Source organism: Lactuca saligna, chromosome 4 (genome assembly GCF_052625555.1).
Source record: "Lactuca saligna cultivar CGN05327 chromosome 4, ASM5262555v1, whole genome shotgun sequence".
NCBI classification, from domain to species: domain Eukaryota; kingdom Viridiplantae; phylum Streptophyta; class Magnoliopsida; order Asterales; family Asteraceae; genus Lactuca; species Lactuca saligna.
The window spans coordinates 256,229,637-256,373,815 of NC_136420.1; positions in this window are offsets into that span (position 1 = coordinate 256,229,637).

The following is a 144,179-nucleotide window of genomic DNA, read 5'->3' on the forward strand; positions in this document are numbered from 1 at the left end:
TTGCTCAACAAGAGATTCTCCATAACTCCTTATGAGATCTTAAATAATAGGAAACCGAACGTCAAATTTTTTCCATATTTTCGGTTCACGATGCTTTATTTTTAACTCTAAAGAGAACCGAAATAAGTTTGATGTTAAAGCTGATGAAGGAATATTTCTGGGTTACTCTCTGTCATCAAAAGCATATAGGGTGTTGAATATGAGTTCCAGAAAAATTGAAGAAACTTATTATGTAACTTTTGATGACAATTATATGAAGAAGGTTCAAAGGACTGACAATGCTTCAGGAGACATATTCCCAGAATCTGGACAGGTCTCGGTTCCAATATCCAACCTGTTTGAGGAATACATTCGGTTGTTCGATGAACCAGAAAAAGCAATTCATTCGGAGGCAACAGCAGCAGACAACAAAGTAGATAATCTCAAGAAGGTCATAGACGAAGCCACTAAAGAGATGGAAAGCGAACCACCAAGTCCTAAGTCATCCAAAGGCTCTCCAAGTAAGGCTTCAACGTTCCAGGGGGAGAGCTCAACCACTCCAAAGACAACTGAATTTTCTGTTGAGGGGGAGAATCCAAGTTCATCCCCAACATCTAAAAGTGCAGATGATAAAGATACAACTGATCCAAAAATCACAAGTGAAAATCCAATCGAGAGGGAGACACCCACTTCAACAAGCAATACAAACTCTGATGATGATAGAGACTTCACTTCGCCAGTCGAGGGGGAGAAGGAAAAAGTTAGTGATAGTTCTACTGACGAAGGCGAAGGTGATCCGTCAGATGTTGAAATAGAAGTAGAAGCTGAATTGCATCCAGAATATGATCAAAGTTATCCTCCATTAGTAAAATGGACAAAGGACCATCCCAAAGAGCAAATTATTGGTGAAACTTCCGAAAGTGTTCTTACTCGGTCTCAATTGAAGGCGAAACAAACTCCATTATTCTCTAAAATGGAATTTTGTATGTTTAATTCGTTTATCTCCAAGATAGAGCTGAAAACTATAAATATTGCACTTGATCATTCTGATTGGGTTCAAGCAATGCAGGATGAGCTCAATGAGTTCAAATGCAACAGAGTTTGGAGGCTGATTCCCACACCGAAAGATGCCTCTGTTGTCATCCTGAAATGGGTGTTTAGAAATAAGTTGGACAAGGAGGGGAATGTCATTCGTAACAAGGCTCGGTTGGTAGTAAAAGGTTATTGTCAAGAAGAAGGGATAGATTATGAAGAAACCTTTGCTCCAGTAGCAAGGTTGGAATCTGTTAGAATCTTTCTTGCATATGCTGCTAACAAGAACTTCGAAGTTTTCCAAATGGATGTTAAATGCGCTTTCTTGAATGGAGAATTAGAAGAAACCGTCTATGTTGAACAACCGCCTGGTTTTGTGAATGAAAAATACCCTGATCATTGCTATGTGCTGGATAAATATGTCTATGGGCTAAAACAAGCACCGAGAGCCTGGTATGAAACACTAACTCGGTTCTTAAAAATGTCAAAATTTAAACAAGGTTCGGTTGACGCAACCTTGTAAGAAGGAAGGAGAACATTTGATGATTGTTCAGATTTATGTTGATGATATCATCTTCGGCTCCACGAATCCTAGCTTAACAGTTGAATTCAGGAAGTTGATGGAGACTAAATTTGAAATGAGCGCAATGGGCCCTATTAACTTTTTCCTTGGTTTGAATATTAGACAGGGACCAGAAGGTATTTTTATAAACTAGGAGGCATACACCAATAACTTACTAACGAAATTTGGAATGAAGGATGATTCAAAAGTGAAGGTTCCTATGGCATTCGGCACCAAGCTAACCCCATCTCTAGAGAAACCTGCCGTGGACATAACACTTTATCGACAAATGATAGGGTCTCTTATGTATTTGACAGCTAGTAGACAAATATTATGTTTTTTGTTTGTTATTGTGCCAGGTTTCAAGCCAATCCAAGAGAACCTCACATGCTTGGTGTGAAGAATATTTTTCGATATCTGAAGAAAACTTCATCTCTCGGTTTCTGGTATCCTTGCTAAATCAGGATTCTTCATTCAAGCCTTTTCTGATGCTGATTTAGGAGGATGTGGACTGGATAGAAAAATTACTACAGGTGGATGCCAATTTCTTGATGGAAAACTTGTGAGTTGGCAATTCAAGAAATAAACATGTGTTTCATTATCCACAGTCGAAGCTGAATACATCGCTGCTGCATCTTGTACCTCACAAGTGGTTTGGATTCGAAGTCAATTAAGAGACTATGGGTTAAGTATGAAAAAGATTCATCTCTACTGCGACTCTGAAAGTGCAATAAGGATTTGTAAAAATCCATTGCAACACCCAAAAACTAAGCACATTGCACTTAGGTATCATTTCATCAAGGATCATGTGAAGATGGAAACGTGGAAGTTCACTTTGTTCAATCTGCTGATCAACTGGCTGACATCTTTACTAAAGCCTTACCCGAAGCAACCTTTAACAAAATCTTACAAGGCTTGGGCATGATGGAAGGAGAGTCGGTACTGAATCTTCAAATCTCTCATTAAAAATTAGACAACCGAAATGGCCAGATCGCTCGGTCTATTTCGGCTCTCGAATTTTAGGGAACAGAAATGGACAGGCCGCTCTGTCTATCTCTGCTCCGTAATTTTCTGGAACAAAGATGAACCGAAAGTTCGATCTATTTCGCTTCTCTCAGATAAGGTTTCGGTTGTATATTTTGTGCATATCTTTTGTTTGCTTTAAACTTTAAATATTTTATCTTTCTGTTTTTATTCTTTTTTAGAAAATTTCAAAAATCTAAAAATATTTTATCTTTCTGTTTTTATTCTTTTTCAGAAAATTTCAAAAATCCAAAAATATTTTATCTTTCTGTTTTTATTCCTTTTCAGAAAATTTCAAAAATCCAAAAATATTTTATCTTTCTGTTTTGATTCTTTTTCAGAAAATTTCGAAAATCCAAAAACATTTTATATTTTTTGTTTTTAGTATTATTTTATCTATCTCGATTGTTTTGTTTGGTGTTTCTCTTTATTTTTCTTAGGCTATATGGGTAACAAGAACAACCGACTGTGGATCTAAGGCAGGTATGATTTAATTTCAACATGAACTAGTTAAGGGTCCCTAGAAGCATGCTGTTGCATGTCGTCTTAAGCCTCTACCATCTTGAGTAGACCTTAATGATTCGATCTATACCTATCTTTTCTTCCAAATCAGGCTAATTTATGTTACTCGGTCTAGAGCTACCTTACTTTTCTCATATGAGTTAAGAGTTTCTCTACTCTGTCTGGATTGTCTAGCAGAAGGTACATTCGGTCCTTAAGCCACCTCTTTACATTCTCCATCTACTTTTGGTTCACCAACGTAACCCTGGAGACTCTTGGTCTTTACCACTGAGGTTTATGGTTACACAACATCTGTGTTTATGATCTTAGATACATATACCATGTGTTGAGTGAAACCCAAAATCCAACACCAAAAATGAATTGACAGTGAATTATACGTTCAAGATTTTACTGGTTACCAAAGGAAATCTCTTTTTATTTTTGTGAGATCATTATGAAATTGTCTACAACCAAGGCATTTCTAACCAAAAAGATCCAATTAACTTTTTTTTTGAGATTTTTTATTCCAATATAGTCACTAAAATAAGATATCCTACCTACCTGTTCAATAGACCACATCGGTCTCACAGATACTTCTTCCAACGATCGGTTTTATGTTATAACTTGAAGTTTGATTAAACACAAGCTACCCTAAACCTATTATTAAAAGAAGCCTTTCAATGTTTATTAACAAACAGTTGATCGTATTTTTCGGGAAACCACACAAGCACTTCAAGTCTATCTTGACTTTGAAGGAAGTGATTTGTGCCCGGAATCCTCTGCTATATGTCTCACAGACATCACTCACATCCTATACACATTTAATTTATTTCTTTCTCTTTGTCACACTTATGCATGAAAATTTTATTTTCCAACATTCTAGGTATTGTTTGGTATGAGTTTTAGTTATCCATTGTAACCAAACAAGGAGCTATATGGAATTTCAAACGCCAATTAAAGATAAGATTTAGGCGCGTGAATTTGATCCGTTTCTAAACCCATGCATGCTGACGTAGTCCTGGGAGTAACCATACTGTCACACATCGCGCTTTTTCAGTCGACGTTTTAGCAACCTTATCATCAAGATTTTCTCTCTCCAGGAAATGGTATATAAAGGGGTGAACGTTTTATTTGTCATTTACCAGTCTCAATTCTCTCAACGTAAACAACAAGTAAAAATTGTTGATCTTCTTCTTCATTCATCAATGGCGACTTCTTCATCAGCACATGATCAGACCGCATCATCTTCTTTGCTCACCATAAAACCCAACCAAAACATGATCATTGAACTTAGTCCGTTCTTATATGATCCATATCTGTTACAGGTTGTGGAATGCTTGAAGTATTCCCCCTGGTTTTAGCCCTAACCCAGGTTGAAGCCGTTGCGATGTCGCTATTATCACAAGTTTATTCTTCAGCGACGTATGACAAGAACAAGGATCGCATCTACTTCACCATCCACAACAAGAAATCTTCAATTTCCAAAGTGAAGTTTTGTTCACTTTTGGGCCTTGCAGTCGATTCCTCCATTATCTCACCAGATTTCATCACGACATCACAACTGTTCTCCATGATGTATGAAATGGGGTACACGGATGTGCTTACAACGATTACAAAGGTGAAGAAATCATGTTTACCATCTCAATGGAATGGTTTATTAACCATATTGATTAAGGGTTTGGCCGAACGTAGTGATGGTTCCGACACTACCAGCAAGGGTTTTCTTACTCTTCTTTATGGACTCTACAATGGGATCAATCTCAATTACAGCTCAATCATCTGGTCTCAAGTGGTGCAGAGTCTAAGCACTACGACACGACATTCAGAAATCTCTTGTGGCTGTTTTTGGACTTTGATTACCAAGAAGGCTATCAATTCATCGGAGATTCCAATCATGAAGGATGCTCTTCTTGCTACAATCTCTACCTTCCATACGAAGAAAATTATTCTTTCAGATCCGCGTAAGTTTCTTCACTATGGAATGATTCTTGAAACCATGTACAGATGTGTTTCAGAACAGAGCAACGTCCTGGCCGATTATAGGAAACTGCCTCCTTTTGGACCGAGGGTTCTAACTCCTGAGCAGCAAGTGCATTAGACGCATTGGAGAATCCGGTCATCCAAGGAAAGAAACCTACAAAGAAAGAGGAACCTGACGAACCGAAGGCCAAGTCCTCTAAGCGAAAATCCGATGAAGGGGACTCTTCTAAACCGAAAAAGAAAAAGATAAAGAAGATGGCTCTTAGGCCAAGAGAACACACTTTTCCAAGAACAGAGCATGATGCTGAACAACCTGAGGAAGAGGAAGTACATCATGACTCACCCCGAGAGCCCACTCCTCCACGCTCCCCTACTCCACCAGAATCTCCACAACAAACAACAATTCCAACTCCTCCTCCATCACCAAAACAGACAGTTGAACTTTCTACTCCTGCTGTTACTCCACCAGTTATCACTCAAACAACCACTATGCTACCTTCTTCACTGATTGCTTCTGTTCCTATTCCCACTATACCATTATCAACTCCACTTGTAACCGAGTCTACCACAACTACCATTCCCAAACCCACAGTAGAAGTCAATGTATCTGATACAGGGGCTACTACTGTGACCGAACCTCCAGTTATCAACTTACCACCTTCACCAACCCAATCCTCCGATTCTGCTACCACTCTTGGGGGAGATGATGAGGATTTTGATTCTATTTACTACAACCCTTATAGAATTCCATCAAAAGATACAACTGATGCTTCTGTCACAAGTCAGCAGATCCAAGACATTCATGAAAAGTTGGATAAACTGCTTGCCGATAGTAAAGCCTATGGTGGTGTGGTGATTAAAGCATTTTTGGAGACGGCTCTTCAACAGTACACTGATGCCATTGATAAATCTACAGCGGCTGTGAAGGAGTCCGCTTCTACTTGTAAGACGGCCACCAAGGAAGTTTCTGAGGTTGTTCATACAACTCAGATTTTCCTTGACTCTTTAAAATCTCATGCTGACACCAATGCAGCAAAATACCAAGCATCCGTGGATTCCTTCTCAAAGTCTCTTCACGAAGAAACTGACAAATTTGAAGCTGTTTGTACTGAGCTTAAAACAGAAACCACCTCCTTTTTACAATCTGTGGACTCTCGGTTTGATGCTCTAACTGCAAATCTGGCAACTGAGAGTGCCTTGAAGGAGGATCTAGTCAAACGACAGGCTACTATTGATATACAGAAGGTGCAGCTAGCCCAAGAAGAGAAGGAAATTTCTCTATTAAAAACTCAAAGGGCGGTGTACAAAAGTTGTGCAGGAGATGTTAAGGACATGCTGACCAATTTGCTGGAAGCTCATGATCCTATCCTAACCTTGACAATTCGCAAACATCTTCAATCCAAACTCCTCCGTGCCATTGCAATACTTAGTGAGATGAAGGGTGTTTCGGAGGGGTTCATACCTCCAAAACAAGGGGGAGAGGGTAGTGCACAACAGGTAAAAACATAACCAAAGGTTAATTTAGCTTTGGTTTCTGAGAAAAAGCTGAAATAGAAAGAGATTCTTATTGAAGCTAATAGTGATACAGAAGAAGAGACGATTACTGATGCTCTCAAGAGGAAAAAGGGAGACAGAGAGTTGGATGAAACTATGAAAGTGGCCAGAGAAGCTGAAGAAAGGGAGAAGAAGAAGAAGGAAGTTGAAGAGGCCTTGCAGTGCAAGAAGGCTCTTTTTCCGGAGTGGAACAGAGATACACTTATCAATCAAGCGATTGAGTTTCCATCTGTCTATTGGTTGGAACTAGTTGCTTCGTTTGACTGTGAAAACTCTAGAGACTCGCAGTTTGACATGCCCATAACCAGAAAAACATTCACATTCCATTGCTTTGACGCAACTGCTGAGGTTCCATATCCACATCCTAAGGTTGACAGGGAGCTGATAGATTTTTCTTTGAAGAATGGTAAACCGCAGTACTTGACATGGAGCACACAAAAATTTACTAAAGTCAAGGTACTGAAACCTTTATCTATAAAGAGATTCTTCAATGTCAATTTCAAGATCAACCGTGGTTCAGCAAACACGAAGTCTTTTATCTCTCTGGTAGATCTTCCCAACCTTAATCCACACGACTGGATTTTGCTATACAACATTCTGCTCTCTAATCCCAAGGAGTATGAGCTGATTCTTGAACATATTAAAAGAATGTTGGCCTCCTATATTCATGAGCTAGCAACCATGGATCAGGAGATAGCTACGGTTATGAGCAGAAAGCCGACTGTGAAGCCGACATCTAATCCTAGTGACGTGAACAAAATGAAATTGTGGCAAATTGATTCAACAAATCTGATAGTTATGTTCACTAAAGGTTATAGACACAAGTTTCTGTTCGCTTTGGTCGATAAGCATCTATTTTCAACAGATTGCTTAGAGCATATCATAAATATCATACATCGATGCAAGCAGAACTTGGTGGCTGACAAGAAGAATTTCACAGACATGCTTCGGTGGTATATTACGTTTTGACATCATGTTCTGGCCATTATACCGAAGGTGTTTAAAACAGTGAAGAAGCATTCTGTTGTTAAGAAGGAATGAAGTTTCTGCTCCAAGGACGCAAAGGGGGAGATTGTTGAGTATATTTGTGTTGCGTCTTGGGCTAAGTATTTTGTATCCGGATTGGGCCTGTCCATCCGTGTCTATCTAGATTAGTTACGTAGTTATCTAGAATAATTGTTAGGGTTATAGTATATATATGCATGCATGTATGCGTATATTGATAAGTTTTTCATTACGTTGATTTTTGTAACCCTAAACGCCTCTACAAATTGAAGTTCTTTATCGAGCTCTTCTGAGGTGTAATTGCATTAATCATTCGACATATCCAGCGCAATACTTGTGTTCTTATTACGTTCTTATTTTGTATCTTGCTTAGAATCATACGATCCTAAAAGAACTTTGTTCTAACACTACCATTAGCCATACAGGCTACCTCTACCACATATCAATCATAAACATGCTACACACCTCTACACACAAGTATATCAACTAACATAAAATGGTCCGGCCTTGGTGCCTTAGACCCATTGGTATGGTGAGAAGACTCATCTTGTACTGTTGAAACTATGCTAGATGCTATCTGACAATCCCCGCATTACTGCTCCTCTAGCTTCCCGAACTATCAATATGTAACGCCTGTAGATCTAGGCTAGTCACTTTAGAGACAATGAGCGTCAAAAATGACTTTTTAATAGAAAATTATTTAGAATAAATAATCTTAACCAAGTTTTAGTATATGTCACAAAGGTTCTATACATATAAAGAACGCCGAAATCCGAGTTATTGTGAAGAAGTTATGATCCGTCGAAGTTTTACGGCAAAACCGGTGTGACACTGGGAATCGTAAAAAAATGAATTTACGACAAAATACTTTCTAGCCTTAGCAATCTAGATGAAAGTCTTAGTATATATTAAACTGAGAGTGTGCATAAAAATAACGTCCAAATCTGACTTCATATGAGGAAGTTATGCTTTTTCTAAGAATTAACATAGTAGTGCATAGCCCGAAATTCGAATTTTAGATCGGTCGACTTTCAGCCAAAATAATATAAACAAGAAATGAACATATCATTAATAGGAGTTAAACGATAAAAAGACAGATGAAAACGGAGCTCGTATGTGAAAGATATGGACAAGCTTAGTCTCTACTCTTCGAGCGCGGCGAATTCGATACAATTTTGTAATCCCGAGATAGAACGAGAATTAGCCAACGGTGTCTAAACGAAATTTGTAGTACTCATAAAGACCAACACGTGGATATAAAAAACATTGAAAATGAAGCTCGTATACGAAAGATATGGACAAAGCTTATCCTCTACTTTTCGAGCTCAAAGAATTCGAACAATGTTTTGTAAATCTAAGATACAATGAGAATTAGCCGACGAGGTCTAAATGAATGTTGTAGTACTCGTAAATACCAACGCATGGATTTAAATAACGTAGAAAACGGAGCTCGTAGGTGGAAGATACGGACGAAGCTTAGAGACTACTCTACGATAAAATCCCTATAAATAAAGGATGAATCATTCATATTTTCTTCACAATATAACCTCTCTTTCTATTAGCTTCACAATATGTGCATATTATCTGGATACTTGTTGTCTATGTTGGATGAATGATTTTATACATGTTTTAAATGATTGAAACTATATATTTATTTTATATCTACAAATATGCTGGGATAAAACATGGGTAGATGAAATAGTTGATGTGTGATGAAATAAAATAATGAGAAATAGCTGATGATAATTAAGTGAGTATAGATAGGTGATGATGAATCAGTGATATAGGATGAAAGATATTATAACCTTGTCCGACAATTCGGAGATGTAGTAATCTACCAGCATATAGATGGCGACCACGGACTATTATAGACAACCCCGTGGAAACACCAGCAAGCTCATAACCTGTAGGTGATGAATTACGAGTTCAGGCGATGTTGTAACTGTGTATTCACGCGATGATACTCTGACCCCTTACTATGAATTACGAGTTCAGGCGATGTTGTAACTACGTATTCATGCGATGATACCCTAACCCTTGGTGGGCACGTATTGAGGGAGTAATCCCTGAATCAATACTGTCCATACGATGTAGGCGATGATACTTAGGGAGAGTCCGTAGGAACACAGATATAAGGAAATGCGATGTAAGGAGATGAGAGGTAAATATGATGTAGGAGACGACCCTAAGGATAAATCCTTAGGGAAGGTACTTAGGAATAAAGAATATAATTGGGATGGGTAATTGGGTTAATTTTTTGATGATTAAACATAATAATTATATTATTGTTGGTTGAAAACCCTATGTACTCACCAGGTTTCCCAACCTGACTCACTCACTTTACTTGTATCGTAGGTGACGATATGAAGTTACATTACACTGAGAGATTAAGGAGATATAGATCACTAGTGTAAATGAATGTAAGTTCTGTTTATGCTTATGTTTCTATATTAACGATGACATCCCAAATGTTTTAAAAGTAATAAAAATACATTTCTTCGGAAATGCTCGGATAATGAAATTATCATGTTTTTCTAGAAACAAATTCTGCAACGCTTTTATTAAAAGAGATACTTTGATTTTTATAAAGCATAAACAAAATCGGTCTTTTCTGGCCGTGAAAATGGGGATGTCCCACAATACCACAATATTACTTAGCCCAATACAATAATCCTTCATAAGGTAGAATGACCATTCTACCCCTCCTAGTCCAACTTGATACATGTTCAAAGCCCAACACTAGGTAAGATTCCCAAGCCCACTAGTGACCCACTAATGGCCTAATTTGCTATATTGGGCCCAATCCCTTAATGGGCCTTACCCTAAGCCCAATTATATATTCCTTGGCCCATATTAACGGACTCCTTATGGCCCAATATGGCCTGAATGCCCAAAATCCAAAACACAGCCCACATTGAGGCCGAAAACACACAAAGCCCCACTCTGTTGAGTACGATGGGCGTACTCCAATGTACGCTAAGCGTACTGACCTCCTAGTGACTACGTTGGGCGTATCGGCACGTACGCTCAACGTAATCCTCCTGTTAAGACACTTTTCCATTAAGTTCTTGATACTCCATTCTAGAGGCTATCAAATCAGATCCAATTCTTAATGATGTCTTAAACCATAAAGTCACTAAGTTGGTGACATGCAATCCACCAAACAAGCCTAAACTCAAAAGGTGATAATATGTTTTCATTGCAAGGGATAGAACTCATGTATGGACACAAATGAGTCCTGAAGGTTGAAACTTTACTGCTTATGGGGCTCATATGACACTAAGGGTGGCAACCCTGGACCTAGAAGATGAGTTTTGACATAAAGGTCAAATCTTGGAACCAAGAAGACCCAAAACTTCCATTAACATAGATCTAGGTATACTTAAGGAAAGTTTCAGACTTAATACCTGACAATGGTCCAAAATGGAGCCAAAATATCAGATCTACAGCTCCCCTTTCGATCCACCACCTTGATAACTCCTCTCTTGTTTTGAAATGGCTTCACAACACCCAAATAGTCACTTAATTGCCACCATAACTTCAATAACACTCAAGGAGGGTTAGGGTTTCATGGAGACTGTCTAAGAATGAGGTGGGGTTGGCCCCTTTAAGCATAATGTTCTTTTTATAGTTCCACAACCGTAAATTAGGGTTTTAGGAAAGCTGAGCGTACGTTGCGCGCACGCCTCCGTGCACCCGCGACCATGCTCCAAATTACGCTGGGTGTACCCACACGTTTTTTATGCATACATGGCTCTTCTTGCTAACTTTTACCATTAAGGGACCATTAATGTCAACAACTTCAAATCATCATAATTCCTTTGTTCTAAGTCCGTTTCCGATAGACCTTATATCCATAAATAGGCGACAAGAAGCCCTGCACTTCTAGCGACACATCCCATCCCAAAACCTATTGAATAAAAACTCAAAACCCATAAAAGACCGAAATGCCCCTATCCTTGGCCTCCGAAATCCATAAATGTATATTTTCAGAACAAGGTGTTACAACTCTCCCCCACTTAAACTAAACTTCATCCTCGAAGTCCTCCATCACCAACTATCCTACAATCTTCTCACATCCACTTCATCTGAAATCTGAAGTCTCGAGATGGTCCGTCTCCCTGAAAAACTATCCACATCAAATCCTCATCGAACTAATTTTACAAGAAATCAGCCTAGGTAAATTACTTCCCTCTCGTACTACCTTAAGGCTTTCTACGGATAAAATCACCGATCAACTGCATCCACCGAATATCAGCAATTCCACATACAGACCCCATATCACTGAAGTCGCTCATACTCCTCTTGTTGCCACTTGGCTGCTTCCCTAGAGAACACCCAGGGACCTCCCTGGTCCCATCCTGTCTGCCAACTGTCTGGAACACCGCACACATACCCGGTTTATGAGCCAAAAAACACACGCAACAGTCCCCTGCGACCTCCGACGGATACCTCGTCTAACCATAACTGCCCTCTCTTCTTCTATCCATTTGATCCACCCGATCGAGATACGATAACGACCTGTCGCCACTGAATCTGATGCAACAAAGGAAATACTGCCATAATAGATGCAGACTTACATCATACCCAACCTCTACCGATCCACCGTTTCCGGGTTCCTACATGTTGTGGCTCTATTGCGGATAGAACCACCCAAAACACATCACCATTGATTAGACTACCATCAACCAACTCGTACATCGCCCTGGAATTCTTCCCTCGATGCCCTTGGCATGCAAATGCCCTACCCCTCATCTCATTGAAACAAAATCTTGCATAAATTCCGATTCAGGTTCCATTCCAAATCTGAATTGTTACCCCGCTCCTTACCAAAGATCCTTGAGTTGGCATTTTTCATAATGCACCTCGACTTCCCATCCTCCTTACTCGATCGATTAATTAACACCCTTAGTTGATCCCATGAGACTACCAGTCTCACACCCGATCCAACCACCAGGTTCTTATGAGATCCAATATCAGGGCTACCCAACTGTAACCCAACTGAGACATGCACTATCCATTCACATTATCCTTCATCTCAAAACCCAACCCTCGACTCAACAGTTTTTACCGGTTCCAACCTGAATTCTCATAACCACGCAGGCTTGGCCCCGGATAACTGATCGGTCAATCACCTCTGGTCCTGATCCTCACTATGTTGTGGCTCCCTCACAATCCTGCCAACTAGCCTACCCTAGTCCAAATCACCTGAAAGAATCCATGAAAGCTACAACACCCCTTCAACACTCTCTACCCTTGCTCCAGTCCTGGATACCTGGATGGTTCTCCCCCACTTAAATTCGACTAAGTCCTCTCAGCACATTAGAATTAAAGGATTCTCAATCCTCCTTACGTTCAAATATTCTCCTTGCTAACGACCGGTATATACCAATTCTAGACACCATGAATAACCCTGCCCAAACAGCGTACTTCCTGAAATTCAGCTAGCATTTCTTGAACCCCAACAATGCTAATGACTCTAGCTACTCGACCAGACTCCATTCTCGTGACACTCGCTGCATGTTCCTCTGTAATCTCTACTTCAAATGGGAGACCAAGGTTCCCGACGCATCGTGGAAATTCTTGCTAAGCGCAAGAGACACGAACAATTGGGTAGAACCCGATCCAAACAAAACATGCATTGACATACCATTGACCCAAAATGACCCTTACACTAGCATAACGCCCCCAACATACATATGAATAATAAAGAGTAAGGAATCACAGACGTGTACCAGCCACAACGTCCGGTGCTGCCTGAGCCTCCTCAGTGATCAACTAAAATGAGCGATTCTTCACTGCTGAGGTATCCGCCTTATAAGGGTGGCTATCAGTAATCCTCAGTGTGGCGGGTGCAAGCACCACCACCGCTCCCCCTCCTCCTTGAAACATTGGACAATAGGCCCGCTTATGGACAATTTGGTTGCAGTGAAAACAATTCAAGCCCTTCGTAGGTCAGTCCCGGCTTATGTGGCCCTACAGGCTACATGCATAACATCATGTGCCTGTGATACGACAAGCTCCACTGTGCACCCTACTGCACTTGGCACACCGGCCCTAAACCTGCTGACCTTGACTAGACGAATCCGTGGTCTTAAGCTTTTTGGCCTGACCTACTGCTGCCTGGGCCTGCTCCGTCTTCCGCTTCGTGCAGAAGTCCAACTCCATTTCCCTCTTACGGGCCTTATCCACCATCTCATTTAGGGTCTTGTAGCCCGTGAAGCTCACAAACTCCCGAATGTCATCCCTCAGAATTGAATGATACCGGATCAGTTAGAAGTTTTTCTAGCTCCCGCCTCAACTCTGAAAGTCAGAAGAAGAAGTCAACTCCAACTCAACTCTGATTGCCTTCCGGCCTTAACTCTGTTGACCTTCCCGTCCTAAACATACGACATAAACATATCATATAAAGTCACATAACTCATATCGATACATAATACCTTCCGATCACATATCACCTAAAGTCTCATAGATACACATAGTTACCGTTCCAAGTAATGTATAATGAGAAGACTCACCTTGTGGAATAACTAGTAAAATCTCGTGCTCGAAATCCTAGGTCTAGCTCCCGCCTATTATAAAGATAACATTTCTAATTAATATTCTCCATACACTCTTAGCCCTAGAATTAGGTAAGAGACCATTATGCCCCTCATTGTTCTCCCTTACACATCTTGACCAGACCCGAAAGTCAGAAGAAGTCAAACTCTAGTCAACATTCAAATTTTGACCAGACTCGCCGAGTGCACTTGAGTGACTTGCCGAGTCCCATCAATTCCCAGTGACCCTCTGAAATTTCCTCACTTGACGGGTCAATCTCCCAACTCATCGAGTTACTACGCGACTCAGTTACTCGGGAGAAACCCTAGACTACTCGTCGAGTCAACCCATAAACTTGGCAAGTCTACTTAGATCTTCATGCATTCAGACGGTTTCAGGGCCAGATCTTCTCCGAAACTTCAAATCTGCTCTCATAGGACTCATTAGTCACATAAAGTCATTGACTTTATGTGAATGCATGGCATTTAGATCAAGAAATGCCAAAATCATGAGCTAACAAGGTTATACACACATAGAGCTTCACCAACATTGTTTAAAGCATGGTCCTTAAGGCGTTTGCAACCTCCTAGGGTCTAGATGTGGGGTTTAAGCCTCCTCACAACTCTCAATCTATAAAAAAAACCCCAAAAGAAATGAAGAAGAAAAGCCTTTATTTCCACAAAATGAGAAATCTACACAAAGGAAAGGATAAGAGTCGAGATTTATACCTTTACTGATGTCGTGAGTGTGAACCTAGCAGATCCAACACCTCCTCTTGGTCCTCTAGATTAAATCCTTCCTCCTTGCAAAAATTACCACAAAAAGCATCACAAAAGCCTTCTTCCTCACTCCAATCTCTCAGACACGATTTAGGGTTTCTCTCATGAAGGATAGCTGCAATCGAAGGCCTTAAGGGCCTTTAAATAGGTCATAGGCCTGAGAAATTAGGGTTTTCCTCGTCTGCGCAGACTCGGCGAGTCACCTCTCCAACTCGTCAAGTCCATTCTTTTTCAACACACCAAGTCGCGACCCAAATCGATGAGTTGAAGCACCGACTCGTTGAGTCATTCCATTACAAACAATTTAAATAATTAAATAATGTTCCTGGGAAAACCGGATGTTACACTAGATAATTCTTCGAATAAGAGGTCTCTCCCTACAAAGGTTAGACTGAAACAACAGCTGCGAAATAAGACTAAACCTAAGATTCTGAAATTATTTAGTCCTCGTAATATGTAACTTAACATATTTGTTTACTAGTTAGTTAAAGATAACTACAACTCCTAAAACCACAAAGCAAGCAGCATTAGGGCATCGAGTAAACAAAACTAGGCATATCCTAATCAGGCCATCATATTAGTGACTAATCAATACTAGCATGCTGTTCAATAAGCTCATACATTAGGCATGCAAGGCATCCTTCCGAGATTCTTAGCCTTAATCTAGCATGCAATTCACATATTCATAATTTATATCATAACATAAACGTGTATGAGTAATTTGGGAGAACTTACTTGAGCTCGGCTGATTGCATGCACCACACCTTTTTCTCTTTTCAAAATCCTTTTTATAAAAATGGTTTTCTTTTGAAAAAAAATTTACACCAAGTCCTCAGTTTGAGTTCAGACACTCCCGAGAGTGAACCCGAATCCTTCAAACCAAGGTTCTGATACCAACTTGAAACATCTAAAAATCATGACAAAAAATTTCATTTTAATTATTAAATAAAACCATAGTTATCAAAATCATCTCATCAAAACATAATCCATAGTATCTGAAAACATCATGAATGGTATATCCATATCATAGCATATGTAAAATATACTAGAGTAAGCATCCAAAACTAAAACATCATGGTGTGTGCAATACTGTCATCCCGGGCTCTTCCCTTTGCTCCTTGAAGTACCTGAAACCAAAACTGAAAACTGTAAGCACGAAGCTTAGTGAGTCTCCCCAAACTACCACATACCATAAATATAATCATATATAAACAGATCGTGGGCCTCGACCCTTCATAGGGCCCCGTCCGGCATCAGACAGTGTCTGGCATCGGGCGCCGCCTGGCATCGAGCAAATCTCGGTATACATATAAACATATAAACAAATATACATACAATAATCACATAACATAAACATATAAACATTCCTCGGCCCCGCCCGACATTGAACCAAAATCCGGAAGCATACAAACATTCCTCGCGCATTGCCCGACATCTGACTGTAATCTAGAAACATACAAATATAGAAACGTGCAAGAATCATGAAGACATCAAGCATACAGATATTTCTCGGGCACCGCATGGCATCGGATCAAAATGTGGAAAACATATAAACCTACATTGGGCACCACCTGACATCGAACCTTACTCCAGAATACATGTAGTCATACATACGGGCCATCATTGGTGCCTTCGGCGCATTCAAATAGGAGGAAAACTCACCTGAATGCTGAATCTCACAATAAAGAATCTCTAACAGCTGCTCCGACGACTCCCCGATCAGTACAAAATAATGCTTAGTCGAGACCCAATAATCCTTCTTAGGGTAAAATGACCATTTTACCCTTGATTTAATCTAGTCCATGACCATGCCCAAATCCATAAGATGAAAATCACAATTCTAGATAGCCTTTCCAAGCCCACCAATGGCCCAATTTTCTAAATTGGGCCTATCTCCTCAAATGGGCCTTCCCTTAAGCCCAAACATATTTTTGGCCCAAAATCTGATTTCTAATGGCCAACTATGGCCCAAAATAGCAAAGTCCAAGGAATGGACCAAACCGAGGCTAAAATGATGCAAAGCCCAAATTCAGTGAGTACATAGAGCGTACTCCTCTATACGCTAAGCGTGCAGGCTGCATGGATTGTACATCGCGCTTACGAACTTGTACACTCAGCGTACTGCATTGTTAAGCCATAATCTCAAAAAGAGCTTAAACCCTTAAGACCTAAAGCATCAAACACAGATCTGAGTCAGATAAAGTGTCTTAGCCCATAAAGTCGATTACTTGGTGGCTTGCAAACCCCCTAATGGACCTAAACTTGAAATATGACAACCTACTTCCATAGAAACTGCTAATACTCATGCATGACCACATCAAGACCTTTAAGATGGTAACTTTTCTATATTTGCGACTCAAATAGCATTAAGGGTGGCAACCCTAAGCCTAGAAATAGATTTGTTGCCAGAAAGCTCCATTCTTTGGACCAAAAAGGTTCAAAAACCCCAATACAAGAGATCTAAGCATTCATGAGGGAAGTTTTGAGCTTTTTACCTCAAATAAGTGCTAAATGACGATGATGTCTCATATCCTTAAGCTTAAGCTACACAAATTCTTCTTCACCAACTTCCACTTTCTCCTTCCAAGCTCCAAGCTATTAAAATGGACTTCACAAGATCACCATCACACAAAGATGAAGAAGATTAGGTTTCTAGGGTTTCCGAGTTAACGAGGCTGAGGTATGGGACATAATGACATATATATATATATATATATATATATATATATATATATATATATATATATATATATATATATATATATGGCCTAAACCCTAAAAATTAGGGTTTTGAGTCAGCTTGTGTACATTACGCGTACCCCGTGGTACGTTGCGCGTATGTGCATCACCCCCCCACCCCCCCCCCCCCCCCCCCCGCGCATCCAACTTAATGAAAGCCCAACTGATTATCTAGTATTAATCTCATAGTCCAACAATTAATTACAAGATTAAATAATTTAGGATTACCTCAAGTCATGGATGTTATAATTAAGCCTTTAAAGAAAATGACAATTAATGGTAATGTTAATGAATTATTTATATCTACAAAATTTTAAGCAAATTCATTTAGTATTTTCAATATTTATTCTCTTTAATAATTAATATCCATTTAGTTTCCAAAAAAAATTAATTATCAAAGTCTAGGATCTAAGTTACAAAACAAATAAATGGTTCAGTATCCTTTATCCTATCCATTTGAATCCAACCCGGTAGATATCGATTATCAATTATATCTTACTATATAATTCCTAGATTTATGGGATTGCTAACAACAAATTTAATTAGACATGTTTGATCTCATCAATGCATTGGAACTCTCTTGCTTAGGTATCCTTTATCATAAAAGATTACCAATCAAATCATCCAATTTCAAAAACTAATGTAATCGACCTATAATTTGGTTATATAAATCTTGAATACACCCTGACCATCATAAGATAACACTATGTTGTTAGGTATCATTTATCCCACTAGTGCATACAACAGATGTGCGAGTGTTTTTAAAAATTGATTACATCGATTTGAGGTTTGGAATGGTATTTTTATGTTTTATAATTCTAATTTTAAAAACATATGATATCGTGATAATTTCATGAATCCAATTGATCATGATATCAATTTTCCAAAAACTCACAATTAATGTTCAAATATAAAATCTAGTTTTATAGCATGATGCGGTTCAATTTTAGCGATAATACTTAATATTAAGTTTGAGTTTGAGTCATATATAACCTTTTTTGTTAATTAATAAAAATTCATTTTATTACTAATATATTGGAGTTTGAATAACTTATAAATTCAGAATTTTAGGCTTATAATTTTAGAATCTCAAAATATGATGTTAATAACGTTTTAATAAAACCGGTTTTTATTTTAAAGTTATAACTTGTTACATCTTGTGCTCTCATTTTGTGAATTGTAAACAAAATTCCATGTGATGTTTATTTTGTCCAAAAAAATAGTTTGAGTTTGTCAAAAACTAAATTATCAACCATACAAAATATTTACATGAAAAATAAACAACACAAACATGCATTTAACATGAACAAACCTTTATCTAGTTAACACTTTCCGGAGCCAACACAAAAGTCTTAAGTCCTTTCTAAGGGACAAAGGTACCAAATATTACAACTTGTTATTCATGTGATCTTCAAGCTTCCACTTGCATTGTCAACCAACTTTTTTGCAATTTTATAAAGAATTTTGAAAAGTTATGAACTTTTATAAAATGTTCATAAAACTGTGGGTCTCCATGGTTCTTCAAGAAATGGCATCCATATTTTATAAAGTAAATCTAGTCTAAAACTAATATATTACATAAAAATAACAAGAATAAGAACTATTCACTTTTATTACATACTTTATGAATAAAAGAACATTATAAACTAGTTTTAACCAAATCACACAAACAACAACATAAATGGTCTAAGGCTTGTCTATCCACTCTTAAATACATACAAACATAAAACAACCTTGTTTTCTAAGACAACTTTAAGTAACAAAAAATGCATGTAAGTTTTTTTCACATAAAATAACAATTAAGAACTTGTCAAAGAAAATATGTATGAACTTATTTTTTCTATACAAAAACAAGCTTCTCATATTATTCAAAAACTATGATTTCCAAAAACATAATTCTAACCAAACTTGCAAGGTAGCTCTGATACCGATTCTTGGGTTTTTATTCAGAAATAGTTTCAAGAACACAAGATTTAGCAATGGAATACATAATTATTTTGAACAACATAATACTAGTTTATAACCCACCAATAATATTCTTGCAAAGTTTGGAAAGAAAACCACAACCAAAGAGGAAGAAGATTATAACAACCTTCATAGACTTTGAATCCTCAAGGGGAGGCTTGGAAGTTAATGAAGAATGTATGAACCTTTGAGACACCAACAATAATCCAACTTGATGATGATGCAAGTCTTTAAACTCTTAAGCTCTTAAACTTTAAGTTCATAACTAAAGTATGAGCTTAAAGAGAGCAAAATGCAAGTATTCTTTCAAGTGTAAGAACAAAAACAAGAGAGAGTGATTATGTCAAGCATACTCATGGTTTTGGCTAGTAAAAAAATTAAAAATGGAAGTCTTTCATGCAATCTATTAAAGCTAAAACAATACACATGAGTCCTTAACCAATTAAGCACTCATGTCATAAAAGGAACTTGTCACCCATGACTTTAAGAACTAGCCATGCTTTTGATTTAAAAATTCAAAACGTCATGCTTTATTCTTTCTTATAACGATAAAAAAAAATAGATAAAAGTTTATATAAAATCTAGCTTTTGGTTAAAAGACAAATATCTTTTTAGTCTAAAATATTGTACATGACTTAATAAATCATACCATATGATATATTATATAACTTGCTAATGAAAATTTATTATTTCCAATAAATAAATATTTTTAATTAATTATAATAGTTTATTGAATATTTATTAAAATAAATTTCTAATAAATAATCAACTATATCAAGTTGTTGTTAGTGTGACTCATTAGTATCATATATTAAATAGCAATATCATTTTAATATGACTCTTAAGCGTACAAGATCTTTCACACAGTTAGATACTTAAAGATTTTTCAGGAAAATGAGTTCGGTATAAAACTGAAAACTAGATCATAGTGCGTTCGAGTGAAAATTGTTTAGAATCCAAAATTCACAGTTTAAGGAACCTAAATAAGTGATTTAAGTTTCATTAATTATCATTAAGAGACTGACATGTGAAATTTTCTTCAAAATCCTAAAACTTTTGCATACGAACTTCGTTTTTGATGTTCTTTATATCCACAAAATCGTATTAACATGTACTTTTCGATTTGGGTATTATTTGAATAAAGTAATACTTAATACATCTATCAATTTCAAATATAATGTGTTAATTCACTTATTATGTATTACGGCGAGTGTTCATCCATCCAAATTTTCACAATTTGATGACTTAATTGACTCATGTATTTCAAGTATAATGTTGTATTTTTATTAAAAAAAAAATTAGTCAAATATTATACATCAGACATATTACATTGTGTGTTCTTTGTGATTTTTATCGACAAATTATGGCCTAATTTTCACGATTGCACATGTAAAACAAATTTGTTTTTTTTATCATCACTATTTTTCATTTAATGGCCACATGAGTTTATTGTTAGTGTCGACGTATCTATTATTTAGTTACAAAAATAATTATTAAGTTTTTAGTCACATTAACTTAAGAAAAACATGGAAAAACTGTTATTGTAATCAAGAATTGTATCTAATTATTGTGGGCATAAACGATTTGTTGACACACAATCGTTTTTTGATCGTTAATCATTCTCATCCAACGACTACATGATTTATTGTTATTGTGACTGTAGTTATTTTGCGTTCACGTAAAACATTATTTATCGGGTTTTTAGTCACATACATTTACAAAAAAACATGGCAAAAAGTGTTGTGAGAATCAATCAATATGTTTTTTCCTTTTAACTTTAGTATTGTTTACTTTTCGACATACATAATCAATTAAAGTATGACCATAAACTATTAATAGGCATACATGTTTTATTTTATCATGACCATTGTTTACTTTTAGACACATAATAACTTAAAGTGTAGACATAAATTACTTATACTTGTATTTCTTTATTATTAAACAATGATCACAAATTACTTATAGTTACATATTGTTTCCTTTAGCATTTATTATTGTTTAATTTTCAATTAACATAAGCAATTAAAGTCTAACCATAAACTACGAATAGGCATAAGTTTTTTCTTAGCATTGACCATTGGTTACTTCTAGTCACACATATAAACTTAAACAGTCATCATAAATTACTTATAGCCCTACTTTTCTAATTATTATTATACAAGGACCATAAGTTACTTATAGTCACATGTTTTTTTCTTTTAACATTAGTATTGTTTACTTGTCGACACACATAAGCAATTAAAGTGTGACTACAAATTATTAACACTTACATGTTCTTTGTTTTACCGTGACCATCGTAAACTTTTAGACAAACATAAAAACTTGTATTGTCACCATACGTTACTTATAGTTACTACTTTAGTTTCTTTTAATAAGTAACTAATAAACACTATCTTTTTGTCACACAGGCCTTATGTATAAGCTTTAAACCACATCATATTCATCTGGCTAATTCAAGTCTATGATTAAGATACAAAAACAATAGTTTCATGGATAATATATGTACCTATTGTCTCATATAAAATAATCACAAATACACTCAAAAAATAAACACATACCATGGCAGTTGTCCACACTTTTCGATTGTAGCTAGTAATTGACATGTTTTTTTATCTAAGACTATGGCTAAGTTTTTTGAAAAAGTATACAATCGTCACATGTATCACAAATAAAACGTGGCTAAGACTAGGTGTGATTTCCACTGGTGAGCTTCAGCAACTCAAACAAGCGAAGGTGTGGCAGGTCTGATTGAAAATTAGTGTGGATATAGGTAATTTTTGTACTAGTGGTATGTTTATGTATTCCTCATATGTTATTATTAGTTGCAATTGATTTTCTTGAACATGGAGCCATCTTTTGGCTTATGAGGTTAATTGTTTATTGGTTTTGATGTGCACCTTTGTGGCCTTCTAGATCACTTATAACCCAACATAGAAGTACTTTTGAGTTCACTTAAAGTCTACCAAATTAAGTGATAAACTAAATCTAAACTCAAATATACTTAACATAATAGAGATAATGATCAACTAAAACTTACATACCTCACGCAACTAGGTCAATATGATCCAGGTGACTTGTCACAACCATTGACAACATAAATTTAAGTTCGACAACCTTAACTTATGAAGCTCGTATTCGAATTATATCACTTGATGACATATATAATGATTGTGAGGCAATATTACTATTTCATAATGATGAATCCAAGTCACTAATCACAACTCAATAAGATGAAAATTAGTTAAAAGCAATGCTAAGTGAACTTGAAGCAATTGAGAAAAATAAGACATGGAAGCTTATCAACATGCCGCCAAATAGGAAACCCATTTGATTAAAATGGGTTTATGAGGTATAAATAGATATCGATGGTAATATAGTGAATCTTAAGACGAGACTTGTAGCTAGAGGTTAGTACAAAAGCTTGGTGTAAACTACGATGAAGATTTTGGACCTAGTGCTCCAATTAAAACAATAAGGATTTTACTTATTCTTGCTAGTAAGAGTGAATGGAAAAGACTTCATCTTGATGTTAAATCAGATCTCCCGAATGAAAACCGTGATGAAGAAGTTTTTGTTACCGAAGGCACTATGAATAAGCAACAATACTAGAAAGTTTAGAATCTTTCAAAGGCTCTATATGGCCTTTGACAAGCGCCGAGATCATGGAAATCTCGACTCGACAATTGAATAATTGCCAACTTTTCAGATTGGAAGTAAATTAACAGGAAGGAAATATTAGCTTAATAGAAAAGGCGTATACAAAAAGGCTTCTTGAAAAAATTAGCATGCTTAATTTTAATCCTTTTAGATATCCCATGGAAGAAAAGTTGGTGTTAAAGAATGATGAAAAAGAGGAGCTAGTAAATCCAACTGAAAAACAAAAGGCTTCTTGAAAAAATTGACATGCTTACACATGTAAAATCCCAACAAGTGTGCACATAGAGGCCATGAAACATATACTAAGTTATGTAAAAGGAACACTTGACTTTAATTTGGTTTACAACAATAGAGATTGTGAGAATCTGATCACAGGTTACACTGACAGTGAACTAGCTAGGGGTGTAAACAAAAGGAGGAATATAACTCTAATGACCTTTTATCTCAATAAAAATATGGTGACATCGTGCTCGCAAAAGAAAAACATAGTAGTACTATCCTCTTTTGAAGTGAAATTTAAGGTTGTAGCCATTGCTGTTTGCGAAGGGATATGGATAAGACGTATCCTCCATACTTTGATTGGATTTCAACCTTGTCCATTTGTTCTTCAGGTTGATAACAAGTCAGTTTTTGTATTAATGTGAAACATGGCATTCCACGGACGAAGTAAGTATATAGATAAATGATATATAATTTCTTCATATAGTATGTTGAAAGAGGCGACCTTTTGGTCATGCATGTCAACACTCTTAAGCAACGAGCTGACATATACTGAAGAAGTCATTAGGCAAGAAAAAGTATATATATATATATATATATATATATATATATATATATATATATATATATATATATATATATATATATATATATATATATATATATATGAAGCTAATAGTGAAGAATATATTGATTTAAGAAGGAGAAAAGATCTCGAATTAATTTAATAAGAAAAGATGCAGATATAAAATAAGAAGTTGCATTTTATAAAGTTTTTTCCCAATTTTGTAACGCCTGGTTCCTGGTATCTATTTAAACTTATAATTTCTTCATTTTTATAGAGAAACTCGATGAGTCAGAAGCCCCAGACTCGTCGAGTAGATATTTTATGGACGACGGATTTCAATAACCCAACTCGACGAGTTGGGAGACCGTAGCTCGACGAGTTGGCTGGGTAAAATGAAACCCTAATTCCAGGGTTTTGCATCCTATTTAAACACCTTAACCCCAAGGTGTTGGCCTAATTCCTAGCCTCCACTGTCCAAAACCTAATCTCGAAACCCTAAGGTATTTGTGAGAGTTTGTGAGTCATTTTTGATGGAGTTTTGTGTGCTTGAAGCTTGTGGAAGAAAGAGAATCTTGGATGAACGAGGAGGAGTTGTTGGATCCAGAAACCTTGTTTCATTTTCATCACTTTCTGGTAAGAAAGTCTCAACCTTGCCTTGTAGTTGCATAGATCTATATAATAGTTTCTTTTTCTTGATTTTGACCCAATGGTATGGTTCTTGAGAGATGGAAGTCCCAAATGGGAAACCCCTCTAGATCTAGGGCACTTGGGAGCTATCATGGCATAAAGGTGCCAACTTTATGGACCTAGAAGCCCCATGAAAACCCGAAGCCCTTATTTTGATCCTTCAAGCTCCAAATGGCCATGCATTTTGATTAAGTTTAAGACTTTACGTGATCTTTTGGTCCCTAGAGTCCAGGTCTGTGACCTCATGGTCTATCATGTAGTTTTGGTAGCATTTGGACAAAGTCTTTGGCATTTTTGGGTTAGGCTTTGAGCTTAATCACTTTAGGAAGGGTATGAATGGGTAAAATTTGAAACTTTACTCTTTTGGAGGCATTTTCAGTCCAGATATGGAGTATAGGCTATAGATCTGAAGAATAAGTGCTTAATGCATTAAGAAGCCACTAACAGACTAAAGAACTCGATAATTTCATGGAGGGGCTCGACGAGTTGATTTGAAATGTCTTGATTCTATTGAAAAGGAAGAACTTGGTGAGTTGAGGGAAAAATCGACGAGTTGACTCGGGATATCACGATTCTATGATTTATGGAAACTCGTCGAGTTGAGGGATAACTCTATGAGTTAAGTTAACTCGGAGTGTTGACTTTGACTTGACTTTGACTTTGACCTTGACCAAAGTAGACCCTTAAGGGGTTATGAATATATAAAGTGTACATAAGGAAATCTTTTATGTTTAGGGGATTGAGTTGGGTTGATATTCGGAGTCGGGGACTATTCAGCTACTTCCAGTTTTCAATGTGAGTTACCTTCCCGGTATGAGTGGGTCTAGGCACCAATGTCGACCCACTAGTAGTTATTTTACAAAAGAGATGATTGTCTTTGTGATATTTGTTTGGTATGCCACTATCTTTTGAGATTTATGTGCTTTATGTTATGTTATTACGTGGTAGTGGTAGGGGTGTAACACACGGTTCCTAGTAAGTAATTTAATTATAAAATTATGAACTTTTGTTCTGGGACTCGACGAGCGGAGGCCCCAACTCGTCGCGTAGAGGTTAAAATTAGACGTGCGAAGGAGAACCTACTCGCCGAGTCGGATGCCCTAACTTGACAAGTAATCTTGTCTGGATGAAAGCCTAATATTTAGGGTTTGCACCCTATTTAACGCCTTATCTTGTCCCAACCCAACGTTCATCGTCCCTCTCAGTCCAGAAAAGGCCTAACTAGAAACCCTAAAGCATGTGGAGTGTTCTTGAGCCATTTTTTGTGTTTTTTTGGTTGTTTTAAGCTTGAGGAGGGAAGTGGAACCTTGGGGGTTCCAGAAAAAGCAAGTAGATCCAAAGGTTTTGCTTCATTTCCAGCTCATTCAATGTAAAAAGCTTCAACGATTGAGGGCTCTTATGGCATAAAGGTGCCAACTTTATAGCCATAAGCACCCCATGCATCTTGTAGACTCCATTTTAGGGCCTTATGAGCCAAAAACCCACATGCCTGGACATCAAGTTTGGAACTTTATGTGTATTATGGACCTTAGGAGGTCATATCCATGTTTTGAATGCATCAAGACACACTCAAATCGAGTGTATAGTTTTAGACATAAAGGGACTCAGTGAGTCACTCATGTGACTCAGTGAGTCGAGTTGAGTTTCCCACCAAATCCCTTCTGATAATGGACCATGAGTTGAGTTAGAAGAACACACAGTCAGTTGGACTCATTAAGAACCTGGAAATCATGGGACTCGGTGAGTGTATGAACCAACTCGGTGAGTTCAAGGCTATGTCCCAAGAATATGAAGATGGAGTCGACGAGTCCAGTACTAAGAGCACCACCTTGCATGAAGATGAACTCGAAGAGTCAAGGAATAAACGTCCTAGCTAGCATGAAGATGGGCTCAGCGAGTCAAAGGATGAACACGCCGAGTCACATGCAAAGGGTCCTGACTTTGCATCATGGAACTCGGCGAGTTGGTGGACCAAATCGGCGAGTCGACTAAAAGTTGACTTTGACCATGGTGTTAACTTTAACTTTGACCTTGACCTAAGTTGATAATGAAATGATAATTAAGGAAAATGATTGTGTACAGGGTTGAGAGAATTTGATCTTGGCAGCAAGGACAGTTCTGACACTTAGCTTTACGAGATGAGTTACCTTTCAGTAGAAGTGGGTCGAAGGCACCAAGGCTAGCCTATTAGCAAGAGTTATAGTAGAGATAATTGTCTTTGTGATAATTATTTGGTATCTTGCTACTTGTTATGATTACGTGCTAGTATGTTATGATGTTATGTGATATGTGATAGGAGGGGTAGGTTAGACCCCATTACTGGTCGAAAGGACCAAAGGGGTAATTAGTGCCCGGTTATGTTAGACAGTTCATGACATATGTGTTATGATATTATATGGTAATGGTAGGGGCGAAATAGTCCCCGGATACCAGTCGAAAGGGCCAAAGGGGAGGCCAGCACCCTGATATGCTACGCAAGGTACCGGTTGACAGGTCCAAAGGCGAGGCCAGCACCCTGATATGCTAGGCAAGGTACCGGTCGACCGGACCGAAGGGGAGGTTAGTACCCGGTTATGTTTTGCATTATGTGTTATGTATCATATGTGGTATGATGGGGGAAGTCACTAAACTTTGTGCTTACAGTTTTCAATTTTGTTTTCAGGTACCTCTTCATTGAAGGGGAAGGAGTCTGCACGATAGTAGCGCATCACACACATGATTTCCGCACTATGATATTCCGGGATTATACTCTGATATGTTTTTATTATTCCATGACACATTTTTATGACTTTTGATTATGGTTTTATGAACTTATATGTTATCGATGATGTTTTTCAGTAAATGATTTTATAAGTTACTTAATTAAAAATGGAATTTTTGGCCTTGAATTTTGGGATGTTACAGGTTGGCATCAGAGCCTTGGTTTGAGGGATTCGGGCATACTCTTGGGTGTGTCTAGACTCAAACTAAGGACTTGGTACGAGAATTTTCAATGAAAATCATTTTTGTAAAAGGGAATTTTAAAAAGAACTTTAAAAAAGAGAGAAACTTTTAAAAGAACAAGATGTGTGATGCGTGCAACCGGCCGAGCTCAAGTAAGTTTTTACCAAGCTACCCATACAAGTTATGTTATGTTATGATATGCTTATAAGAATCTCATGTTAGATTAGGGCTAAGGATCTAGGACAGATGCCTTTTATGCCTGCTATATGTCTATGAGGATTGCATGCTAGAAAAGGGATAATGATCTAGGAAGATGCTTGCTATGCCTATTGTATATGCTTGTTGAATTGCATGATAGCCTGGATAGGATATGTTTGGTTTGGGTTACTCAATGCTCGAATGTTGCTTGCTTCATGCTAATAGGAGTTCTAGCTATCTTTAGTTAACTAATGAACGAATACATCACGTTACATATTGCGGGAACCGAATAATTTCATAAGGCTAGGTTTAGCCCTATCTCGCAGCTCTTGTTTGACTCCAACCGTTATAGGGAAGAACCTCTTATTCGAAGAATTATCCAGTCTTAGTGATATGTAATGGCATTCGCAAGATAGTTAGATAAAGGTGGCAGGAACTTCTTATGCAGCTGATGGTGGAAAGCAGGTTGGAGAGTTAACCTAGTGTAAGCCTAGGATGAGATTAGCAAAGGGTGCAACAGTAGTAGAAGGGACTTGGAGAAGTTGAAGCAATCCTTGAGGAAAGTACAGATAGATGTGGAAGGTAGTATGCGCCCATACTAGTGAAAGCAGAGGATCAATATTCGAGTCGAGGAGGGCCAAGATAGAACCAAGGAACTTGTAAAGTGTGTAAGATCTCTCGAGATTATGTATGATCCTGATAGTTATCTATTTTTTTCAAAATGGTGATGATTACGTGACACGGAGTAGGAGGATTGGGATCAGGGTCAGGAACAGGATCGGGTTCAAGTTCTGAGCTAGTGGATGAGAGACTACACGAGTTTATCATGTCAGAGATCACGAGAGGTATCCTTGAGGCTACCCTGGTTATCTTTGGGTCGATTAAGGAAGGGATCATAGAGTTCATGGAGGAACACCTTAGGGTTTTCAGGAGCAATATGGCATCTGGCCAGACAGGGACACACACAATATCCTTTAAGGATTTTCGGGGATGTGGTGTGCCAGACTTCCATAGGGTGAAACCCATTGTTGCTAGACGATGGATTGCAGACATGGAGTTTGCTCAGCTGACGAGCTTATGTCCTGAGGGATCGAAGGTCAGGTATGCTGCCAGATGTTTGAGAGACAAGGCCAGAGATTGGTGGGAGTCGGTGGGTGATTCCTTGAGAGCCTCAGCCATTGAGGCTATGACTTGGTTAGATTATGTGGCCCGATTCAGGTCTGAGTTCGCACCAACTATGGAGATTTAGCAGTTGTCCAGGGCGTTTCTTGATATGAGGTAGACGATAGAGATGGTGGCGGAGATTACCACCAAGTTATGGGAGAGGGCCTTATTGGTGCCTCAATATGCAGAAGATGAGGAGATGCGGAAGACCCGCTATCATGACATGTTGAGGGATTACATCAGGAAACATGTCAGCTACACAGCATGTCCGACCTTAGATGATATGATCGCGAGGGCAAGGGAGATGGAGATTGATATAGAGCACCTCAGGAAGAGGAAGGCAGGAGATAGGCATGCCACTGGGACTTCGGGGAAGAAGCCCAAGGGATCTAACACTAGGTCGAAGTGCCAGCAGGGTCGGGGCCGTTGTGGGAAGTGCGACAAGACCCATGAGGGGATCTGTAGGTTAGGATCATTGGGCTGCTATAAGTGTGACAAGCTCGGACACTTTGGTAGGGATTGTACTTCCCCTACCCCTACCTTCCAGATACCAGACCTGATTTGCTTTCACTACAATAAGAAGGTCCATAAAAAGGCTGATTGCCCGAGATTGACAGTAGTAGCAGCGCTAGTGGCAGCGCCAGCTCCAGCGACCCTACGGCTTACAGACGGCCGACATGGAAAGACAGATACTCTAGTAGTGAGGAGTCAAGCCTTCCAGTTGACTGCTGAGGAGGCGCGTGCCACACCCGATGTGATGAAGGGTATGATTTCTTCTCCCTAGATTTTATTTTATGCCGCATATGATGTTTATGAATATGTTTTATGTGTTGTGTTTAGGATCGTTCCATGTGAACGGAATCCCAATGCAGGTGTTATTTGACTCGAGGGCTACCCGGTCATTTGTTTCTATTGCTCTTAGCAAGAGGTTTCCTGATTCCTCGGGCATGTTGGATTGCCCTCTAGAGGTCGAGATTGCCAACAACCTATCAGTACGAGCTTCATAGGTTTTTAGAGATTGTGTTCTTAGCCTATACGAGGAGTGCTACCTGATAGACTTGGTTCCCATTCTGTTACGTCGGAACAAGGTTATTATAGGCATGGATTGGTTGAGTCCCAATGGGGCAGTGATCGACTGCGTGCAGTAGTTGGTTCGGGTCAGGACCGCAAGTGGGGAGAGCTGATGATTCAGGGAGAGAGACCACAATGAGGACCAGCCCTTTAATCATAAGCTAGGGCTAGGCCTACCTACATCAGGATTGTGCAGGATATGTTGCCTATATTATGGATACGTGGGAGGTAGGTAAGGCGACTGTGAGTGATGTGCCAGTGGTGCGTGAGTACGCAGATCTATTCCCAGAGGATCTGTTTGGGATTCCACCAGAAAGATAGGTATAATTTAGGATCGACTTGGTCCCTCGTGCGGCTCTGATAGCCAAGGAACCATATCGATTAGCTCTTCTCGAGATGCAGGAGTTGTCTACAAAGCTGCAGGAGCTGTTAGACAATAGATTCATTAGACCAAGCGATTCGCCATGAGGAGTCCTGATTCTGTTTGTGAAGAAGAAGGACGGTTCGCATCGGATGTGTAAGACTACCAGGAGCTGAACAAGGTAACGATGAAGAACCGCTACCCACTCTTGAGGATTGGTGATCTTTTCAACCAGCTTTAGAGGGCATCTTGGTTTTCCAAGATATATTTGCGGTTAGGCTACAATTAGATGAGGGTCAGATACGAGGACGTATAGAAGACTGCTTTCCGGACTCGATAAGGCCACTACGAGTTCGTGGTGATGCCCTTCGGGCTCACCAATGCTCCTGTCACATTCATGGACCTCATGAGCCGCGTATGCAGACCGATGCTGGATCGTTCTATGATAGTTTTAATTAACGACATCTTGGTTTACTCCAAGATGCAGGAGCAACATGAGGAGCACTTGCGGAGGTGTTGGGATACCCTGCGGAGGCAGAGCTTGTATGCTAAGTTCCCCAAGTGTGAGTTCTGGTTGCGCGAGGTGTGGTTTCTTAGGCATCTTGTCAACCAGAAAGGGATTTTGGTTGACCCGACCAAGGTGGAGATCGTGATGAGATGGGAGGTTCCAAAGTCTCCATCTGAGATTCGGAGTTTCCTGGGATTGGTAGACTACTACCAGAGGCTCATTCAGGACTTCTCCAAGATAGCCATACCCTTGACCCGATTGATGAAGAAAGCCATTGTATTTCGTTGGGGGCCTGAGCAGCAGGCAGAGTTTGAGACTTTGAGTTGGAGATTATACGAGGCGCTGATTCTAGCCCTGCCAGAGGGCGTGGAGGATTTTGTAGTATATTGTGATGCGTCCATTTTGAGTTCGGGCACAGTATTGATGGAGAGAGGGCATGTCAATGCCTACGCCTCAAGGTACCTGAAGCCTCACGAGGCGAATTACCCGACACGTGATTTAGAGTTGGGGGTGGTAGTCTTCTCCCTCAAGATTTGGCGACACTACCTCTATGGGGTCCAATGTACCATTTACATGGACCACAAGAGTTTGAGGTACCTCATGGATCAGTTGAATCTGAACATGAGGCAGCGTCGGTGGATAGATGTGGTAAAGGATTACGATTATGAGATCCTTTATCACCCAAGGAAGGCCAACGTTGTGGCCGACGCGCTCAGTTGCAAGGCAGCCCCTATCAGAGATATTTGTTTGAGGATGATGGTAGTGACTCTGCTGTTAGAGAATATATGAGAGGCGCATGTCGAGGTTTCGAAAGAGGAGCGCCGAAAATGCAAGTGGATCATAGGCCAGGTGGCCTCGTTTGATTATGATAGTCGTGGTTGTTGACCCTGCACGGGAGGGTCTGGGTTCCGTACAGGGGAGGAGGACGGCAGATTTTGATGGATGAGGCCAACAAATCCAGGTTCTCTATCCATCTCGGGGCGACGAAGATTACAGAGATCTTCATCCGGACTACTAGTGGCCCTGCATAAAGCGGGATGTAGCCTGGTATGTAGAGAGGTGTCTGCCCTGCAGGTTGGTCAAGGGTGAGCATCAGCGGCCTCGCGACAAGACACAACCATTGGACATCCCCATGTGGAAATGGAAAGATATTACCATGGATTTCATCACTAAGCTTCCTAGGACCGTACGGGGGGTGGATTCCATATGGGTCATCATGCATCGGTTGACCAAGATTGCCCATTTCAAACTAATCCAGGAGAGCATTTCAGCCGAGAAGCTGGCCGATATCTATATTCGAGAGGTTGTAGCCCGACATAGAGTGTCAGTCTCCATGATTTCTGACAGAGATGTGCGGTTTACTTCCAGATTCTGGAAGAAATTTCATGACGAGTTGGGTACTCGTCTGCACTTTAGCACTGCTTTCAACCCGCAGACGAATGGTCAGAGCGAACACACCATCCAAACATTGGAGGATATGTTGCGGGTGTGCGTATTAGACTTCGGTGGTAGTTGGCATACCTACCTTCCCTTGGTAGAGTTTTCCTACAATAAAAGCTATCACGCAAGTATTGACCGTCCTCCCTTCAAGATGTTGTATATGAGGAAGTGCAGGACCTCGATATGCTGGGGTGAGGTTGGGAAGAGGGTCATGGGGAGTACCGAAGTGGTACTCAAGACGACAGAGAGGATCCAGTAAGTCCGAAGTAGGCTTCAGATTGCTCAGAGTCGGCTAAAAAGTTATGCCAACAAGCGTCGTTCAGACCTGGAGTTCTAAGTCGGGGATATGGTCCTCCTGAAGGTGTCACCATGGAAAGGTGTCATCCGATTCGAGAAGCAAGGCAAGTTGGGCCCCAGGTACATTGGACCTTTCAGGGTTGCAGCCCAGGTGGGCAAGGTGGCGTATAGGCTGGATCTGTCTGCCGAACTTAGCCAGATTCATAGCACCTTTCACATCTCTTAGCTACGGAAGTGTCTGGTAGACGACTCAGCGGTAGTACCACTAGAGGACATCTAGGTGGAGGACAATCTAAACTACATTGAGCGACCAGTGGATATCCTCAACAAGAAGTCGAAGAATCTGGGGAACAAGAGGGTCGAGTTGGTGAAGGTGCAATGGCAGCACCGCAAGGACTCAGAATGAACTTGGGAGCCGGAGGACGAGATGAGAGAGCACTACCCCGAACGTTTCCCGGATGTTGCAGCAGACTTCGAGGATGAAGTCTGAAATAAGTGGGGGAGAGTTGTAACACCCAGTTCCTGTTATGTAATTTAATTATAAAATTCTGCACTTTTTTTTTGGTACTCGGTGAGTCGGAGGCCCCAACTCGTCGAGTAGAGGTTATAACTGGACGCAAGGAGGAGAACCTACTCGCCGAGTGGGATGCCCAAACTCGACGAGTAGGCTTGTCTAGATGAAACCCTAATATTTAGGTTTTACACCCCCATTTAAACTCCTTATGTTGTCCAAACACAACCTCCATCATCCCTCTCAGTCCAGAAACGCCCTAACTCAAAACCTTAATGCATTTGGAGTGTTCTTGAGCCATTTTGGTGTGTTTTTGGTTGTTTAAGCTTGAGAAAGGAAGTAGAAACTTGGGGGTTCCAGAAGAAGCAAGTAGATCTAGATGTTTTTCTTCATTTCTAGCTCAATTAAGGTAAAAAGCTTCAACCTTGACCATCTATCTCTTAGATCTCTAGTTAGGGTTCATTTCCACCTTTTCTAAGCTTTTATAGAGTCATACTCAGGATTTTTGTGGTTCTATGAAGGTATGGCTTCAGATATGGAACCATTGAGGGTTCTTATGTCATAAAGGTGCCAACTTTATGGCCATAAGCACCCCATGCATCTCTTAGACTCCATTTTAGATCCTTTTGAGCCAAAAACCCCCTTGCATGGACGTCAAGTTTGGAACTTTACGTATATTATGGACCCTAGGAGGTCAGATCTATGTTTTGAATGCATCAAGACCAACTAAAATCGAGTGTGTAGTTTTGGACATAGAGGGACTCGACGAGTCGCTCATGTGACTCGGCGAGTCGAGTCGAGTTTTCCACCAAATCCCTTCTGATAATGGACCATGAATTGAGTTATAATAACACACAGTCAGTTGGATTCATTGAGGACCTGGAAATCATGGGACTCGGCGAGTGTATAAAATAACTCGGCGAGTTCAAGGCTATGTCCCAAGACTATGAAGATGGCCTCGGCGAGTCAAGGAAGAACTCGGTGAGTCCAGTACTAAGAGCACCACCTTGTATGAAGATGAACTCGACGAGTCAAGGAATAAACATCCCAGCTAGCATGAAGATGGGATTGACGAATCAACGGATGAACACGCTGAGTCACATGTAAAGGGTCCTGACTTTGCATCATGGAACTCAACGAGTTGGTGGACCAACTCAGCGAGTCGACTAAAATTTGACTTTGACCATGGTGTTGACTTTAACTTTGACTTTGACCTTGACCTAAGTTCCGACACTTAGCTTTACAAGGTGAGTTACCTTTTAGTAGAAGTGGGTCGAAGGCACCAAGGTCGGGCCATTAGCAAGAGTTATAGTTGAGATAATTATCTTTGTGATAATTATCTGGTATGTTGCTACTTGTTATGATTACGTGCTACTATGATATGATGTTATGTGATATGTGATAGGAGGGGTAGGTTAGACCCCATTACCAGTCGAAAGGACCGAAGGGGTAGTTAGTGTCCAGTTATGTTAGATAGTTCATGACATATGTGCTATGATATTATGTGGTAGTGTTAAGGGTGAAATAGTCCCCATATACCAGTCGAAAGGAACGAAAGGGAGGCCAGCACCCTGATATGATAGGCAAGGTACCGGTCGACAGGGTCGAAGGGGAGGCCAGCACCCTGATATGATAGGCAAGGTACCGGTCGACATGACCGAATGGATGGTTAGCACCCAATTATGTTATGTATTAAGTGTTATGTATGGTATGTGGTATGATAGGGGAACTCACTAATCTTTGTGCTTACAATTTTCAGTTTTGTTTTCAGGCACTTCTTCATCGAAGGGGAAGGAGCTGGCACGATAGTAGCGCATCACACACATGATTTCCACACTATGATATTCGGGGATTGTACTCTGATATGTTATTATTATTCCATGACACGTTTTTATGACTTTTGATTATGGGTTTACGAACTTTTATGTTATCGATATTGTTTTCTGTAAACGATTTTCTAAGTTACTTAATTAAAAATGAAAATTTTTGGCCTTGAATTTTGGGATGTAACAAGGGGTGAAGTAGACCCTGTAACCGATCAAAATAAACTGAAGGGGTAGGCTAGCATCCAGATATGTTAGGCAGTATGTAATTAATGTGCTTATATGCTAAAATATTATGTAGTAGTGGTAGGGGTGAAATAGACCCCGTAATCAGTTGAAAGAGACCGAACGGTTAGGACAACACCCAGATATGCTAGGCAGTTACCGGTTGAAAGAGACCGATGGGGTAGGCCAGCACCCGGATATTCTAGGTAGTTACCAGTAGAAAGAGACCGAAGGGATAGGACACCACCCGGATATGCTAGGCAGTATGTTTATTTTATGGTGTGTGGTATATGGGGGAACTCACTAAGCTTCGTGCTTACGGTTTTCTGTTTTGGTTTCAGGTACTTCTACGTCTAAAGGAAAGGAGCCGACATGATCGCAACTCATCACACTATGATTTTCTAACACATGAGATCTTTGGAATTTGTACTCTGATGTTATTTTATTAGGACATGTTTTGGTTATTGAGATATTGGTTTGGATTATGATATGGGATGACACTATTGATGTTTTTAGACTACTGGTTTTTATAATTACGTAATTAGAAATGAAATATTTGGTCATGAATTTTGGGATGTTACAAGTTGGTATTAGAGCCTTGGTTTGAGGGATTCAGACACACTTTCGGGGGTGTGTGGACTCAAATCGAGGGTTTGAGAGATTTTTACAAGAAAAATAATCTTTCAAAAAATTAAAATTAAGGGTTTTTATAAAGAACAAGGAGTGTGATGCGTGCAATCAACCGAACTCAAGTAAGTTTTCCCCAAGATACCTATACATGTTATATTATGTTACAAAGTGTGAATATGTGAATTACATGCTAGATTATGGCTAAGGATCTAGGAATGATGCCTTGTATTCTTATTTTATGTGCTTACTGAACTAAATGAAAGTACTAATTAGTCAGTGATATGATGACATGTTTAGGATATGCCTAGTTTTGGTTAATCAATGCTTCAATGTTGCTTGCTATGTGCTTTTAGGAGTTCTAGTCATCTTTAGTTAACTAGTAAATGAATATGTTAAGTTACATATTACGAGGACTAAATAATTTCATAAGGTTAGGTCTAGCCCTATTTTGCAGCTCTTGTTTGAGTCCAACCATTGTAGGGTAGGACATCTCATTCGAAGAATTATCTGATCTTAGTGATAAGTAATGGTATTCGTGAGCTAGTTAGGGAGAGATAGTAGGGACTTTTTTTGCAGCCGATGGTGGAGAATGGGTCGTAGATTATCCTAGGGCAAGACTAGGATTACATTAGTGATGGGAGCTATTTGATTGAGAATTGTATTCATGGATAGCAAGCATCTTTGGTAACCCAAGGCGACCTAAGCGGAAAGTACGGATAGATGTGGAAGGTAGTATGGGCTCGTACTAATGGAAGCAGAGGATCTGTACTTGACTCTTGGAAAGTTGCGGAGAATCCGGGGTGCTAGAGTGTGAGACCTCTCGATGATTATGTATGACCCTGACAATTGTGTGGTTTGTTTCAGATGGTGGTGACACGTCATAGAGCACGAGGCTAAAGTTTTGGGTCTTGTTCGGGTACGGGTTCCGAGCCAATTGATGATGAATTTCGTGAGTTCATTGCATCCGAGATTACGAGAGGCGTCCTTGAGTCGACCGCAATGATTTTCGGGTCGATCAAGGAGGGTATCATTGAGCTGAGGGAGGATCGCCTTAGGGAATTCAAGAGTGACATTGCACCTGGCTAGTCAGGGACTCGTATGCTATCCTTCAAGGATTTCAGGGGATGTAGAGCAACAAAATTTTGCAGGGTGAAAGACCCCATTGTGGCTAGGGCATGGATTGCAGACGTTGAGTCTGCACAGGTGACGATCTTCTTCCCTGAGGGGTTGAAGGTCAGATTTTTTGCTGGGTGTTTGAGGGAGCGAGCTAGACACTGGTGGGAGGCAGTCGGTGATACTTTAGGAGCCCCAACCATCAAGCCCATGACCTGGTCAAATTTTGTTTCCAAGTTTCGAGCGGAGTTTGCACCAGCTGTGGAGGTTCAATAGCTAGCTAGGGAGTTTTTGGATATCAGACACACTACTGAGACTGTGGGGGAGATTATCGTCAAGTTCAAGGAGAGGGCCTTGTTGGTGCCTCGGTACACGGGTTATGAGGAGATGAAGAAAACTCGGTACCATGATATGTTGAGAGCTGATATTCAAAAATATGTAAGCTATTCGTCGTGCACGACTTTTAGATGATATGATAGCCAGGGCACGAGAGAGGGCGATTTATGTAGAGTACATTAGGAAGAGGAAGGCAGAGACTGGGTAGACGATTTGGGTTTAGGTGAAGAAACCAAAGGGATTTGACTCTAGGTTGAAGAGCCAGCAGGGCCAGAGCAGCTGTGGGAAATGCGGCAAGATGAATGAGGGAGTTTTGCATAGTAGGGGATTGGACTGCTATAAGTGCAGCAAGTTGGTGATCACAAATGGCCTCTAGGGCAAGTCAGATGCTCCTGTGGTGAGGAGCTAAGCCTTCCACCTGACCGCCGAGGAGGCGCGTGTCACACCAGATATGGTGACGGGTATGTTTCTTCTCCCTAGTTTTTCTTATATGTCAGTTTTGATATTTATATTACATGTATCTTTTTTTAGGATCGTTCCATGTGAACGGTATCCCAGTGATGGTATTATTTGACTCGGGGGCTACCCGATCCTTTGTATCGCTCGCGCTTAGCAAGATATTTGTTGGAGCTCCAGGGGAGCTGGATTGTCCCCTTGATGTACAGATTGTGGATGATAGGACCATTCAGGTTGCAAGAGTTCATCGGGGATGTACGTTGTAGTTGTTCGATGAGTAGTATTTTGTGGATTTGGTGCCTATTCCCCTGTGAGGGAATAAGGTCATCGTGGGTATGTACTGGTTGATCCCCAATGGGGCAGCGATCGACTGCGAGTAGCAACTAGTGCGAGTTAGGACCCTAAGTGGGTAAGCATTGGTGATTCGGGGCGAGAGCCCGCAGTGTGGACCAACTCTGTGTTCAATAGTGACGTCAAGACACTACCTTCAGTAGGGTTGCACAGGTTATGTTGCCTATGTCATGGATACCCGGGAAAAGGGTAATGCGACCGTGGATGGTGTGCTGGTGGTGTGGAAATATTCGGACGTATTCCCCGAGGAGTTGCCTGGGGTACCTCTGGAGAGGCAGGTAGAGTTCAGGATTGACCTAGTTTCTAGTGCGGCCCCGATAGCCAAGGCACCATATCAGTTGGCTCCTCCCGAGATGTAGGAGTTGTCTATGCAGCTGCAAAAGCTGTTAGACAAAGGATTTATCAGACCGAGCAATTCGCCACGGGGAGCCCTGATTCTGTTTATGAAGAATAAGGACGGGTCACATAGGATTCGTATAGATTACTGGGGTATTAATAAGGTAACAGTGAAGAACCGTTATCCCCTCCTAAGGATTGATGACTTATTTGACCAACTTCAAGGTGCATCTTAGTTCTCCAAGATTGATCTGCGATCCGGTTATCACCAGATGCGACTACAGAAGAAGATCGGTAGAAGACAACCTTTCGGACTCGATATGGTCATTACGAGTTTGTGGTGATTCCGTTTGGGATCACCAATGCTCCTACTACGTTCACGGATCTCATGAATTGCGTATGCAGGCCGATGATGGATTGGAACGTGATAGTCTTTATTGATGATATCTTGGTTTACTCCAAGACGCAGGAGCAACACGAGGATCGCCTGAGGGAGGTGCTGGAGATGTTGAGGAGGGAGAGACTTTTCGCAAAGTTCCCCAAGTGCAAGTTTTGGTTGCATGAGGTGCAGTTTCTAGGGCACCTCATTAACCAAAATGGTATACTGGTCGATCCGGCCAAGGTAGAGACCGTGATGAGATGGGAGGTTGCGAGGTCTCCATCCGAGATTCGAAGTTTTATTGGTCTGGTAGGTTATTATTGGAGATTCATCCAGTATTTCTCCAAGATTGTTGTTCCATTGACCCAACTGACCAAGAAGTGGGTGACATTTTGTTGGGGGCCTCAGCAGCAGGCGACTTTCAAGACTTTGAGGCAGAAGTTGTGCAAGGCACTGATATTGACTCTGCCAGAGGGCGTTGAGGATTTCGTAGTGTATTTTGACGTGTCTATCACGGGCTTAGGCACAGTATTGATGCAGAGAGGGTATGTCATTGCTTACGCCTCGAGGCAGCTAACGCCTCACAAGGCGAATTACCCGACACATGACCTAGAGTTTGGGGAAATTATTTTTTCCCTATAGATTTGGCGACACCACCTTTATGGGGTTTGTTGTACTATCTACACGGACCACAAGATCCTGAGGTACTTAATAGATCAGCCAAATTTGAACATGAGTCAATGACGTTGGTTGAATGTTGTGAAGGATTACGATTACGAGATCCTCTACCACCTGGGGAAGGCCAATGTGGTGGCTGATACTATCAGCCGTAAGGCGACCGTGGCTCCGATTCAGGATATATGCCTGAGGATAACAATGATTACTCCACTGGTGGAGAGAATTTGGGAGGCTCAGGTTGAGGGTATGAAGGAGGAGCATCGAAAGTGTAAGCGGATCATAGGGCAGGTGGCTTCATTTGACTATGATAGTTGTGGATTGTTGACCCTACATCGTAGAGTCTAGGTTCCAAAATGGGGAGGTGTGTGCCAGGTTTTATGAGGAGGCTTAAAAGTCAATATTCTCCATTCATCTGGGGGCAATAAAGATGTATCGGGATCTTCGCCCTGATTATTGGTGGCCCTACATGAAGCAGGATATAGCCTGGTTTGTAGAGTGATGCTTGACTTGCAGGAAAGTCAAGGCCGAGCATCAACGACCTCACGACAAGACGCAACTGTTGGAGATTCATGTGTGGAAATGGGAAGACATCACTATGGATTTCATCACAAATCTTCCTACAACCACACGAGGAGTAGATTATATCTAAGTCATTGTGGACCGGTTGTGTGACATCCCCAAAATCACAGCCAGAAAAGACCGATTTTCATTTATTCTTTTAAAATAAATCCAGAGTAAATCCTTTTGATTTGAAATAGTTGCGGAATTTGTTCCCAAAAACAAAACATGATAAAACAATGTTTACCAAAGCATTTCATAAAAGAAATGTATTTTTCATTATATAATCAAAACTCGGGGTGTCATGTTCCGATATAGACCAATAAGCATAAACGATAACATTACAAGTCATTCAACAAATATATACATATACAGACTTGTAAACAAAACAACTTGATGGTTCATCCATCATACGCCCTTGCGCCACTTCCTGTAATACAAATAAAACTGAGTGGGTCAGGCTTGGGAGCCTGGTGAGCATATAGGGTTTTCAACCCACAATAAATAATTAAATTAATTATTATCAACCAACAATAACCCAGTTACCCATTCCCGTTATTCTCACTTTATGTCCCTAAAATAACTAACACAGGGGACCTAATCTAAGAATATTTTCATCGGGGTGACAACACATGTTGCGGGGGTTCCTCAGCAATATAAGTCAAATAAGGCAACTATGAGGGGGATGGAATACAACGAATGAACACCCAAGTTCATTAACACCTACAAGTTATGAGCCTGCTAGCGTTCCACTGGACTGTCTAGAAAAGTCCGTGGTCGTCATCTAAATTCCGCTAGATGACTGGATCAAAACAACAACGAGGCCTCTCATCTGTTTATTACACACCAACTATCTACCCATGTTCTACCCAACATATTAGTAGATAAAAACATACATTTTTATACATATTTTCAAAACCTGTATAGCATGCTTGATCAATACATTTTCCATATAACAGATGAGGCACACACACATAACACGTATTTCATATAGAAATAATCAGATCTGTAAGATAAAAGAAAGTGAATATACATTCACACACATAATAACAAAATATACACATAACACGTATCTCATATAAAATACTTCATAATTATACGTTAGGAGAAAGTAACAACACACTCACACATATAAACAACAATATACTTAATACACTCAAACCATACTTGTATTATTATTGCGTTTATGAAACGTAGTATACACTCACTTGATCAGAAGATGATCAGACAGCACTACGACTTGCAAAAGTAGTAATCCTCAGCAGATCTGGAAGATCTCTACAAAAATCGAACTTCTCGCGGGCAGAGCTTCGGCTCGGAAACCGCACTTCTCGGGATCTTCGGGATCTCGGGACTTGCTTCGGGACTCAGGAATATTACCGGGGCTTTGGGGTATTTCTAGCACGCAAAACGATGCCAAACGGGAGAGAGAATGGAGAAAACTAGCAAAGAAGCTGGTTGCCCTCGCATCCTATTTATAGGAGGCTGATGCCTCGCAGTACGCGGGGCGTACTGCCTCCGAAACGTCACTGCATGCGTCATCCGAAGTCCTCGAGTGCGAGTGTCGACACTCTTCGCTGTACGCGGGGCGTACACAAGTATGCGGGGCGTACTCCGGATGAGTCCGGTGACTCGCCTCCGGATAATACCGAGGTTTAATAATTAATTTTAATTATTAATTATTTAATAAAATTTGGAAATTCATATCTTCTTTATACGAACTCCGTTTTCAATGTTCTTTATATACACGCGAAGGTGAGACTACGCTCTACAACTTTCGTTTAGACTCCGTCGGTTAATTTTGACTTTATTTTTATTATTTATTTTTAGTAGGCCAGGACAGAAAATTTCGTTATAAATTCATAACTTCTTCGTTTGACGTCCGTTCTTGCCTAAATTTTTATCGCTTTGATACTAACAACGAGATATTCGATTCTCGTTTAGATCACTAAGGATAAATATCGCTCTAACGTAAATTTCACTTTTTACGTTATTCAGCGGTGCCGGTTCTGTAGCGAAACTTCGACAGGTCATAACTTCTTCGTTATAACTCGGATTTCGGCATTCTTTATATCTTCGGAAACCTTGTTTCAACTACTACAACATTATCTAAAGATATCAAGTTTATTTTACACTTAAATTTTGACGCTTATTTTATTCTTAAGTAATCAAACCACATAATTAAGCAATTAAGCACAAAACTCATAATACTCAAATAATACTCTTCTATTATTTCAAAACGGGTTACAAAGGTTAACCTAGAATATTACATTACTAAAAATGGAAAGCCTAGAAACACAGGTGTTACAATTCTCCCCACCTTAGGATGATTCTGTCCCCGGAATCACACCTCAACAAACAAATGCGGATAGCGACCCATCATGTCACTCTCCGTCTCCCAGGTGAGATTCGGCCCATTCGTGTGTTTCCATCGGACAAGCACTAACTCGACCATCTTGCGTCGCAACTTCTTAGTCTTTCGGTCAACAATTGCCTCTGGTTCTTCAATCAACATTTTGTTCTCATCGATTCTCAATTCCGAAAGTGGAATCATGTCGGGAACTTCCCCCGTGAACTTCCGTAAATAACACACATGAAAAGTGTTATGAATTCCATTCAGTTCTTCTGGTAGTTCGAGTTTGTAAGCTTGGTTCCCAATCCTCTGAAGAACTTTAAACGGTCCAATAAACCTTGGACTCAATTTTCCCCTTTTACCAAATCTTATAAGTCCCTTCCACGGCGAGACTTTAAGCAAAACCAAATCCCAACTTCAAAAGTCATCGGTCTTCGCTTTTTGTCAGCATAGCTCTTTTGACGATCCTGAGCCGCTAACATTCTATCCCTAATTATTTTCAACTTTTCAGCAGTTTGATGAACCAACTCCGGTCCCACAAACTGCTTTTCCCCAGCCTCAAGCCAACAAGACGGTGTACGAAACTTTTGTCCATACAAAGCTTGGTAAGGTGCCATCTTAATGCTCGAGTGAAAACTATTATTATAGGAAAATTCTACCAATGGTAAATGTTCATCCCAATTACTTAGGAATTCCAAGGTACATGCTCTCAGCATATCTTCAAGTGTTTGTATCGTTCTTTCACTCTAACCATCAGTCTGCGGATGGTAAGCTGTACTTAAACATAACTTGGTACCCATTTCCTCTTGTAGACTTTTCCAAAGCCTTGAGGTGAAACGGCTATCACGATCCGATACAATCGTTAGCGGAGCACCGTGAAGTCTCACAATTTCCTTCACATAAGAATTCGCAAGCTTTTCCATAGACCATTTCTCCCTGGCTGCTATGAAATGCGCACTCTTAGTGAATCGATCGACGACCACCCAAATCATGTCGTGACCATTCTTTGTTCTGGGCAGTTTAGTGACAAAATCCATAGCAATGTCTTCCCACTTACCCATAGGCACAGGTAAAGGTTCTAAACCCCCATACAGTTTCTGATGTTGTGTCTTGACTCTCGCACAAGTCACACACTCTGCCACATACTTTGCAACATCGAGCTTCATCGTCGGCCACCAGTAGTAGGGTTTCAGGTCCCTATACATTTTAGTGCTACCGGGATGAATCGAGTACATGGTTTTGTGAGCTTCTTCCATCAGAAGATCTATGATTCCTCCTGTCTTAGGTATCCAAATCCGATCTTGGAACACCTTCAGTCCATGACTGTTTACACCGAACACCAACGTTTTGCCCAAACGTTCCTCTTTTCGGTCATTCTTTTCAGAGGCTTCCCCTTGAGCTTTCTTTATACTTTCCACAATGGTCGAGACAACTTCAATTCTCAACGCTCTTGGCCTTTTTCTCTCAACATTGACTTTTCGACTGAGAGCATCAGCAACAACATTAGCTTTACCGGGATGGTAAAGTATCTCACAGTCGTAGTCCTTGAGTAACTCTAGCCAGCATCGTTGCCTCATATTCAATTCCTTCTGATTAAAGAGATATTGGAGACTCTTATGATCAATGAAAAGTTTGCACTTCGTGCCATAGAGGTAATGCCTCCATATTTTTAGAGTGAAAACTACCACTGCCAACTCCAAATCATGAGTCGGGTAATTCTTTTCATGCTCTTTCAACTGTCGAGACGCATATGCTATCACCTTTTCTCTTTGGGTCAAAACACAACCCAATCCAACCCCAAACGCATCGCTATAAACAGCGAAGTCTTCAACTCCATCGGGTAGAGAAAGTATCGGTGCCTCGCATAGCTTCTTCTTTAGCTTCTCGAATGCTTCTTTATGCTTATCATTCCAAGCATAAGTAGCTCCTTTGTGGGTCAAAGCTGTCAATGGAGTAGCAATTGAAGAAAAGCCTTGGATAAACCTTCGGTAATATCCGGAAAATCCTAAAAAGCTTCGGATCTCCGTGGGACTTTTCGGTTGTTCCCACTTCATTACAGCTTCAATCTTTGCCGGATCAACCATTATCCCTTTTTGGTTGACCATGTGACCCAAGAATTGGACTTCGCGAATCCAAAAATCACATTTGGAGAACTTAGCATACAGTTTCTCCTTCTTCAAGACTTCTAACACTTCTCGCAAGTGTCTGCCATGCTCCTCCTGGCTTTTTGAGTAAATCAGAATGTCGTCTATGAACACTATCACGGATTTATCAAGGAACGGATTACAAACCCTATTCATTAAATCCATGAATGCTGCCGGAGCATTGGTTAGTCCCAAACGACATAACCAAGAACTCGTAGCGTCCATATCTAGTTCTGAATGCAGTCTTCTCTATATCCTGCTCTCTCACTTTCAGCTGATGATATCCTGACCTTAGGTCGATCTTCGAGAAATAGCTCGAACCTTGCAATTGATCAAACAGGTCATCAATCCTTGGCAACAGATATCTATTCTTTTTTGTTGCCTTGTTCAGCTCTCTGTAATCAATGCACATTCTCATACTTCCATCTTTCTTCTTCACGAATAACACCGGAGCTCCCTAGGGTGATGAACTAGGTCTAATGAAACCTTTGTCCAACAACTCCTGAAGTTGCATCATCAGCTCCTTCATCTCCGTCAGTGCTAATCGATAAGGTGCTTTTGCAATTGGCATTGTTCCTGGTAACAAGTCAATACGGAATTCCACTTGTCGATCAGGCGGTAATCCAGGAAGATCTTCGTGAAATACTTCCGGATATTCACACACCACTGGAATACTCTGCATCACCTTCTTTTCCTTCTTAGCATCAATCACGAATGCTAAATATGATGTACATCCCTTGGTCAAACACTTTTTGGCTTTCATTAGGGAAATGATTCCAGAATTCACTTGGCGTTTGTCCCCATACACCATAAACAAATCTTTTCCAGGCGGGTTTACTTTAACTATCTTCTTCTTGCACAATATCTCGGCATCATTGCCACTAAGCCAATCCATTCCCAACACGATATCGAAACCATTAAGTTCGATAGGTAATAATTCTTCGTGAAACTTATTCCCATTAAGGTCGATTAAGATGTTTTTCATACAATGGCTAACAGGTACAAACTTGCCACTAGCAACTTCGACTAATAAAGCATTATCTAGTCTATCAACAGGCAAAGCTAGTTTTCTACCAAATTCATGCGATATAAAGGAGTAGTTGCTCCAGAATCAAATAAGATTTGGGCAGGCAATTTGTTTACGAGAAAGGTACCTTAAGCGACATCAGCTTCATCTTTAGCGGCTTCCAGTGTCATCTGGAATGCTCTCGCCTTCAGCTTTGGTGGAATGTTGGGCTTAGCTGCCTCCTTCTTCTTCGGACAGTTTTTCAAAATATGCCCCTCTTCATTACAACCAAAACACATCCTTTTGTTGTTCGGACATTCATTGGAAAAATGTCCAACCTTCCCATACTTGTAGCAGGTCACATCCTCGCTACATTTCCCAAAGTGCTTTTTCTTACACTTATCACACCACTTTGCTTCGCCTCCTCTTCCTCCAAACTTTTTCAAATCAGATTTCGAAAATTTGCTTTTCTTACCGGAACCAGATGTTCCCTCGAACTTTCTCTTCTCACCAACCTCAACCTTGTTGGTGGTTCTCCCCTTTATCATGTTCTCAACAGACTTGGCAGCCCAAATAGCTGCCTCTAGAGTACGTGTCTGACGTACTAGCACCTCGTACTCCCATGGGAGTCCCTTCGCATACCGGTCCACCTTTGTCAGCTCGTCTGGAATGATACGCAAGGAAAACTCCATCTTATCGGTGAAGTTATTGGTGTATTCATCGACTGACACGCTGCCTTTCGTTAGTGTCAGAAACTTGTTCTCTAGCTCCAATAGATTTTGAGCCGAGCAGAACTTGCGCTTGAACTGCACCAAGAACTCTGCCCATGACAATTGCAGTGGCTCATTTGGGCTTAAAGTCTTCCCTAGACTGTTCCACCAACAAACGGCTCCACCTCAAAATTGACGCACTGCATAGATAGTCTGCAACTTGCCTCGGCAGCCACAAGTCATGAAGGCTAACTCCATTTCAGAGATCCAATCCATCACTCCTATCGGATCCTCCTTTCCATTGAAGGTCGATGGTTTGAAAGTTAGAAAGTCCTTGTACTTGCATCCCATTCCATCATTCCTTCCATCATGGTTGTCTCGCCTAACTATCGGTGGGTTGGCTTGACCAACTGATCCACTGAAGTTTCCACCTTCCGAGTGCCCTTCATTTAATTCAGGCTCTTCCACACGAATTGACAGTTCTTCACGATTTTGTTGAAGCAACCGTCTAGTTTCATCCATCTGACGATCCAACATTGTTTGAATCATCATTTGCACACCAGCCATTGTAATTGGCTCAGGTGCTGCTGCTACGACAGGTCTTTGCTCAATCACTGGTGGTTGATTCCTGTTTTCATCAGCATTTCCAACTCCGCTTCTTGTTCTTACCATTTTTGATCTACACACCGAATAAGGTGAAATTAGATCCTTATTCACGATAGATATTCAAATCATCCTTATCACTCCGAAACGTTTACATGCTAGTTCTAATATCGTAGATGTACGTTTAGAATCCTACGCACATAAAGTTTCTAGATCCGGTCGGTAACAGACCATAGATCCGAACAAATAATATCATATATGGCAACATATAAAATTTAGCACATAAAGCTTTTTAGGCAACTTTCCTAAAATCAACCAATGCTCGTGTCTACAATGTAACAGACACACATCTCAAAATTTCACTTAGCATTCTAAGTTTAAGTCTAGAAATCCTAAAAATTCCTAGTTCGCTTAAACTAATGCTCTGATACCAACTGTGACATCCCCACAATCATGGCCAGAAAAGACCGATTTTCATTTATTCTTTTAAAATAAATCCAGAGTAAATCCTTTTGATTTGAAATAGTTGCGGAATTTGTTCCCAAATAGAAAACATGATAAAACAATGTTTACCAAAGCATTTCATAAAAGAAATGTATTTTTCATTATATAATCAAAACTCGGGGTGTCATGTTCCGATATAGACCAATAAGCATAAACGATAACATTACAAGTCATTCAACAAATATATACATATACAGACTTGTAAACAAAACAACTTGATGGTTCATCCATCATACGCCCTTGCGCCACTTCCTGTAATACAAATAAAACTGAGTGGGTCAGGCTTGGGAGCCTGGTGAGCATATAGGGTTTTCAACCCACAATAAATAATTAAATTAATTATTATCAACCAACAATAACCCAGTTACCCATTCCCGTTATTCTCACTTTATGTCCCTAAAATAACTAACACAGGGGACCTAATCTAAGAATATTTTCATCGGGGTGACAACACATGTTGCGGGGGTTCCTCAGCAATATAAGTCAAATAAGGCAACAATGAGGGGGGTGGAATACAACGAATGAACACCCAAGTTCATTAACACCTACAAGTTATGAGCCTGCTAGCGTTCCACTGGACTGTCTAGAAAAGTCCGTGGTCGTCATCTAAATTCCGCTAGATGACTGGATCAAAACAACAACGAGGCCTCTCATCTGTTTATTACACACCAACTATCTACCCATGTTCTACCCAACATATTAGTAGATAAAAACATACATTTTTATACATATTTTCAAAACCTGTATAGCATGCTTGATCAATACATTTTCCATATAACAGATGAGGCACACACACATAACACGTATTTCATATAGAAATAATCAGATCTGTAAGATAAAAGAAAGTGAATATACATTCACACACATAACAACAAAATATACACATAACACGTATCTCATATAAAATACTTCATAATTATACGTTAGGAGAAAGTAACAACACACTCACAAATATAAACAACAATATACTTAATACACTCAAACCATACTTGTATTATTATTGCGTTTATGAGAGGTAGTATACACTCACTTGATCAGAAGATGATCGGACAGCACTACGACTTGCAAAAGTAGTAATCCTCAGTAGATCTGGAAGATCTCTACATAAATCGAACTTCTCGCGGGCAGAGCTTCGGCTCGGAAACCGTACTTCTCGGGATCTCGGGACTTGCTTCGGGACTCAGGAATATTACCGGGGCTTCAAGGTATTTCTAGCACGCAAAACGATGCAAAACAGGAGAGAGAATGGAGAAAAATAGCAAAGTCGGCTGCCCTCGCATCCTATTTATAGGAGGCTGATGTCTCGCAGTACGCGGGGCATACAGTAGTACGCAGGGCGTACTGCCTCAGAAACGTCACTGCATGCGTCATCCGAAGTCCTCGAGTGCGAGTGTCGACACTCTTCGCTGTACGCGGGGCGTACACGGGTACGCGGGGCTTACTCCGGATGAGTCCGGTGACTCGCCCCCGGATAATACCGAGGTTTAATAATTAATTTTAATTATTAATTATTTAATAAACTTCGGAAATTCATATCTTCTTCATACGAACTCCGTTTTCGACGTTATTTATATCCACGTGAAGGTGAGACTACGCTCTACAACTTTCGTTTAGACTCCGTTGGCTAATTTTGATTTAATTTTATTATTTATTTTTAGTAGGCCAGGACAGAAAATTTCGTTATAAATTCATAACTTCTTCGTTTGACATCCGTTCTTGCCTAACTTTTTATCGCTTTGATACTAACAACGAGATCTTCAATTCTCGTTTAGATCACTAAGGCTAAATATCGTCTAACGTAAATTTCACTTTTTGCGTTATTCAGCGGTGTCGGTTCTGTCGCGAAACATCGACAGGTCATAACTTCTTCGTTATAACTCGGATTTCGGCATTCTTTATATCTTCGGAAACCTTGTTTCAACTACTACAACATTATCTAAAGATATCAAGTTTATTTTACACTTAAATTTTGATGCTTATTTTATTCTTAATTAATCAAACCACATAATTAAGCAATTAAGCACAAAACACATAATACTCAAATAATACTCTTCTATTATTTCAAAACGGGTTACAAAGGTTAACTTAGACTGTTACATTGCTAAAAATGGCAATCCCAGAAACACAGGCATTACAGGTTGATCAAGAGTGCATATTTTATCCCGGTCCAGGAGAGTATATCGGTGGAGAAGATAGCCAAAATTTATGTCAGCAAGGTGGTGGCTCGGCATGGGGTGACAGTTTCAGTTGTGTCAGACTGAGATGCTCACTTTACTTCTAGATTTTGGAAGTGATTCCATGATGAGATGGGCACTCTTCTTCACTTCAGTACAACTTTCCACCCTCATAAAGATGGGCAGTGCGAGAGGACGATTCAGACTCTAGAGGATATGTTGCGTGCATGTGTATTAGATTTTAGAGGGAGTTGGGATACGTATCTTCCGTTAGAAGAATTTTCGTATAACAACAGTTATTACGCCAGCATAGACCGACCTTACTTCGAGATGCTCTACGGGAGGAAATGTAAGACCCCAATCTGTTGGGGTGAGGTCGATCAGAGAGTCATGGGGATTACCGAAGTGGTACTCAAGACTACTAAGAAGATCCAGTAGGTCCTGAGCAGGCTCCAGGATGCTTAGATTCGGAAAAAGAGCTACGTTGACAAGCACCAGTTGGACCTGAAGTTTCAAGTCGGAGATATGGTTCTCCTGAAGGTGTCACCTTGGAAAGGTGTCATCGGTGCAGGAAGCGAGGAATAATGGGCCTCAAGGTACATTGGTCTATTTAGGGTTTTGGCTCAGGTAGGTTGGTTTGCGTATCAACTAGATCTACCAGCCAAGCTCAGTTAGATCCACAATACTTTTCACATTTCCCAGCTGTGGAAGTGCTTAGTAGATGACTCCACAGTTATGCCCTTAAAAGATATTCAGGTGGACGACATCCTGAACTACTTTGAGAAGCCAGTGGCGATTATGGATCGGAAGACAAAAACCTTAAGGAACAAGGTTGTACAGTTAGTGATGGTGCAGTGGCTACACTGCAAGGGGTCAGAGTGGATGTGGGAGCCAGAGGAAGAGATGAGGGAGCATTATCCAGGATTATTTCAGACAACAGACTTTCAGAACGAAGTCTGAGACATGTGGAGGAGAACTGTAACGCCTGGTTCCTGGTATGTATTTAAACTTACAAATTATTCATTTTATAGAGCAGCTCAACGAGTCGGAAGCCCTACACTCGTTGAGTAGAGATTTTATGGATCCCGGATTTCAAGAACCCAACTCGACGATTTGGGAGACCTCAACTCAACGAGTTGGCTGGGTAAAATGAAACCCTAATTCCAGGGTTTTGCACCCTATTTAAACACCTTAACCGCAAGGTGTTGGCCGCATTCCCAGCCTCTAGTACCCAAAACCCTAAGGCATTTGTGAGAGTTTGTGAGTCATTTTTGGAAGAGTTTTGTGTGCTTGAAGCTTGTGGAAGAAAGATAAGCTTGGAGGAACGAGGATGAGCTGTTGGATCCTGAAACCTTGTTTCATTTTCGTCACTTTCTGGTAAGAAAGTGTTAACCTTGCCTTGTAGTTGGATAGATCTCTATAATAGTGTTTATTGCTTGATTTTGACCCAATGGTGTGGTTCTTGAGAGATGGAAGTCCCAAATGGGAAACCCTTCCAGATCTAGGGCCCTTGGGAGCTCTCATGGCATAAAGGTGCCAACTTTATGTCCCTAAAAGCCCCATGAAAACCTTAAGCCCTTATTTTGATCCTTCAAGCTCCAAAGTTCCATGCATGTGGATAAATTTTAAGACTTAACATGATCTTTTAGTGCCTAGAGTCCAGATCTATGACCTCATGGTCTATCTTGTAGTTTTTGTGGCTTTTGGATGAAGACTTTGGAATTTGTGGGTTAGGGTTGGAGTTTAATCTCTTTAGGAAGGGTATTAATGGGTAAAGTTGGAAACTTTACCCTTTTGGAGGCATTTTCAGTCTAGATATGGAGTATAGCGTTTAGATCTGAAGAATAAGGACTTAATGAATTAAGAAGGGACTAACAGACTAAAGAAATCAACGACTTCATGGAGGGACTCGACGAGTTGATTTGAAATGTCACAATTATGTTGAAAAGGAAGAACTTGGCGAGTTGAGGGAAAACTCGATGAGTTGACTCTGGATATCATGATTCTGTTATTTATGGAAACTCGCCGAGTTGAGGGATAACTTGACGAGTTGAGTCAACTCATAGTGTTGACTTTGACTTTGACCTTGACTAAAGTTGATCCTTAAGGGGTTATGAATATAAAAAGGGTACTTAAGGAAATCTTTTATGTTCAAGGGATTAAGTTGGGTTGATATTCGGAGCCGAGGACTGCTTAGCTACTTCCAGTTTTCGAGGTGAGTTACCTTCGCGATATGTGGATCGAAGGCACTAATGTCGGCCCACTAGTAGTTGTTTATAGTAGAGATGATTGTATTTGAGATAATTGGCTGGTATGCCACTATCTGTTGAGATTTATGTGCTTGTATGCTATATTATTACATGGTAGTGGTAGGGGTAAAGTAGACGTCGTAACCGGTCAAAAGAGACCTAAGGGGTAAGCGAACACCCATATATGCTAGGCAGTATGTGATTTATGTGCTTATATGCTAGGATATTATGTAGTAGTGATAGGGGTGAAATAGACCCTGTAACCGCTTGAAAGAGACCGAAGGGGTAGGCCAGCACCCAAATATGCTAGGCAGTTATCGGTTGAAAGAGACCGAACGGTTAGGCCAGCACCCGGATATGTTAGGCAGATACCGGTTGAAAGAGACCGAAGGGGTAGGCTAGCACCTGGATATGCTAGGCAGTTACCGGTTGAAAGAGACCGAAGGGGTAGGCGAGCACGCGGATATGCTAGGTAGTATGTTTATTGTATGGTATGTGGTATGATGGGGGAACTCACTAAGCTTCGTGCTTACGGTTTTCAATTTTAGTTTTAGGTACTTATACTTAGAAAGGAAATAAGCCGACATTATCGCAACGCATCACGATCTTTGAGATTTGAACTCTAATGCTGTTTTATTATGACATATTTTGGTTATCGAGATATTGGTTTTGATTATGATATGAGATGACACTATTGATGTGTTTAGACTACTGGTTTTCATAATTACATAATTAGAAATGGAGATTTTGATCATGAATTTTGGAATTGTACAAATTTTTAGAGTAAAACTTTGTTTGACTTAGTATAAGTCGATGTAAAATGTTGTTTTATTTTTATTGAGAACCTTTTGTTTGTTTAATAAGAAAAAGCCTTTGGCGCCAAGCAAATTTGCCCTTGTTCTCTTTTTTACTATGTGTTTTCTTCATCCCCTGTTTATTTTTTGCTTGTAATGAATCAGGTTCTAACCTAAGTAAACTAACAAAGGCAACATAAGAGGTTTGATACAATGTTATTATTTCTTTTTGGACGTTGTGGAGGTTTCACTTGTTTTTTTGGAACAATTTTGCCTAGGAAATCTGATATTTTTTTATGATATTGTTGATAGAGTTTTTTTTTTTTTTTTTTTTTTTTTTTTTTTTTTTTTTTTTTTTAATTTTTTCCAATAGATGTAACAAAGTAAACTCAAGTACTTCGCTGTAGATTTTTTTGTTAGCTTGTACTCTTTTGTAATTTTCGTTTCTAGCTTCTTGCTACTCTTTGTATATTCCCACCGTTCCAAAAAAAAATAATAATAAATAAATAAATAATCACATTTTGTATAAAAGCAAGTTATACATGAGGTATGGAATGAACCACTATGTACTAAAAAAATGTTTTGCCAATTTATGCAATAAAATTGATCGTTTTCCGATTTATATATGCATCAGTTAGGAAACTTTTTATAATAAGTGAAACTGTGGTTACATAATATCAAAAGTCATTTTATTATATAAATTAGTAACCAAATACAGAAAAACAAACGAATTTTGATCTCTTTTCATTTGGGGGTAAAAACGTCAATATGTAGTTTCCTTTATGAAAGTTACTAATCCATATAGTTATTAATATCCACTGCAATTATTTCAAAATTCTATAAAATATAATTTATTTAATTCGCAAGTAAGGTGACGTTACAGGTTATGAGGAATAAGGAACACGCAACCTATGCATGGTTGGTTTGATAGATTTTCAATTTATAAGAAAGAAAAAAGAAGAAGAAATAGTAAAGCGAACTACCACCAAATATCCATATATACATGTAAAGTAATTAATTGCTCGTCTATTTTTAGGGGTAATAATATGGACCTCTTACCACCATCCGTTAACCATGAGAACAACTCTTGCCAATCTTCAAGACTTCTCCATTTCTAGAATACTTTAGCAATATCGTTTCTTGTTATGCTTATCAAGTTTGGGAAAATAATATTTAATGAAAAGATTTTAAATTAAATGCTAGATTTTAGGGTAGTTCTGTATATTTCTAGTCAAATCTTAATAAACGGGTTACGAAAACTGGATTTTTAAATTAAATGCTAGTTTTGAGGGAAGTTTTGATATTTCTACTCAACTATAAACTACATGTCTCTTGATGTTTTTATTTTCCAAATCAAATATTTTAAATTGAGAAGTGATTGGTACATAATAATTTTATTCTATACAATATTTTATATTTAATAAAGTTTTACAATACAACATTTTAAAACATAAATTGTTGTGTATGTATAAATTATATTGTGTACAAATTATATTGTGTACAAATCAGTTCTATTTTCAATTAAATAACATCCAATATTCCAATTAAAAAAAAAAAAAAAAAAAAAAAAAAAAAAAAAAAAACCAAGTCTAGAACCTAAGTTACTGAAAAGTTATATCAACATGTTCTTGTACATGTGGATATGCAAATGTTAATCTTCTTTCATGACTTCATATGGATGTTATCTTGTAAATCAAACTAATTGACAGGTAAGGAAACCGATAAATAATATAGAGAATTGTCGGTTAGTTGCGAATAATAGATCAAATTATTATTAATATGATTGCCAAGTTTATTCCAGAAACCAGATTACTCCTTCTCGATTAGATCGGATTATAAGAAATGTAGAAGGAGAGTATCATGTTATTGGTCGAAATTATAAAAAAAAAAAAAAAAAAAAACAAAAAACAAAACAAAACAATAATGTAAAACCGACTTGTTGACGATTGATCCTGAACATGGAATAACTGCATGGATCGGACTCTTATCCTTAAAGATTTTTACTTCGCTCCTATTGGTTGTAAGAAACAAAGTAAAACCACATGATTTAATGCAAATCTATCGATTATCCAACAGCATTGGAAATCGATAAACACAAAGTGAATACTCGGAAACAAGAAGAAAATTGTAGAGAGAGGGAGAGAGCTTCGAATTTTTATGAGTGTCGAATACGGCTCCTAAGGATCAGTATTTTGTAACAACGTAAATTTTTCACCCAAATTTTTTTTTTCATTTTTAAATTAATGTAAAACACATATCACAACTTTCCAAAAATCTCAAGTAATAATTAACCACAAAATTTGCAAAACATTTATTCAAAATCCCAGATCATTACTCCTTGATGCAGGTGTACAATCATGCTAGTGCCTTCCCGCGGTCCTCGGAAGTACCTAAAACACATAACACATAACATGGTAAGCATAAATGCTTAGTGATTTCCCCAAAATACCACACACACAGCTCATTAGCCACTCGAAGCTATAACTCAATAAGACCCTCTGGTCAATGTGTCTTAGTGGGACCCTCCGGTCCCATAACTCATGTTGGATCCTCTGATCCCTCTACTCAATACTCAAATAAACATAGCATATATATTACTAAGCAACAATAGAATATCTTAATACACAAATAACATGATATATTAAACACAGAGTATACACATAAGACCCTCCGGTCACACGTAGGTTACGACTCAAGGTAAGTATAGTGAGAAGACTCGCCTCGCATCTAGTAGGAAATAGATACACACTTGATAATCCGGACTAGCCTTCACCTAACACATTAAAAAAGCATCTCAACTAATAACACACTTTTACCCTTTCTAACTATATCCCTCTTTGCTCATCCTCTAACCCTTGGGATGGGTAAAAGACCCTTTTACCCATCCAGAATTCCCAAAAGTTCCTAACTGACCCATACACGAAGTCAACAGACAAGGTTAACCTGACTCGCCGAGTCCAATCGTATTTATTACTATTCTCACAATTATTCACTCAGCTCATCGAGTTGACCCCCAACTCGACGAGTTATCTATGGGTCAATGGTACTCGGTCGAACCCGATCCGACTCGTCGAGTCATCTCATAGACTCGGCGAGCCGTCTCCATTACATTGCTCATATGGTCTCATGAGGTCAGATCTGGAACTCTAACTCATAGATCTAGCCTTCAAGCATCCAAAAATCACATAAAGATCTGATCTTGGGGTTCATGCATGGTGTATATTGCTCTATATACCATTATGACTCCATTAAAGCTTCAAAGTTCCAAGGTTACTCAATCATGGAACTTTCTGGCTCTCTGGAGCTCACAAGGTTTAGATCTATAAAATAACTCGAAAAAGGGTTCGGATGAACCCAAAACCAGATTAAATTGGTGATATAAGCCCTAACTTCACAGCCAAAGGAAATTTATTCAATCACAAGGAAGGCAAGAGCTTATACCAGATCCGAAGCTTGAAATGAACATAAAATTGATCCACAAACATTCCTCCTTGATCCTTGCAGCACCCTTGATCTTCTTCTCAAGGAAATGACCTCAATTTAGCCTATTTCCCTTTCATGCTCACAAATGACTCTAGGGTTTCTCTCAAGGGACAAATAGCACTGATAGGGGGTGTCAAGGAGGCTCCTGCGCTGACTCATTGTCACACCCCCAAACCAAGGATGGCGGAAACGTCCGTGGGTGGAGGACTTCATGTATAGTATCATAACCACAATTTCAATAGTAATTTAAGCAAACACAACCAACATATATATAATTGAAAAAGTTACATCACTTGTATGAATTACATGTTTCAAAATCAATTACAATATGTTGACAAAATATGAAAAGTTTGACGCCTTAACGTCCCATCCTCAAAAGCACTTGATTACCTGTTTAGTGATTTCCTAAGAATACAAGTTGTTTGAAAAGTGTCAACACAAAGGTTGGTGAGTTCATAAGTTTTTGATATAAAACTTAATAGAAGTGTTTTCTCATGTAAATGCCGCGTTTGTTTTAGAAATATCCGATATTTTCCTTAAAATCCGTATAATGTAGCCTTATGACCAAAGACCAAAATGTATAAGAAATCATTCTTACTTACTAGAAATGTCATGAGTTTGAATTGATATAAAAAGTGAATTTAAATCAACCTAAAACCTACTTAGGTTTTATGAAATCCCGTAAACTTTATGAATTGTTATCTCCCTATGTGAGTCGCTATAATCATACTATGACTATGTGAACCTGCCACGACGTGTCTCAGGCGTCGCAAAAATGAAATGACATTTGTCACCCGTAGACCTGCAGGTCCCACTGTAGCTAGCAGCAAGGTGTGGGGTGTCAAACCCAATATAGATCTATATACAAGTATCACGTTCCCCCTCCAGAAGACTCTGATTATAACTACCAGGAATTATATTCCGCACTCGGACGTATGGAAAGAGAAAATGTCTCACAATTTAGGGTAACAAGTTTACGTATAATGTGTGTGAGTGTAAATCTTTTCTGTACGAATGTACCCTTTTAGTACGAGTGTGTTATGCAATATATCATAAACTATACCTATTATAGTTTATCTAAAACGTTTGTAATATGTAAGAACTCTTTTATGGAAATGTATTAGTGTTATGAATTTATTAAACTATACTTTTTATAGTTTAATATACGTGTTCTAAAATGAATGAATAATATTTATTATGAATGACTTAGTTTCAGTTCATGATGATAAACTAACAAAGAAACACATTCAATAATTAGAACTTATGATTATACACTTTGCTCAACATAATACAAAGTGTTATGATATTTACATGCTGTTGGCTAACTTTAGCCATTCTGCACTGTTTTGGAAAAATCATAGAAAAATCATATGAAGTCGAAAACTAGATCTGTAAATTCTGAGAGTTCAAAAAATGTGTGTAGTTACTCATAATTTTTATCACGATTTTTAATGACCTCCAACTTGGGTAAAAAAGTCCATAATCACAGACTGGTCCGGATTGTTGTTTGAAATGATAGGCAGTTTTGTAAAAATCACCATAAATTGTAGAAAAATCGTATGGAGATGTGCAAGAAGTCATTTTAAAGCTAAGAACTTGAACTATTTTCACCTTGTACAGTTTTGAAAACAAAAATGTTTAAGATGCCCAAAACAGTCTGTGAATGGAGTTGAACTTTTCTAATGAAGGCTGTTAGAAAATTTTAGTTATGTTCTTGGTGTTTTAACTTGTATTCCCCCCTTAAAACTTGAGAAAACATGAAAATGTAGGGGTATGAACTCACCTTAAGTGATTTCAGTAGATGATTGTTGAAGAATGGAAGTGTTTAACTCAAGAATACTTGGAGATGCCTTGAAGATTTTCGAGAATCTAACATCTTAGTTATGGAGTTTTTGTAAGAAATCAATGATTTGAGCAGAATGAAGTGAAATAATCATAAGGAGGATGAATTATACTTACTAAGAGTGGAAGAACACTTGAAAATCAGCCTTGAATCTCGAAATTGGTGTAGAAAAAGTTTGAGAGAAAAGTGGTGTTTGATACTTAGTGAAATGAGAGCAAATGAGAGAAATGGGGAGAGAGGTGTTTTGTTCCAGCTCTAAAAACGTGGGAATGAGTGGAAATTGAGTGCAAGGGACATTGAAGTGACCTAGGTAAGGTGGGGAGGTATGGCTGGTCATAGAGTGGGTGTGGGGTGGTTGCTTGTGACATAAGTTAAGGCAAGGTCAACACTCCACCTTAAATAAATCCCCCATTTGATCTTTATTATTTAGATAATGATTTTCATCAAAATATGTTCAAATTATGAATATTTAGGGTTTATTATGTTAAAATATAATTTCTGGAGAAAATCCCGCTTTAAAATCACGAAAAACGGGCTTAAAATGTTAAAAATATCAAAAAGGGGCTAAAAGTGACACTATTCCGAATTATGGCCGAGGTTCGGCCTTCTGATGCTAGAACCGAGAGGAGAGAGGGCAGATCCGAGAGGGGAGAAGAGAGAGAGCAGAAACCGAGAGGAGGGGAGAGAACAGAGACCGAGAGAAGAGAAGAGAGAGCAGGGAGGCGGGAGGCGAACAGAAGCAGAGAGGCGACAGAGAGGAGAGAAAGCGACAGAGAGCGAGAAGCGACAGAGAGCGAGAAGCGACAGAGACCGAGACTCGGTCTCAGCTACAGGGGTTCGGTCCTCCGGGTTTAGCCAACAGTGGCTCGGTTCGGTCCTTGCTACTTTCGGTTCTTAGGTCTCGGCCTTAAGGAGCTTCGGCTCCTTGAGAAGGGTTTCAGTTCCTAAGGTCCATTTTTCTCGTTTTTACCCCGTTTTAAGCCGTTTTTTACCCGGTTAAGGGTCGGAATGACCCGAATGATTCTAAAAAGTTACGGGAAACTTTTGAGAGAGATTTGGGAGAGATTTCACATACTTGGAGAGATTTGGGAGAGATTTGACATTCTTGGAGAGATTTCTCATACAAGGAGATATCTGCGAGAGGTTTCACATACTTGGAGAGATTTGGGAGAGATTTGACATTCTTGGAGAGATTTCTCATACAAAGAGATATTTGAGAGAGATTTCACATACTTGGAGAGATTTGGGAGAGATTTGAGATTCTTGGAGAGATTTCTCATACAAAGAGATATTTGAGAGAGATTTCTCATACTTGGAGAGATTTGGGAGAGATTTGTCATAGAGAGAGATAGAGTGAAAACGATTGAGGGAGGTTCCATGTGTGACAATTGTGAGTGTTTGGCCCTGCAATGCAAGGTTCTTGAGCCCCGTTAAGTCATGATTAAGGATCCTACACACTCCCGATGAGTATGCAACATGGTTTTTATCAGTTTAGTTCATTGATTAGGACTAAGGCCTAGGAAATTTTAACACCAGACTTTTCCCAAGTGATGTTTTCCCATTAATATAGCAAGTTATACAGTATGAACATAACACAAACCCTAATACACAAGGTTTAATCGAGTTGACCGGTTTGACTTGATGACTTAACTTGACTCAAGATTGACGATTGTCACATCATCCCCCCGTTAGAGGGAATTTTGTCCCGAAATTTAAATTCGGCTGGGACTTCAAGGGTTTGGGAAAAGATGCGGATACTTTTGCTTCATTTGATCTTCGCATTCCCAGGTAAACTTAGGCCCTCGTTTCGCATTCCAACGAACCTTCACTATGGGAATGCAACTATGTTTCGTTCTCTTTATATCTCGATCCATGATCTCGATGGGTTCCTCCACAAAGTGGAGATTTTCATTAACTTCGATTTCGTCGAGCGGTATTACGAGTGTCTCGTCAGATAGACACTTCTTTAAGTTGGATACGTGGAAGGTAGGGTGTACGTTACTTAGTTCTTGTGGTAGTCGGAGTTTGTACGCCACAGGACCAATCCTGGCAAGGATTTCGAACGGTCCGATGTACCTTGAGTTTAGTTTCCCACGTTTAACGAAACGTATCATCCCTTTCCGGGGGGAATCTTTTAGTAGTACTCGGTCTCTGACCTGGAATTCTAAAGGTTTGCGTCGCTTATCCGCGTACTTCTTTTGTCGATCACGAGACATCTTCAGTCTTTACCGAATTTGAATGATCTTCTCTGTGGTTTCCCTTATGATTTCAGGCCCCAAAAGGGTGCTATCAGGGATTTGCCCTCTGGCTAGCTGAGTATCCCCGACTTCAGCCCAACACAAAGGTGATCTACACTTGCGACCGTAGAGAGCTTCGAATGGAGCGACTCCAATGCTAGTGTGATAGCTGTTATTATAAGAGAATTCGATAAGCGGCATATGGGTATCCCATGCCTTACCAAAATATATCACACAGGCTCTCAGCATGTCTTCCAATGTCTAGATGGTTCTCTCGCTTTTCCCGTCGGTTTGTGGATGGTAGGCCGTACTCATGTCAAGCCTAGTTCCCAGAGACTTCTGTAGGGACTGCCAGAACCGCGAGGTGAATCTACTATCTCGGTCAGTGATAATGGATATAGGTACACCATGCAGTCGCACGATCTCTTTAATGTACGTTTTGGTTAACTTCTCCATCTTATCTGTTTCCTTTATTGGCAGAAAGTGCGCTGACTTGGTCATCTGTCCAAGACAACCCATATGGTATCCAGCCCACCTGATGTCTTAGGCAGTTTGGTTATGAAGTCCATGGTTATTCGCTCCCATTTCCACTCGGGTATATCCGGTTGTTAAAGTAGTCCTGATGGCTTCTGATATTATACCTTGACCTTGGTGCAAGTGAGGCACTTGCTCACATAAGTAGCAATTTCAGCCTTCATGTTTGGCCACCAGTATAACCTTTTGAGGTCTAGATATATCTTATCTGACCCAGGATGAATGGAGTATCGAGTCTTGTGGGCCTCGTTCATTACAACGTTTCGGTACCCACCGAACTTCGGTGTCCAGATTCAGTTCATGAGATAACGAGTTCCATCCTTTTTGACTTCCAAGTTCTTGTCCATCCCTCTTAGTGCTTCGTTTTCCACGTTTTCTGGTTTCAAGGCTTCTAACTGGGCATCCTTGATCTGCGTGGCCAGTTGGGACTGGATGGTCATGGCTAGGGATTTTACTCGGCGACCCGAGTATTCTTTCCTGCTTAAGGCATCGGCTACTACATTGGCCTTGCCCGGGTGGTAGCGAATTTCACATTCGTAGTCATTCAGCAATTCTACCCATCTTCTTTGGCGCATGTTAAGTTCTTTCTGATTGAGAATATGCTGAAGACTTTTGTGATCAGTGAAGATGGTGCACTTGGTGCCGTAGAGGTAGTGCCTCCAGATTTTCAGGGCGAACACCACTACTCCCAGTTCAAGGTCGTGGGAGGTATAATTAACTTCGTGTGTCTTAAGTTGCCTTGATGCGTAAGCGATGACTTTTCCCCTTTGCATGAGCACACAGCCGAGGCCTTGATACGAAGCATCGCAATACACCACAAAATCATCAATTCCTTCTGGAAGAGACAAGACTGGTGCGCTGCATAGGGCTTGCTTTAGTTTCTGGAAGGCAACTTCTTGTTTATCTTCCCATTTGAACACCACGCCTTTCTGAGTCAAGGTGGTGAGGGGCTTAGCGATCTTGGAGAAGTTTTGTATGAATCTTCGATAGTAGCCTGCGAGTCCCAAAAATTGTCGGATTTCTGTTGGCATTGTAGGTACTGACCAATCTTCAATTGCTTTGATCTTTGAGGGGATCCACATGTATTCCTTCCTTGCTTACTACGTGGCCAAGGAATCCTACTTCACGGAGCCAAAATTCACACTTTGAGAACTTGGCGTAAAGCTTGTCAGTTCTTAAAATCTCCAGAACTAGTCGTAGGTGTTGTCTGTGCTCTTCTTCGCTTCTCGAATAGACCAAGATATCGTCGATGAATACGATGACGAATTTATCCAAGAAGGGTCGACACACTCGGTTCATCAAATCCATGAACACCGCAGGCGCGTTTGTTAATCCGAATGGCATCACTACAAATTCGTAGTGTCCATAGCGAGTTCTGAATGCCGCCTTGGGGATATCCTCTTCTTGAACTTGTAGTTGATGATAGCCCGACCTCAGGTCGATTTTTGAAAAGTAGCTAGATCCTTGGAGCTGGTCGAAGAGGTCATCAATTCGGTGTAGGGGATAACGGTTCTTGATAGTGAGTTTGTTTAGTTCTCAGTAGTCTATGCACATACGAAAAGATCCATCCTTCTTCTTTACAAATAGGACTGGTGCTCCCCACGGTGAGAAGCTTGGCCTGATGAATCCTTTGCTCAACAGTTCATTCAACTGGTTGGACAGTTCTTGCATTTCTGCCGGTGCTAAGCGGTATGGAGCCCTGGCGACGGGGGTAGCTCCTGGGATTAAGTCGATCCGAAATTCGACTTGTCGTGAGAGTGGTACACCTGGCAGATCGTCTGGGAATACATCAGGGAAGTTGCATACTTCTGGAATTTATTTGATGTCCTTCACCTCTTGTTTCTTGTCTACGACGTGGGCTAAGAATGCATGGTATTGCTTTCGGCGGTACTTTTGGGTTTTAACACAAGAGATGATTTGTAGGTTCGCACTAGGTTTATTGCCATAAACGGTGAGAATGTTGCCATTCGGAAGATTGAGGCGGACGGCCCTTTCGTAACATAGAATGTCGGCACGATGAAGGCTTAACCAATCCATACCAATGATTATGTCGAAACTTTTTATGGTGACCGGCATAAGGACAATTTTGAACATATGGTTGTCTAGAGTGAGAGTACACCCTATGTAAATATCGTTAGCGCGCTCAACTTTTCCATTTGCCATTTCTACGACATAAGAATCTTCTAGTGGTTGGGAATTTTGCTTAAGTATATGTTTGAATTGGTGACTTACGAAACTTCTTTCTGCCCCACTATCGAAAAGTACGCATGCATAAGAGTTATTGAGGAGGAACGTACCAGTAACCACAGAGGGATCCTTGACTGCTTCTCCATGCCCTAAAGTTAGGACTCTTCCTACACCCCCGGCATTAGGGGCTCATGCCTTGGGGCAGTTCCTCCTGAAGTGTCCCGTTTCACCACATCCATAGCAGGTTTGGCTTGCTCCGGTGTTGGCAATCGTAGCGGCTTGAGCGGCGGGTTGGGTAGTCGCTCTACAGAATCATGCAGTGTGTCCCTTCTTGTTGCAGTTATTGCAGTGTAACTCTCGACAAGCAGTGTTATGGTGGTAGTTACACTTGTTGCACTTGGGAAGAGTTCCCGTGTACTGTTTCGGCGGTGCTGGAGTGACAGCAGTAGTGGCGGCACGGACAGCAACAATCTATTGATTTTTGGCGGGGTCCTGCATCGGTTGTTTCTTTTTATTGCCCCAGAATTTCCTCTTGTTGTTCCCTCCTTTTGTTCGGTCGGTGGTGGTTATCACGGTACCACGGCTAGCCCTGTGATCTATGAGTTGTTGTGCCAATTCCTTGGCACTCTCAAAGGTAGTGGGTTTCGAGGCTAATACACTATCTTGAATTTGGGATGACAGCCCCCAGAGGTATCGTTCCACCTTCTTCTCTTCTGGAGTGACCATTGTTGGACAGAGGAGTGCTAGGTCATTGAAACAGGCAGTATAAGTTTCAAGATCAGTGCCGGACATCCTGAGGTTCCAAAGTTCTTCTTCAAGTTTTTGTATTTCGCCCCTCGGGCAATATTCCTTTAACATTAAGGCTTTCAAATCCTCCCAGCTGATAGCGTTAACTACTGCAGGAGTAAGCGATTTAACTCGGCCATTCCACCAAGTAAGTGCTTTTCCAGTGAAAGTGAATGCCGCATACTTGACCTTGCTCGCTTCTGGACAAGCGCAGATTTCGAAAAATGCCTCGGTCCTTTCGAGCCATTGTACTAGCGTGATGACGCCCCCGCTTCCATTGAAAGGGTCGGGCTTGCCATTCGTGAAGTCTTTGTAAGAGCACTCCCTCGTACGCCCCGTGCTGTCCCCATGAATGGAATTGGTAGCTCCGGATCCAGAACCGCCATAACCATTGGTACCCATTTGCGACATTGCTACCGCCACAGCTGCCGTTACAGCAGCCTGAAACATCGCAGGATCAAACTGCGGAGGTGGTGGTGGAGGCGGCACTGTGTTGTCGGAAGGTCTTGGTCTTCTTCTTGGTGGCATGGTTCTGTCATAATAAAAAAATGACCAATCGGTAAGACTTCAATAGTGATAACGAGTCGAGTGTTACTGGTTTCATCTCTCTTGTATTTTATCAAAACATTATTATTCGTAAACTGTTTGTGTGATCAGGTTATGATGTCTAGTGCCAAACATTCAATAAATAGACGCATGCCAAATTTCATTGATAACTTTTAGTACATAACGTTTAAAGGGAAAAGTTTGACCACATAAGGGTCTACATTACATCGTTACAAAAGATAGCTTTGGCATTACAAAAGCCCTTTGAATAGTGTAATCACTTAGTCGCAGGGTCGACCTACATACAGAGAGCAGCACCAACGCGTACTCATAAAATTTTACTACCAAGACGTGAGAATAGTAACAAGTTCTAATCACTATGACCCTTCTTTGACAGAGGCTGCGATGATGTCGATGCACCCTGTAGTTCCGCCAATCTCCGTTCGGCTGCAACCATTCTCTCTTCGAGTGTCGTGTATCTTTCCCGATACTCTCTTGTTTCTGCTCGAGCAGCGAGAAGGTCTTGAATGAGTTGGTCTCTGTGGTAGGAGTCTCGTTCCATGTTTCTGGTACGATCAGTTGTAGACTGTACGATGACGCTTAGCTCCCGGACTTGATCGGTCATCGTCCTACCACGATCATCCATACTTGCTATTCGCTGTATCGTGACGGGGAGATCTCTATCAGCCGGTCCATCATGAGTGAGATCATAATAACCTCGTTGGTAGCCATATGGTGACTGATGTCGTTGTTGTCGGCTCCACCTTTCGATCGTTATTACCTAAGGGGGTTCAAGCCCGTTGTATCCAAAACGGTGTGTGGGTACCCTCGCGATGTAAGGAGGGTTGAATACTTCCGGTGGTTCCTCCATTTCATTCCCAAACATGACTATCTCATCATCTTCCTCTTCTTCTTCTTCGTCTTCCTCCTCTTCTTCTTGTTCGTCTTCCTCTTCTTCTTCTTGGTCGTCTTCCTCATCTTCTTCTTGTTCGTCTTCCTCCTCGGGTTCCTCTTCGAGATCCTCTTCGGGATCCTCTTCGGGATCCTCCTCGGGATCCTCTTTGGGATCCTCTTCGATTTGTTGCTTGGGCTCATCATCGATCCACCCCGCGTTTCCCTGATTGGGAAAGTATGGGTCCCCGGGTATGTGAAATCCTGCCATGTCGTCTGCACGAGAAACGGGGGGGGGGGGGGGGGGGTTAAGAAGCATATATCGGAAAATAATAACATGGCGCTATAGAAACGTACAAATACACTTATAGTATTTTTAAATGTTTATATTTGGTTCTTAGCGTGTTCTTTATAGAGTGTAGTTAGGTTATCAGATTTGTCACTCATTACGACTATTCCTTAGTGTGCGTGAGTTACTTCTCGGACGGATATAGTTGATCAGGCTATATCCCTCCCAGAACAGATTACACATGCTAAAGCGTACTAGTAATGTTCAACTCCTCCTCTTTCAATTGATGTTCTTCTTAGTTATGACACTACGCGAGTATATAATGCATGTAAGTATACTTCAAAAGAAGAAATTATTTGTTTTCTAAAAGCACAACTCGTTAAAGCATTTTAAGAATCAGAGACTTTAGTCCCAAATGTGTTTATAGTTTGTATATCTTATGTGGTTTGACATACTTAATTCACTATAAACCGTGCTCTAATACCAATCTATCACACCCCCAAACCAAGGATGGCGGAAACGTCCGGGGGTGGAGGACTTCATCTATGGTATCATAACCACAATTTCAATAGTAATTTAAGCAAACACAACCAACATATGTATAATTGAAAAAGTTACATCACTTGTATGAATTACATGTTTCAAAATCAATTACAATATGTTGACAAAATATGAAAAGTTTGACGCCTTAACGTCCCATCCTCAAAAGCACTTGATTACCTGTTTAGTGATTTCCTGAGAATACAAGTTGTTTGAAAAGTGTCAACACAAAGGTTGGTGAGTTCATAAGTTTTTGCTATAAAACTTAATAGAAGTCTTTTCTCATGTAAATGCCGCGTTTGTTTTAGAAATATCCGATATTTTCCTTAATATCCGTATAATGTAGCCTTATGACTAAAGACCAAAATGTATAAGAAATCATTCTTACTTAGTAGAAATGTCATGAGTTTGAATTGATATAAAAAGTGAATTTAAATCAACCTAAAACCTAATTAGGTTTTATGAAATCCCGTAAACTTTATGAATTGTTATCTCCCTATGTGAGTCGCTATAATCATACTATGACTATGTGAACCTGCCACGACGTTTCTCAGGCGTCGCGAAAATGAAATGACATTTGTCACCCGTAGACCTGCAGGTCCCACTGTAGCTAGCAGCAAGGTGTGGGGTGTCAAACCCAATATAGATCTATATACAAATATCACGTTCCCCCTCCAGAAGACTCTGATTATAACTACCAGGAATTATATTCCGCACTCGGACGTACGGAAAGAGAGAATGTCTCACGATTTAGGGTAACAAGTTTACGTATAATGTGTGTGAGTGTAAATCTTTTCTGTACGAATGTACCCTTTTAGTACGAGTGTGTTATGCAATATATCATAAACTATACCTATTATAGTTTATCTAAAACGTTTGTAATATGTAAGAACTCTTTTATGGAAATGTATTAGTGTTATGAATTTATTAAACTATACTTTTTATAGTTTAATATACGTGTTCTAAAATGAATGAATAATATTTATTATGAATGACTTAGTTTCAGTTCATGATGATAAACTAACAAAGAAACACATTCAATAATTAGAACTTATGATTATACACTTTGCTCAACATAATACAAAGTGTTATGATATTTACATGCTGTTGGCTAACTTTAGCCATTCTGCACTGTTTTGGAAAAATCATAGAAAAATCATATGAAGTCGAAAACTAGATCTGTAAATTCTGAGAGTTCAAAAAATGTGTGTAGTTACTCATAATTTTTATCACGATTTTTAATGACCTCCAACTTGGGTAAAAAAGTCCATAATCACAGACTGGTCCGGATTGTTGTTTGAAATGATAGGCAGTTTTGTAAAAATCACCATAAATTGTAGAAAAATCGTATGGAGATGTGCAAGAAGTCATTTTAAAGCTAAGAACTTGAACTATTTTCACCTTGTACAGTTTTGAAAACAAAAATGTTTAAGATGCCCAAAACAGTCTGTGAATGGAGTTGAACTTTTCTAATGAAGGCTGTTAGAAAATTTTAGTTATGTTCTTGGTGTTTTAACTTGTATTCCCCCCTTAAAACTTGAGAAAACATGAAAATGTAGGGGTATGAACTCACCTTAAGTGATTTCAGTAGATGATTGTTGAAGAATGGAAGTGTTTAACTCAAGAATACTTGGAGATGCCTTGAAGATTTTCGAGAATCTAACATCTTAGTTATGGAGTTTTTGTAAGAAATCAATGATTTGAGCAGAATGAAGTGAAATAATCATAAGGAGGATGAATTATACTTACTAAGAGTGGAAGAACACTTGAAAATCAGCCTTGAATCTCGAAATTGGTGTAGAAAAAGTTTGAGAGAAAAGTGGTGTTTGATACTTAGTGAAATGAGAGCAAATGAGAGAAATGGGGAGAGAGGTGTTTTGTTCCAGCTCTAAAAACGTGGGAATGAGTGGAAATTGAGTGCAAGGGACATTGAAGTGACCTAGGTAAGGTGGGGAGGTATGGCTGGTCATAGAGTGGGTGTGGGGTGGTTGCTTGTGATATAAGTTAAGGCAAGGTCAACACTCCACCTTAAATAAATCCCCCATTTGATCTTTATTATTTAGATAATGATTTTCATCAAAATATGTTTAAATTATGAATATTTAGGGTTTATGATGTTAAAATATAATTTCTGGAGAAAATCCCGCTTTAAAATCACGAAAAACGGGCTTAAAATGTTAAAAATATCAAAAAGGGGCTAAAAGTGACACTATTCCGAATTATGGCCGAGGTTCGGCCTTCTGATGCTAGAACCGAGAGGAGAGAGGGCAGATCCGAGAGGGGAGAAGAGAGAGAGCAGAAACCGAGAGCAGAAGAGAGAACAGAGAGGCGCGAAGAGACAGAGAGGAGAGAAGGATACAAAGATCAAGAGGAGGGGAGAGAACAGAGACCGAGAGAAGAGAAGAGAGAGCAGGGAGGCGGGAGGCAAACAGAAGTAGAGAGGTGACAGAGAGGAGAGAAAGCGACAGAGAGCGAGAAGCGACAGAGTGGAGAAGTGACAGAGAGCGAGAAGCGACAGAGAGGAGAAGCGATAGAGAGCGAGAAGCGATAGAGACCGAGAAGCGACAGAGACCGAGAAGCGACAGAGACCGAGACTCGGTCTCAGCTACAGGGGTTCGGTCCTCCGGGTTCAGCCAACAGAGGCTCGGTTCGGTCCTTGCTACTTTCGGTTCCTAGGTCTCGGCCTTAAGGAGCTTCGGCTCCTTGAGAAGGGTTTCGGTTCCTAAGGTCCATTTTTCTCGTTTTTACCCCGTTTTAAGCCGTTTTGACCCGGTTAAGGGTCGGAATGACCCGAATGATTCTAAAAAGTTACGGGAAACTTTTGAGAGAGATTTGGGAGAGATTTCACATACTTGGAGAGATTTGGGAGAGATTTGACATTCTTGGAGAGATTTCTCATACAAGGAGATATTTGCGAGAGGTTTCACATACTTGGAGAGATTTGGGAGAGATTTGACATTCTTGGAGAGATTTCTCATACAAAGAGATATTTGAGAGAGATTTCACATACTTAGAGAGATTTGGGAGAGATTTGACATTCTTGGAGAGATTTCTCATACAAAGAGATATTTGAGAGAGATTTCTCATACTTGGAGAGATTTGGGAGAGATTTGTCATAGAGAGAGAGATAGAGTGAAAACGATTGAGGGAGGTTCCATGTGTGACAATTGTAAGTGTTTGGCCCCGCAATGCAAGGTTCTTGAGCCCCGTTAAGTCATGATTAAGGATCCTACACACTCCCGATGAGTATGCAACATGGTTTTTATCAGTTTAGTTCATTGATTAGGACTAAGGCCAGGGAAATTTTAACACAAGACTTTTCCCAAGTGATGTTTTCCCATTAATATAGCAAGTTATACAGTATGAACATAACACAAACCCTAATACACAAGGTTTAATCGAGTTGACTGGTTTGACTTGATGACTTGACTTGACTCAATATTGACGATTGTCACACTCATCAAGTCGGGTCCTTGACTCGTCGAGTCCACTCTTTAATCCTAGTCATCAGCCGCGACCCTACTCAACGAGTTGAGGCACCAACTCATCGCGTCCTTCCAAAATTCTCAACGTAAATAATTAAAATAATATACTTGGAAAAACCGAATGTTAGAATTCTCCCCCACTAGAATTAGACTTCACCCTCAAAGTCTTGCTCCGTAAATAGTTCCGGATGTTGCTCCCGCATCTCTGACTCCGACTCCTAAGTCAAATCGGACCCCTTCTGATGTTGCCACTGGACCTGAACCATGGACATTTCCTTATTCATGAGGACCTTCACCTTTCGATCTAAAATTGCAATTGGCCTTTCAACGTAATTCAGGCGTGCATCTACCTGAATGTCCTCCAGAGGTACAATTTTCGTCTCATCGGCCACACACTTCCTCAATTGGGACACATGAAGGTGTTATGGATCTGACTCCGTTCTGCGGGTAACTCCAACCGGTAGGCTACTCTACCAACCCTAACAATTACCCTAAAAGGACCAATGTAATGGGGCCCCAACTTGCCCCTCTTCCTGAATCGGATCACCCCTTTCCAAGGGGATACCTTCAGGAGCACAAAATCTACAACCTGGAACTCCAGATCGGAGCGTCATCTGTCCGTATAACTCTTCTAGCGGCTCTAGGTCGTCAGTAATCTCTGTCTAGCATGTTGAATCCGCTCAGTCATCTTGAGCACTATCTCAGTTCCACCCATCACTTTGTTTCCCACCTCTCCCCAACAAATAGGAGTTCGAAACCTCCTCCTATATAACAGCTCGAATGGAGGCATACCTATACTCGAATGGTGGTTGTTGTTGTAAGAAAACTCAACTAAAGGCAAGTATTTGTCCCAAATTCCAAGACATAGGCACGCAACATGTCCTCGAGCGTGTGAATCGTCCGCTCGCTCTGTCCATCTGTCTGCGGGTGGTACGTGATACTAAAATGCAGACGTGTGCCTAACTCCTCATGAAATTTCCCCTAGAATCTGGAGGTGAAACGCATGTCTCGGTCTTACACTATCGAGACTAGCACCCCATGCCGAGACACCACCTCCTTCATATAAATCTCGACTAATTTCTCCTCCGAAGAGCTCTCACTAATAGCAAGGAAGTGAGCACTCTTCGTTAATCGGTCCATGATCATCCAAATCGTGTTAACCCCACGCACAGTCCTCAGTAACATGGTGTTAAAGTCCATGGATATTTGTTCCCACTTCCACTAAGGAATCTCCAGAGGCAGCAATGGACCATGTGGATGCTGGTGCTCTGCTTTGACCTGACGGCAGGTCAAGCACCTTTCAACTACCCATGCAACATCCCTCTTCATACAAGGCCACCAATAATCCCTCTTTAAGTCTAAATACATCTTAGTGGCCCCGGGGTGGATCAAGAATCTCAACCTGTGCGCCTCCTCCATCAATACACATCGAGCTCCACACGTATAGGGCACCCAAATCCTCCCTCGGAAGGTCATAAGCCCTCGGCTATCCGTCACAAACTTGAATACCTGCCTAATCAACCGCTCCCTCTTGTAGTTCTCTGGTCTCACGGCCTCCGCCTGGGCCTCCCAGATGGTATCTAAGACTGGAGTCATCACCGTCATCCTCATACATACATATCGGATTAGAGCACACTCTGTTATACGGCTCAGGGCGTCAGTTACCACATTAGCCTTGCCCGGATGATACAAAATCTCGCAGTCATAATCTTTCACCACATCCAACCACCTCCTCTACCTCATATACGCGTTGAGCTGGTCCATAAGATATTTAGACTCTAATGGTCTGTGTAAATGGTACAACAGACTCCGTACAAATAGTGACGCCAGATCTTGAGAGTGAACACCACCACCCCCAACTCCAGATCGTGCATAGGATATCTTGACTCATGAGGCTTCAACTGCCTCGATGCGTATGCTATCACATGCCCCCTTTGCATCATCACTACACCCAATCCCGATGTAGATGCATCACAGAAAACTACGAAGTCCTCAACTCCTTCGGGGAGGGCTAACACCAGGGCTTCGCATAATCTCTGGTGAAGGGTCTCAATTGAGGTCTGCTGCTCGGGACCCCAAATAAAAGCGACACCCTTCCTGGTCAACCTAGTGAGAGGAACGGAAATCTTGGAGAAGTCTATGATAAATATACGATAATAACCGGCCAGTCCCAAAAAACTCCCGATCTTGGATGAAGATTTTAGTACCTCCCATCGCCTAATTGCCTCAATCTTGGTTGGGTCGACCAAAATCTCATTCTGATTAATGAGGTGCCCTAGGAACTGGACCTCTCGTAACCAGAAATCACACTTGGAGAACTTCGCATATAGCCTCTCCGATATCAAAACTTTTAAAACCTCTCTAAGGTGCTCCTCATGTTGTTGCCTAGACCTCGCGTACACAAGAATGTTGTCGATGAACACAATCACCAACCAATCCAACATGGGCATGCACACCCGGTTCATGAGGTCTATGAACGTTGTCGGTGCATTGGTGAGTCCCCACGAACTCGTAATGCCCGTAACGGGTCCTAAAGGCCTTCTTCTGAATATCCTCATCGCGAAACCTCATCTGATGATAACCAGACCTCAAATTGATCTTGGAAAACCAAGATGCACCCTGCAACTGATCAAACAGGTCATCAATCCTCGGAAGTGGATAACGGTTCTTTACCGTCAACTTGTTCAACTCCCAATAATCAATACACATCTGGTGTGAACCATCCTTTTTTTTTGACAAAAAGGATCGGAGCTCCCCACGGCGAGCTACTCGGTCTAATGAACCCCTACCCTAACAGCTCCTGGAGCTGAGAGGATAACTCCCGCATCTCTGGCGGCGCAAGGCGATAGGGGGCCTTGGCAACAGGTGCGGCGCCTGGAATCAAATCAATCTGAAACCCCACCTGTCTCTCAGGTGGCAAACCCGGTAACTCTTTGGGAAACACATCCTCAAACTCACACACAATCGGAACCTTGGAAATAGAACTAAGTCTCTCAGTAGTAACCCACATATCAATCGTATATGCCACATGCCTCATGCATCCCTGCTGTAAACTATGTCTCACTTGGGCAGCATACCAGAAAGCTTACTCAAACCTAATACCCTTACTGTATACTGTAAGTACTCCCCCACTAGGGTCTCATATAGTCACCAACTGACGCTCGCAGTCTATCATGGCTCCAAATCAACTCAACCAATCCATGCCCACGATGACACAGATATCACCCATAGCGATCGGTACTAGGTCTATCGGAAACTTGACACAAAAAATCTCCAAAGTACACCCTCAGATCACATCAGTAACAAAAATTGCATGCTCGTCGGATATGGAAACCCTCAGAGGCCGACTCGAAGCCCCACGCCTAGTGCTAATGTGGCGACTAAAAGCTAGAGACACAAAAAAGTGACTCGCACCCGAGTCAAATAACACCAACGTAGGTACATAACTCACAATAAAAGTACATATACACAACATGAAAAAAACACAATTATCTCAATAAAATCATAGAAAAGATTAAGTTACATACCGACCACAACGTCAGGTGCTGTGCGAACCTCCTCTGCTATCAGCTGAAAGGCTCTCCCACGAACCCTCGATGTATCGGCCTTCATAGGTCAACTATCAGTAGCACGTACCAAAGATGGTGCAGATCCCTGTACTGACCACTATATGAGTTGAGGGCACTCGGCCTTACGGTGGCATGTCTGGTTGCAATGGAAGCAAACTGAGAATCCCTTGGGGCAATCCTTCGCCATGTGCCCCACTTTGCCACACTTATAGCAACCTCAGTGACAACAGCGTATCGCTTGTCAAATGTCTCGATCAAGGTGGTCTTAATAGACCCAAACATCTCAGGAATCTCTGTTCAGATGGTTGCGGCTACCTCCTCATGGATGATCCTCCATATCTCGTCATTACTAGTGCCACTGCCTCTAGGGTTGTGGTGAGTCCCCACCATCATGTCTTTGAAACATAACACAAAATTTTCAAAGACTAGCTCGAGTAGACTCACACTCGATCATTCCTCTCTACTTGTTCCTTAGCTTCCTAAGGATTCTTTGCACACAGATCTAATGCTTTCAGTAGTACGGGCCCAATACTACCTTTCACACCCGGCCTGTAGTCACCCTAGGTCCTCCTCCCAAGATTCTAATTTCGAAGCACTCTACCTCTCCAAATACCAGACTATTCTCGTCTCAGATATCTTACTCTAAATGCTCTTGTCCTCTACTCTCATTAGCACTTATTCAGAGCACATAGCAAATAATCAAAATTCCTAAGCTAAGTCATCACAAGTTAGGCACCCTAGCCCTAAGATTTGGAATACCTAGCTTATTCTCTAGCATGCATCACTATTATTTCATAAATTATCTCATAACACAAGTAAGTAAGTGAGGGTATATTGGGAAGTCACCGTTCGGGTTCTGGCTGATTGTACACACTACTCCATCTCAATTTCTCTTAAAACTCTTATTCTTTTAGAAAACTCTTTTCTTTTCAAAAATCTTCTCAAATCCTCAGTATGAGTCCAAATGTACCCGAAGGTGCATCCGAATCCCTCAAACCAAGGCTCTGATACCAACTTGTAACAGCACAAAATTTTCACTTAAAATTTTTCATTTTTAAATTAATGTAAAACACATATCACAAATTTCCAAAAATCTCAAGTAATAATTATCCACAAATTTTTCAAAACATTTATTCAAAATCTCATACCATCACTCCTTCTTGATGCAGGTGTACAATCATGTCGGTGCCTTCCTACGGTCTTCGGAAGTACCTGAAACACATAACACATAACACGGTTAGCATAAATGCTTAGTGAGTTCCCAAAAATACCACACACACAGCTCATTAGCCACTCGAGGCTGTAACTCAATAAAACCCTCTGTGTGACAACCCGAAATTTCCATTCTGTACAAACTATATCACTTCAATAGAAGTTATAGCAGTCAAAGTTGATTTTCGGACTTTTCGCGTAAGTTTGAGTAAATCAGGGTTTTCACTTCAGGAAATATCAGGAGAGTGGGTGCACTAGGGTTTTGTGTAACACTGTTATTCCATTACTCTAGGACATTAGAGTTCATTCCAGGAATAAAAATATTTTCTGCCAAAATATTTCAGGACTATAAATAGTTTTCTGAACCAAATGTATTCATTATTCACATTTCCAACTAGAGAAAAGCCATTTTCTCTCTGACGGATCTTCGGGTTTTTATACCAAAACGTGAGAAACTCTTTATAGTAATGTTAGAAAGCTTTATATGTGTTTATAACATGATTTAGAAGGCTAAATCATGAGATCTAGGAGTTTACACCCCAAGGTGTTCTTGGGCGGTAAACTCCCGAAACGAAGCCACAACCGACCCTTACGTTATGATAAAGCCTTAGACTCATATGTATACATGTTAGGGACAAGAAAACAACCAAAATCCACCCAAGTTTGGGAGTTTACGGCCCTAGATTATCATAGGCTGTAAACTCCAAATTCAAACCCTAAATGGTACTTTTAAGGCTCCTAAAGGCTTAGACAATTACCTAGACTTGTTCCCATTAAATCTAAGACATTAAACACATCAAAGAACACAAACAAAGGAGAGTTTACGGCCCAAGTGTATCTTAGGCCGTAAACTCCATTGAAATGGACAAAAAGGGTGTTTTCATGACACCTAAAGCCCTAGACCTTTACAAGGAATTGTACCTACTTAATGGAAGGACCAAACCATATCAAAACCACTTAACAAAGTGAGTTTACGGCCAAGACATGGTTCTTGGGCCGTAAACTCCTAAAAAGGGCACCAAGGTGTGCCTAATGCCTTCATATGCTTGAAATAAAAGTCTAGAACCGATACCACAAGTGCAAAGGGCTTGAAAACAACAAAAACACCATATACTTAGAGTTTACGGCCGTAAACTCTAAGGGAAATAGCCTTAGGGCCGTAAACTCTTATTTGGAGTACTTCTAGACCTTAAACCCTTCCAAGGACTTAGCCACTAAGATAGAATAATTCTAGAAAGCAATTGGGACTTCAAAACACACCAAACACACATGTTTGGGAGTTTACGGCCGTAAACTCCATGTGTGATGGTTTATGGAGAGTAAACTCTCATATAGGGTCATTTAGAAACCCTAAACACAAATACCCTGTCCCACATTACTTAGATGAAATCCTTAAGGCCTATAACACTTATATAAATTGTTTATTTTGCTTAGGATATCTTAACTTTTTCAATTAGTGATTTAAGACTAATTGAATGCATATATGTGTGATTATATGTTCATTAGGATCCTAGTGTGTGTACAAGTCCTCGCTTGACACCTAGCCATCCTATACCGTCACTTCATCCCAATTACCAACTTCAGGTGAGTTCATACCCCTAATCAATGTTTTAAATGATTTTAAATGCTTTAAAGGGGGGAATACAAGTAGAAACAAACATGTTATTAAATCATTGTTATGTATTTTATAACTGTGTTTGTCATTTAACAGATTTCACATACTACAAAATGTGATGCATGAAATGGTTGTAAATCTTAAAAACGCATTGTTATTAATTGTTTTACCTTTGAAATGTATATCAAAAATGACATCAAGTCATTGTTAATTATTGTTTCAAAACCCATAAGATGTCTTATAAAACCATTTTTCATTATTAAACTAAACTATGCATGTACACTTATGTTCTTATATATGTATTGATGTTATAGTTTACAGTTTTCATTTAGTTTCTCACACCCTTGAGTAGTAAGAGTGTATAAACCTACTTGAACAACCAATTACCTTCCAACAAACTATCATAGGGATAATTTGGAGATATCAAACATAATTCCTATTACAAGGAATCACACAAGAGTCAGTTCATTCACGAGTCTATACCAGTACATTACCTGATACATGAGTACCTTTACATTTGATTACATGATACATGCGTACATTTACATATACTTACATGATACATGAATACCATACATGAATACTGTTACTTAGATACATTATCCTGTACTCACTTACGTGGATACTTGTACCTAGAGTTATTAGGAAGATTTATTCGTACCTTCTATGTAAATTTTCCTGCCTATCCCAGTTCAATGGGATGTCTATACGGGACTAACCATTCCGGAACCCAGCTGTTAGCAACACTGGGTGATGAACATCTACGGATGTCTAAGGTTGTTTCTGATATTAGAGGTCAGTTACAGAACTAACCATTCCTCCATCTCCTGTTGCAACAGAGGATGAGATGAAACTCTTCGGATGATCATTAGGTTAACGTTGTTATGGGATTAACCCCCCCCCCCCCTCCACCCTGCTGCTGCTACAGAGGGTGAGTGGACAATCTTCGGATGTTCATCGGGTATACCTTTCGCTTCGGTGATGTCGTGATAATCCTGGTCACCCAGGGATAACACTTACATGATTATATTTTTCCTATTTACTTTATTTTGTGATACTTTCACATAAACGAGGAGTTAGACTACGTACTCTAGTACTAGTCAATAGAAAGGAAAAGCTATCATATTACTTACAAAACATTCGGGTCTTGGTAGAAGACTACCTAGTCATTACAAAACATTCGGGTCTTGGTAGAAGGCTACATAGTAATAACAAAACATCAGGGTCTTGGTAAAAGACTATCATATCATTTCCCTGTTTACTTTATTTTGTGATACTTTCACATAAACGAGGAGTTAGACTAAGTACTCTAGTACTAGTCAATAGAAAGGAAAAGCTATCATATTACTTACAAAACATTCGGGTCTTGGTAGAAGACTACCTAGTCATTACAAAACATTCGGGTCTTGGTAGAAGACTACATCTCAAACTGATAGAAAATAAGGGATTTTCTAGGGTTTTTCATACTTACATCAACATTTTCATTTAACAATTTACATGGCCTTCATAACAGCTTTTCACAAACAAGACAATGACACTTAAATACTTATGAATTCACCAGCTTTAAAGCTGATACTCGCTTTCAAAATAACTTGTATTCTTAGGTCATCAGTAGACATGTACGGAGGCCAGGTTTTGAGAAGACGGAGCAGTCAAGTCTCATCTTTTATTTTGAGTGTATATTTTGGTGTCTTACTACAATGAAAGAACACACATGTATTAAAACTTTACTTATAATGAAATGGATGATGTTGTTGCTTGTTATTATATTACACTGTTGTGATACTGTACATGACGTCCTCCTCCCCTAAACGTTTCCGTCGTTCGAGGTTTTGGGGTGTGACACTCTGGTTAATGTGTCTCAGTGGGACCCTCCAGTCTCATAACTCAGGTTGGATCCTCTGATCCTTCTAATCAATACTCAATAAGGCCTACTTTGTGGCTCTCTGGACATCACAAGGTTCAGATCTATAGAATAACTCGAAAAATGGTTTGGATGCACCCAAAACCCGATTAAAATGGTGATACAAGCCCTAACTTCACAACCAAAGGAAATCTATTCAATCACAAGGAAGGCAAGAGCTTATACCATATCTGAAGCTTGAAATGAAGATGAAATTGATCCACAAACTCTCCTCATTGATCCTTTGCAGCACCCATGATCTTCTTCTCAAGGAAACAACCCTAATTTAGCATCTTTCCCTTTCTTGCTCACAAATGACTCTAGGGTTTCTCTCGAGGGACAAATGGCACTAATGCAGTGTGTCAAGGAGGCTAGAAGTGCCTTTAAATAGGCCCAACCCAGAGAAAATTAGGGTTTCCACCTCCAGCCCTGACTCGTCGAATCGGCTCCTTGACTCGTCGAGTCCACTCATTAATCCTAGTCATCAATCGCGACCCTACTCGATGAGTTAAAGAACCAACTCTTCACGTCCTTCCAAAATTCTCAACTTAAACAATTAAAATAATATACCTGGAAAAACAAGATGTTACTTATTTATAGGTGTCGAAACCCTAAAAGGCATGAAACGGGCCCTCATAGGTTGGCCCCTAGAAACCTAAGACGACGACTTGCTCTTCAAGCAAGCTGTTTCCTGATCCTTCTAGAATATGCTGACTTGTCCTCCACGAAGTCAACGACGGTAAACCATTGACCGGGTCGGTCAAACCGGCTTGACATAAACTCATCAAAAATAAAAGATCCTCAGTTCCTAGCGATCGATGCGTTGTGTGAAGTGTAAAGTGCGCCTAAATCGCACCATTTCATGCACTCACAATATCAGCTAGTGCTAGGCTAGGCTAGGTGCATGTGTAGGCTTGACCCATTCCTTTGATCCACCAAAGCCTTTGATGGCCTATCAAGGGAATAAGCTTATAAAACCACAAATATTTCTTCCTCCCACCAATGTAGGGTACAAAGGAAATTACTAACTTGCAATTCCTTTATAGATAAAATTCCAGCAATCCCCCACCATGTTGGAAAATTTTCCTTCACTCAGACTGATGATGTAACTTAGGTGTCATGAAGATTAAACCCTAGTTTAATAATAGCAGACAAGAAGAGACAGATTCGATGGTATCCTTATAGTTTTAAACCACAAACCTTAATGACCTCTCCAATTTACCCCCACATATCACAAGTTGTCTTTGCGTTCTCCCTAAGCACCAATATAGCCATGCACTATAAACACTTTTCATGACCCTTTAGAAGATAAACCACTAATCCTCACTTGAGGAAGCACTACCTCTAGATCAAATAGTTAAAGGTTACAACATCTTCGTTGCTTAGATGTCTCCAAACTTTGTTAAGAGTCATAACCTAACCTCGGTCTTGGCAACGATTTACTATCCTACCTCACATGGATCTATCATTAATGATAGTACATTCTATCGTTAGTGACTTTGGTGTAACCCTTTAAACTTGATAACTAGGAGCACTAATGTCAAGTTGGGTTTGCACCACTAAGGGATTCTAGTGTGGCTTTAGACCCATGACTCTTATGGTAGATGTAACCAAATCTCTCATCATAGGTTTGGTAAACGGATTTGTCAAGTTCCTACTTGTCTTGACATAGACAAACTTAATGGTACCACTTTCAATTATTTGTCTCACAAAACTGTGTCTTAAACCTACATGTCTCGACTTCCTATTATATATCGCATTATATATTTTAGACAGTGTGGCCTCACTGTCACAGCACATGGGTATTGAAGGCATTAGAATATCCCAAAGACGGATATCCATAAGTAGATCTCGGATCCACTATGCCTCTCTGCCCGCTGCTACTAAAGCAATTAGCTACGCTTCCATAGTTGAATGAGTTATGCATGTCTGTTTCTTGCTCGCCCAAGAAATAACACCGCTAGCTAGAGTATAAATCTAACCACTTGTTGATTCTGAATCACTGGTGTGATCTATCCAACTAGCATCATAATAACCTTCAAGTATCTGTTAGATGACGAATACGTCAACTCAAAAGTACTTGTCCTTTTTAGGTATCCATGTACTCTACCCACTTCCTTCCAGTGTTCCGTCCTTAGATTGACAGTATATTGACTAAGTTTGTTTACAGCAAATGCGATGTCAGGTCGAGTGAAATGTGTAGCATACATCATGTTTCCAACTATGCTTGCATATTCTAGTTGAGCCACTACTCGGTCAAAATTCATATTTAGTTTCACACTTGAATCAAAGGGAGTGTTGAACTCCTTAATGTTCAAGTGTTGACACTTTGTAATATTTTCTCTATATAAGGAGATTGACTTAGAGAAATCTGACCGCCTGGCCTTTTCACCTTGATACCAAGAATTGTATCAACTTCTCAAAGATCTTTCCTCTTAAAATTCTAGGATATGTATTTCTTCGTCTCAAGAATACCTTCTATGTGAGTGCAAATTCTCAACATATCATCAAGATAAAGACATATAACATTGTGTATTCAGAAGCGCATTTAGAATAAATATACCTGTCAACACTATTATGCTGGAATCCAAAAGAAGTTACAGTGGTGTCAAATCTCTCATGCTACTGTTTGGGAGCTTGTTTTAACCTATACAAGGATTTAACAAGTCTATATACTGTTTTCTTGCCCGGGTATCACGAAACCTTCAGGTTGCTCCAAGTAAATCTCCTCCTTGAGATAACCATTCAGAAAGGCTGTCTTTACATCCATTTGATGAATCTACAATCCTTTCAAAGATGATATTGCTATAAGATTTATAATATAACTAATCCTAGCAATTAGGTCATAGGTATCAAAATAATCAATCCCTTATCGCTGCCTATATCCCTTAGCAACTAATGTTGCTTTATAGGTGGATATTGTAACAATTAAAAATCGGTCAATTTTCGGGGTCAAACCACCGCGACCCGCTATGTATTAATAACAAATTGTGTGTAACTTTATGTTTATAATGTATATTAAACATATTATATTTATAATTTTATTTAAAACATCTCAAACCATCTATCGCTGAAGATCGAATCGAAAATAAAAAAAAATTAATTTATTTGTGACATCAAAAATAAGTTTTTGCATCAAGTATATCTAAGAGTTATGGATAACATAGTTTAGTAGATTATGCTCTCTTGATTTTGTGGATATAAAGAACGTCTAAAATGGAGGTCGTATGAGAAAGTTACGCCACTTTCAAGTTATAAATATCAGTATTTATCTGATTTTTCTGAAGCAAACTGTGAACTGCCTTGTTTGGAATAACTACGAACCTCGAAAATCACTTTTGAGCACGTTTTTAAATTCAGACTACGGTCTATTATTTAATTATATTTTTATAATATTTTTAACCTCGACCAAAATCATATTCACGGAGTTTGGTATATCGGAATTAAATACCATCTGTATTTCTGGAATCACAATGACCGAGACATTGAGTAGACACACTCCGAAATATTTAATGAATCGGTAATATGGCATGAGAATCGAGGATTGCAGTACAAAATATATTATACACTAGGTGAATGTCTGCGTGTTGTGCAGAAACGCCTATATAGTTTAAGTCATTACAAATATTTGTTTTTTTTAAATATAACAATAACATTGTTGTTAAATTTTAATATAATAATTTATATATTAAATTGATATAACATATTGATTATTATGAATTATATTATAATATATACATCTATTATAACTACATAATTTCAATCGTTTGAATGACATCTACTCGCGAGTTACACATGAATAAAATTAAATATAATATATGGTTTAATGTTATTTATAGTTGTTATTGTTAATTAATTATTTAAAATTTGTTTGCTTAATGTTTTAATTTATATCATTATAATTATTTAAAACATCAAACATTGTTTTTTGATTTTAATATAACAATATAATCATTTATATAGAGTTATTTTTAACTATTATTATTGTAAGTTATTTTAAGCTACTTATTGGAAAATTTTAACAATTATAAAAATATCTTTAGGAAATATTTTAATTAAAATGAGATTACAATTTAGTTTTTGCATTTATCACTATAATTTATCACTTTTAACTATTTATAAAATATTCATTGTTTTTTAAGTGGAATTGAAATTTATATTTACATTTCACTCTAATGTTATTTTTAAATTAACAATTTAAGTATTTTGTATGTGCTATTCAAAAGTTATAGTTTTAAACTGATAATGGTTTACATACAACAACATTTTAAATCTAATAAATTAATTATAATATGTTAAAAGTTAAAGACATAATTTTATATGTAGAATAAATATTTTATTTTAAAATTGAAATTTTGTTTATTTATGATTACATTTTAGGTTTAATATTTATTTAACCTTATTAACCAACTTATAATTATTATTATAAATACACTATAATTTATCACTTTTAACTATTTACAAAATATATTTTGGGTTGTTTAAGTAAAACTAAAATTTATATTTAAATTAATAATTTAAATATTTTATACAAATTGTTCCAAAATTATAAATTGTTTACATCCAACAATATATTAAAACTAATAAATCAAATATAATATGTTAAAAGTTAAAAAACATAACCTTATAAGTAAAATTAAAGATATTATTCTAATATTGAAATTTTGTTTATATATGATTACACTTTAGTTTTGATATTTATTTAATCTTATTAATCAATTTATAATTATTATTATTAGAAAAAAATTGAAAAATTATGTAATCATGAATATGATGAAAGAAAACTCTAACGATAGATGGTTTGAGATGTTTATAATGTATATTAAACATATTATATTTATAATTTTATTTAAAACATCTCAAACCATCTATCATTGAAGATCGAATGGAAAATCTCTTATCTCTCAAAAACTTTCTTTTTTGTTTTCTCTTTTTTTTTCTTGTTCTTCTCCAACGGACTGCCATGTTGATATAATTCAGAGTTAGAATTAGTTTATTTCCGTTAAAATGCACGTGTTTTTTTCTTCTTATTTTGAATAAGTAAAAAGCTAAGTATGATAGAGTATCGAGTCACAAGGTTAGTGGAGTCAGTTGCAATTTATTCGCAGTTTTCACTCTTTAAATTAGTTGCATTGTATTTCGTTGAGGTCACCACCTCCCTTCTCAGTTCAGAAAATAATAAATCTACAAAGCTTTAAGTAACTTGTTCTGTGTTTTTATTTTCCCGTTTTACCCCTGTCCCTGTTTCATTATCATAAACTTGATACAGGCCTTTTTTAAGGAGCCAACACTTGGTATCAGAGCACAAAGGTACATGCCCAAGTATCAACCAAGAAAAGAAGAAATGACAGACAGTGGCAACAATGGGAATGGAGACAAAGACATGCAAATCACCTTGCACTACCCGATGTTGACCAAAAGCAATTACAGTGCATGGGTAATAAAGATGCGGGTGTTTATGTTGGCTCAAGGTGTTTGGGATGCAATAGAACCCAGAACACCCAACACCCTTGTTGAAACAAAGAAGGATAACATGGCCTTGGCTGCCATTTATCAGGGGATACCTGAGGATTTGCTAATGACATTGGCGGAGAAGAAGACTGCCAAAGAAGCCTGGGAAGCTCTAAAAGTTATGTTTGTAGGGGCAGATAGAGTGAAGGTTGCAAGAATTCAAACACTCAAGGCTGAACTCGAAGCCATGAACATGAAAGAAACAGAGTATGTCGATGACTTCACCAGAAAAGTCATCAACACAGTTAGCACATTACGAACCTTAGGAGATAAGATAGAAGAATCTCAAGTTGTGAAGAAATTACTGAGGGCAGTATCATCCAAATTTCTTCAAATTGCCTCGACACTCGAACAATTTGGAGACTTGGAATCAATGTCCGTTGAAGAGGTGATCGGGAGACTTAAGGCGTATGAAGAACGGATGAAGAGCTCATGTGAAAGCGATGATCAGAAACTCTTGTTTACACACAAGGAGTGGTCTGATAGAAACAAAAAGAAGTCGGAAGGTGATTCAAAACAAAGAGCAAATCGAGGTGGTTTTAGTGGTTCTCGTGGCGGTCGTGGCAGAGGAAGAGGAAGAAACGGAGGAGGCCGTGGTGGTCGCGGTGGCAGAAGCGGAACACATCACCAAAAGGAGAACAATTCCGGTGCATCGAGTAGTCATGACAAGAATAACATTCAGTGCTATAATAGCCAAGAGTATGAGCATTATGCATCTGAATGTAAGAATCCTCAAAAGGAAGGAAACCACGAAAGCAATCTGATCCATGAGCATCATGAAGATGAACCTGCCCTGCTGCTGGTGTTGGGTTATGAGCATTCTAACACTCCTAAGTGTACATGCAACCCTAAATACCTTGGATCTATGTTTTCTCTATTATACATGCAAATATGAACATCCAAGGTATTATCCTAATCTAGCATACAAAACTATCAATATAACAAGATAGAATACATACCTCTTTGATGGTGCTTGTCTTCATGAAGCTTGAGTGCCTAGTGCCCCAAGTGTGACACCTCAAATGGTTCACAATCATCAAAACACTTAGAATAACTTAGAGAGAATTCTACACTTCATGGAATCGGCTAGCCCTTTCTTTCTCTCTTACTAGTGGCCGATTTCCCTCAAGAATAAGATGCTTATATAGTTATACAATTAGGGTAAACTCTAATTGTCATGACTTTCCATTTCCATGGATCCATGGGTTCAAATACACCATGGAGCACCCATGGAGCATCATATGGGTTTTGGCCCAACTAGATAATCCATGGAGCATTAGCCCACTATACAAGTATGGATGATTTACACAATCAACCCACATATTTAATTAGTCTTCTTTTGATCACTCAATTAATGCTAGATTAATTCTTGATCAATACTAATTAAATAATCTCATTATTCTTATTATTAATATACTAGAACTTATAATATATTAATAACCATAAGTGTTTTATTTCTCTCATTTAGTCTATCCAAGTGCATGATGGTATGCAACCCAAATGGACCATGCCGAGTCGGGTCAAGTCTTACCAATTATAGTTATGGACTTAGACATTAATCCAACAGTCTCCCACTTGGATAAGTCTAAAACTATTATTGCGTATGACTTCAGGAACCAACTGGCAATCGTAGCTCTCAAAAGCTTCTGTCGAACTCTGACCTTGTAGATGAACTCTAATCTTGTCAATGACTTGTCCATTAGATAAGGGATCATATATTCCTCCATTCTAGATATCATATGGACTGAGACATGGATTATAATCATTCTCTCTGTCCATTAGTTGTTTCCCGATTTTCAATTTATGACGACTGACTAATTGAACAAATCAAATTAGTCCTGGCCCGGCCGAGCACTTCCATTTGTCATCATCAAAACATCGAGGGGCCCACAGATATCGCTTTTATCCCAAAGGTAAAAGGAATGGATAAACTTCGACTCATATGGCTTGTTCTACTACTTGTTGAATCATACACAAAGGCACGTTTTATAGCACCGAGTTACCAAATGCAGTTTCGTGCAATCAATGTACAACCAACTCATAGTAACAACTCATATCTCTAGGTTTGAAGAATATAAGATATTATCATCTCATGATCACTCGTGATAAAATCCATGAAGTGATTCCAATGAGCGCGGGTTGAATCCAATACTCAGAACTTATGAGCACTCATGAGTGTTGTAGCCATTTGTCCAACACCTTAGACCTCTACAAGCCAACCCATGACAGTCTTAATTCATATCTACTTCCAACATATGATTGACTGTGGATGGTTTGAATAACTTAGTCATTCCGGAAGAATAACCTAGTTTATTCGGGAAGTCAAAACATGCAAAAAGCAACACAATAATAATTGAATCCAATATGGTCTCAGAACTTATGAATATAAATAAAACACCTTTTATTTATCACCATATGATTACACATTATTCATTGTATACTGTTTCAGCTATCAACATTATTCTTGAATTTAAAACAATAGTTGTCCCATGCTCCAAGCATGTACACTATGTTTTTCTAAACACTAGTCATGCCATACACCAAGTATGCATACTATGTTTGTCTATGATCTTTACTTTGTGAACTAGAACAATTGAACATAACTTCAATGATTCTCTTTTCACACTCCCAAATCCTTACTGCAAATGCAAGAATTCCAAATTCATGCCATTTACTGAAATCTGTTAGATTCTAAACTTATATGCATTGATCCTTTTCTAATGATTCTGCACAAAGTCAGAAAGACTTGACAAAAATCATTACAGAGCATTCCAAAGGAGATCAACTCCTTGGAACCATCCTTCTTGCATTAAGTTTCCTTAATCTTACACAGATTGAAAATTCTAACTTTGAAACATTTCCAGATTCCATTTCGACTATCACTTCTGAACAAGAGTTGCCTCCTTACAGATTATGTCAATATGGTCCTTCCAGAATTATCACTATACTTCCAACTGTCCTTGAGCAACCAATCTTTGGTAAACCTTAGATTGTCCTCGACAATTGTTTAATCCTTTTAGTCATATCCAGTTCTAAACCTTTTTCCCTTCTTAATGCCCTAGGCATTTGGAAAAATTTTAGAAAGGATGAATATAGCACATGTAATCGATCCTATATCCGAAGCATATGGGACATGATTCATGATGTCTCACATAAAGACTAAACCAGTCTTTTGCTATAACATTTCCATTTCTATTTGCCAAGTTCTCATAATTCAGATTATGAAAAGGGATGCCGTAATCATAATCGAATTTAAGAATGCAAATAATGGACCCATATACAGAATTTCCTTATGTTGAGCCATTCCAACATGAAATTCATATATATCCTTGACTAAATGATTAAAACCTCACGATCTAAGCTTATAGATTTGAGTTGAAGTTGTAACGACCCGTTCCCGGTATGTTGATTTATTGGTAATTATAGTGAGTTTTTCAAGAGGGACTCGGCGAGTTCTAGCCTGACTCGCCGAGTAGGGTAGCGCCTGAGGGCATGCGTGAGCCGGGGACTCGGCGAGTCCATATCCCTGACTCGGCGATTCCATCTGTCTGGGTGAAACCCTAAATTCCCCGGGTTGCCCACTATTTAAACCACCTTATAGCCCCGATTCTCGCCTCCCTCACCCTGAGAACGCAGTGTTAGAACCCTAAACCTCCCTTGAAGAGCTTATATGTGTTTTGGTGCCATTTTGTGAAGGTGTGAAGAAGGAGAAGAAGGAAGAAGCAAGGAGAAGTGTTGTAGTGCAAAGATCCAAGGCCAAATCAGAGTTAATTGAGGTATTTTCGGAGTTCCATCTTGTTATATGCTTTAAACTTCCATTAGAGCTCTCCTAAGAGCTAGTTGATGCTTGTTCCAAGCCTTACACTTGCATGAACGTCTTATTGAGTCGAAATATCTATGGATCTGAATGTTGGGGTGTTGTAGAGCCCAGATCTACTGTCTTTTTGGAGTTACATTGCATGATAACCATAGATCTACCCATTTTGTGCATCTTTTAGCCTTATTTCCCTTATTCATGAGGTTGTACACGTAAAGTTGGAAACTTTACGTGGTAAATCAGCTTATTGGACCCAGATCTATCAATTGTATGTGTTGGATTCAAACAAAATCAAGTAAAAATCAGTTGCATGGCGGCAACTCGGCGAGTCGGAAGAACGACTCGATGAGTTGGGTCGCGAGTCCCGAGTTCTTCAATTTTTTCAGTGTCGAGTGGACGAGGTGAGTTAGGGAGTGGACTCAGCGAGTTGAGGGTAAACTCAGTGATGGAGGGACTCGGCGAGTTGTTCATCAACTCGGCAAGTCCAAGGCAATCTTCTTAAAGATCAAGAACAACTCGTCGAGTTTGTTCATCCGGCTCGGCGAGTCGGATGAAGATTGTCTGAATTCTTGGATCAAGAGGGTACTCGTCGAGTCGATGCCAGACTCGACGAGTAGCAGTGAGTAAGAGTGAAAAGTGAGAGTGGGACTCGGCGAGTTGGGTGGCCCAACTCGGCGAGTCAGCCCAAAAGATAATTGACTTTGACCGAGGGTAAAAGAGTCATTTTACCCCAAGCGCAATGTTTAGTATGTGATTGAGTGTGTTTATGGACTTGTAGCCGAGGAGATTCAGGAGCAGCCGTCGTTAGCTTTCCGAGCCACACACTCAGCAGCCAGCTTACGAGGTGAGTTTCCTTCCAGTAGGAACGGGTCTAAGGCCACAATGCCGGCCCGTTCAGTTAGCAGTAGTTTCCGGATTTAGGTTCGATGCAGTAGTTAGTATGTTCGATGCCTTCGTGGCTCGAACAGGATTTATGTGCTATGTTTTATGTGTTAAGTATTATGTGTTCCGGGCCATGGCCCGATGTAGCATGTCGTATATCTGTTATGCTAGTTGATGTGTTATGTTATGCCATGTTCAGCCAGTCAGTTCCGGACTTCGGTCCGATGCAGTTAGTTCCGGACTTCGGTCCGATGCAGGGGACAAGGTCCCAGTCAGTTCCGGACTTCGGTCTGATGCAGTTAGTTCTAGACTTCGGTCCGATGCAGGGGACAAGGTCCCAGTCAGTTCCGGACTTCGGTCCGATGCAGTTTCCGGGCTTCGGCCTGATGCAGTGGGCAAGGCCCAATACGTGTTTATATGTTATTGTATGGTATGTGGTAGTTTCGGGGAGCTCACTAAGCTTCGTGCTTACAGTTTCAGTTTGGTTTCAGGTACTTCCGCAAGCAAAGGGAAGAGCTCGGGGTGACAGCATCGCACACACCACAGCATAGCTTTTATCCTGGGGATGTCTCTTGATGCTTTGGGTTGATGTAGTATGATACAGTTTTCCGCACAATATTTTATTATGTTTTGGGGATACATCGCGTATGTTTTATGTTATGTTACTTATATTATGGTTTTGATTATATTGAAAAACGAAAATTTTTGGGTCGTGTTTTTGGGTCGTTTCAGAAGTATAATTTCCTCTCCCTTAATTATAGCAAAACAACTTTTCCCAATTGAAACCTTTTGTTTTCTATAATTAACATTGCTAACTTGCAATCTTTATCATAATTATCATGCTCCCACTAACATGATGATTATTAGAATAACACTTATGCTCCCACTAGCTTTGACATGTACTCAGAAATCAGCTGGACTTCTAGAAATCAATACTTTATTGACTTTCTTACCAAAGTTCAAATTTCTGATACTGGATTGTTTTGATAGAACTTTATCAAAATCATACACCTTCCCTTAGATAGCACACTTGTGTGTCTAAACAATTATGAAGAGGGATGTCGTAATCATAATGGTTAGACCTTTTTTCCACTTCTCACAAGTCCAGGTTAGTATGCCGGTAAACCACACACGCTCCACTAACGACTTTGAGAATGCAAATATCACAATTGCTATCTAGCTAAAATCTACTTAGTGAAAGTGTTTCCTCACCATCATTTTCATGAATCGGAGAGAAACCTTATGACACTTAGAGTTAATGGTGTATGAGTTCTTATCCATGTGAATTGTCAAAACCATAGTCACAAGACAAGGATAATGACAAATCCAAACCTTATGGATTGAACTCAATCTTAATTTCTTGCCACCTGGCAGCTCAAGGGCCTGTCATTGCTTCCAAGTTGTTGTGCAACCAATTGAGAATTCTAAGAACTCATATGCAAAGCCAACTTTGATTGAAATGGGCACAGAATATGTCAACACGATAGGTTATAAACCTCAAGTTGTGTGCTAGTGAGGAACTTCAGGTTTCATTCTTGATTAGTTCTTGAGACTTTCAAGACCTTTAAGACTCCCACTGTCCTCTTGACCTATAAGACTCCCTTGTCAAACATCCAAGAGATAGTGTGGATTCTAACCAAGACAAACACTTCACATAGTTGGCCTAAGTTGGTCTTTGTTTTATCCAAAACATCACAACTTACCAATTTCAAATGTACAAGAGTAGAAAACTTTTACTCTTACATTTGACAAGTGTTTTAACCTTCTTAAAGACATGTCACTCAAATTACAATCTTGGAGTATGACTCTAAGACTTGTATTGGAACGAAGTATGACTCATCTTCTTGATTTAACCATTTCAACAATTCAAGATCCCCTCTTCTTAGTCATAAGAATGCACTAAGACTTCCTTAGAGAACTAATTTTGATATGGTTTCTTAATCATTAAGATGATCACAAAACTGATACTAAAGTACTCTCCCATCTTTTCAGATTTGAGAAACTTTTATCCTTCTGCCTAATTTGATTCTTCTTATTCGCTCTGCCATACGTTGGAACCTTTTCCAATGTCTCAGAGTTACACTTAAGCTTGTAAGTATAATCATATTTACTGAGCTTTAGTAAACTATGAAGAATAGCCATATATCTTTGTGGTGGACTTAATCAGTGCACATGACTATGTACTCGATCCCTTAGTCCATTACTTGACTCACACATCCATGTGAACAAGTAATTAGTCTTAATTTTTCCAATACTTGAAAGTTCTCATTCATCATGCTATAGAACTTGCATGATTCCAAGTCCCGGTCCAATTGAGACTTTGGATGATGAGAATCTTTCCTTATTTGGTAAATTTAGACATTACCACAAATGAAGGAATCAATTTCATATTTCCACTCTTGCTGTTAATAGAATCATATAGGCAACAATTTTTCCTCAAATGACATTGTAAGGATATTTTAGAATAAATAAAATCAAAAAATTTTCTTTTATTTTAAAACTATGCGGAAAAACTTATCCTTACAATCCATATGAAAACTTGTTGTTATCTATTCCTAAGCAATATCTCATAACTCCTAAGAAGTAGCTCAAGAATCCAATTTTTCAAACTACGCGATAGAAATCCATCTACGCGATCAGATTCAACATATTCTTTCTTTAAGTTCCTTTACTTTTCTTTGATTCTTAAAACATTACCATGTGACCCAGTCACATCATGTATCAAGAAATTCAGAATAGAAACTTAACAGAGTTAGATTAGTGGACTTTACCTGAAGTAGAGTCAACCTTATTGACTTTAACATCCTTAGGTAAATTTGGCAGCTTCGCAACCAATGCCCCTTCCTTTGGCAATATAAACATATGGACCCTTTGATAATGGTACACGAGACTATCACAGACATAGACTTTTTCTCTTTACCATTTGGTCAACCTAGTTGACTATGGTCAATCCCTTTCCTTGGGAAGAGAATGTTTTTCCGTATTTCCAGTGTCACCATTGTCAATGTCCATAAAGTTTCAGGAAGTTGATCTTAACAAATAGATAAGATCATTAAGGGTCTTGTCATAGTCTGTTTCATAGGTGTTCCAAAAGAACTCACTATGTGACTTAGAAAGTAGTTAAACCTACAACTTTCTCAAGACTTTGACACCCAACTCTCCTGACTTGTCAATATGTGACTACATCTCCAAGATGTGATCACACCTAGACCTTGCCTTGCCAATAGGGCTCGAGTGACTTTAAACTTTTCAAGAACTTGTGGGGTAGGGAGAATAATTGGAGGAGGTGATAGAAGTATGATTTCCATGTGACATCATCTTCATTTAGGAAGGCTTGTTTCAAGAGATTTGGGAAGATCATAAATGTCTAAAACAGACATGTTTTGGGAGATATTCAAGATAGTTGATCTTAAAGTCCTTAATATGACACCCAATATGAAATATTAAGGCTAGGACCCAACAAACTATTTTATAACTTAGAAGAGGTATGCCGTAATCCAAGCTATAAAATAATTTGAAGGTAGGTGAATGACGATTCACCAATTTCCACCAAGATAAACGAAATGTATTATTAGGTTTTAATTGGATTTGAAATTCCTAGATCTTTTGAGATTCATTGAACTGTTTAATGGCATGTTTCAATCTCGAGTGTGCCCTTCAGGTTTTGTGACTGGGATGCCGAGGATCACAAAACAAGGTGTGAAGTAACCATGCAAATTACTTGGTACCCTTAAGTGTTTACCCCTTAATCGATGTGCCGGTTAACCACACACGCTCCATCGATACTATGATAAACATTAAGTTACCCTTTGCCTACCTTGTTAAATACGAGTTAGTGTGCCGGTTAACCACACATGCTCCACTAACCGACTTAAACAAAGTGCAAAGTGTAATTTCATGGATTAGCACCTTATTCACATTTTCCTAAGTAACTAAGATTGGGTATTATTAAGAGTTTAGTTACTTAGTATTTATCATTAATACTTTTAATGAAGGGAGAATTATAGTCCTGTCAAACCCGTTCGGCTAACGACCCTCCACCGGTCAAGCAAGCGGTGGGTGAGAGTGGACACCCATTAAGTTGCCATTTTATAGGCAACAACCTTATACCCACCTTATAGACCGGCTTCGTGAATGAGGCGTACTAGCGGTAAGACTGACTTTACTCTTATACATACATATATATATATATATATATATATATATATATATATATATATATATATATATATTATTAACTTATAATATTATAAAGTATAAGGGTTGAATTTTAACTTTTAAAATTCTAAGGGCTAACTTGGAATTAAAGTATTCATATGAGAAAACTTTACAAATTCCAAAACCTGAGGGCAAGTTTTGAAACTATTCAAAACTAATTAATTCCATAACTTATGTATTTAAAGTAGTTTTAATCCAAAAACTCTTCAAGTTCCATAACTTGAGGACAAATTATGGAAGACTTTAAACTAATAAAGAATTAACTTTTCTTTATTTTATAACTTATAGAATTAATTAAGGTTACACTTTTTTTATTTATTTATTTAATGAAGAGACTCTTGGTCCTCCATAACTTGAGGACAAATTATGGAGTCATAACTCCAATTAATTAGAACTAGACTCTTCATTTTTGTAACCTTTGCCAATTTTATGAGTTTTATGAGTCTTTAATGTGACTCTTCATGTAACTTGAGGACAAGTTACACAAACACATTTTATACTCAACTCTTAGATTAAAATGGATTGAAAACAACTATTTCAATTAACTTTTCTATTAATCTAAACAACTCATAAGAACAAGATAATTCAAATCAAACTTTTTCATGTAATTAGTCTAACCTTTAAACTAATACAAAACATGAATCTATTGACAACTATCTTTGAAAATGGATTAGCATGAACATTACCACATTAAAAAAACAAGTTTATAAGTTCAAAAACAACTTAGGGTAATGTTCCTAGTCCATTTCTAGCCAAAAAACTCGAAAATATGCTGTCTAGGGTCCAACTCGTCGAGTGCATGAACACAACTCGGCGAGTTGGATGCATTTTGCCTTGGACTCGTCGAGTCCCTTCATGGACTCGGCGAGTCTGCTGGGCTGACAGCACCAATTTCGATTATTCAGCTTCTATTGCAGGTATAACAAGAAAACAAACCTGGCTCTAATACCACTATTGAGTTATGAGCATTCTAACACTCCTAAGTGTACATGCAACCCTAAATACCTTGGATCTATGTTTTCTCTATTATACATGCAAATATGAACATCCAAGGTATTATCCTAATCTAGCATACAAAACTATCAATATAACAAGATAGAATACATACCTCTTTGATGGTGCTTGTCTTCATGAAGCTTGAGTGCCTAGTGCCCCAAGTGTGACACCTCAAATGGTTCACAATCATCAAAACACTTAGAATAACTTAGAGAGAATTCTACACTTCATGGAATCGGCTATCCCTTTCTTTCTCTCTTACTAGTGGCTGATTTCCCTCAAGAATAAGATGCTTATATAGTTATACAATTAGGGTAAACTCTAATTGTCATGACTTTCCATTTCCTTGGATCCATGGGTTCAAATACACCATGGAGCATCCATGGAGCATCATATGGGTTTTGGCCCAACTAGATAATCCATGGAGAATTAGCCCACTATATAAGTATGGATGATTTACACAATCAACCCACATAGATAGAACACACTCTACAAGATAGAACTGGAAGAAGTAAGTGTTGTGTGCTTAAGTATTGAAGTTCATGATCAAATATGGTTGTGGCATAAACGACTTGGACACACGAATTTTGTTTCTTTAAAACAAATGGTGGACAGAGAGATGATCAACGGAGTGCCAAAGATCAAAATTCCATCATCGCCCTGTGAAGGATGTTTGATGGGAAAACAGACAAGAAACTCCTTCCCAGCACAAGCATCGTTTAGAGCAAAAAAATAGGCTGGAATTAATCCACTGCGATTTATGTGGACCAGTCTCACCACCCACACCATCTAGGATAGGTACTTTATGCTGATTGTTGATGATCTTAGCAGGGTAATGTGGGTGTACCTGATGAAAACTAAAGCTGAAGCATTCCAAATACTCAAGAACTTCAAAAATAAAGTGGAGACCGAAACAGGGGAGAAGGTGAAAGTGCTGAGAACAGATAGAGGTGGAGAATTCTGGTCGAATGAGTTCACAAGATACTGCGAGGAAACGGGCATGGAGAGACATTACACATCTCCCTACTCTCCACAACAAAATGGAGTAGTAGAGAGACGAAATCGCATAGTTCTAGAGATGGTTAGATGCAATATGAAAACAATGTCGATGCCAAATAGTTTATGGGGAGAAGCAGTATCACACTCTGTTTATGTGCTAAACGGAGTGCAGACGAAAGCACAGAAAAATTCAACTCCTTATGAAGTGTGGACGGGAAGAAAACCACACGTCGATCATCTCAGGGTTTTTGGGTGCGTAGCTCACTTGAAGGTAGCTAAGAGATACTTAAAGAAACTTGAAGACAGGAGCAAGCCTCTGGTTCATCTCGGAATCGAGAAGGGATCGGAAGTGTACAGGTTGTTAGACCCAGATACTGGGAAAATGTATGTTAGCCGAGATGTTGTGTTCGAAGAGAATAGAAAGTGGATGTGGGAAAAAAGTGTTAAGATCAGGGCAACACCAGGGATGAGTTTTACGGTTGAAGGTTTCAATATTGATGATGGTTTGTACAATGACGAAGATGATTGGGGTGAATGGATACCGGACACATTGGATCAAGAAACGAACTCATCTCCGATAAGTGAAGACCGGGTCACTTTTGACCAGTCAAACAATTTGGGTCATCCAGATGAAAGCCAAATGGATACCCCGATAAATTCCCCAATGATCCCTAATTCTCCCATTAATCAAAATTCCCCAATTACGGTGGCATCTACGAGTACATCATCGAGCTCCACCGGCGGAGGAGCACCAAAACGATATTGTCTACTCACTGACCTCTACGAAGCCACCGATGAAATCCATATACCTCTAGAAGAACTGCTATTGACCAAAATTGATGAGGAACCAACTGCTTATGAAGAAGCTAGTCAGAAACAAGAATGGCGAGAAGCTATGGAGGCGGAATTAAGTGCAATAGAAAAGAACAACACATGGAGTTTGGTCGATTTACCAAGAAATCGAAAAGCGATAGGCCTAAAGTGGGTTTACAAGGTAAAACGATATCCAAGTGGCAAGATAGTGAAGCACAAAGACCGACTCGTGGCAAAGGGATAGGTGCAGAAGGAAGGAATTGAAACTCTCCAAAGCCCTATATGTCCTAAAACAAGCTCCCGAAGCTTGGAACTCCTGTCTAGATAGGTACCTGAAAGAACTGGGGTTCAAAAGATGTCCCCAAGAATACTCGGTCTATACAAGGAAGAAAGGAGGAAGCACACTAATTGTAGGTGTGTATGTCGATGACTTGATAGTGACAGGAAGCTCATCTGATGAAGTGAAGAAATTCAAGGATGAAATGAATGAGAAGTTCGAGATGAGCGATCTGGGATTACTGACTTACTACCTGGGAAGTGAGGTATGCCAATACAATCACTGCATTACTCTTAAACAAGAAGCATATGCAAAGAAACTTTTAGAAAGGACTCGAATGCTTGATTGCAATCCCACAAAATGTCCCATGGAACACAAACTATCATTGACCAAAGAGGGAGATGGGAACTTAGTAAATCCCACTGAATATAGGAGTATTGTGGGTGGTCTTAGATATTTGACACACACAAGACCAGACTTGTCTTTTGCTGTTGGAGTTGTTAGTCATCACATGGAAAAACCCACCATGACACATCTCTAAGTAGTAAAGTGCATACTAAGATATATAAAAGGGACACTGGACCATGGTTTAATCGATACACAGGGGGGACCAACATCACTATCACTGGCTATTCTGCTAGTGACCATGCCAAAGATAAGAATAATAGAAGAAGTACAGGAGGCATGATTTTCTATGTGAATGGGAACATGGTCTCTTGGTCATCACAGAAGCAGAAGTGTGTGGCTCTGTCCTCCTGTGAGGCAGAGTTTATGGCAGCTACGTTGACAGCATGTCAAGGTATATGGTTGAGAAGATTGTTAACTGAAATAACTGGTCACAACATTCCACGAGTTAGAATGTTCATTGATAACAAGGCAGCATTAGAGCTCATGAAAAACCCAATATTTCATGGCAGGAGTAAGCACATGGATGTGAGGTTCCATTTTATCAGAGTGTATTGAAAATGGTGAAATAGTGGTTGCTCATGTAGATGGGAAGAAGCAAAAGGCAAATGTTCTCACAAAGGCGTTGGCAAGAATGAAGCATGATGAGATGTGCAAAATGATAGGTATCAAGAAGATTGGAACCTTGAATTAAAGGGGAAAATGTTTATATAATTCAGAGTTAGAAGTTAGTTTATTTCCGTTAAAATGCATGTGTTTTTTTCTTCTTATTTTGAATAAGTAAAAAGCTAAGTATGATAGAATACCAAGTCACAAGGTTAGTGGAGTCAGTTGCATTTTATTGGTAGAAAAGTAGTTTTTCGTTGAGGTCACCACCTCCCTTCTCAATTCAGAAAATAATAAAGCTACAAAGCTTTAAGTAACTTGTTCTTTGTTTTTATTTTCCCGTTTTACCCCTGTCCATATTTCATTGTCATAAACTTGATACAGGCCTTTTTTAAGGAGCCAACATGCCAAGAAGCACACCGGAGGTGTGTTGGTCCTCCGATCACGGGAAAGAAAGCTACAGCATCTCTTATTGATTTTTACATAGACATTGAACAAACAAACACCCCCACTGCCCGGTACTGCTACTGCACTCCCTCCTCTTGATTTGAAGTTACCGGCGACGAGAAAGAAACCCACAAAAGGGGCTTGCCGGAGAGAACTGCTTCCCCCTCGTTGCACCCACCGAGACCACCAACAGCCCCGCTACTTCCGTTTCCCTTTCCTTCTTCGGTACAGTCAAACACTAAGGGTGCTCCCATTCGTCGGATTAAGCAACCTCGAGCCTCCCCCGATTTCTCTATCGTTCCCCGATCAGACGAAGACGTAGACCTGTTTCCTTGATTCTCAACTGGCGACGAAGGTTAAACCAACGAAGAGGCGTCGGCGAGTGACTCCTTTTCTCCCCTGCTCATGATTTCAAGAGCCACCTCCGCTGCCATCGTTGCTCACTGTTTCCGCTGCTGTAGAGTCCCATCCACCACCGCCATTACAGAGCTGCTACTGCCCAGTCACCGCCACCGTCATTTGGTATTGTGATTTTCGACCCCTACCGTTGTAGTTTCGTTCCTCGATACTAATCAGGTAGCCATGGGATAGAAATGGGTCTTGTGCTTTCCCGTTCGCGATCTGTAAACGAATCAGGGGAAGACGACCCTGTGCAAACTTCATTCCGTTTTATTTAATTGTGGCCCAGAGTTTCTGATACTTACGACTCTAGTCCCTCGTATGAAATAAAATATACACATACAAAACCCTTTGAAAACGTTTGTGTAGATGATGTGAACGTTTATTTTCTTCAAGTTTTGGTTAATGAATCTGTTTTGGTTTGTGGGTTTTTTCTTGATTGATTGGGGAAGGTTTGTACTGTGTAGTCCTTTTCATTCTTTCGTTGCCTCAACCCTTTTTCTGCTCTTCAATTTGTCACGATCTCTACAACAAAACGAGCTAGCATTCTAGAAGCCAATACCACCAAGAAGATTATCACAGCTATCAAGCAAACACTTTGAGTACTGGAAATAATTTGATGCGTCAACAGATAGCACAAAAAACAGCAAACACAACAATTACTTACTGGTTTGTTGCATTTGACATTTCACATTCAAATCACCAATTTGATTAAGATGAAAATTCCAAGAAGTTTTTTTTGTTGCCCACCAAGTTGATAAAATGCCCAAATCAGTTTTTCTCTTGTTGCAGCTTTATCGTTTAAGATAATGTACTTTGCTTAGTTTGGATGCTCTATGTGCACACCAAGAGTGTGTTGGTGTGCCATTTCCTTCCCTTTCTTGTTAAATATTGCTTCATAGCTTTAGCTTCATCTCGAGGCTTGTTCTCTTGTATTGCTTCTTCTTCTACAAGTTCGAGTGATATTTGTTCGTGTCCCTTCAGAAGCTTCCATTGTTGCCCAAATGGTGAAGTGGGAAGTAAGGGGGATTGGCCGTATGATTTCACACATCAAAAGGCATCATTTACCTACTGAAGATCGTAAATGTGTTTTACGTGAAACTCTTTCTAGTAGCCATATCGAAAATACCCGTTACCCGAATTATCCGCTTGATTTTTCCGAGTACCGGGTTAATTTTTTTCGGGTATTTGAGTAACCCGATTTTTTTTCCAGGTCTCGGTTAAAGGGTAAGGTTGTTGGGTTTCGAGTATACACGATTACCCAAAATTTCTTTAATAATAACGGGCCCAAAATATATGATGAAATCCCTTTATGAGTTTATCAGACGAAATCCCTTTACCCGTCCCAATTAGTCTTAGTCCCAAGTCTAAGTCGTCTCGTTCTATTTTCTCTTCGTCAAAAGAAAACCCTCGTTCACAGTTCACTCGTCATCGTTCGTCAACAGTCAATCAGTTTCAGCTAGTCGTCGTCGCCTCCTCGTCGGTCATCAACTGGTCGCCGCCTCATCAGGTCATTGGGTATTCAGGTGCACTTCCAATACAGTAATCGGCTTTAGCTAGTCGTCCTCTATCTATACATTTAGCTAATTGTCCCCTGTTTTGTCTGTACATTTTTCTATGTATACAATACATGTTTTACAAATTTTCATATATTATCATTGGATAATTGCTATTGTTTTTCTCAATTTGGATGATATTAAAGTGCCAGATGACGATTACTCATTGGAATCTTTTTCATATATTAACCTGGGCATGAATTAGAAAACCAACATATGGAAACAAGTTTCGTCATGAATGCATGATTGGTTTAACTCTAAAGAGAACTGATCATGAGATATACCCCAAAGAAGGGAAAAGATCAAAACTGTGATGTATGTCATTCAAACCTACAAAGAAACTATTAAACAAACATAAAATGACATTTGTCACAAGGACACTAGAGCAAGTCAAATATACAGTTACAGACAGCTAAGTTATTTGTTATTCTAGATTCTCATTTGACTATTTGATTTTAAGTTTGTTGCTATTCTTATTTACGGTATTCTAGATTCTCATTTGACTATTTGATTTTAAGTTTGTTGCTATTCTTATTTACGGTTTGCTGTCAAAAGTTGCTAAACAAGTCTCATCTTTGCTAAAGTTTTGGTATGATGCACGTCTATTTAAAGTCATGATTTGTCTAAAGATCCTAAACAAGTCTCGTCTACCAATTTTATTTTATTTTATTTTATTTATTTATTTTTTTTTTTTTTTTTGAGTTTATTGTTAATTAGTGTTTTAACTCATTGGTAATTAATTATTGATTATTATGCCCTGTTGTTTTATAAATGTTTGTTCTATAATTATGCTCAGTTGTTTTATAAATGTTTGTTCTATAATTGATAGTTTGTCATGTTATAATCGCACACAATCCCGGAACACTTGCTAGTTTGTCATGAACCCTTTGAATGGATATTTACCTTGGAATTAACAGTTTTTCTGTTTTTATCTGTTTATCATTTTTTTTCCGATTTTTATGTTTTTAACAGTTTTTCTGTTTTTTTTTTATCTTTTTTTTCATATTTTTTTTTTCCTTCCTGTTTTAGATGTCAAATACGGATGACTATATTGAAGTGGAAGATGGGACGGTTGATGTTGAAAACCCAACCAATGATCAAGTTCCACAAGAAAAACCAAAAAAAAAAAACTAAAGAATTCAACCTAAGATCAAAAGTTTGGAAAGCATTTGAAAGATACAAGGATGAAAATGGTGTTCAAAAATGCAAATGTAAGCATTTTGGTGGTGGGAATTATAAGTGCGAATCAAGTGGTTATGGGACCAAAAATCTAGGTTATCATTTAACCAAATGTAAAGTTTACTTAGCTAAACTTAATGGTGGACAAAAACAACTAGCTTTCCAATATGGTGATGAAAACACATTGTCAACTTGGAAATTTGATCAAAATGAGAGTCATAAGGCTCTAGCCCACATGTTGGTAGTTGACGAACTTCCTTTTAGCTTTGTAGAAGGTGCGGGCTTTAGGTATTACAATAGTGTTACTCAACCAAATTTTAAAGTTCCGTGTAGAAGTACAAGCACAACGGATGTCTACCAATTGTTGTAGACGAAAAAGAAAAAATTTGTGACTTCATTAGAAAAACGTTGGTAAAATATGTTTGACCACTGATACGTAGACTTCTAAACAACAATCATGTTATATTTGTCTCACCGCCAACTTTATTGATAACAAATGGAAATTGAAAAAAAAGAGTTTTGTGTTTTTCTTCTCAAGAGAGTAACCGTGGGGTTGATATTGGAAAAATGGTTGAGAAATGTTTAATGGAGTGGGAAATAGAAAATATTTTCACACTTATGTTGACAATGCAAGTACGAATGATGTGACAATTGACTTATTGAAAAAAAGTTTTCAAAACTCCAACACGTGTTTTCTAAATGAGAAATGGGTGCATATTCGATGTGTTGCCCACATTTTAAATTTAGTGATGCAAGATGGCATAAAAAAGTTGATAAGGTGGTTGAGATAGTTCGATGGGCGGTTAAATAGATTAGGCAATCGCCTTCTAGAATTCATAAGTTTACCGAGTTTTGTAAGGTTATATTCCCAGTATAACAAAACACTTGAAGAGAGATGTGCCAACAAGATGGAACTCTACTTACCATATGTTGGAAATTGCACAAGCTTACGAAAAAACTTTTGAGAGATATGATCTTGAGGAATTTGATTTCCAGTATGAAATTGAAAAGGCGGGTTTATCGATACCTTCATCAAGCAATTGGGAAAGGGTTAGGATTGTATGTCATTTTTTAAAACCTTTTCATGATGTTACTTTGAGGATTTTCAGGACACTTTATGTGACATCAAACACGTGCATTGAAGATATATGTATTCCATTCGTATGCTCTTGGATGATGCTATTTCCGATTCCAATCTTTGTGAAATTGCGTTGGCCATGAAAATAAAGTTTGATAAGTATTTTGGCGATGTAGAAAAAATGAATTTATTGCTCTACTCTGCTTTGATTCTTGATTCGAGGAACAAAGTAATGTATTTGGTTATACTACTTGAGGATCGTTATGGAGAAAAAGGTGTAACACCCGGTCTCAGGTATGCATTCAAATTTAAGTCAAACTTCATATTTTTACCCTTGGACTCGGCGATTTGAAGGCTCAACTCGTCGAGTAGAATCGACTCTGGGTCGGGGGATTAAGTGACCTAATCGAAGAGTCAGAAGACCGATTCGGCAAGTAGGAGTTGTCTGAGTGAAACCCTAAATTGGAGGGTTTGCACCCTATTTAAACAACTTATGAGTCTTCCACCCCAGCCTCCATGACCCCCAAGTCCTGACCTCAAAACCCTAATTAGTTGTGAGCATCTTTGAGCTACATTGTGCCTTTACATCTTGATTTGAAGCTAAAAGAACTGAAGAAGGAAGGGAAGCTTGGTCAATCAAGGAGCAAGTCAGTGGATTCCGAGTTTGGTTGCATTTCCAGTGTATTTGAGGTAAATAGCCCCTATCTTGACCTCCTATGTGTTAGATCTAAATTAGGGATTGAACCTTGACATCTTTGGGGGCATTTCCATGTCATTTCAGATTGTAGGGTGTAATGTAGGGTAGAAGCTTCAGATCTGGAACCTTGGAGGGTCCTCATGGCATAAAGGTGCCATCATTATGCCCATGAGAACCCCATACATGTAATAAACCCCATTTTTGGTCCTTTAAGCTTAAAAGTCCCATGCATGGACGTAGAGTTCATGAATTTACGTGTTATATCGGCCTTAGGAGCCCATATCTACCTTTTGGATGAGATTTGCACATCAGAAATCGAGTTATGGACTTGGACATAAGTCGACTCGATGAGTCACTCATGGGACATGGCGAGTCGAGGGTTTGGTTGTCTAACCTTTTATGATTCGAAGGGATCCAGTTGAGTTTAGAAGGGATCTAGATGAGTCCATAAGAAGGACTCAATGAAATAGACGAAGTTATGGACCTAGAAACCATGGGACTCGACGAGTGGATGAACACACTCGGCGAGTCCAAGGAAATCTCCCAACCCATGAAGACGGACTCGACGAGTTGTTCATACAACTCGGTGAGTCACAGACTAGACACACTCATACAATGAAGATGAACTCGACGACTTCAAAGAGGAACTCAACGAGTGAGTTGAAGATTGTCCCGATGTTATGATTGAAGGAGAACTCATCGAGTTCTTGCTAGACTCGACGAGTAGAGTCGGGTTGGGGACAGATAAAAGAATAGGGACTCGGCAAGTTGGCGGACCAACTCGGCAAGTCGAGTCAACTGGATGTTGACTTCGATCATGATGTTGACTTTAGCCAGGGGTAAAATGGTCATTTTACCCTAATATTAGTTATCAGTTTTTGACTAAGTGTCTTTATGGAAATTATAGCCGGGGAGTCGCCGGAGCAGCAGGCAGAGATTCCTCATCCAAAGTTTCAGCAGTCAGACACACGGGGTGAGTTTTCCTCCAGTAAGAACGGGTCTAAGGCACTAATGTCGACCCATTTAAGTAGTAGAGTATGCCGGGGTGAGCCCTATGTCGGGGTTAGCCCAATGCAGTTTATATGTTTCTAGACTTTGGTCCGATGTCGGGGTGGTCCCGAGAAGTATTTATGTATGCTTGATGTCTTTGTGATTCATGCATGTTTATGTGTTCTGTGTTATGTGTTCCGGACTCCGGTCCGATGTCGGGCAAGCCCGATGCAGTATATGTGATTACGTTATATGTTGTGTGTTCCGGGGAAATCCCGATGTCAAGGAAAGCTCGATGTATGTTAGTCGTTATGCCATGTATTATGTATTTTGTGGCAAGCTCGATGTATGCTAGTTTATGTGTTATATGTTGTTGTTCCGGGCTTCGGTCCGATGTCGAGGCAAGCTCCATGCAAATTATGTGATTATGTTATGTATGTGTCGGGGTCAGCCCGATGTTGGGGTGAGCCCGATGCCCGATGAGGTCGGATGCCAGGGTGAGCCCGATGTCGGATAGGAGTCCGATGTCGGGTAAGCTGATGTCGGGATTTCTCCCGATGTAGTTGGGAGTAGTCCCAACGTTATGTTAATTGTGATATGTGCTTTGTATAATATGTGGTATTTTGGGGGAGATCACTAAGCTTCGTGCTTACAGTTTCAGTTTTGGTTTCAAGGACTTCAGCTAGCAAAGGGAAGGGCTCGAGTTGATGGCATGGCACACACACCAAAATTTATTAGCCTGGGAGCTTACTCTGATATTTTATATGAGACTGTTATATCATTGACAAATTTTATGAGGTTTTGAGATAAATGTTTGATGATTTTATTTTATGGTGATAATATTATGTTTGTTAAATGATTTTAAAAACGAAATTTTTGGCTTGTATTTTTGGGATGTTTCGAAAGGGGTGGAGGCCAAAAAGAAATATATCATGGATTCTATGTATGAACGGGTCTAAGGAACTAATGTCGACCCGTTTAAGTAGTAGAGTATGTCGGGGTGAGCCCTATGTCGGGGTTAGCCCAATGCAGTTTATATGTTTCTGGACTTTGGTCCGATGCCGGGGCAGTCCCGAGAAGTATTTATGTATGCTTGATGTCTTTGTGATTCATGCATGTTTATGTGTTCTGTGTTATGTGTTCCGGACTCCGGTCCGATGTCAGGCAAGCCCGATGCAGTATATGTGATTACGTTATATGTTGTGTGTTCCGGAGAAATACCGATGTCAGGGAAAGCTCGATGTATGTTAGTCGTTATGCCATGTATTATGTATTTTGTGGCAAGCCTGATGTATGCTAGTTTATGTGTTATATGTTGTTGTTCCGGGATTCGGTCCGATGTCGGGGCAAGCTCCATGCAAATTATGTGATTATGTTATGGATGTGTCGGGGTAAGCTCGATGTTGGGGTGAGCCCGATGCCCGATGAGGTCGGATGTCGGGGTGAGTCCGATGCTGGATAGGAGTCCAATGTCGGGTAAGCTGATGCCGGGATTTCTCCCGATGCAGTTGGGAGTAGTCCCAGAGTTATGTTAATTGTGATATGTGCTTTGTACAATATGTGGTAGTTTGGGGGAGATCACTAAGCTTCGTGCTTACAGTTTCAGTTTTGGTTTCAAGTACTTCAACTAGCAAAGGGAAGGGCTCGAGTTGATGGCATGACACACACACCAAAGTTTATTAGCCTGGGAGCTTACTCTGATATTTTATATGAGACTGTTATATGATTGACAAATTTTATGAGGTTTTGAGATAAATGTTTGATGATTTTATTTTATGGTGATAATATTATGTTTGTTAAATGATTTTTAAAAACGAAATTTTTGGCTTGTATTTTTGGGATGTTTCGAAAGGGGTGGAGGCCAAAAAGAAATATATCATGGATTCTATGTATGAATTATATAATGATTATATTAGAATTCATTCTCCAAGTTTTACTTCAAGTACTGCCGAGTCTACCATTTCATCATCGATATTAGGGAAACGCCAAAACCCGGATTTATGGCACCTAACCCCCCATTGAGAAATAAACTAAGAGAAAAGATGAAGACGAAAACAGTTGAATAAATTGGCGAGTTGAAAAAGTATTTGCAAGAAAGTGTTGAAGACGACTCAAAAATGTTTAATATTCTAGATTGGTGGAAAGTGAATAGTCCAAGATTCCCAATTCTATCATTGATGGTAAGAGATGTGTTCGCCATTCCCGTCTCAACGGTGGCTTTCAGAATCCGTTTTTAGCCCTAGTGGAAGGGTTTTGGATCTGTTTAGGAGTTCTTTGACTCCTAAGATTGTTGAATGTTTAATTTGTACACAAGATTGGATTCGAGGTAGCATAAGTGACACAATAGATTATGAAAAAGATTGGGAAGAAAATCAACAAATTGACAAATGTAATTGTTTATTATTTATTATCTTAATGATTGTAAATTGAATATCTTTTCCTTTTAATACTAACATTATTTGACTTTTTTTATATAGATTTGAGCAAGATGATATAGTGAAGGTGCAAGAAGAACGAGTATATTTATGAATGTCTTTTGGAACTTGATATGTTATTATTTTCATACTATGTAATGTTTTTCTGTGTTTTCTAGATTTAAGATGTGAGTTTTCTGGTAAATGAAAAATACATGAATATACATTATTATGATGTTATCTGGTAATTTAAATGGTTGAATTCGGTTGTTATTATTTTATCAAAATGCATTCATGTATACTTTTCTTTACTTTCGATTTTGCCTTATTTCTAGTGTTTTAATTTACAAATCTTCCATCTAAAACAATAAGTAATAAATCTAGTCTATATATTAAACTCTTTTTTTTATTCTATTATGAGATTCAACATTTAAACTAAGATTTTTAATTATTTGTTTTTTTAATATCTTATTATATTAGATTAAAATTGTTAAGTCTTGATATTTCAAGTATTATAAACTAAAAAACATCAATGTTCAAAGTTTCAACATGACATATTTACTTTATTAAATTTACTTTTAGCTGCCATTTAAACTTAAAAAAAAAAACCGGGTAATACCTGAATTACCCAAACCCGGCCCACTACCCGAATTAGCCAAACTCGAATTACCCGAATTTATTTTGGGTCGGGTAACGGGTATTATTCTTAACATGAAAAACCCGAATTACCCAAACCTGAAAAGTTTACCCGATCAACACCCTTACTTTCTAGTGATGTTGGTTTATTTATGGCAATGGAAGAAACTTTGAAGGCCTTTGGTCAATGGATGTGTGGGAAGTGTATGGCTTTGCATGCTCTTAGCCGTTATTGTCATCACCAGGATGGTCGTGCGAGGTTTGTTACAGGAGCCGACGACTCGATTTGGTACATTGTCGGTATTCTAAAGCCGTCTACTAAAGAGTCGACGACAAATGCTCTTGGAGGTTTGGTTTTTGATGTTGGACTCCTTGATCGTGTTCTTAAAGAGCCTATCACTACTGTCAAGAGTATCCCTCATAGTTGTCGCCTTGCTTTCTCTCAGGCTTTGAAAATTGCTCTCTACCGGGTGATTGCCCAACCTGGCTCGGTTGATGCATGGATTTGTTTGTTACTTATTCCTCCTCAATTTCCATAAGAGCATCAGTAAGTGACTGCATGGTATGCAATGTTATAAAGTTGATTAATAATAAAATAAATACATTTATGAAAATTAATTACCATAGCAATTTCCTCTATCAACTTACTAATACATCTCATGTCGAAATGAATTTGAGTAATCGTCTTCCTTCGTCTGTGTTCCTTACTTCCATAAAAAAAATACTTCATAGATAATATGATCAAGCACAAAAATTGATTAAGTTTTAGTAAACATGCATTAGGTTATTGGCCTGGGATGAATAGAACAAAAACAGGAAAGTGAACAAAAATTGAAAAGATCGGGACTTACTGGATTGAGAAATTGATGGAAAATAAGAATGAAATCAACGAACATATATGGATTTACCTCCGATGGAAAATAAGAACGAAATTTAGTAAACACGTGTTAGGTTATTTACCTCCTATTCTCAATCAAAATTAAAACCCATTAGCCTTTATTTCATCGAAAAAGAAATCTATTACAACAAATCATCAACAAAGGTTCAAAGTTATTACCAAAAGCCGACAAGTCCTGATGCGATCCATAGTAGGAGATGACATAAAGCACTTTGGTAAGATTTCAAAGCAGTGGCACGTTTTGGAGTCTCTACTTTAAGAAACCTAAATCAAAACAATGAACTGTACACGCTACAATCGAGATTAACAACTTGAAAGTGAAAATCTTCAATTCGTCTCGGTTAATAATGAATACAAATAAAAAAAATGTAGGTTCAATGGGTAAGACAAACTATAAATAGAGAGATTGACGATCGGGTGATTTGGTAATCAAGATAAAAATTTGTGTCAATTGAAACCTGATTTCTTGGCATGATTTTGGAAAGTGTCAATTGTTTCATCTTTCTACAAAACCGTGGATGAGAAAGAAGATAGTGTTTTCAAATTTGTTCCAATCAATTTTTAATAGGTAATCCCTAATTTGTAGCTAAATTATCAATTCAATATATTACGAAGGGATTGGTATACTCCAGATTTCTTTGATTTCAATTTCAGTTTTCTGAGCGGTAATTAATATAATACATGACACATGTAATTTTTAGAATTTTTATGAAAAAAGTGTAAATTAGGAGGAAATGACATGTAGATATAAAACTACTCTTTTATTAGGTAGGTAGATATAATCATAATCACATGTATTTAATTGTTTTGTGCATATACTTATTTTTATGCATATTCATATGCATATGTCAAATACTATTGTTATGCATATTCATATACATGAACATAATCATATGTATTTAATTGCAATATGTATATACTTATTCTTATGCATGCATATACATATGCATATATATATATATATATATATATATATATATATATATATATATATATATATATATATGCTTCATGGGCAGATCTAATGTAGAGCTTAGGGTAGCCCGGGATACCCCTCAAAAAATTTTCGGTAGTGTAATTCTTTTTAGCAAAATTTCGTTTTATATAGTGTATATATATGTTTCCGTTCACTTATAAACCCAAACAAATATGTGGTGTGCTGGATAAGGTGCTAGCATATTGAAGTAGAGGTCTAAGGATCAAATCTCCCTTCATACATGTTCTTATTTACCTTTTATTTTTATTTCCTCAGCTATTCTATCCCACATCGCCTAACACATGTAAATTTAGCCAATTTCGTCTACTATATTAACCTGTTATCTTCATGCTTCATTTGATATATACTTTGATTCTCACATCGATTCAAGTATCAAAAGATACTACAACTTCATGGTTATATGACATGACTTTCGGTTATCTAAGGATTCGATTAACGTTTAGGTTTAAAACCGAAACCGAAGTACCCCGAAAAAAAAATTGGATCATCCAAAAATTTTTTGGGATACCCCTTTACTTTGAACCTGACCCCGCCACTAATATGCTTACTCTTATCCATACACATAGAAGCATTAAAAATATTTTTTAAAAATATGAATGTGCATACGCAACTGTTTTTTTTAATGTGTGTGTACAAAACATATAAATATGCATTAAAAATTTATTTTTTGAAAAACTATTTTTTTTAATATTAATTTTAAAATGTAATGAATATCTTCGTTGATTTAAATAAATAAAGAAATAAATAAAAATAAAAAAAATAAAAATTTTCAAATAAGTGAATATATTCCTTATATTTCAAACTTAATATTTAAAAAAAAGAAATTTTCACAAACATACATTTTAATGCATATTCATATTTTTTTGTGAAAGTATAAATTTTCAAAAAAATTTGCATATGTACATTCATAAAACAATTTTTTTTTTTTTTTTTGCAATTGTCTTAGTTATATGTAGTACATGCACATGTGAAATTTAATACATAAATTCACTATAGTTAAAAAAAAAAGTTTGTTGGTTCTAAGAGCCCCACGTATAATTGTTAGTGTATTATTTCTTTAATTGAGTGGTTGAGATTAATTTAAGTATTTTTTAGTATTTTACTCAAGTGACAATTATGCAATATCTCAGATTCTTTGACATTGATCTAACAAAAGTTCAAATATTTAGGGTTGGAATAATGATTTAAATGGGTAATATATTTTGATTTGCACACATTTAATCATTGAGTTTTTTTGTCTACATTTTCCACTGAACTTGTTGGGTTGTTCAAAATATATCGTTATGACTTGCAATCGAAGGTTAAGCTAGGTTCCAGCATATTTGTCACCTTCGGTGACACTCCGGTCGTCTTCTCCGGCGAGTCTCGGACCATAAATCTAAAAAAAAAAAAAAATTATCAACAACACACACAATACTTCATCTCCAAACCAGAAATCTAAAACAAGCATGATCTTAAGAACATAAATCGAAAAATCTGATGAAGAAAATGAAGACAAACCCATAAATCAATGTTGTGTTCTTGAACAAAAATGGAAAATCGAAGTTGATGAAGAACAAGAAATCAAGAACAAGAACTTCAGTCTGCTTTATATTATGCTTTAGCTTGAAGATCAAACACCCTACACTCAAAAATCATTTTTAGAGAGAGAAATAATGATATATGTTCTTGAGTTTGAACAGAAGAAGTATCAGATGAACACACACATAATGATCTTCAAGGTTTTTAGATCTTCATCGTCTTCATCTTCTTCCCAAATCTGATGTTTGATCATATTCATCTTCTTTTCAGAAGCAATTTCCAAGAACATAGAAGAAATCGATTTTATGTGAGCTTGTTCAAAGGATAATGCATCGACCAACTTGTACATTATGTTGCGTTGTTTGTACTTTGTTGACTTCCAAGAACAAAGAAGATGAACACGATGAACAATAGGTCTGGAACAACACTTTGATGATAAACATGAAGACAAACCTAGAAATCAAATTTGAGTTCTTGAACAAAAAGGAAAATCAAAGTTGATGAAGAACATGAACTTTGTTCGTCTATATCATTCTTCAGCTTGAAGTTAGTCAAAATCATTTTTAGAAAGAGAAATAATGATGTATTCTTGAGTTTGAACAGAAGAAGATGACGGTGAATAATTGATTTCTGGTTTTAAGTTCTTAAGTTTGCAAATCGAACACCCACACACTTATAAACAAATTTTCATCAGATTTCCAAATCTAAATCCTTCATCAGATATGCAAATCTAGAAGAAACCCTTCATCGGTAGGTTTCTTGTTTAATGCATCTTCTTTAAGCTCCATCTTTTTTTATTTTTATATTTCACAGTTTTCGAGATTGGGGAAAAAGGTGGGTCATCTTCAAGAGCCACATCTGTAAATCCGAATAACGAATTCAAGATGTGTTTGAAATTACCGAAAAACTCATGTTGGTCGAAGTCTCGCCGGAGAAGATGATCGGAGTATTGCTGGATCTGCCAAATATGACGGAAACCGGCTAAACCTGTTATAGTAGGTCATAAAGATGTTATTCGAACAATTCAACAAATTCAAAGGGAAAATGTGGATAAAAAAAACTCAATGACTAAATGTATATAAACTGAAAAATATATTATCCTTTTAAATCATTATCTCATTTAGGTTATAGTATAAAAACAGAAATATGGTTATTAAGCTATGCTAAGCATGCACATATGGCACCTGGTGTCTAATCTCTCTTTTCCACTTGCACATGGTTTCACCCTTCTTTTTTTTTTTTTTATTTTTTTTTTATTTTTTTTTTATGGTCATTTATTTTATTTATATAAAATCTAAAATAACTAAAGTTTTGAAAATTTTATTATTACAAAATAAGTATAATGATAAAATTTTGAAAAGAAAAATAATTCAATAATTTTTTTTTAGAAACCAAAAGGAATCTCGAAATATCATGAATTTTGAACGATCATATCCTACTCGATATACTAAATAAGTTTTAAAACGAAACCATTTTCAAAAAATAATTTTCTTTTTAAGGGTTCATACTTGAAATTAAATTAATATTATTTCTAATAAAATAAAACCAAATTCTTTTTTTCTCCAAATTCCAAAAAAAAAAAAAAAAAAAAAAAAAAAAAAAAAAAAAAAAAAAATCAAATGAAAGGCTGATTGAAGTTACTATTTTAGGGAGTACTAAAAAAATTAAAAATATTGTTGGGAAATGCAAGGAAGTTTTTCTTTAAATTCCAAGGTTTTAAAAAAAAGTAAGAGATCGATTTCTTTTTTTTAAATAAAATTTATTTTAAAGGTTTATTATATACTATGTTTTGAACTTAAAAGAAATTTAAAAAATAAGATTATTTAGCTGTCACATGTTATATTAAACGATTGTATTTTTCTAGAAAGTATAACTTTGAAAATGATATAATCCATATATCATGAAATATTTATCATCCAAATTTTTAATGATTGAATATTCTTATGATACTTAATTTTTATTGATATAAAAATATTACGATTGTTCTTTGCATTTTTTAATATTTCAAGTTATATGATTTAAAATATGTTATGTTCCCAAACTTATTATGAGAAAAACTGATTACTTCTTGAAATGTCATGAAATTTGAACGAATTTCATACTCAATATACTTAGTAGTTTTCAAACAAAATCTTTTTAAGGGTTTATACTGGTATTTAAATTAATATTATTTCTTATAAAATATAACCAAAATTTGTTTTCTTCAAACCAATCTGGCACACCCTCAAACCAAGGATGGTGGAAACGTCCGGGGGTGGAGGACTTCATGTATAGTATCATAACCACAATTGCAATAGTAATTTAAGCAAACACAACCAACATATATATAATTGAAAAAGTTACATCAGTGTATGAGTTACATGTATCCAAATCAATTACAATATGTTAACAAAAACATGATATGTTGACGCCTTAACGTCTCATCCTCAAAATGCACTTTGGTACCTGTTTAGTGATTTCCTGAGAATACAAGTTGTTTGAAAAAGTGTCAACACAAAGGTTGGTGAGTTCATAAGTTTTTGTTTTCGAACTTGATAAAAGTCTTTATCTTGTAAATGTCACGTTTGTTTCAGAAAAATCCGATATTTTCCTTAAAATCTGTGTAATGTAGTCTTATAACTGAAGACCAAAATGTATAAGTAACCTCTCTTACTAATAGAAAATAATATGTGTTTAAATCAACATAAACGCGTTTAAATTAAATGAAATTCCCATAAATTCTTATGTTTGTTAATACTTTCTGTGAGTTTATTATAACCATGCTATGACCTAGTTGGCCTGAAACGACGTTCTTCAGGCGTCGGAACTGTTTATGACATTTGTCACCCCAGACCTGCCGGTCTAACTGTTGCATGCAGTTAAGGTGTGGGTTTGTCAAACCCAATATAGATTTATATACAACTATTACGCTCTCCCTCCAGGAGACTCTGGTTACAATACAGGACTTAATGGTAAGTGTGAAACGAATGTCTCACAAAGTCCTTAACGAATTTACATGTAACGTAATGAAAATCCCTTATCGTATAAATGTACAATTCTTGTATGAGTGTGTTATGTAGTGTATCATAAACCATACCTATTATAGTTTATCAAAAATAAGGGTAGTAATGGTAACGTACGTAATCTATATTCAACGTAGTTCGTTCAATTGTTTGAGTAAAATGGATGTACTTTGATTATAATAATCGTGTTGTCCTTTATATTTCATATGTATATCTATATCAAAATCCATTTATTAATTGTTTCATGTTCATATACCAAGATAAAATATCGTTCTTTTGTAATAACATACATTCACATAAGGATATATACCTTCCTCAACATGATACAAGGTGATAATAATATGTTAGCATTTTTCTGTTTGTAACAGTTTCGATCATTGTTATTAGAAAATTTATAAAAACTTAATAAAAGATCCAAATCAGAATCCGTAATTTCTGGGAGTTTGATTAATGAGTCTAGTTTGTTCATAAATTTTCCATGATTTTTAGTGACCTCCAACTTAAGTGAAAACGTCCATAAACACAGACTGGTCCGGTTTGGTTCTTGAAATGATAGGCAGTTTTGCAAAAATCACCATAAATTGTGGAAAAATCGTATGGGGATGTGCAAGTAGTCATTTTAAAGCTAAGAACTTGAACTACTTGCACCTTGTACAGTTTTGAAAACAAAAATGTTTTAGTTGACCAAAACAGTCCGTGAATGGAGTCCAACTTTTCTGATGTAAGCCGTTAGAAATATTTAGTTGTGTTCTTGATGATTTGACTTGTATTATCCCCCTTAAAACATAAGAAAATATGAAAATGTATGGGTATGAACTCACCTTGAGTGATTTCAGAAGATGGATGATGGAGATATGTAGTATTCCACTCAAGAACACTAAGAGGATGCCTTGAAGGTTCGAAGATCTATCATTAATGTGATAGATTTTGTGTAAACAATCGATGATTAGAGTAGAATGAAGTGTAATAATCACAAGAAGGATGAATTATACTTACCAAGGGAAGGATAAAGCTTGAAGATCAGCCTTGAGTCTCGAATTTTTAGAGAGAAATAGTGAGAGAAAGTTGTTTGATCTTTTGGGTAAGATAAGAGAAATGAGCAAAATGAGGAGTGTGAAATGTTGTTCCAGCTCTAATAGTGTGGAAAAAGGTTAAAAATGATGAAAAAGTACATTGAAAAGACCTGGGTATGGTGGGAGGAGTATGGCTGGTCATGGAGTGGGTGTGAGGGGTTACTTGTGTCATAAGTTAAAGATAAATCAACACTCCACCCCCTTGTACTTCACCAACTAAATTTTATTCTTAAAATAAAGATTTCCATGAAAATATGTTTAAATTATGAATATTTAGAGTCTTTTATATTAAAATATGATTTTTGGAGAAAATCCGGCGTTAAAATCACGAAAAACGGGCTCAAAATGTGAAAATGGCAAAAATCGAACAAATATGCGAAAATCCAAAGTCTGGCCGGAGGTTCGGTCCTATTCATTAGAACCGAAAGTGGGAGAAGGACCGAAAGGGGAAGGAGAAAAGGACTGAAAGTGGGAAAAAGAAAAGAAGAGGCGAGGCTCGGTCTCGGTTTCAGCAAGTTTGGCTCTCGGTTTCGGCTCTCAGGTTCGGCTTTCGGTTCAGGCTCTCGGTCTCGGTTCTCAGGTTTGGCTCTCGGTTCCGGTTCTCGGTCTCGGTTCTCAGGTTCGGCTCTCGATTCCGGCTCTCGGTTTCGGTTCTTTCTTGGTTTCGGCTGCTTGGTTTCGATTTCGGCTGCCAGGTCTCGGTTTCGGCTTCTAAGTCTCAGTTTCGGCTCCTTGAGGCTGATTTTTGTGTTTTTACCCCGTTTCAAGCCGTTTTTGACCCGGTTAAGGGTCGGGATGGCCCGAAAGACTATGAAAAATTACGGGAACTTTTGAGAGAGATTTGGGAGAGAGAGAGAGAGAGAGAGAGTGAGTGAGTGAGTGAAAAGGATTGAGAGAGGTTTCATGTGTGACAATTGTGAGTGTTTGGCTCCGTAACGCAAGGTCTGTGAACCCCGTTAAGCCATGTTTTAGGATCTTACACACTCCTGATGAGTATGCAATATTGTTTCATCGTTTTTTTTTTCATTGTTTAGCACTAAGGCTAAGGAAAATTAAACACACGAATTTTCCAAGTGATGTTTTCTCATTAAAATAGTGAGTTATACACTAATTACATAACACAAACCCTAATATACAAGGTTTAATTGAGTTGACCGGTTTGACTCGATGACTTTGTTCGACTTAGACTTGACCCGAATTTGACTATTGTCACATTACGGCCCAAGAATATCTTGGACCATAAACCCTTCTTTAAGGGCCAAATGAGTGCCTAAGTCCCTTCCTTTTGAAATGAAACTATGATAGGCTCGTACCCTAATGTGTGTAGAACTAGAAAACACCCAAAACACCAAGAGTAAGGTGCTCACGGCCCAAGAAGTTCTTGGACCGTGAACTCCAAACTCAAGGGCCAAAAGGTGCTTTAAACCCTCCAAAAGCCTTGGACACTAGCCTTGATTTACTCCTAGTTAATTTAGGGACTTTAAATCATCAAAAATACCCCTTTCCATACGGGTTTACGGCAGTAAACCCAAAAGGAAACGTCCTTGGGGCCGTAAACTCCTCAAAGGAGTGTATTAATGCCCTAAACCCTTCCAAGGATTAATCCATCAAGTAGAAATGCTTCTAGGGAACATGTAGAGCTTCAAAGCACCAAATAACCTAAGGCTTAGGAGCTTACGGTCGTAAACTCCAGGGTTTACGACCGTAAACTCCTTGTGTGTTGGTTCTTGGGGAGTAAACTCAAGAATGGGGTCCTTTGCATTGTTGTGATACTGTTCATGACGTCTTACACCCCTGAACGTTTCCGACGTTCTTGGTTTTTGGGGTGTGATAGATGCAGTAGTTCAGTGTGCTTGATGTCTTTGTGATTCAAGCATGTCTTTGTGTTATGTGTCCGGACTTCGATCTAATGCAGTATGCAGTATATGTGTTTATGCTAGTTGATATGTTTATGCTATGCTATGTTATGCTAAGTCAGTTTTCGGACTTCGGTTTGATGCAGGGGACAAGGTCCCAGTCAGTTCCGAATTTCGATCTGATGCAGTTAGTTCCGGACTTTGGTCTGATGCAGGGGACAAGGTCCCAGTCAATTCCGAATTTCGGTCCGATGCAGAAGGCAAGGCCCTGATTAGTTCCGAACTTCGGTCCGATGCAGTTTTCGGACTTCGGTTCGATGCAGTGGGCAACGCCCAATATGTGTTTATATGATTGTATGGTATGTGGTAGTCTGGGGGAGCTCACTAACTTTGTGCTTACAGTTTCAGTTTTAGTTTCAGGTACTTCCGCAAGCAAAGAGAATGGCTCGGGATGATGGCATTGCACACACCACAGCTTCAGCTTTTGTCCTGGGAGTTTATTTCATATACTATGATATGTTGTTATAGTTCTTTTGTTATGACACCTCTATTATAACTTTTTGGGATTTATGACTTACGATTTTATGATGTATTATAGATCGTTGATAACCTTAGTATTATTTAAATGAAAATTTTTGGGTCGTTACATAAACATTCTTATAATCTTTAATTTTTGTTGATTAAAAAATATTATGATGTTTATATGTATGTTTTAATATTCAAAGTTATATGATTTAAATTACGTTCCAAAACTTCTTATGAGACAAAAGTTGATTTTGTCTCGAAATGTCATGAAATTTGAACGAATATCCTGCTTGATATACTATGTAAGTTTTAAAACAAAATTCTTTTTAAAAAATAATATTTTTAAGGGTTTGCACTTGAATTTAAATTAATTTTATTTCTTATAAAATATAACCAAATTCTTTGCCTCTAAATTCAAAAAAAAAAAAAAAAAAAAAAAAAAAAACATGAATGGAATATTAAGATTACTATTTGAGTGAGTACTACTAATATATATTTTATTATATTATTATATAAACCTTAATATTTTTAAAAATAGATTTAAGACGTCTAAATTATTATGATGCTTTAAGTACTATCATTTATGCATAATAAGTTTTATATCTCGTAAATCTTTGCTTAAAGTAGTGGTTTTCGAATTTTGAAATTCATAATTGGCTCCTCTTCCAGCTATATGTCACAACCCATTTATTATGTGACCAATTCTTTTAAATCCTAAGATATGGGATGATTGATTCTTTTGATTCCTAAGATTTGGGCACGTATCGAATAATGTCACTGTAGCACAATGAACTTTTGTGATTTGTCCGGCTTGACCAATAATATTTTTTTCTTGATCATAAGGTCATCTAACTTTTACTATACATGTCAATTAGGTCATTATCGTTAGTTTTTAACTATTCTTCCGTTAACTAGTTATCTAAATTATATGAATGGTCCCTATTATTTAAATTTCTTTCGTAATTAGTCGTTATTAGCCATGTTTTAAATCACTCAACTAAAACTACCACAATCCTGAAACTCTAGGCACCAAAGTGTAACATTGTCATTATTCTCCCCATTAAATCTGGTTGAAACACAAAGCATACCATTGGATTTCATAAGCATCAAACCAAATAATAGGAAAAATTTTCTTTGATGTTAGCACATACCATTGGATTTCATAACCTAAAATCCTTTATTGTTCATCTGACTTTGAAGCCCAGATATTTCTTTAAATCATTTAATTCAATTTTCATATTAAGTCAAGCATTGGAGTTGATTTTGGTGATGCTTGGGTTAGGAATCGAAAGGTCACTACAGTTTCAATATGGAGTTGATTCGTTCGATCTGATTTTGACTAGTATTGTTGTTCACATCTTGATGTTGTGGATCCATTAATGGAAATCGAATCTGTTCTTGAAGTTCAATTAAGAGTCAAACACATAAAGTTAAAATTGATGATTTTGAATGTCTTTGATAATCGATGGTTGAAAGCGAACAAGGAATATATATTTGGAGTTGAAATTGACTTCGAATGTTGATATGTTGATATCAATTTGATTTTGGATCTGATTGTTTTGATTTCGTGAATGAACAGCGTACAACGATTATTTTGACTTCGAAAGCTTGATTAGTGAAAAGCGAAAGCTTAGAGTCGATAGTTAAAGTTTGAAGTTGATTTTTATTTGTGAAAGTCAAATCATTGTGTTATGCATGTTATTCGATTGATTGGAGTTCGAATTGGTTTTCATTCCCGATCTGGGTTTCGTTTTGGGATCACGGTCGAACATCTTGGGGTCAGATAACCTAGTTTATTGTGTTGTATTTGTTATATGGTGTTAAAAGTCGATTGTATTGTGGTTAAGGGATGATGGAAATCGAATAATTGAAGATGATAGTTTATTTGATTATCGACTTGGTTGTATCTGAAAAGTCAATGAATTAAAGTCAAAATTAAAGCTTCGACACTGAGAAGTGAACTAGGATCGAAATTGGTTGTATGTAAATGTTTCAATTGATTTGATCGTGTAGTGGGAAAATACTTTTGGAGTCGAAATCGACTTCAATTTTTGATGAATGATTGGCGAGTTTGACTGTTGTTGCTTACGAAATCCAATGGTAAGTTTCGTGTTTCAACAAGATTTAACGGGGAGAATAATGAAAATGTTACACTTTGGTCCCTAGAGTTTTAGGATTGTGGTAGTTTTAGTCAAGTGATTTAAAAGATGGCTGATAACGACCAATTGCGAAAGAAATTTAAACCATATGGGCCATTCGTGTAATTTAGATAACTAGTTAATGGATGAATTGTTAAAAACTAACGATAATGACCTAATTGACATGTACAGTAAAAGTTAGATTACCTTATAAGCAAGAAAAAAACATAATTGGTCAAGTCGGACAAATGACAAAAGTTCATTGTGCTACAATGACATTATCTTGGCACATATCTATCACCCCCTGATGCCTCTCAACCATAATTGTGCCATGCATCTCTCTCTCTCTCTCTCTCTCTCTCTCTCTCTCTCTCTTTCTCTCTCTCCAAGCAACACAGATTAACCCTTTGATTTCATCACGCAAAATTTCATTCCTTTGATTTCAACTATTCTCTTCGATTTCCCCAGTAACGAAACCCCACCCCACCATTTTGGTATGTTAATAAGCTCTCGACTTTTAATGCTTTTAGTGCTTTAAACTTTTGGGTTGGAATTTGTGGAAACATTTGGGTTTGATGTTGTGATTTGTAGGTTTTTGTCGATTCTCAGAAAGTGGTGCTTGGATGTCTGGAACCCTAGCTATGTACTTACACAGTTATGAAGGTATGCTATATATTTTAGTAGTATTTTTGTAGCTTTTGTACATCTTTTTTTTTTTTTTTTTTTATAACATTTACGAAAGCTTTCTATTCTCTTTGATTCAAGGGGTTTATAAGGAAATTGTTTTCCATCTTCTTTGGGTTTAATCGATTTATTATTATTATTATTTTACAGGTACGAATTTCATTTTTTCTATTTCTTATCTAGAGAAATCTTTAGAAAAATCCCAAAGTTTTGGGTCAATTTATGATCTAGTCCTAAATTAAATTTCATTAATGAAAAATGACAGGAAACCGGCTATTGTAAACGATTTAACCCTTTTTACCTTTTGTAGCAGGTTACTACTGATGTGGCATACCAAATGAACTATTTGGCTGAGGTGGCTGCTATTTCTTTATAATTAATAGAAAATGATTTTTTGGAGAAAAAAAGGGGAGGGGACTCGAACCCATGACCTCCCACACCCGAACATTACATCTTACCATGTGAACTAGAAAGTTTAATTGTTATTATTTCATTAACTTTATTTATAAATATTTATAACCTTCGTCTTCCTCCTCACATCAGCCCGACAGGACCATTCGATATACCTTTAGTCTTGCCTCCATTTTCTTCCCCCAAACCCTATCGAAACTCGAATTCTTTCTCTATTTCATCGGTACGTCCACCAAAACCTATCTGAAACCAACATTGATTGAGATTGAACAAGAAGATGTCTAACCCCATAAAACTTTACTTCAAAAACAATATCTTGAATTTCAAAGCTTTTGGATTTTGATGGAGACTCCCAGTTCTTAATAGAGATAAAAGAGTCGAAACCAATTCATAGTCTATCAATAAAAGGGATTGTGCGGTTGTTCAGAAGAATTGAAGAGGTTGGAGAAAAGGTTATCGGACCAGCTAGGTTTACGATTTGTATGGTTGTTTGTAAGAGTTCACCACCTACATCAATGGTGACTATATTTGTTCAGGTGAAATCATTACGATTCTTGAAAACCCACTTGAGAGAAGCTTTGACTGTGAAAAGAGTGGCATGAGATGAGAGAATCGAAGTTAGAAGAAAGATTTAGGGAAGAAGAAGGGTTAGAAGGAGAAAGATGCGACTATTCAGATGGTAATTAAGGGTAAATTATCAAAGACTTTATAAGTATATTTGAAGAAATAATAGTAATAAATGCTTCTAGATCACATGGTAAGGTATATGGTTTGGGAGGGGGGAGATCACGGGTTCGAGTCCCCTCCATTTTTTCCTCCAAAAAATCAGATTTTTTAAATTATAAAGAAAGAGCATGCCACCTCAGCAGTAACCTGCTACAGACGGTAAAAAGGGTTAAATTGTTTATAATAGCCGGTTTCATGTCCTTTTTTATTAATGAAATTTAATTTAGGACTAGATCATAAATTGATCCAAAACTTTGGGACTCTTTTGGAGATTTCCCTTCTTATCTACAAGCAAAATGAAGGTGCCATGTGAATCTGTTGTGGTTGTCCGGAGCATAAATTATTTCGATATTTCATTTTTTTCTATTAAAAAAACGTAATGTGAGGTTTATATATGTGATGAGTTTTGAATCTGGTGTGAGTTGGCATCCTTCAGTTGCTCTATATATGTTCAAACTACATAAATTGTTGTTAATTTGTTATCTATTTTGCAGGAACATCTATAATCTATTTTATAAGGTTTATAGTTGTGGTGAGATTTGAATATGGTGAGAGTTTGTGTCCCTTAAACCAACAATCCTCACCCCCTTTCTATTCAGTCGATTTAATAGAACAATGAACAAGAAAGCAAAATAGACTCAAAAACCATTTACTCACTAAAGTTCTCATTCATGTCAAATTCAAATCTATCTATGCTTTATCTATTTCTTTTGTGTTTTAGTTCTGATTTGGGTGGATTTTCAGTCTTAGATTCTCAATTTGTTAAGTTATGTTAATGGATTATATCCTCTTTTGGGCTTTGATTCTCAATATAAGGTTTGAACCTAGGTTCCACCTAATTGACTCTCAATCTCAGGTTAGAACTTTGAAGGAGTCTGGTTATGTGAGTAAATACATTTAAGAATTTCTAATAGTTGTTGCTACTAGGGCTGTAAACAAACCAAACGAACACGGACAATGTCTTGTTCATGTTCGTTCGTTTAAGTTAGCCGAACAACAAACGAACACGAATGGATAAACGAACGAGATTTTCTTGTTCATGTTCGTTCGTTTAACAAATTACTTTGTTCATGTTCGTTCATTTATGTTCGTGAACATGCTAAACGAACATAAACGAACAAAGATAAAAAAAAACACAATTGAACATATATGAACATAAACGAACATATAATATAGCAATATAATAAAAAATAATTGAATATAGATGAATATAAATCAACTTAAACGAACGAACATAAACGAACGTAAATGAACATCATAAACGAACGTTCACGAACATAAATGAACGAACGAGACCATTGTTCATGTTCGTTCATTTAACTAAACGAACAATAATTTTTATTCATGTTCGTTCATTTATTAAATAAACGAACATAAACGAACTTCCCGCCGAACAGTTCACGAACGGTTCGCCGAACGTTCAGTTCGTTTACAACCCTAGTTGCTACTGTTGGTTTGACTACAAGGGAATTGATGGCATGACACTCATAGTTTTTTGATTATTTTTCCTAGATATGTTTAAAAATATGAAAGTTTATGATGATATTAATGGAAATAAGGAAATATAGAAAGATTAGGAGCCTGGAACACTAAAAGAATTGAAAAAAAGACGAAAATTTAGGAAAATGAGGGTGGATATTAAAGATCTAACCCTCTTGCTTATGTTTGGACTGTGTATAGTTTGGTTGCAGGTTTAATGAAGTTTCAACAATCCAACCTTCCATCAGGTAAGTCTATTTTCTTAATTGTCTTGGTTTGGAAAAACACCTGTTAATTAAGCTTTTAGTAAAACATTAGTAAAAACCCCTTTCAATTAAGCTTTGGAAGTAATACAGGAGAGTCCAACATATTTTTTGATAAATGGCCATGTAAATGAATGTGTTTTGTAGCGTAAAAAAAGGTTTACATTGAGTAGAATAGGCTATTGTGTCATCACGATGAAATATTATTGGTAATATGGTATTGTCTACCAATTCAGTTTTCTTATATGTATTTATGTTGAAGGAGCTAATTTGGTGTTAATTACAGGGTTTGTTGCTAATATTCCTCTATTTTCCTGATGTCATGTTTTTTTTTTGTGCTAATAATGAAATATCTAGGTATAAGCATAGGCGGGTACCCGTCCTAATTACATGGGACCGGAACCGGAACCGGTGGTTCTTGAAATGTTGGAACCAGAACCGGAACCGGAAACGGTTACACTGGTTCTTTCAATTTTGGAACCGCTCATGGAACCAACGGTACCGGTTCCGATACCGGGTACCCGGTTGCAATTTCAAAACACTTTTAACTAACAAAATTTAGTCTTATTGGGTCCAATAAAGTATTAGTCGGACAAAATAAAACCAAGTCCCGCTAAAAACTGTCCACTTTAATGTTAACTAAATTCTAATTTTTAAACCTCTTGTTTTAACAAGGTTTCAAAATAAACATATTAACTTAGTGGTTTCCATTTCACTGCAGCCCATTTAATAAACCAAAATATTTGGACTTTTCTGAAGATTATCTTTAAACTAATATATATTATACTATATGATCTAATTTGATATGTACTATTCCATATCTTCTTTCTTATGCTCTTCTAGGCTCACTGTGTGTTGTTATCGGTGTCGTCAAACCCAACAACAAAAATCTCACTCACAAGCCTCGTTAACTCCATCAATTTTCCAAAATTATATATTCACAACTCTATGATCATCTTTCCATCTCCAAATAAAGAATGGAGAAAATCCTTGTTGATTACGTGGATATCCCTATTATCTAACCATGACTTAAACCATGGTTCCAACACTTGGATGTTCCTACTACCTAACCATGACTTGAACCCATACACTAATGGTGTTGTCCATAGTGTTGTTAATAATAGAAGACGAATCTCACATGTTCAACCACTGATACATTGGCTTAAGTCTTACTTGACCCTTGTTTCCTTACAACACTATAGAAGCCCCAACATAAGATGAATCCCACATGGTTAATCATTTATTGTTTTTTTTTTGTCAAAAAGTAAAGCATTTTGGAAGCCCCAAATAGACTAAAACGTAATAATGACAATTATTGTAATATCACACCAATTGTCATTATGACTTAAACGTAACATCACAACAATTGTAATTATTACATTTTAGTCTATTTGGGGCTTCCAGAATGCATTAGTTTTTGGCAAGACAAAAACCAATAAATGATGAAGTTTTTGATAAAGATCGGAACACAATCTTATTGATGGATCCAAGAGCTCCTTCTCGTCCCAAGCCTTTTTCTCCTTAATCTTCTTCCAAAAAATGCACTACAATATGCAATATTATCCCCTCTTTCTCTCCTACAAGCATATAGCTCAATTAGGGTTTCTATCAGAGTGTTAAGATGACAAGGGAGGCGGAAATGAAGGCTTAAGGTCCTTTAAATAGGACACAACCCCTGAAAATTAGGGTTTTCTCATACTCGTCGAGTTGGGGTCCTCCAACTCGTCGAGTAGACTCTAGAAATTACGTGACCATTAACACTCTCTACTCAGCGAGTTGGGGCCTCTAACTTGTCAAGTTGATAAGACAACAAGAATACAAATTAATTAAATATTATACCTGGGAGTCAAGATGTTACACCTATTGTAAGGAAACAAGGGTCAAGTAAGACTTCAGCCAAGGTATCAGTGGTTAAACCATGTGGGATTTGTATTTTGTTGTTAATAAAACTATGGACAATGCATTAGTGTATAGGTTCGAAATAAGGTTCGAGTCATGGTTAGGTAATAGGAACATCCGAGTGTTGGTACCGTAGCTCGTAGGTATACCAAATTAATATTTTAATAGTCTATGATGGATAGCTTGTTGACATTTTTTTTTACAATTAGAGTTAACATTCTTCATGGTTTTCAGTACATAATATCGAGTTGGTTTTTTTTACCTATGTTGTGTTTTTTAAGCTTAATGGTTCATTCTTCATGGTTTTCAAGCCCTATTGTAAGGAAACAAGGGTTATGTAAGACTTGAGCCAAGGTATCAGTGGTTAAACCATGTGGGATTCGTATTTTGTTGTGAACAACACTATGGACAATGCGAATAGTGTATGGGTTCGAAATAGGATTCAATTCATGGTTAGCTAATAGGAACATCCAAGTGTTGGAACCACGGTTTAAGTCATGGTTAGGTAATAGGGACATCCACGTAATCAACAAGGATTTTCTCCATTCTTTATTTGGAGATTGAAAGATGATCATAGAGTTGTGAATATATAATTTTGGAAAATTGATAGAGTTAACGAGGCTTGTGAGTGAGATTTTTGTTGTTGGGTTTGACGACACTGATAAAAACACACGGTGAGCCTAGAAGAGCATAAGAAAGAAGATATGGATTAGTACATGTTAAATTAGATCATATAATATATATTAGTTTAAAGGTAATCTTCAGAAAAATCCAAATATTTTGGTTTATTGGTAATAAATAATGAAAAAGCCCTAAAATTTTGATTAATTAATGAAAAAGTCCCAAAATTTGGATTAATTAACGAAAAAAGACGAGATACCAGCTAAATCTGTGAAACCGGCCACGAAGGGTTAATCCGAAGTTTTAACCGGTAATTTTTCCTTTTTTGTAAACAAAATTTAATATGGGACTAAATCGTAAATTGGGTTAAAATATTGAGATTTTTTCGCAGATTTCCCTAAATTTATATATAGATTAAAAGAGGGTTTCTATAAACAGTTTCCAGACCTCTTTTTTTTAATAGTAAAGTTTTATTCTTTAAACTTTATTTGTTTGAGATGTTAATACTTTTGGTTCTTTATTTTTTAATATTATACCATTTAGCTACAATAATTTCTACAAGACAATATTTTCTTTTGTTTTTTTTTTAAATAGTAAAGTTTTCTTTTTCAAACTTTGGCAACAATTATTAGATATGTTAACATTTTTGTTCTTTTATTCTTTAATGTTACATCATTTGGCTACAATAATTTCTACAATTTGACAATTTTGGTCCATATACTATTAATTACAATAAGCCATAATATTTTCTATAACTCGGCAGTTTTGGTCATTTCTCTAATATTAATTTTCGTTTTTCAACATCTAACCACCATAGTTTTTATATTTTGTCAACTTTCGTCCCTTTTCTACAACTTGACAATTTTGGTCATTTCTCTAATATTAATTACATTAAGCCATAATATTTTTTATAGCTTGGCGGTTTTGGTCATTTCTCTAATATTAATTTTCGTTTTTCAACATCTAACCACCATAATTTCTATATTTTGTCAACTTTCGTCCCTTATGTATATTCTAAAAAATTGTCTAATAAACAAACACAAACTGTGAAATTTGAAACAACCAAGAAAAAAATAAAAAAATTTCCCGACCCCTAGCAACGCGAAGGCATACCCTCTAGTTTTGATTAAAATAATACATAGTGTAAAATTTTAATATATACAAAGATTATGAAAAAATATTAAATTTAATTATAAAAAAGTTTAAGTAACTACTTGAATTTCTAATTTAAATAAAATAAATTTTGAATATAAATCGTAGTATATTACATGACTGTTTGTTTGTTTTTTTTTCTTTTAATTGTAAGTACTTCTCTTCTCATTTAAATAAATTTAGTTATCAGCGTACAACGAGTGAGAAAGCAAACGCATAAAAAATTATGTCGTTAAACCTTTTTGTATGGTAAAACTATTTCTTTTCAATACTACATCTATAGATCTAGGGATATAGTATTGTTATGCATCCGGTGTACTTTATTAAGAAGCTTCGTCACATTTGATGCGAAGAAACCAAATGTATTATGTAACATAATTATTCATTAAAAGATAAAACTAAACACACGATTTAACAAGATGATAGTTATATTTAGCAGTAAACACTATATATTTTTAATTTTTTATTTGTGGAACGTCTGTCTCAGGTATCAAATTATATTCAGAATTTTTAGGTTTTTGGATTGGAACTCGATGAGTTGGGAGCTCCAACTCGTCGAGTAGAGATCATGTATGAGGATGCAGTACTTCGGATCCGCTCAACGAGTTGGAAGGCCCCAACTCGATGAGTAGACAATGTAAAGGAAAACCCTAAATTTCAGGGTTTACACCCTATTTAAAGGCCTTAAGTCTCACTTGTAACCTCCCTTATCACCCCTTTTGTCCAGAGAAACCTAAATCGTGTCTCATTTCCCATGTGAGTGTGTGAGGGCTTAAAGAGTGCCTTTTTGGTGTTTATGGGAAGAAGCTTGAAGTGGTTGGAGCATAACTGAAGGGAGAGGCTCTAGATCCGGTGTTTACTCTGCTGTGGCAACCATTTTAATGTATAAAGTCGAAACCTTGACCTTCCATTGCTTAGATCTTCTTCTATAAAAGTTTATGGCCATTATTAGCCTAGTTTGGTACCATTATTTGCTTTGAGCATGACATGAAGATATGGCTTTAGATCTGGACATCACAGGGCCTTTAGGCACTTAAAGTTGCAAACTTTATCAAGTATTGGACCTCCTTCATGCTCTAAGTCCCATGACAAGATTTGATTAAGTGGTTTTAGCCTTTGATGCATTGCGTGCACATAAAGTTTGCAACTTTACGTGGTAACTACACCATAAGGGGTTGGATCTGTAATTCGGAGCCTTGGATCTCATTGGAAAGGATTGAACACAAAAGGGCTGAAGGAACTCGACGAGTTGATTAGCCAACTCGATGAGTCGGGTCGGGTTTAACTGTTTTTGAGATTCTGTGTGGTTTCTATGAAGGAGTAGGGTTTTCGGTTTACATGAGTTTTCATTCTTCTAGACATTAAGGAACTCTACGACTTACTCTGATAACTCGGTGATTTGACGAATTACTCAGGTAACTCGGCGAGGTGCTAGATGCACTCGATGAGTTGGAGTCAACATGGACTGTTGACCTTGACTATTGAATTTGACTTTGACTTTGACCTTTGACTTTGGGCATATTAGTCCCAAGAGGTTCTTGGAGTAAACCAAATTATAATGAAGGATATTATGGGATTAGAGTAAGGCCCAATTTGGAAAATTGGGCCATTGGTGGATTTATGGACATCATAGTGTTGGGCTTTTGTTTTAGGCTTGGGCCTCAGTTTGGATCATACTGGGCCAGGGGTAGAATGATCATTTTACTCCATGTATGGACTAATGATTATAGTATGGGACTCAATTGCTAATTGGGTATACTGGTTGGTACTGATAGCTCGAGAATTTGACAGGACAGCTGCTATGGATATCATTCGGGATGCTTCTGCATTCGAGGTGAGTCTCCTCACCATACCAATGGGTCGAAGGCACCAAGCTGGCCCATTATGTATTATGAGATATGCTAGTTGATGTTGTGCTATGTGGTATACTAATTGATTATGTGGTATGTGATATGATAGTTATCTTTGTGATACTTGCATGGAAGACCTCAGGGGGGTTCCCGGTGCACTTAGGTGTGGTGGGTTTCCACGACATCCTAGGTAAAGACCTCAGGGGGTTCCCGGGGCACTAGGGTTTAAGACATTGAAGGGTTTCTATGGCATCCTTAGTTAAGACCTTATGGGTTTTTAGCATTCTAACACTTCCTAAGTGTACATTCAACCCTAATAAACCTTGGATCTATGTTTGTCTAAGATACATGCAAATAATTATTTTTCCAAGGTTCATATCCTAACTAGCATGGCATGGGGAACATGAATCAAATAAATCTAGTAGAAATACTTACCTTGTAGTAATAGTAGTAGTAGTTGATTGCTTGGAGTTTTAGAGCCTAGCACCAATAGTGTGAATGCCTCAAATGGAAATCACAAATCACTACAAACTTGGAACTTTGAAAGAATAGTCACTACTATCTTGAAATCGGCCCTCACCTCTACAAGTGTCAACTAGTGTGATTTCAAGAACCAAAGCCTCCTTTATATAGTGTGGTGGATTAGGGTTACATCCATGTAAACCCTAATACCTATGTCTCTTCATTTCCATGAGATCCATGGGTTAAAGCTCCATGGAGTATCCATGGATTTTTCTATGCAAGCCTAGCCCATTTGTAAAGCCCTGTTTATTTATTAGATAAATAAATAAATTAATTAATGAACAATTAGTAGCACTAAAACAAATAATTATATATCAAATGATGGTTTTGAGGAGTTAATTGGCACAATTCAGAAGTTGGGGGTTAAAAATGTACGTTCCGGATTGGTTTTGTAATATTTATAAAGGTAGGGGCTACTGATAAATTATCGGGATTTACTGAGAAAATATTTATGGAAAAAGGGGTTGTTTAGTAAAATATGGGACTTGAGTTTTAAGGAATCGTTATTGATGAGGGTTATTTGGTAAATAGTGGATTTAATTTGTAAAGAGTTTGGAAGGAGGGACTGGATGTGTAAATATGGACCAAAGTTTGAAATGGACGGGCATAATCCGCCACCCTCCAAATGCCTCCATATTTAAATGAAAACCCTAAACCTAGTTGGTTATCTTCTTCCAACCGCCAACCCACCTTGTATCCCCTCCGCCTCCAGCTCCCTTATCGCAATCTCACACCACCGGAGTCCCACCATATGTCCTACCGATGAGAAAGAGATTCAGCGAGTCAAGGTCCAACGACGAGGCTGTGAAGTATTGTGCTATTGAAGTTGTTTCCGCCGCTGCCAGATGAATTCGAGAACTGCTGCCATGACCTCACTGCCGAAGAAGCCGTGAACTGCTGAGGAAGGACCACCGCCATCGCCTATTCCTCGTTTTTTTGTAGCCTGACGTCGTGTATGTCGACGGGAGCCGATGGTGGGCTTTGGCCGCCGTTGTTGGGTTTCCAGTCATCGCTTGCCAACCGTAGCAGCTGAGTTGGCGATGTTTCTCTCCTCAGATCGTGACCACGAAGCGTGTATGAGGGTTGCTCAGCTGGGGATCGAGGGAATCGCCGCCACCACCGCGAAGTGGTGGCTGTCATCGCTGCCTTTCCGTTCTGCCGCTTTTGTCGCCGCCTTGAGCCACCAGGTCGTGGCTGGGGTCATTTGGTGACCATATAGGGTGTGTGTATTCTTTCTTTTTTTCCGTTTAGTTTGTGTGGTGTGTTTTATTTTGCCGGAATAGTCACTTCCACCTCATGCCGTCGTGAACCACTGCAGGTGGGTGTACTTTTGTGTGTATATGTTTTGTAATTAGATTAGGGTGTGCGTGTGTTAATCGGTTGGGTATTGTAATTGTAACAAATCTGAATAGTGAAGAAAATCCATCACCACCACCGATAGGTGGTGGCTGCCGCCTCCTGCTGCCACCAGCCGCCGTGTCGGGTGGCGGTGTGCTTGTCTTGTGAGTCGACTCGATTGGGGATGCTTGAAACCCTAATGGCCTCAAAGGAGCTCTAATGGGCCCAATGAAGCTTAATGGACTCTAATGGACCCAATAAAACCCTAATGAACTTATTAAGATTTTAGTGGGCTTAATAGGCCCGATAAAGCCCTAATTGATATAAAGGCCAACAAATTGATAAGTGGGCTAATATTTGGATTGGAAAACCCTAATGCCAATGAAAACCTAACTTTAAGAATTAATCGGGTCACACACACGATAATTATTTAATAACTTGAGATATTAAATAATAGTTATTGGCGGGAATTAATCTAAGCAATATTGGACTTAATTATTAATTGGATGTTATTTTGGTGTTGACAGTTCGGGAATCTGTCAACCAATAGCTGGGGCTCAGCCTGCGGGACTTCAGTAGTGTGGGATTGTGTCTTCGGGACTTCAGCAGTGTGAGGTGAGTTACCTTCTAGTAGCAGTGGGTCTAAGGCCACAATGTCGGCCCACTAGTAGGAATTGTATGATTAGATGATTGTCTCTGTGATATTCATCTAGGGTTGCTACTACCTGTGTTATGTTTATGTGTTTGTATGATATGATGCTATGTGCTAGTGATAGTAGGGGAGATAGTACCGGTCGATAGGGCCGAAGGGGCAGTCATGCCCAGCCATGTTAAATAGATTATGTGATACATGTTATGTGGTAGTGGTAAGGGGTGAAATAGTCCCCAACATTCGGTCGAGAGGACCGAAGGGGAGACCAGCACCCAGATATGCTAGTCGGTATCCGGTCGAGAGGACCGAAGGGGAGACCAGCACCCAGATATGCTAGTCAGTATCCGGTCGTGAGGACCGAAGGGGTAGGTCGGGCACCCAGATATGCCTGACAATATATGTATGTTATGTGATTATATGGTATGTGGTATGATGGGGGAACTCACTAAGCTTCGTGCTTACGGATTTCAGTTTTGGTTTCAGGTACTTCGTGTTTAAAGGAAAGGAGTCGGCTTGATTGCAGCGCATCACACTATGGTTTTCTGCACATGAGATCTTTGGGATTACACTCTGATATTGTTTCACAATAACATGTTTGATTATTTTTACTTTGGTTTAGACATGACATGATATTACAAATGTTTTATTACACTGTTGGTTTTATAATGATGTGTTTAAAAATGAAATTTTTGGCCTGTATTTTTAGGATGTTACACCATTCCAAATAAGCATTAGCCCACACTATATAACTATAGAAGCCCATATTTAATTAGTAATATCTTTGATCTCTAAATTAATCCTAGATTAATTATATATCAATACTAATTAAATAATATGATCTTATATTAATATATTAGAACTTATAATATATTAATCAATCATAACTTATACTATTCTCAAATATTATCCATAAATTGTTCGGGTGAAGTGCAACCCAAATGGACCATGTCGGGTCAGGTCAACTACATACCAAATATAGTTATGGACTTAGACACTATATCCAACAGTCTCCCACTTGGATAAGTCTAATAACTATAGTTGCAAGTATGACTTTAGGAACCGATCAGCAATCGTAGCTCTTTAAACTCTGTTGAACTAGAACACCCCATTTTAGATAAGTGATCATATAATCCTCTGCTCAAGATATCAGCCGGACAAATACATGGAACATGGTCTTACTTATTGTCTAGCATTTGTTTCTCGATTTCCGATTTGTTTGACATAGAACTTAACTGAACACATCAATTTAGTTCTGACCGGGCCCGGTACGTAGGTCAAAACACAATTATCGAGGGGCCCAGATATCAGCTTCTAATCCTAGAAGGAATAGATAAACTTCGACTCATATGTTTGTTCTACCACTCATTGAATTATACACAAAGGCACGTTTTATAACATCGAGTTACCAATGCGTTTTCGTACAATCAATGCATAATCAACTCGTAAGTAACAAATCATATCTCTAGGTTTGAAGACTTATATGATATTACCGTCTCACGATCACTCGAGATAAAATTCCATGAAGTGATTCCAGTGAGCGTGGGTTGAGTCCAATGCTCAGAACTTATGAGCACTCATGATTGTTGTAGCCATGTCCAACACCTTAGACCTTTGCAACCAATCATGACAGTCTTGATTCATACCTACTTCCGACATATGACCGACTGTGGAGGTATGAATAATATGATATACCAAACATAATTATTCTGGAAGTCAAAACATGCAAAAGAAATATAGTAAATGATCGACAAGAGATAGCAACACTTTACTCATAAATAAAACACCTTTTATTCATCATCTAATGTCAATTACACTTTACAAATTTCATAATTTATCTAACTACTAAAACTTATATCATCCTTCAGCCCTATGCTCCGAGCATGCTGGAGATGCTTAACCCTACTCAGTCCCTTCGTGAGGGGATCTGCTAGTTTCTCATCCGATGATACCCTCTTTGCCACGAGGATTCCTTCTTCTATTCGATGTCTTATGAAGTGATATTTTCTGTCAATGTGTCTGGATCTCCCATGATCTCTTGGTTCCTTGGCTAAGGCAACAGTACTATTACTGTCACAGAAAATCTCCATTGGCTCCTTTATAGCTGGTACAACTCCAAGGTCTCCGATGAAGTTCTTTAGCCATATAGCCTCCTTTGCTGCCTCGCTTGCTGCTATATACTCTGATTCACAAGTGGAATCAGCCACTGTCTCCTGCTTGGAACTCTTCCAAGTGATTGCTCCTCCATTTAAGGTAAAGACCCAGCCCGACTGAGAGCGGAAATTATCCCTATCAGTCTAGAAGCTAGCATCACTATACCCTACAACTCTTAAGTCATCACTCCCACCGAAGGTAAGGACCCAGTCCTTAGTCCTTCGTAGGTACTTGAGGATATTCTTTACCGCAGTCCAGTGTTCCTTGCCAGGGTTCCCCTGATATCTTCTAACCATGCTCAAGGCAAAGGCTATATCAGGTCGAGTACACGTCATAGCATACATGATCGATCCTACAGCTGAAGCATAAGGTAGTCGACTCATTTCTGCTATCTCAGCCTCAGTACTAGGGCTTTGTGTCTTACTCAATCTGGCGTTACTCTGAATGGGTAACTCACCTTTCTTGAAGTTATGCATGTTGAATCTTTTCAACACCTTGTCCACATAGGTGCTTTGACTAAGTCCAATTAGTCTTTTACTCCTGTTTCTTAAAATCCTTATCCCTAGGATATAAGCAGATTCACCAAGGTCCTTCATAGCGAAACACTTCCCAAGCCAGAACTTTACTTCCTGCAGGGTTGGGATATCATTTCCTATGAGTAGTATGTCATCCACATACAGTACCAAAACACTAACTATACTCCCACTAGCCTTGACATAAATACACGATTCATCTTCACTCCTAGAAAAACCAAATTCCTTGACCTTTTCATCAAAGCAAAGATTCCATCTGCGAGGTGCTTGCTTTAATCCATAAATGGATTTCTCAAGCTTACACACTCTATTATGGTACTCGTTGCTGACAAAACCTTCTGGCTGACTCATGTAAACATCTTTAGCCAACTTTCCATTAAGGAAAGAGGTTTTGACATCCATTTGCCAAATTTCATAGTCATGAAATGCAGCTATGGCTAACATAACCCTAATAAACTTAATCTTGGCTACTGGAGAAAAGATCTCATCATAATCCACTCCAGGAATTTGAGAGAAGCCCTTTGCAACTATTCGAGCCTTATAAGTGTGTACATTACCATCCATGTTGGTCTTCTTCTTGAAGATCCATTTGCACCCTACAGTCTTACGACTTGGTACATTCTCAACCAAGTTCCAAACTTGATTGTCATACATGGATTGTATCTCGCTATCCATAGCCTCTTTCCACTTAGCAGACTTGGGGCCTGCCATGGCTTCCTCGTAGCTGTTAGGTTCATCCAAACCTACTAGTGTCCCATCACTAATAAGTGTCTCACCTTCTATAGTAATATGGAAACCATAGTAATGCTCAGGTGCATTCCTAACTCTCGTGGAACACCTCAGAGGTACAGATTCGTCAATTGGCTCAACAGGAGTTTCCTCCTCAAGTTGAGGGCTGGGGTTTGAAGTTCCTTCACCGCTTGACTCTTGAAGTTCTTCAAGGTGAATTTGCCTCCCACTGTCTCCTTGGCTTATAAATTCTCTCTCTCGAAAGACTCCTCTTCTTGCTACAAAGACCACATTATCACTAGGTCTGTAGAAGAGGTAACCAAAGGATCTTTGTGGGTAGCCGATGAAAATACACCTCTCACTTCGGGGTTCTAGCTTTTCATGAGTCTCGCGCCTCACAAAAGCCTCGCAACCCCAAATCTTGACGTGGTCTAGTTTGGGTACTTTACCAGTCCACATCTCGTGAGGAGTTTTGGCAACTTTCTTTGTAGGGACTAGATTAAGGATATGGGCGGCAGTCTCTAAGGCATACCCCCAAAATGAGATTGGTAGCGAAGCTCGACTCATCATGGAACAAACCATGTCCAGCAAGGTTCGATTACGCCTCTCAGCTACACCATTCAACGGTGGTGTCTTGAGAGGTGTCAATTGTGAGACAATCCCACATTCCCTAAGATAGTTGACGAACTCTGAAATAAGATACTCACCATCTCGATCGGATCAAAGCATCTTAATGTTCCTGCCCAATTGATTCTCGACTTCCTGTTTAAATTCCCTAAACCTTTCGAAAGTCTCTGACTTATGTTTGACTAAGTAGACATATCCATATCTACTGTAATCATCAGTAAAAGTCAAATAATAACGATTAGCATCCCTTATGGCATGTTTGAATGGTTCACACACATCCGTGTGTACAAGGTCCAACAAACCTTCGCCCCTCTCACAAGAACCTGTGAAGGGTGACTTTGTCATTTTTCCAAGTAAGCATGATTCGCAACTATCATCTGAATTTAGTTCAAACGACTCCAAGACTCCATCCTTTTGGAGTTGGCCTATGCGTTTCTTGCTTATATGTCCAAGACGATAATGCCATAATGATGCTTTATCCAAGTTATTATTATTAATAGAATCAATACACAATACATTATTTCCTAAGTAATCAACCACATATATTGTTTCATACACGCCATCACAAGGTAATGCTTTAAAATAAAGAACATTAATAAAGAAAGCACCAATAGAACCAACTTCATTATTAAATGAAAAGGTAAACCCTTGTTTATACAATGCATAAAAGGAAATAATATTTCTTGCCATTTCTGGAAAATAACAACATTTATTCAAATCTAAATTTAACCCACTACTTAGCGACAAAGTATAAACTCCAATCTTGGTGACAGGTGTAACTTTCCTATTCCCCATGATTAGGGCTATAAACGAACCAAACGAACACGAACAAGGTCTTGTTCATGTTCGTTCGTTTAAGTTAGCCGAACAACAAACGAACACGAATGGATAAACGAACGAGATTTTCTTGTTCATGTTCGTTCGTTTAACAAATTACTTTGTTCATGTTCGTTCATTTATGTTCGTGAACATGCTAAACGAACATCAACGAACAAAGATAAAAAAAAAAACACAATTGAACATATATGAACATAAGCAATATAATAAAAAATAATTGAATATAGATGAATATAAATAAACTTAAACGAACGAACATAAACGAACGTAAATGAACATCATAAACGAACATTCACGAACATAAATGAACGAACGAGACCATTGTTCATGTTCGTTCATTTAACTAAACGAACGATAATTTTTATTCATGTTCGTTCATTTATTAAATAAACGAACATAAACGAACTTCCCGCCGAACGGTTCGCCGAACGTTCAGTTCGTTTACAGCCCTACCCATGATTAAGTTTATCCTTCCTTGCTCCACATTCTCACTTCTTCTTAGTCCCTACAAGTCACAATAAATATGAATACCACAACCGGTATCAAGGACCCAAGAGTTAGAATTGGGTGAGTTATTAGAAATGATAGTGTAAATACCTGCATGGTTGGGTTTAACTTTCCCATCCTTCACATCTTGCTGGTACTTTGGGCAGTTCCGCTTCCAATGTGCCTTTTCATGGAAATAGAAGCATTCAGCCTCTTTTGGGTCAGAAGAAGGAGTGATGAAACCTTTCTTGGTTCCACTTGAAGAAGAGCCATCAAGGGTCCTAACCTTGGTACCCTTCGAAGAACTCTATCTCTTCTTCCCTCGTCCTTTCCCGATTGCTAAGACATGGGCGGATAATCATGTGATAAATTTGCACCATACTATCGACTGGTAACAACGACAACGTATAGTCGAAAAATAAGGTATGACGTTTGACACCCGCAGACCTATCGGTCCCGCTGTAGCTAGCAGCGAGGTGTAGGATAGTCAATCCAGTATAGATCTATACGCAAACTCACGCTCTCCCTCCAAGAGACTCTGGCTACAACTCGGGTCATGACAATTAAGACATGCTCTCATACAGTGGATCACAATTGTTAACGTATTCGTGTATATGTAATATAATGTTACTTGTTCTAGTATCGTTGTATATGTTCTCGTCCTAGTATAGTTGTATATGTAATGTTCTAGAAAGTATTGACTCATGAATGAACTGACTCATTGTATGATATCGCGTTCTAGTAACGGTTCTAGTATCTTCCTAAACTACCCATATGGTAGTTTACTAGCAGTCTAACTGGTACGTATGGTCATGGATGTATACCCTTACTAACTAAGGGCATGGGATGAACTGGAAAGACCTTTTATGACTATATATGTACACATGATATATAACTAATATTTAAATGCTTTTCGGACGAATACCCAATATCCCACCAAACCACATCTCAAGGCGCGAAAAGGAAATAGGGTGGATAGCCTTACTAAGTCTTTTAAACATTTCTTTTATAACCATACATATAGAGGCATGCAATTTATAATATAAAAGCATAAATGAATTTTATAAGCCATTTGAAACATAAATATATTTTAAGAAATGATCGACTTGATGTCGATCTTTAAACAATTTGAAGGCATAAGTATGATAAAATAGTTTTGAGTATAAGGAAACATTTGATTGAAACACAGTTGTAAATAAGTTTGAAAGGTAATGTACCGAGTAAGATGTACAGTGTAATAAATAGTTTAAAACATATAAAATGTTTATAAAAATCATTTGTAGGAAACTGTTTGGTAAGATGGCTAATGAGTAGCCAAATCTTTTGAATGCTGTATATTAATCACATGTGATTTATGTAATAACTAGCGTAATTCTACTTATTAATCGCATGCGATTGATATAATCCTAGCGTGATTCTACTTGTATTCCCCCCCATAAAACATTTAAAAGTAGTTTAAAACATTAGTTAAGGGGTATGAACTCACTTGGAAGTTTGAAGATAGCGAGATGGAAAACCGGGCAGAGTTTCGTCTCGGGAAACGGATTTTTCTCGGGAATCTCGGGAGTAAAATCGACCCTCGGGACTTGAGCAAAAAGACCAGAGCTTCGGGTTTGAACGGGCACGGAAATCGAGGCAAGATCGTTAGAGAAAGAGAGAAAATGAGCAAAATTTTCGGAAAGCCTCGCATCCCTTTTATAGGGGTGCTGAACCGCCTCCGTACGCGGGGTGTACGGGCGTACGCAGCGCGTACCCGTGCGTCATCGCTTACGCACTTCGGACGGGACAGGTCGGATGGGACGGGTCGGTAGCTTCGCATAGGGCGATGTGGACGATCCGAGGCCCTTGATCCGAGTACGCGGGGCGTACGAGGGTACGTGGCGTGTACAACGGCCCTAGGCTGACTCCTTCAAATAATACCAACTTTTTAATAAAAATTATATATAAATTAATTATCAAACTTCAAAAATTCATATCTCCTTCATACGAACTCCGTTTTCGACGTTCTTTATATCCCCGCGAAGGTGAGACTACGATCTACAACTTTCGTTTAGGTTCCGTTGGCAAATTCCGAAATTATTTTTATTATTTATTTATTAAAATGACGTGATTAAGGAATTTCTTTAAAAATTCATAACTTCTTTATCTGACGTTGGTTTTTGCCAGACTTTTTACCACTGAACAACCATTGTCGAGACCTCCGATTCTTGTTTAGGTCGTTCCGGCCAAAAGTTGCTCGATCTCTGATTCGAGTTTTCAGCTGTCTGTTGCTAAGCTGAACTTGGAAAAATCATAACTTCAATATACGAAGTCGGATTTGGGCGTTCTTTTTACGTACGATCATGGTTTGATGACATTTAAACATAGAAGAAATTTAAATAGGAACTTTTTGGACTTTTTAATATCGAGGTTAATTTTATTAACTCAAAAGTGGTTACAATACTTGACTTTTTAGGTCACTACAAAAAGTTAAAATATCGGGTTGTCACATCATCCCCCTGTTAGAGGGAATTTCGTCCCAAAATTCAAAGTAAGAAAACACTCGTGAATTAGGGAAACAGATGTGGGTACTTGCATTGCATCTGATCTTCGCGTTCCCAGGTGAATTCAGGTCCTCGCTTTGCATTCCAATGGACCTTCACGATAGGGATGCGACTTTGCTTGGTTTGTTTGACCTCTCGGTCCATGATTTCCACTGGTTCCTCCATGAAGTTTAGTCTCTCGTTGATCTCGATCTCGTCGAGTGGAATTACGAGAGTCTCGTAGGACAGAGACTTTTTCAAGTTAGATACGTGGAATGTAGAATGTACGTTACGAAGTGTGTCGGGTAGATCGAGTTTGTAAGCTACGGGGCCGACTCTTGCGAGAATCTTAAAAGGCCCTATGTACCTAGGATTAAGCTTCCCACGCTTACTGAAGCGTATCAGGCCCTTCCAGGGTGAGACTTTGAGAAGGACTCGGTCTCCCACCTGAAATTCCAAAGGTTTTCTTCGTTTATCAGCGTAGCTCTTTTGTCGGTCTCTAGAGGCTTTCAATCGTTCACGGATCTGAACGATCTTCTCTGTCGTTTCCCGAATGATTTCCGGACCGGTAAGAGTACTGTCGGAAGCTTGCCCCTGGCTAATTGGGTATCACCCACCTCAGCCCAGCATAGAGGGGATCTGCACTTTCGGCCGTAGAGAGCTTCAAATGGAGCAACCTTGATGCTCGTGTGATAACTGTTATTATAGGAAAACTCGACAAGGGGTAAATGAGTATCCCATGCCTTCCCAAAGTCAATCACGCAGGCTCGCAACATATCTTCCAGAGTTTGGATGGTCCTCTCACTCTGTCCGTCGGTCTGAGGATGGTAGGCTGTGCTCATGTCCAGCCTTGTTCCTAGGGAATGTTGTAGTGATTGTCAAAATCTTGAAGTGAACCTACTATCTGTATCGGAGATAATGGACATAGGTACACCATGTAGCCGTACGATTTCCCTAATGTATGTTCTAGTAAGTTTCTCCATCTTGTTGGTTTCTTTGATAGGCAGGAAGTGTGCAGACTTGGTCAATCTATCAACGATGACCCATATGGTGTCAAGTCCACCCGCTGTCTTGGGCAACTTGGTTATGAAATCCAGAGTGATCCGCTCCCACTTCCATTCCGGGATCTCTGGTTGTTGCAATAAACCAGAGGGCTTCTGGTACTCGACCTTAACCTTTGCGCAAGTAAGGCATTTACTCACGAAGGTAGCAATCTCTGATTTCATATTAGGCCACCAGTATAGCTTTTTAAGATCCAGATACATCTTATCTGAACCTGAGTGGACGGAATACCGAGTGTTATGCACCTCGGTCATGACCAAGTCTCGGAAACCACCGTGTTTCGGTGTCCAGATCCGGTTCATGAAATATAAGGCTCCGTCACCTTTGGCTTCTAAATTCTTGTCCATTCCTCTAAGGGATTCATTCGTCACATTTTCAGGTTTCATGGCTTCAAGTTGAGCCTCCTGAATTTGCTTAGACAAGTGTGAATGGATGGTTATTGATAATGACTTGACTTTGCGACCAGAATATTCCTTCCGACTTAGGGCGTCTGCTACTACGTTCGCTTTACCCGGATGATAACGAATATCGCATTCGTAATCACTGAGTAGTTCGACCCACCATCGTTGTCTCATGTTGAGCTCCTTTTGATCGAAAATGTGTTGTAAACTCTTGTGGTCGGTAAAGATAGTGCTCTTCGTTCTATATAAGTAATGTCTCCAGATCTTCAGAGCAAACACCACTGCTCCTAGTTCAAGATCGTGGGTCGTGTAGTTAACCTCGTGTGTCTTCAACTGTCTGGAGGCGTAGGTGATGACCTTACCTCGCTGCATCAGAACACACCCAAGCCCTTGGTTCGATGCATCGCAATAGACTACGAAGTCTTCTATTCCTTCGGGAAGGGATAGTATTGGTGCGGTGCACAACGCTCGTTTGAGTGTTTGGAACGCTCTTTCTTGTTTCTCTTCCCAGTCAAAGGCCACGCCTTTCTGGGTTAGGGTTGTAAGAGGTTTCGCTATTCGAGAGAAGTTCTGAATGAATCTGCGGTAGTAGCCAGCGAGACCTAGAAATTGACGAATTTATGTAGGCATCTTAGGTGCTGACCAGTTCTTAATGGCTTTAATTTTGGATGGGTCCACGTGGATTCCCTCTTTGCTTACCACGTGTCCTAAGAATTCGACTCTCCGGATCCAAAATTCACATTTTGAGAACTTCGCATAAAGCTTCTCTTTTCGTAATGTCTCTAGAACTTGTCGCAGGTGATCGCCATGCTCTTTCTTACTTCGGGAGTAGATCAGGATGTCGTCAATGAAAATGATGACGAACTGATCCAAGTAAGGTCGGCATACTCTGTTCATCAGGTCCATGAAAACCGCTGGCGCATTGGTCAATCCGAATGGCATCACCACGAACTCGTAGTGTCCGTAAGAGTTCGGAAGGCTGTCTTTGGAACATCCTCCTCTAGTACTCGTAACTGGTGATATCCGGATCTTAGATCAATTTTGGAAAAATAGTTCGCCCCTTGCAGTTGGTCAAATAGATCGTCTATGCGAGGCAGAGGGTAACGATTTTTGACCGTCAGTTTGTTGAGTTCTCTGTAGTCGATACACATACGGAATGATCCGTCTTTCTTCATAACGAAAAAGACCGGTGCTCCCCAAGGTAAGAAGCTTGGTCTTATGAAGCCCTTGCTGAGCAGTTCGTTAAGTTGACCAAAGAGTTCCTGCATCTCAGCCGGTGCTAAGCGGTAGGGCGACGTGGCTACTGGGGTAGCTCCTGGGACTAAGTCAATTCTGAACTCGACCTGTCGTTGTGGAGGTAACCCAGGTAGTTCTTCTGGGAAAATGTCGGGGAAGTCGCTCACTACAGGGATGTTCTTTAGTTCTTTCGTTTCGAGGCTTGTGTCGACGACGTGAGCAAGGAATGCATGGTATTCCTTACGCAGATACTTTTGTGCTTGAATACTTGATATGATGCGAAGACTTGCACCGGGTTTGTCGCCGTAGACTAAAATAGTTTCATTAGACGGAAGGTTTAGACGGACTGCTTTCTCGTAGCACATGATGTCGGCGCGATGAAGGCTTAACCAATCCATGCCAATGATAACGTCGAAACTTTTTATTGAGACTAGCATGAGGTCGATTGGGAATGAATGGTTATTTAGAGTTAGGGTACAACCTAAATATATGCTACTCGTACTTTCAGTTTTTCCATTAGCCATTTCTACTGTGAATAGTTCTTTGAGTGCGTGCGGTGGTTGATTAAGGATGCGAGCAAATTTATGGTTTACGAAGCTTCGCTCCGCTCCACTATCGAATAGAATGCATGCATAGGAGTCATCGAGGAGGAACGTAGAAGTCACCACTGTCGGGTCAGCAACTGCTTCCCCATGGCCTATAGCTAGTACCCTCCCTGCTCCTCCAGCATTTTTCGCCTTGGGCAGTCCCTCTTATAGTGGCCTACTTCGCCACATCCATAGCAGGTCGGGCTCGCGCCAAAGCCGGGGACTTGGGCGATTGGTCTCCCCGGAGATTTACAGAAACAGACTGTGTGTCCTCTCCTGTGGCAGTTAGAGCACTGCATTTCATAGCAGGGGCCATTGTGGTGGTAGTTGCATTTATTGCACTTGGGCAAACCTCCAACATACTGTCCTATCGGAGCAGTAGTAGCAGCAACAACAGGGGTTATTGTAGCATGCACCGCCACAATTTGCTGCTTTTTGGAAGCTCGTTTCGTCTTCTTCCTTTCCTCCCAGAGTTTCCGCTTTGTGTCAGCGGGTTTGGAGGGTTCTGAGATGGCTAGCGTTGTTGTTGTTGTAGGGGTTTTGTCCCCATGGTCAATGAGTCGTTGTGCCAGTCGTTTGGCACTGTCGAAGGTAGCGGGGTTTGATGATAGGACGTTCCCCTGATACGGAGGCACTAGCCCCCATATGTACCTTTCGATCTTTTTCCCTTCAGTGGGAACCATATTAGGGCAGAGGGCCACCAGTTCGCTGAATCTGGCGGTATAAGCAACAATATTGGTGCCCTTCATGGTCAGGCTCCAAAGCTCCTGCTCTAGTTTCTGGATCTCGCCCCTCGGGCAGTATTCCTCAATCATGAGGTCTTTCATCGTTTCCCAGCCTATGTCGTTGGCTACGACGAGAGTTAGAGATTTAACGTGGCCGTTCCACCACGTCAGGGCCTTCATGCGGCATATTTCACTTTGCTCACAGAAAGGCATGAACAAATTTCGAAAACCGCTTCAGTCTTCTCGAACCATTGCGAGAGGGCAATGACTCCACCGGTCCCATGAAAGGACTTCGGCTTGCAGTTGGTGAAATCCTTGTAAGAGCACTCTCTCGAGCACACAGGGGTTTCAACCAGAATGGAGTTAATAGGGGTTCCACCTCTGCTGGCATCAGTAGAGTGATACTGTGCCATGGCAGTTGCCACTGCTGCAGCTACGGCAGCATTTAGGGCTGCTGTATCGATGACCGGAGGTGGAGGAGGTGGTGGTGCAGGATTATTCCTGGGAGATTTGCAAGGAGGCATCTGTCAGCTATAAGTTTATAAAGATAAGAAAAATGGTAAGAATCAATTTGTAAGCAACGTGAGAGTGACACATGGACTAACTAACCATAGCCCAACAGTTGAATGAGTGTTTGAAATCACAATAAGAAATATTAGTAGGAAAGCACAAGTGTATAGATTTTTCCCACATATGAGATAGATTTCAAAAATACTGGTATTACTGATGTAATAAGTTCAAGGAAAATCGACCTAACAGTAGGTCTTACATCATACCATATAGAAAAGTTTGACAGTTCTTAGATTCCTAATTGGAGTACTGAAAGTTAGGAATATTTTACAGATAAGTGCTACTTAGAGCACATATGTTAAAGGCTAATCCTTAACCCAAAAGATAATGATGTACTAGACATCATCTAACGGCGATGAATATTCCTCGGGAGAACCCTGAGGTCTCTCATTTGACGGACCACCTCTTGAAGGTGTCGCTCATGAGACCTTTGACGAGCTCGGAGTTCCATGACTTCTCCTTGAGAGGCAACCAGATGTTGTTGTAGGGTATCATTGGTTCTCCGGGTCCGTTCCATGTCTTCTTCAAGATGGCGGATGCGGACTGTGTTGACACCTGAGTTGGCATCAATCTCCATGACCCGGTCGATGGCTGCTCGACCTTGCTCGACATTACGAGCTATTCTGCGGATAATGACAGGCAGAGCTCGGTCAGCAGAGCCACCATCGCTGACGTTGTAAAAGCTTCGGTCCCCAAAGTATGGTAAGGGTTGACCCTGTTCATCACTCCAGCGATTCAAGTTGTTTGCCCACAAGGGAGTAGGACCTGGAAAAGCTGGCCGAGGGTTGTTGTTCGGGGCTTGACCTACGAGCGGTAGGTTGTTGACTTCAGGCTCGGAGTCGGATCCATTAGAAAAGCCTTCTGCGATGTGATCATCCAAAGGGATTAGATGCTCCTCTTCGGGCTCTTCATCGATCCACCTAGGGGTGTCAATTTATGACACGACACGACAAAAATACACGACATGAAACGAAATCAAAATTCGAATTCGTTTTCATGTCGTGTTCGTGTCAAGTTTAAAAAACACGATGTCATGTCGTGTCGTGTTCGTGTTTACAAATCTACACGAAATTGACAAGATTGAGCATGTATTTGTCGTGTTTTCGTGTTTGTCGTTTTTATCGTGTTATATATGATTAAATATGAATTAAATAAAATAAAAGTTATGTAATATTATCTTTGTCGTGTCGTGTTGTGTTGTCGTTTTTTAATTGGTTCGTTTTCGTGTTAGTGAAAAAAAACACGACATCGTGTCGTGTCGTGTTCGTGTTACAAAAAACCTTGTCGTGTCGTGTCGTGTCAGACAAAAACACGACACGACGGCCCGATTTGACAGGCCTAGATCCACCCGGCATTACCTTCATTTGGAAAGTACGGGTCACCGTGATGGAATCCAGCCATTTAGATCTACACGAGAAGAGAGGTATAAGAATATAGTATACGTGTAACTAGTAGTACAAAATACACCTATAGTATTTAAAGTTTAAGTTCTACTGATCTTTTTGTGGCATTGTTGGTATGTTTTTAGACTTGTTAACACATCACAACCATTCTAGGGCATATGCTAATCACTCCTCGGACCAGCATAGTTGATCAGGCTATGCCATTCCCAGGACTGACCATACATCCCATAGCTTACCTGTGATATTTAACAATCGTAATACTTTTGTTCTTGTCGTTATGACACTGGTTTTAGTATGAATGCAGACTAGTATACTTAATTAACTATTTTAGTATTTAAAGTATAGACTCTTGGTTAGAGTGTTTTAATCCCAAATGGGTTTATAGTTTAGTATATCTTTTATGGGTTGATATACTTGCTTCACTATAAACAATGCTCTGATACCAATCTGTCACACCCCAAAACCAAGAACGGCGGAAACGTTCTGGGGCAGAGGACGTCATGTAAAGTATCACAACACAGTAAAGGTAATTAAGCAAACAACATCATCCATTGCATTAAATATATAATTTTAATACAAGCGTGTTCTGTACAGTTTTAGACACCAAAAATATAATGTAAATCAAAATAATATGATGAGTCTTGAATGCGCTCTATCTTCTCAAAAGCTAGCATCGGTACCTGTCTACTGATGACCTGAGAATACAAGTTATTTTGAAAGAGTTTATCAGCATTAAGCTGGTGAGTTCATAAGTGTTTTAGTGTCGATGTTTGTTATCAAAACGTTTGAACCTGTCGCAAGTATGAGTTGTAAATGTATGTAAGTGTTTGTAAAAGTTTGAATCTCTCAGAAAAACCTATATTTTCTGTTAAAGTAGCCTTCTACCAAGGCTTAATTGTTTTGTACGCTCGTTTGATGTAAAAGTGTGTAATTTCCCAAGTGTAACTATCTTTTAACA